At 42.3% G+C, this 144,179-nt stretch overlaps 1 protein-coding gene across 1 annotated transcript; it reads right to left on the bottom strand.

Moving 5' to 3' along the window:
• Nucleotides 1-12,070: 12,070 nt before the first annotated feature.
• On the bottom strand, nucleotides 12,071-80,478 carry ntsr1 (neurotensin receptor 1 (high affinity)). Its single transcript, XM_034218510.1, has 4 exons — nucleotides 79,810-80,478; nucleotides 42,784-42,985; nucleotides 20,277-20,361; nucleotides 12,071-12,845 (listed from the first exon to the last, which is right to left on the bottom strand). Exons 1-4 carry the CDS (start codon nucleotides 80,476-80,478, stop codon nucleotides 12,590-12,592), a joined length of 1,212 nt encoding a protein of 403 aa, XP_034074401.1. The 3' UTR covers nucleotides 12,071-12,589.
• Nucleotides 80,479-144,179: the final 63,701 nt, after the last annotated feature.

The raw sequence follows: 144,179 nt of genomic DNA on the forward strand, positions 1-144,179 counted from the left end.
TCGGAGATCGTTGTGGTTAGCATCTGGTGCTAGCTAGCCAAGCTAACGGGTATAAGGAGCTTTTTCAACAACAAGGTGGAGGGAGAACTCTCTCCTGTCAGACGGAGAGTCTCAGATAACCACAGCTCCAGCGACGTGCAGTCAGGGGAGGCAGAGCCTCACCTGTCATACTCCAATGTAACGGAAAAACAACTAAAGAAAAACTAAATAGTAATAATAATAAAATGTCTCCACTGATCTGTGTTGTAAGTGTGATTTCTGTATGATTCCAATCGCTTTTTATAGTCAAAATCAGCAAATTGGCCGAGCTCCGCTACAACTACATGGGAGCGAAGAGGAGTGAGGCAGGGACGAGCTCTGCCTCACGTAAGCCCACAGTAACTGGCTGGAGCACGGGCACTAATGTAGCGCGGGCACTTATTTTGTGAGCGCACTCAAGCCAGTTACTGTGGGGTGAGGTGAGGCACAGATGAGCTCTGCCTCACCTCAGAATGCGTCACCCCACAGAAACTGGCTGGAAAGCAGGCCCTAAGCGCATGCCTGCACCATCTCACTGTATGTCACCAATGTAATGTTTGTAGATCCCTTTATTACATTTATCCTCGCCATCCATAGTCTCTAAATAACTTATTTCACGTATATATATGATATTTAGGCCCGCTGGTCTCATCATACAACGGCAATGAAAAAAGCACCTGGAGAGGCAGCCATAACCTCTGCCGCACTGAAGGGGGCGCACGTGAGCCCACATGTTCTTGTTGCTACTGTTATTCTACGCAGAGACGGTAGACGCAAACAACAAACTAGACTTTTGTTTTGAAACTAGAGGGAGATAAGGAGGACTTTTACAAAAATTTAATGTAGATTGTTGTCCAGAAGGATAGCATGGACTTCATCTTCAAGTCAAGGTAAGACCACAATTGTAAAATGAACATGGGATCTTACTAAGAAAGAACAATCCAATATTTAGATTTGGGGTATCCTTTTGTTGAACAGTCTGTTTAAAATGAATCGAAGCATCAGACTAAAAAAGCTTTTGAAAATAACCGAACATTTCGATTAAGGTCAAAATATCCATCCATCCATCCATCCATCTTCTCCCGCTTATCCGTGGTCGGGTCACGGGGGTAGCAGTTCCAGCAGAGAGCCCCAAACTTTCTTTTCCCTGGCGACATCAACCAGCTCTGACTGGGGGATCCCAAGGCGCTCCCAGGCCAGCGAAGAGATATAATCCCTCCACCTGGACCGAGGTCTACCCCTTGGTCTCTTCCCAGCTGGACGTGCCTGGAACACCTCCCTAGGGAGGCGCCCAGGTGGCATCCTAACTAGGTGCCCGAACCACCTCAACTGGCTCCTTTCGAGGTCAAAATATAATATTTGTAAATCTGACTCTGAAAGAGTCAGTGCCTCACCAGCCATGAACGTCACCGCATGTCACTGCTCAGCTCAGGTGAAGTAAAGGACTCTCAGTGTTTAGATAGTTAACTTTAGTTTAGTTATCTCAGTGGGTCTCAAACGGTTTGTTTTAAAAGGGGAGTGATTTCTAAAATGTCTATGAAGAAATAGAAAATCTGTTTACAGTTCTGTCTCATATGGGTGTTGAGAGATGTATCCATAGATCTCTTAATGTTGCTCTCAAAGTGCACCAGATTGATGCTTTTAACTTATTTAAAACAATATTTTTAAAAAATCTTCCCGGCGGAGCATGCCCCCGGACCCCACGAGAGGAGGTGAGGACCCTCCTAGAGGACGTGAGGTCCACTCCCCACTTGTAAAAATAGCACTTTACCCCTGCTTACACCTATATGCCGTGAGCTGATTATCGAACCTTCATTGTAACAGTCGCGGGTACACTGTGTGTGTGTGTGTGTGGGGAGTGTTGCAGTAGAAAATTCAACTGTAGCGCTGGTGCATTAATGGGAAACCCTTAATGTTTGAGCACCCTCTATGAAACGTCAAGCTACCCCACAGCACCCCCTAGAGAAAATCTCTGGCGCCGCCATTGCAGCTTCTTGGTATCACTGTGCCTTTGCTCTTCATTACAGGACCATATTTTAAACATTGTTATCGCGGACTGTTCGATGAATCTCTGTTCATGATTAGTTATTTCATTGAGTTAAGTTTGTTTTGTTTATTTAATTCAAGATTAAGTAGACTGTTAGGTTGATTTTGGTTTCTTTGGTTTAATTTTCGACTCTGTTGCTTTAAATGTGTTTTGTTTTTAATTCAGTAACTTGAAATCAGTATTTTGTAGTATTCTTGACTTTTTATTGTCTTATACTTATCTTATGTGTTGGTCTGTGTATTAATTTGTGTTTACTGTTTATCCCAGTAATTGTTTGCCCCTCTTAGTTGCTGAGAGCCAAAGGTGTGGTGCTGGTGTTCCCGGTGGTGGCTTCCCCCTTTGTGTGTCGTGCTGTGCTCCCCCCTGATTTGTGTTCCTTCGTGTGAGTGTGTAGTGATCACGGGTGCCTTAATCTACTTTGTTGGGATCCCTCTCACCCCTCGTCACCTCCATCCACTGGTAAGCCTCAGCATTCCTGAATTAAGAGTTCCCCCCTTTATTTTCAGTGTGTATAATGATGTTATGGTGTTTTTAATGATATTTTAATGCCAGAAATAAAACATTTGATACATTGGAACCACGTCTCCTGCCCCTCAGTATCACAAACCTGAGTGCCTTGTTGGTACTTGGAATAATTATTTACTTGGGTGCAATTCCTAAGGTAGTGTTGTCTGGCTTTTAGTTGAATAGGATTTCCAACAAACACCCCCCACGTGCCGCCACACAGAGATAACACGGCAGGGTCCGTAAAAGTTTGTTTTCATCTGATTTCAAATAGACAAAGTCTTGGCTTTCAGAATATTCAATTTTTTCGGCAAATGCAGATGATAAATACAACTTTGAAGCTTGTAACGGCATAATTACAAGCGGAGAACGGAGTAACTTGACGTTACAGCAGGCATAACAACAGCCGGTGTTTCTTGTGAGTGTTTTCCCGGGAAACTAACACAATACACACAAACGCAAAAATACACAAACGCACACATACACATACTCGTGAGCTTCCCCCAGACCAGTAATCCAAAAACGAAAATATTTTCCCTCCGTACTACTTTGATCATTTATTAGCCACTAATAATCAATCAGATCGATGGATTCCAGAGAAGAGGACACTTTGAAGGCCTTTTTCTCAAAATGATGACTCAGTGACAGTCATTATATAATGTGACATATTTTGCTTAATATTTGGAGTACAAAAACAATCCTGATATCATTATAAAGCTAATCTCCTCTTTCCACCCTAACTCAAAATGTGTCTTCGGGTCAATGCGACTGATTTCGATAGAGCAAGTCACATATTTCAAATAACTAAGTTAGCTAGCTTACTTACAGCAGATTTAAATAAGCCAATTTACTGGATATTTTAGGAAACGTTCCAACATTAGTGACAGCAAAAGGGTTTTGATTTGTTCTTTTTGTTCTTTTGGTGAAATAGTAACCAAACTCAGAGTAATTTACCCATAGGTCTGACGACTTAGCTTCCGGGGGCAAAGATCACTATTTTTGGGGTTCTGGTTTAGGCAGTAGCTGGGCCACAATCTCCTCTTCAAATTCTGACTTTAGTGTAGCACCATCATCAGGTCAAACTGTAATTGGTCCAAGAGAGTGGCGCAGGAATAAGTCCTTAAACATTGAGAAAAATGAGCATTTTACAACTTCCAGTTCCGTCGTCTTAAAGTCAATGTGTTTATGGTTAGTCGTCTGGAATGAGATCTGTGGTTAACGCTAGCTTATGACATTTTCATATTTTGTTCTAAGACATCAAATACATCAGTAAATACCCCACTCGTGAATGTCTGAAACTTTCATGAGTCATACAAAGTTGGCGGTTGCTAACAAGTGACTAAATAAGACTCAAACGTCATTACACCGACACAAGTCCGCCTTTAGCCTAGCAGCAGTGTTGCCAGCAATGCAACCACAATGTAGTTTGTTTAGGGCGTTGAACTAGCTTATATTTTCTGCCGATTTGCATGTACGGCTCAAAAATCACTAAATATTGTTAATATGGGGAGAGTGTCTTTCAGAACAAAACGTGTACCAAAATCCAATGTGGAAATCCCTTTTCTCTTTGTCGAGGGAGCCCTTGCGATCCTAACTTCCCAAAAAGAAGTCATCACTGCACCACTCCATACTTTGTTCTATAACTCAATACTAGCAGATCAAATGACCTTTTAGCAACTTAAGAGCACTGTGGAAATATTAGCAATACAATGTTTGTGAGCATTGAGCTCAAGCATCTCTGAAGCAATGTTGGTAGAGTCTGTTATAATGACAAAGCTGCTAAATTGACCACCCTCCTTTTCATGGGAATTTGACAAATTCCTGCTACACCATCTCAACCTTTGGCACTCAACCTGGCAAACATAAAATTGTCTTGAAAAATAAATTTAAAGTAGGAGGTCACATTTTTAAGCAGTGCAAAAATGCAATGATTCAGCGGTTGTGACCCTGGTACTGTATAATTACTGCAGATTTTTATAATGAAGTCCATTGATTTCCATTTGGATTAAACTAGAAGCTTCTTTCATAAAATAAGTACCATTCAGGGTTCTCTCGCCACCAGCTGAAAATAACATAAAATGGGCAAATACTGTTGATCAATGGTCTCATTATTATTTATTATATAAAAACAAAGGGGGGAGGGATTTTTTTTTTTCTGAAGCCCATTCACAATTCAGTTATTTATAGTACTTTATAAGGAACATGTAGTTTAAGTGCAAGCATGGAGAAAGCTTTACCGTCACTTTCTTATTGCTGTACACTATTATTCCTTGTAATACTGACAGCAACAGCAAAAAGCCAATGGTAGTCCAGTCAATGTTCTTCAGAGAAGAACTTGGTTAGTTTCAACTAATATATTTATGTTGACCCATTAAAAACAGACATTGATCATGGTTCTGAAAGGTTTTTGGATTTACAAGTTTAGTGCCATTTTGTCGTTATCGTCAAACAATCGTGAGACAACAATGTTCATATTTCTGAAAACATTCTTGATTACATTCATGTATGGTTAATGTAAAGGCGACAGTATGCTTCTGAATTTAGGTGGTCAGATTGTTTGAAAATCTTATAAGCCCCACCCGCTACAGCTTTCTGAAACTTGAGGGATGGAAAGTGAGTGGTGCACGACACCGAGGGTAGCGCTTCCTCCTAGTCCGGTGTTACAGCCGCTACTTTCGTTATGCCATTAACTCTGTTTGTGTGTGCATATGTAAATGAGCTGTGCAGTTCCTCTGCTGTCATTGGCCGTCCCGACCTCGCAACATCCGCGGTGATTGGACGGACGTCACCCAATCCCCGCCCGCTTCTGCAACGTCATCCGGGGGAGGAGTACAAAGGCCGGGCATGGACATAATTCTGGAGGCTCTGTATTGTGTGACAGACGCCTCAAGCCTCTCATTGTGATACTGCCATCTTCTGTGATTCCTTAGACTGCCTAGCAGTGTGTATTCTGTGCCTCGTTAGACTGCCTAGCAGTGTGTTCAGTAGGGTTTCTGTGCGAGTACACTGATTAGCAGTGTGTCGTAGTGTTCTGTGTTTAGTATAGGGTTTGTGTGTGTGTATTGCTTAGATCCAGGTTGCTTAGCTCCTGTAGAACAGCATTTAGGATTATTGACATTGTGAAACAGCTTAGACCCAGGTTAGCTTAGCGCCTGTAGATTAGCATTTGTGGAAGTATTGCTTAGACCCAGGTGATTAGCACCTGTTGACCAGCCACCGCTGTGTTCCCACACCGCCTCATTTTGTTTAGTGTTTTGTTCCACTTTAGAAGTGAGGTACTTTCTTTCTTTTGTATCATATTGTGCAACTCTCTTTTGGAGTTCTCCTTTTGTTAAATCGTAACAGTTTGGTCCGTTGTTGGTCCAGGCTGTTCGTATATATTATTGTGTTCATTGTTTTGGTTACAAATAAACCACCGGTAACACATACCAATTCCAATCTGGTCGTGTCGTGTCCCTTTGGTCCCCCTAGCCCAATAGGGAACGTAACACCGGCGACACCGCTCTTTCCAGAAAACGCAATGTCAGCGCAGAGCCGATTTACCGCATTTCATGTGAATGCAACTTAACACCCTACATTTCTGCAATTCTAAATAACATTCTTGCAGTGGCACCAAATGCTCATGAGGTGTGGAATTGAATCGCCCAATGACTACTTAATGGGATGGTACTCTGGGCCAATAATAATCCTTCTGGTTAAAATATTATTCCAGAATGGGACTACTGTCTAAATGCAATCAAAGCATCTTATGCTACCCAACATTATTCAAAGCCCATTGCACAAACTCCATTAGCTTGGCCTTTACAAATGAAGTTGTTGAATTAGGGTTAAATGATGCCAATGAAATGTCTTTGATATTCTGAAGCAATTATTGGATTCCAGAAGGTTCCAGATTGTTAAACATCTTGATGTGGCCCCTAAAGGAAACTTTGTATTTCCCAGATCTCTCATGGCCCTTAATTGTTCAAGCAGCAGCTGGTGGGGGGGTATGAGAATGACGCTCAGATTCTGTTCAAGTGCTCCTTTCTTTGCCCTTGCAGACTCAACTGTTTGTTTCAAGTGACCATGCTTTTGTTATGCATTGCATCAATAATCCACAACATGTGTTCAAAATGGTCAACAATAATGAATTACAGCAACATCTGCTCTCTATGCGCACTTACTTCCCATTTGCAGGTCTCCCTTGAAAAAGAGATCTATGATCTCAATGGGACCAATCTGGTTAAATAAAGGTTTGAAATGAAATGAAAAAATGTAGATGAATACAGAAAACCATAATCAGAAATTATCGTAATATTTGCATGATTTACAAAGTCCGTGGACATCCATATTTCAGAGTCTGATCTGAGCTACAGAGTGTATCTACAGATGCTCACCAAAAGTACCACAAATTATGTTAGAATCAGAACTTTGTTACGGGTGTACAAGGAGTGGACCCAAAAGCACGAAGGCAGACACAGGATTCAAGTACAATAAAAAGTATTTACTTGAAAAAGCAGAAACAGTACAAAAATATATACAATAAAGAATTACACACATTTTTACCTAACTAATAACTACAAAAATACTTCTACCTGGGGCCTCATTTATAAAGCGATATACGCTCAAAAAATGGCGTACGCCAGTTTCTACGCAATGTTTGCGATTTATAAAATACTAACTTGACGGGAAAACGTGCGGTCCTCCACGCAAACTCTAACCCATGCGTACGCACTAAGCACAAAAACGGGAGAGACGAGAAACTGCGACACCGTTGGCAGAAGGAAGGATGGAGAGAAATATGTGGAAATGATACCATAAATAAAATGTTACCTCTCATTTATCATATATGAAGAATTCATTTTCAAACATTGATTAAAGCCAATCTTAAAATGATTAAACAAACGCCTGTTTGCGACTCCTCACTGCACACAAAAACATAACTTGGAGAAATAAATAAATACGGATATGTTATTTAAAACCACCTGGAATATGTTGTGTTAATGTTATGAAATGTTTTCTCATAAATGATGCGGTAAGCAGGAGGACAGACTTACGTCTAAACTGACGCCGTGTTGCATTTCTATAGGTTGTAGATACGAGCATGGTTTTATATACTATCACTTTTAATCGTGTTTTATGCCGTTTGCCAAGACTTGATAAGTCGCTCGTAAAACACAGGAGGTATGGAAGCTAAGAACACCATATTGTAATTGTACAGCTAATATAACACGACACATTAGTTGTATTTCCTTTAACTGGTGGATATAGGGTTGCTGCGGGGGGGGGGGGGGGGGGGGGGGGGGGGGTTGAGACGCACAGGCTGCAGTGGAGAGGCTGTACACAGCTGATTGACAGCTGGGACACAAACCACCAAATACAAACAAATAATTCAGATCCAGTCGTCATGACTCCACACCGGGGGGATTCCCCGTTCACTTCTTACAGTTTCTCATCAAGGGGGTGTCTCCTGTCCCCGGTACAAATACACTGCCTGAGGAAGGATGTGTATTGTTTTTGTCATTAACCTTTTTCGGGCCATTTATTTATTTATTTTAGTGACGATCCGACCTCCATGCTGCTACTCTGGTTCAAACTGCATCCACCAAACAATATGATTTATCTCGACCTCCCCAAAATAACCAGAATCTGACACGGTGTGAGATGTCTTTTTTAGCTGTTCTGTCGACATTTCCTGCGATCTTCTTCATAAAGTCAGTCAGAATGAATGAATGAATGGGCGTTTCTTTGACTATTTATAGGCAAATATGGGCGTTACGTGAAGCCCGCAAAAGCTGCACTGCATTTCGAGTCGGTTGTGATTTATAAAGGGAAACCGGCGTAGGAAGTGCTGTACGCACTTTCCTCGCCGGTGCGCAATGTTTGGTGAATCGGGAAGTGGCGGAAAATGTATATACCTATTTTTCGGATTTCTACTACGTAAGCAACCTTCCCACGTGAATCCTACGCACGGCGTTATACATGAGGCCCCTGATCTTACCTTTCTATAACTAAATCTAAGGACAATGACTATAACTTAGATACTTAGATACTTAGATGCAAATAGGATAACGCTGGAGAGTTTGGCAAAAGACAAAAGACAAGCTGGCAACAAACAAAGGAAGACAGGACACTATATACAAGAGAGAAGTGGGCACAGGTGGAAACAATCAGGGGCGGGGCAGACACTGATGATGGCGGGAAAACAACCGGGGGCCCTTCTCACTTTGGTTAAATGGATTCCTTGGGTCCCTCACTTGCGTCGTTTCCCTGCGACTAGTCCCTCCCACCAGGGAAGCATGTAGAGATGCAAGGAAACCACGAGAAGCAGGGAAATTAGTTTTAAGAGCAATGGGACGTCCTTTCCTCCGGAGCGTCACGTGAAGCGATGTCCGTTTGTGATGACGCTGCACAGCTGATCATCTGACAGCAGCCAACTCTGTCCCCGTTATTTCCGTACACATTTACTGACACTAACATTTGTATCATCTGTTGTAGACCCAAATAAATAAAATCAAATTAAAATCAAAAATTAAACGCCATTCTTAAAATGTATAAACGAACAATAGTTTGATTAATATTGATTAGAGTGCACAATAGAAATAAAATAATTGAGAGAAGAAAAAGAGATATATTATCTATCAAAACCCAGTTAGATTAACATTCATTGGATTGTACACTTTGTTTGTTTGTATATGTAGCAAATTAACATTTTAATAGCACTTAATGACTGACTGAATGGAAATGACAATAAATGAAAATGTAAAACGAAAAAAGCGATCATGAAAATGTTAACAGAAAATGATTTTTGACCACTTTGTTGTTCAGATATATCACATATTTGTAACTAAATGATACATGAATTGAAACAAAACACAGTATAAACTGAGGAGTGAGTCTCGTGAGTTTCATGTGTTTTCTTCACTCCGCTGGGAAACTGCTCTCATGTCAAGAAGCATCAGATCAGTGCATGCACTGCATCGTCCAATCAGTGAGCGATACACAGTAAGGGGGCGGGGCGAGTGTCTGAGGATTTCATCGAAGGATGGTCTGGTGGTTCCTCGGTTATAGCTCCTCCATTATCGCTCCTCGCTCCTCCGGCAAAAATAAGGCCATTGGGACGCTACTCAAGATGGCGCAGACAAATCAACTTCCGGTGAGACCGAGGAGCAAGGAAATTCAAAATAAGAGAAGTGAGAAGGGTCCCAAGGCAGGAAGAAAAGGAACCATGAACGAGACATTAGAGGTTTCTCAATTCTTAAATGTCCCCTCCTCGACTCCTATCCTCGATACTTAGTCCCGCCCACAGGAGATGCGAGCAGTGGACTGAGGAGGAGAACCGAGGAGAGAGGAGGGGAAGCAGCAGGCGGTTAGAGAAATGAGAACTCCTCTCCTCTGAGAGGTCATTTTAAAGAGACGTCCATTAATGATGACAGGAGGCACAGCAGCCCTCTGTCTGATGGACAGATGTGTTCATGATGACTTATATATTTATTTTGATTCATTGACAGTGCGGTATAATGAGACAATAACAGGCTACAGATGCGGACACACATATATTTACAGGGTTGGGAGGGTTACTTTGTAAATGTAATCAATTACTGAATACATGGCTCTGAAATCCGAATACAGTTACGTGTCTTAAAAAAGTAACGTAATCAGATTACTTTTAGACTACTTTTGGATTACTTTTTTTTTCACAGATGGGTATGTTTTGGTGAACAGGAGACACAAAAAGCAAAAGGAAACTGAACATGTTTTTACTGTTTTAATCAACACACTCTCACTCCCTAAGCGTCCAGGAGCAACGTTTAGTCAGTGTCCGTGGCGTCCAGTTGTGACGCTCCTAGGCTCCTTCAGCGTCATAAAGGGACGCAAATAGCTTTCAACTGATTGCAATGTATTCCCATCTGCGGCGGGATTTGACGCTCATGGAAGCACGGCATTCGTTTGTGTCGGCTGCCCTTAAAGGCAATGTGAGCGTCCATTCCCATTGGATAACGGAGAATTGTACACCCGGAAGTAAGTATTCTCCTTACTGTCGATTGATTTTACAGTGATATCTGCACTACTCATCGACTAAAAAACACCAGATTATCCTTGTTAATTACACAACATTGATTGGTTTAAATTGTGTGCAATGCTTTTGTATTTTTCCCCTTCGATTCGGAGAAACAAATATTTTTTTCGGAGTAAAGGATGGCAGAAGACACTACACTACCCAGAATCCCCAGCTATCGTTTGGACTACACCATGTGCTCTGTTTGACAAACCCCATGTGCTATTTGCGTCCCTTTATGACGCTGAAGGAGCCTAGGAGCGTCACAACCGGACGCCACGGACACTGACCAAACGTCGCTCCTGGACGCTTAGGGAGTGAGAGTGTGTTGGTGTGGCTGATGTGTTTTAACCACACACACACACACACACACACACACACGATTTAAACGTAGACTTTTGTTCCTCCATGTTTCGTTGTTATTGTTTCACTGAGCGAGCGGACCCGCGATTTATTTTCAAACGCTTTTTTGGTACTTGCGCCGGTAATAGGTTTTGTGGGCTGTGATGATTCGGCTGTACCTTTTTAGTAATGAATATTAAATGTTGTGAGGAAATCTTTCCATCAATAATTCCAAAATGTATTCACTTCAGGTTTACGAAAGTAACTGTAATCAGATTACTCGTTTTTCAAATGTAACGCGAGCTGAATACAGTTACTTGATTTTTGTATTCTGATTACGTAACGCCGTTACATGTATTCCGTTACAACCCAACCCTGTATATTTATATAAATATATACAATTTAAAGTATGAGAGCACTCTCATAATAAGGTAACACAATCAGAGACTGGATATATCCCCGCCTCTCTCTGGTCGCTGAAATGGGGAAATGAAATTACGGGCCAAAAGTTGTATTTACAAGTAGGCCTATTAAAAGTAAGCAGAGGACACCAAACCAACTGAGACCCGTCTGTCCGCCGCATCTACGCACTGTACCATACACACACCTGCACACTGTACCACACACACACACACACACACACACACACACACACACACACACACACACTGTACAACACACACCTACACACTGTACCACACACACACCTACAGCTCCTAAAGCATAATCAGGCTACAGCCGTTATATATTTTATTATGTGGAGCACTAAATGGTTTTAGAAAAATATCGACTCTTTGTTTGTAGATATCTACTAAACTAAAGCAAATAAAGAGAGTAGGCCTGTTATACATTATACACACTGCTCTGCTTTCTGCACGGACCTTACAGCTGTTCTCTCTGGAAACATCGTGACGCGATGAAAGCAGTTTCTAAAATAATATCCAGGGGATGCATGCAGAGCTGTCATTGGCTGAGATAAGTCCGGCCATGCGTCACGCCTCCACCGTTCCCGGAAATGCATCCGCGGAGGAGCAACCATCAGTTTATCCTCGGTGAGAGCCTCCTCGACGCTCGATCCTCGGTCCTCGATGTGCATTTAGAGAAATTAGATGTCCTTCAAAATGGCGCGCTGAAATTAATTTCCGGGTCACTACCGGAGGACCGAGGAGGGGAAATTTGAGTATTGAGAAACCTCTAAGGTGAATACAAAATAAAACAGGAAGTGGAATAACTAAACTAACAAAAAACATTTAACACAGTTGCCGACGCACAACAAACTTTTGTAATAGTGAAAGTATTGGAACATGCAATATTTTTGTGAAAAATACTAAATTCAAACAACAACATAGTAGAGTACACTGCAAACTGCACAACACCAAACAAGTCTTCCATTGTCATATTTCGTTTTTCTCTTTGTCCAATATCATGTTAAACAAATATACACACAACAGCAGTAACACACAATCTGTAATAAAATCACAGCGTTCTCAGGGCACATGACGATAATGATCATTCCAGTTCCGGATCAGCCTGTGCCAATCGTTTCCAAACCAGTTTCAGAACTAATTTGATTCAGTTGAACGTATATTCACAAAGGACCAGTGGATGGGTTTATAGAAGTGTATTCATTTTCAGCCCAATCAGTACGACGTCTCTTTGATGATGTTGGTGGAGAGGGTGTGGTTGCTGGAGATACTGATGGAGTGGCGGGTTAAGGGATGAGGGTGCATCCTGGGAGTTTGGCGGCAGGGCACGCAGAAGTAGCGCAGCGTGGAGAAGAAGATCTGCCGGTAGGTGGCCGACACCAGGTTGTAGAGGATCGGATTGACGGCCGAGCTGACGTAGAACAGGATGTTGGTCAGCATGTAGAAATAGTGGTAGAAGTCATACAAGTCACTGAGAGGAAAGAGAAGACAGAAAGCCATTGGTATATGTAAATATGTGGCATGTTGAACCCCAATGCTTTCTTATATGATTTTTTATGTGCACTTGTTTCAAGACTTTTGAAATTAACTTGAATTTAAAATTGAGTACTATAAACGTTAACTAGTTCCTTTTAATCTGTATCAACTGAATTTTGAGCTAACTTATTTTTCTCACACTGCCTGTGCTGCAGCACCTCTTTTCACCCTCTGTCCAGTCTGCTCTGATTAGTTAGCTAGACGGCTGTGTCGTGTTGGAAAAAAGTACATAGATGTACTGCCCTTACCCTATCACGTGCAATGTGTTGGAGCGTTAGCCAACAGAAGCACATATGTTACATAGTGATGTCACTATGTTTTAGGCGTAACAAAGGAGTCCAATGGGGGGGGGAGAGAGAGAAAGTGTTTGGAAGACAAACTCTGGAACACAGGGATGTAAGCCTTTGCAGACCATTTCCATGCATAACAACTAACATAACACACTACAGGAAAGGGAACACCCCCAAAAAGCATAAAAGGGCCTCTGTCAGTGTTAACTTTCACACTGTATAAACACATATGAGCTGCTGTAATCTGGGCCACCATTTCAAGTTGGTCATATGTAAATTCCTGCCCTGAAGCACAATCAACACATAGGGTGACTGTAAAAAAAATTCTGTGTAATGAGATTAGAGAATAACAGCTTTATTCTCCTGGGAAGTTAATTTAAAAAAAAAAAAAACATTTGGTGGAGAATCAACTGTCGTAGAAGATTTGTTCAGCCAACCAGAGAGAGTGATGACTGCTGAGAATGTATTCATCTAACCCAATAATCTTTTCTTTGGATGTCACTGTTCATTTCAGGCTCTGCTGGTCCACTACTAGACATACTTTCAAAGTCATTAAGAGTAAAATGTCTCCAGGTTTGCTGTGCAGGCTTCCCACTATTTTCTGGTGTATTCATAGTGTAACAAATACAGGGAAATGATGGGAAGAAGAAACATTTTCTCCGCTGGAAGTGCATTTGGCAGGCATTCTACTGTTTCCAATGCAAAATATATTTAATTATATGCAATTTTATGTATTTGCTCTGCCATACACAAGTGAGGTTTTTAACTGAGTGTTGTGACTGTCCCTCTAACTGCAGTCAGACAGGAGAAGGGAGAGGAAGCTACACAGCAGGAGAGGAGCATTATGGATATGAAGATTACATAAGACAGGATGACAAATGGGAAAACAAACTTAAATGGACTACAAATTACATCCTCTAAAGTTTGCAGATATTATATTTCTCCATTTATGTTTTGGACACATTTGTGCCTCAGACTGCAGGTTTCCCATGGCAGCAGTTGACAGATACTTGCAAATCATTGTTCATAGGATTCATGCTTTAGTGGTGTGTTACTTAGAGGAGCGTGTAATAATGATATATCCTATGAATGTTGATAAAAGGAAGTGACTTTCCCTTTTTCTAAAAAGCCCACTGGCATTAACTATCAACCATTCATGATGAGATGCCTGTTCCTTTCAGCATTTTGGGGGAAGTCTTAATGCGTTTATATTGTTTTTCCACTCTATAAGTACAAGCTAGCAAGCTAGGCTTCTTTAGTGTTCGCTAAATAAACTCATTGCCACAAGAGATACCCTTTCTTTGATGTTCTTTGTGCATAAACAAGTGCTTTTCCTCCACTTGTCCATTTTCAATTTGTGCGTTAGAAAAAAAGCTATAGGAAACACTGGAAAATAGGGGGGGGGGGGGTAGTAACAACGCTGACCCTGTCTTGCAATGACATTTTTAATTATATCCACCCCATGATTAATATCCAACATGTATTGGATTCTGCCTTTCCCAGTGGTACTCCCCCATAGGTGTACTTTTAGTGATGGCAAATGACCAGAAGGGTGATTTTGTAAACAGCAACAGGGCTACATCGGACTTAAAGATTAACAATGTAAGCCCCCCGCTGTTTAACAGTCTGTGTTGCCTTTGGAGATGAATTGATATGATGAACATTATGAAGGGCCCACTCACTCCCTCAGTCTGTCAGACCCAAACATTCCATCCTGCCATTGAACACTAATGTACGTAACACTAACATTGTATGAACAAAAAAATCTAAAGCATATAAGTATGGCCAAATAGGTTGATAAGACGAAAAAGGCTTACAGTATGAATGATAAACAGTGTATACTGATACAAACATTTGCATTTTAGTTGCAGCAGAGACGATTCCCAATGAACATGACACACATACTTAGAGATATAATGTAGTAGTTATGCAACTCTTTGTGGAAAATGTTTGTCTATTTAGAACCTTCAAGTAACTTAGTGTCTTGATATTTTTGTACTAATATTCTGTCTGTGGTTGTTTAGCTCCTTTTTCATCTGTATTCCGTCTCTCAGACGTCTTTCTGTGTCACATGTTCTAGCTGTTTTGGCCGAGGGGCCCTTAAAACCTTGGGCACTGGGCACAGTCACCGTTCAGTAATCAATCCATGCTCTCGCTGGATTATATAGTATTTCATTATGTGCACAGCCAAAGCAGGATGATTGGATATTAAACAGGGGGATATGTAACACAGCTTGATACACACAGATAATAGACTCTTGAGTGAAAGCAAAAGGGTTATAGGTCATAACACATCAATGACCTCACACAGTGGAGATACTCCCACGCGATATCTCAGTTACTAGAATCTGGGGTATTGATCTATTCCGCTTATGCAATGGACAAGGGTCATTGAAGCATGCAGAAAGTCAATGCAGTGTGTGTCTGTCTGCATACAGGGACACCATTAAAGATGAATGAGGGAAGGATTGGAAGGGACGGTTGACCTTTTTGTTATATATACTCAGGTAATTATGTGGTTTCTGCTCATGTAATGGAGGATGACTGATGGAGATGGTGTTGCCTGTCTTTTCTCCAGTAGAATTTGATAGGAATCTCTCAAACTGCTCACATTTTTCATTATAATTACACACGACATAGGACAATCTGTAGACCTCAGGTGCAGCATTTTTCAAAACCGATGATTCTGTGACTCATGCACATCAGTCAGGTTCCTCTTGTAGCAGATTCACAAATGACACGCCTCGCTGCCATGGGTTTATCAGAGAGGAATACTATTTCCAGGCAAGAAAAGCAAACATATTTCACCGGTCGAGACTGTTAGCAATCCCTGTGATGCTTCGCTTGGTGCTTCTTTAAAGAAAATAAGCTTAATTATGCAATGCGCCCCCCAAAAACGATAGTTTTTTTCTATTATTTAGGCATTGCACCACTGATTTGGGAAAATGGAGCCCTGTGTTTGTCTTGTCTTAAAAACAAGCTCTCCACTGAACTAGGTGCCTATTAGATTGAGGACAGAAAAACTTCTAAAAGAAAGAAAGAAAATCAGCAAATGAACAGTGGACTCAGACAGATCTCACAGAAATTGTGAGTCCACAAACTATTAACACGTACTATGTTCAAAAATGATGGTCTTGAACCAAGAAACAAAACTAATGGAAGGTCAATTACAGTTATTCGCCATGGTGGACACACATTTCGAAGGTCAACGATGAAAAAACATTTAAAATCAGAGTCAGGCAAGCAGAACAGAAAAAATAATCTGGATGTCCTTCCAACTGATTTATGACTGAACCACCTTTTTCTTATTGCTGCCTATTACCAGGAAGAATATGAATATTTTGATTACTAAAAGAACACTCGAGTGTAGGCTATTTCAACAAGTGAATAATAATGATTGATTTTGGCCTTTGAATCGGATTGGCTCCATAATTTGTTTTCTTATTCCCTGGCACATGCTGTACCCTTGTGCCAAGTTTCATGTAAATCAGGCAAGTATATTTTCTGTAATCCTAATATTTGAAAAAGGAACAGCTGCTCATATCTGATGGCAACTTCATTGGACTCCTTTGTTTACTTCAGTAACATTGTAACATCAATGTGTAACACTTGCACTTCTGTTGGCTAGGGCTCCAACATTGTATGTAAGGGGCGGGACATTTCCGACATCTCTAAGCAGTGGACCAATCACAACAGAGCTGGTCAGCTAACCAATCATAGCAGAATGGGCTCTGGTTTCAGACAGAGGGTGAAAAAAGGTGCTGCAGCACAGGCAGTATGAGACAAATAAGGAGCTTTTTGAACATTAAAGCATGGAGACATGTCACTGTAGAGACACTTAATATGAACCTGAGAATAAGCAGAATATGTCCTCTTTAACACAATCATGGACAAGCAAGCTCTTTTGGAGCTCAAAAGATGCACATTTTCAAAGTGTCTCACAGTGTTGTTTTTTAAGGCCAAACAGAGATCCCTTGCTAATTCCTTGCAAATATTTCAACCCGGTCTCATGGCATTTCGTGTTATAGTCACGAAATGTAATCTATTGATTCGTGTTCACCAACACGATTTTCAAAGCAATGTATTTCTATTGGTAGTATGTTTCGTGCCTGCAGCACGTCTTTTTGTCCGGTTGGGTCTTGGAAGACCGGAAGCTGTGTGGTTCATAAAAACATTTTCTTACTCAATATCAAGCCACAATTATTGTTTTTATTTTAAATTGTATAATGTCAGACTTTCATGCCGTCCGTGAGGAAAATAAATGGGGCTCAAAATACTGAATTCTAAATCTAATCAGCATCTTGATATGCCACACCTGTGAGGTGGGATGGATTATCTCGGCAAAGGAGAAGTGCTCACTATCACAGATTTTTTCAGATTTGTGAACAATATTTGAGAGAAATGGTTATTTTGTGTATATAGAAAATGTTTTAGATCTTTGAGTTCATCTCATGAAAAATGGGAGCAAAAACAAAAGTGTTGCATTTATATTTTTGTTCAGTGTATATATCCATGGTCAGGACCGACAGTCGGAGCAGCTCATTCGAACACAGGAAGCTGTATTTTTTTTACCGGTTATTTTTCATTTCAAAATAAGAGTTCATTCACATTAAAGACAAGAAACATAAATAACACATCCAATAAGAGCCAGGGGGTTAAACTAAATTACACAAAATAATGAAAGAGGCATTAAGGAGCTTTCTTAAAATCATACACATTTTGAAATATCATTTTCCAGGACTGTTTTTTCTAAGAGATAGAAAAAACTATTTTAATTCATTAATAAAACAAAAAAAGGATGGCTTGATACCTTTCCAATAACAGCAGTGTATATGATTTTACCCAAAATAATAATTATATTAACCAAATATATTGAATATTGAAGATTCAATATTATCAATATATATAATATTTTGAAGACATGAATATCTGTTAATTTAAGCAACAACCAATCTCTCACATTAGACTAAAATAATGTTCCATGTTGTTGATATTCAATTTGTAAATTAGAAAAAGAACATGGGTCTACTTCTAATTTAAAACCTTAAATTCAGAAATTCAGAAACCGGGTAGATTTATGAAATGAGTCTTGTTTACTTTAGGGAAAATAGGGCATTTTATAAAATAAAATTGAGCAGTATAATGAATGTTGTTAACACTGTAAACTGGACAGTTTTTTAACCCGCAACAACCAGCGGTTGATAAACGCTGTGAGAATAGGTCGGCGGAGAGCATTTCTCCGCGATCTCAACTCGTCTATTACCAACGTTCAGGGAGCTCGCATAAACACCATATCACAACGTGCTTTGCGGCTAAAACATCCAATCACCGAGCTTCAACCATAGCTGAGGGTTATTGGTAATCAGTTCAGTGGGTGTATCGCAATGACGCTCGAAATGTCCCATATATAGGCCTACGCCTGTTTCCAGTATTGTTTATGACGAATCTATTTTGTTATACATACATTCCTTCACATTTTAATTTTAATTTACATTAAAGTATTTTGTGAGGCCTTCTAAATTTGTTTTAAATATAACAAGGGTTCTAGTTGAAGAGTTTGTAAAGCTGTTGCCTGGCAACGCAATTCTGTTGATAGTTATGGCTGATAAGGCTTATTACTGTTTTGATATTTTAAACCACAAACCGATGGAAAAAACCCACAGCAACATAGAAAAGACGGTCATAACATGACCCGGCGCTCTAGTTAATAGACAAAATAATTTCATACATAATATTATTAATGATTTTATTTTGAAATTCAGTTCCTGATGGACGGCAAAAAAGCCTGACATTATATAATTAAACAAATAAATAAAAACAAGGATAATTGTGTGTTATTGTTGAGTAAATAACAGTGTGTTATTTAGAATTCAGTATTCTGAGCCCCATTTATTTTCCTCACGGACGGCATAAAAAGTCCGACATTATACAATTTAAAATAAAAACAATAATTGTGGCTTGATATTGACTAACGGCGTGTGTTGCCGCTTCAACGCTTCTGCCCATTCACTTTCAATGGGGTGACGTCACGATTCGCCAAACTGCATTGTGGGAGCAAAGAGTAGCTTCTCTCGCGGTGCTCGCTGCAAAAGTAGAGCAATGTTCTACTTTTGACGCCTCGATGGAGGCGTCAGCCAATCGAATCATATGCCAGTACAAGCTCTAGCCAATCAAACCGCGTGCTTGTGTGTCTGGGGCGGGAGATTCATGTGATTGGTTGTTGGTCGAGTTTCAACCCCCCCCGGCAAGCGACAATGCACGTCGCCGTGTGTAGGGGCCGTAAGAAAATGTTTTTATGAAACACACATCTTCCAAGACCCAACCGGACTAAAATACGTGGTGCAGGCACGAAACATACTACCAATAGAAATACATTTCTTTGAAAATCGTTCTGTGTGACACGAAAAAAATGGGAAAATCGTGTTGGTGAACACGAATCAATAGTTTACATTTCGTGACTATAACACGAAATGCCGTGAGACTGGGTTGAATATTTAAATGTGTCCATGTTAAGCAATGGAGAAATAAAGTGCATACAAAACTGCTGACAAATGGCTATAAAAGCTTTAATCAACAGGAGCAGGCAGATGAGCTCAATGTTTTCAGCTCATTGTTTTCCTCAGGCAGCAACACAGAGGAAACCATAGTAACGTCCCATTGCCCATCTTTCATATTGAGTGGAAATACAAGGCTTTCCCAGCACTAACACTCATTTGCTGAATTGGTGTCTTTTCAATTGAATTAGAAAAACCATATGCAAGGCCTATACAGGACAAAATTGTTAGAGGGAGACAGCAAGACAGAGGATGAGAATGGTAAATGAAAGCAATCTCATCAGGAAGATGTATCCATCATGCTCCTCTCCGTCAGAATGCTTTTAACTGATGACCCTCTGACAGAGGGAGCCAATATCTGTGTGTGCGTACTTGGGTTTCTGCTACGTGAAGATCATTGTGTGTGTGTGTGCACTCTGTAAGCAGCGTTGGTGTGTTTCATCAAACATATCAAGTGAGCAAACAAACTGTTATACTGGAGGTTCGCTCTCACGAGAGATTGAGAAAGGAATCATTACTTACACGGACCACTCAGAAATGTAGCAAAACATCAGGCGGCGAGCGTGATAGGGCAGCCAGCAGACCACGAAGGCTATGACCACCGCTCCTGGACAAAAGGGAGAGAGAGCAGCAAGTGTCAAGGGGAAGACTAAAGTAGAATGATAAGGACCATTGTACTATTTACACAAAATAAGCTTTATGAAGCTTGAGAATAGGGGCCATATTATTACATTATAATGTGAATGTTGTATAAACACGCATAACAAAATGCCAGCAAAAGCTTCTATTTATGCCAAGCAAAGCTTTGCTGCCCAAGACAACTTACAGCTAATGTTAACTAGCTCTCCTTCCTTACGTTACCCAGCTCTCATTCTAGTTTATGTTAACTAACTCTCCTTCCTAACGTTACCTAGATCTCCTTCTAGCTAACATTAACTAGCTCTCCTTGCTAATGTCACCTAGCTCTCATTCTCGTTTATGTTAACTAGCTCTCCTTCCTAACTTCACCTATAGCTCTCCTTGCTAACATTACCTAGATCTCCTTTTAGCTAACATTAACTAGCTGTTTTCCTGTCGATACCCAACACTGTGGTTTTTTCTACAATTAACAGTTTGCATTATCATTGCGAAATGTACAGTGAGTCCATTGGACTTGTAGATAGTGAGTTTACTGAATAAAGAATACAATCTGGCAGGCTTGTAGAATAGGGTGACCAGACGTCCCCGTTTTCCGGGGACAGTCCCCGTTTGTATTTTGCCTGTTCCCGGTTGAAACTGTCCCCGGAAATGTCCCCGTTTTTTAATATACGTTAAAAACACATAGCAAGGTGAAATAAAACGTTTAATGTCAGGAAACACTGGGTAAACAGACTGTGGTCAAGCCAGCCCCCACTTCGGAAAACACAGTCAAGCCCGCACATTGTATTGCGGTGCGTGAATATCCTATGCATTACGGTAGAGGCCTGTAAAAACTGCCTTCAAAATAAAAGTGTTTACTCGGTCAATAACAAATATACCTAAAAAACACACCAAACATATTCATATATACTGGAGCTTAAATTAAGAAATACATACTATATAATGTGATCAATAATAATTTAAAACAAACTACGTATAACTACCACATTATAACTGAGTGAATGTAAAATGTAAGGATACAGTTATGAAGACATATCTGACATTTCCACTGGGTGACTAATTTAGTGGGAATGCTGTTAACAGCATTCCAACTAACTGTTATTCTACGCACGAAAAGTTTATTATTCAGCCGACTTATTTTGCCGCGCTTCTTCTCCCGCATTGAACATCGCAGAAACTCCGTTCAAACATAAAAACGTTCAGCTCGGTCGGGAATCGATGGCTATTACTTTTCTCATTCATAACTTTCATAATTCCAGAGATACATCCCATAATACATCACATTTTTAACCATTGAAGTCAATGGAGAAATTCTTCAACTTCAACAAATCTTCATGCGACTTCAACTGCAAACTGTTCCTTCATACTTTCACTCAGAAACCTCATTCCAAATTTAAAATGTTACACATCTTTCTGACATTATTCGTGTAAAACAACTTTTAAATCTGATTCTTACTTTTAGAGATATTAAACATTGTTCAGACCTTGTTAAAGAGGTTTTCTTCAGATTGTAACATTAACTAGAGTGCGTGATGTCACAGCTAGAGGGTAAACAATCTTGAGATTTGCCTATCTTTTTTTAAAACTGCCATAATTCCCAAACCCTACATTCCTGAGACATAATTTTTCATAACAAACGTAGGAAAACATCTCGTAGCTTGAAAAATGACAAATAATTAAGCAAAAATAATTAAACAAAATGCCTCTTGATGGCATGAAGTGACAAAAACATTCAACATTCCTCCATTAAAGCCCATTGTAATTTCAGGCTGATATTTCCTCACGGTAGCAGCCGCATACCTTTAGCTAAACTGCCAAAAAGGCCACATTATTGACCTGAAAGTACACAAACATTACACTTCAGATACTCAACTTCCTTGACATGCTTCACGTTTTGAAATTTCCCAGATATCTGTTACGGTTCTTCCACAAAACGTCCACATGTAAGAGGTTCATCTCATTCAGAACAATGGAAACCTGTGATCTCTACAGAGCTCGTTAGTTCAAATATAAACACCTGTGTAATGGAACACGATGATGTCATCACTCCAACTGACATGCTCAGAGCAGCAGACTTCAGATAGCAGTGTGCTAACAGTCCAGCCGTGAAGACATCTACGGGACACTTTTGAGAGTTCTTCAAATGCCATTGCCATGGCAACACAATGCTCGCCTTGAAACACGGTTTTCTCATAACTTCAGTGAAAATACTCCAAACAGCCCAGAACTTCACAGGTTTGGTAACGATGCAGCCATCAACGAATCTAAGCGTAGTATGGGGTGTCATCAAATGCTGTTGCCATGGCGACAGATCATTCGCCATCAAGTTAGTTCAGAAGTTTGCAGTTCAAATATTCTGCTGCTTTTCCAAGCCTTTTTACTTTCTTTTCTTCTCTCATCACACATTCAAGCCCCCAGTGTTCTTCTATCATTTCAATCTAAATTATTCACTTTCTTCTTACACATTTCATTTCAGCATAGCAGTTTAGCGTCAGCTTTTTTTTTTCAGATTTTCAGCATAAAGCATTCCCACGAGCAATTTCTTCCGGAATTGCATTCTCTAGTTTTAATTTATGTTGACACCATCTCACAACATTCCTAAAATAACATTACTTTCTGAAGCACAATTTAAAATGTATGCTGTTTAAAATCTAAAATTAGATCTATTATCCATCTATATTTTGATTATTATTTATTGGAAACTGTCCATAATCAAAGAGTCATTCGAAGTCAATCAAATACTTATTTCATTTCAGGGTGATAGCAGGAGACCCCATCTAGTCAATCAGAGAAAATCCGGACAATCTGATGTAGAGTTTCAAAATAAAATACCTTTGAAGTCTCATATATGAGCTGTCTTTTACGGAGCCCCCTAGAGGACATGGAGAAGAAAAAAATAAATAATTTGAACAGAAAAAAAAAAAAAAATGTTTTGCGAGATCTCGCAAAACCTTTGCGAGATCTCGCAATACTTTTGCGAGATCTCGCAAAACCCCTTTGCGAGATCTCGCAATACTTTTCATTTAGTACTTCCTGGTCAGTTCGGCTGCTACGGCAACACAGAAACCACAACAATGGAGTGGTTCATCGATTTTACTTTGAGCTTGGCCTTAAATATAAAGATATAACATCAGTGCTTGGCAATAAGCACGGGTTTCACACATAGACTGTATATATAAAGGGTTTCACATAAGTGAAGACACCTCAAGAAAACACTCGGAGCGAGGGGACGTGCACGTTCCTCTGAGCTGAGTTATTGACAGATTCGAATTTCGCGGATCAATAACTCATGAACATAACGTTGTAAAAATACAAACAACATGACTTTACAATCATAGCAAGGTAGACAACGAGCTACAGAGTCGTTTGTATCAGAACAGTTCGATACGCGCCGTCATCCGAGCTAAACATCAATAATTTGTCACAATCCGCAGCTGGAGGAGGGAGAGGAGTGCTTAGGGACCGTCTACAAACTGCAACGGGGTTTTGCGAGATCTCGCAAAAGTATTGCGAGATCTCGCAAAGGTTTTGCGAGATCTCGCAAAGGTTTTGCGAGATCTCGCAAAGGTTTTGCGAGATCTCGCAAAACATTTTATTTTTATTTGTTTTCAAAAAAAAAAATTGTTCTTCTCCATGTCCCCTAGGGGGCTCCGTAGTCTTTCCTTCTGTTTGTATCCAACAGTTAAAATGTTCGAATTACATTGAACCAGAATTGTCTCCCTTTTTTCTTTAACAGTGAAGAAAATTGGATATGTTAATCAGATGTTGACCGCAAAACTCAAAATGTCCCCGGTTTTCATTTTGAAAATCTGGTCACCAAATTGTAGAAGGCATCACTGCCAATTACCTGACTAAAATAATATTAATGCGAAGGAAACGGACACATATTCCAACTATTACGGCTTCAAAGGTAGTGAGAAATCACTTTGTGTCTTTTCTCTTCTCATCTGAAGGATCTACACTTTGTTGCCAATGGTTTCCCTAAAATGAACTGGAGGATTAATGGTGGAGAATCTAGCGCAGTGGTTCCCAAACGGTGTGCCGCGGCACACTGGTGTGCCGTGAGGCAAGTCCGGGTGTGCCGTGGGATTTGTGACAACCATACATTATTATTGCAATATACAACTACACAAAAATAATATTTTTTTTATTTACTATAATATCAGTACTTTGTAGGTTTATATGTACGTAATCTGCGCGACTTGCGCGTCCACATCTCCACGTGCAGTGCTGCATAAACATGGCTGAGTCAGCGATAACTTTCGAGGGGTGGGAGGTATGCCCATTATTTTGAGTTTGTCCGAAGAATAGACAGGAATGTGACGGTGAGGTGCAAACTGTGTCCAGGCCAGAAGCTGTTATCCACTGCTGTAAACACCACGTCAAACCTCAACAAGCACCTGCAAAGAACACATGCTAAGGTGAAGCTACCGCACAGCTATTTGTTGTTTGTTTATATCACGTCGTCTGTTCTTCTTCTCTGTTTTCCGGTTGTTGCCTGTTTTGAATGACAAATACACACTACCGCCGCCTGCTGGTAAGGAAAGTTATTGCCACTCAGGCATGCGCAAGTTCGTACGTGCTCGGCGAGTAAAGTAACGAGTTACTTTATGTAGATAGTAACGAAGTAGTGTAATATATTACTTTTTTTAAAGTAATATGTAATATATTAAAAATGTTTAGTAACGACCCCATCTCTGGAGTTGGCGTTCTCTACTCTGATTTACATGAAGAACAACAGGAGGTCACGGAACTCACGGCTCTCTGTTGAACAGGACTTGCGAGTGGCCCTCTCCTCAGTGCCACCAAGGATAAAAAAAATCTGCGCGCCCCGACAGGCACATGTATCTCACTAATTTGTAAGTCGGCAAAAATATTTACAATAGCACATGTTTCAATGCTGATTGCTGAAATGTTATTTTTGTGACCTGTCTGGTTTAAATGAGTGTATTGCTGCTTTGATGAAACCTAATTTGATAAAGTTTCAAATTAATTTCTGAAATATTTCGTTAATAAATATTTCATGAGTAATATAGTTGTCTTTGTCACATTTGATTTGGCATTAGTAAATAATTATGCACATTTACAGATACAAACGTAAACCACCGTTCTCCTGCGGGGGTCCCTGAACGCACCGCGGCCACTCTCACGAGGGCCGCGCGCCCACGTATTAACGCTGTATTTCCCATTGCAACGGTGAAATGCATTAATCGGAGCTATTATACCAGGCAAGGTGTGTTTTCTGACAACAGCACGCCGGCAATAGCGTATCTTGAACCCGCACAGTGCCTTGACAGCACTCGGTTTGTTCCACTCACGTGCACACGCCCACCTGCTGGCTCCCTATACTGGGGTTTACAGCAGGGGCGGGGATTGTAGGACAGTGTTTCTTCCTCTGGGAATGGGCAAGAAGCAGCCACGCTGCGACTACTCCTCATCCCGTGAGCAAGGAGATCAATCCAAAGAGCCCTTCCATAAACACGGGGGCTCCCAGGAGATCAACACGATCCTCTTTGGAAAGTGCCATGCGCCGTGATATCCCAGGGACATCACACGGCGGGCAGCGGCGGCGGTCTGTGATGAAGTAGGGTCGACCCTATATCATGTGAAGCCACCGAGCACCGGTCCCCGGGGGAACCGGGCCTGAGGCAAGGCCCGTGGACGAAGCTACTTATTCGGCCTTGCGGCCCAATAATCGCTCTGACCTGGTGAGGCGGGGGCATTTCTAGCAATGAGTGAGTAGCCCACACACCCGCCGCCATGATCATCTTCCAGGGAGAGTACAGCCCTGGGCGGTGGACTTCCATGGACGCCAGACCCGAAAGGAATGGCGAACGTGAATGGCACCGCCTCGGCCATATCCTGGTCCCCCAAACACTCGAAGCAAAGGTGGTGGGGATCGGCGCCCGCTATTTCAGCCAGGGCACGAAGGACAGGCTCGGGTCTCAAGCAGTGGCAACTCCCTGGAGGTATGATAACTCTTTCTTCTTCTTTCAAACGTCTCAGTCTCTCTTGGAATCACTTCCGCTGCTGAAGAGAAAAGGATGATAGTCAGGAGGCGAGGCCTCCTTTTATACGGTGTGATGTGCGCGCATTCAGGTAGGCCCGCCCAAGGCCGGCTACGTCTATAGAAGTATCAGTGGGAGAATGCTCGCAGGGTAAGGTAGTACCCATAGAGTCCAGTAGAGGGCGGAGCCCGTGAGAGATATAACTAATATTTTTCACGACATGACTTATATATCCAATTTTAGAAATAATTTGTGAAGGGATTTACTGAGTGTTAGTTAACATGGAGTGTATTTTTCTATTTGATTGACTTTGAAAAATATCAGCATATGATATCAAATCTTAACCATGTGACACAACAGCAAAAATAGAAATGATCACTTCCTGTTTGCAATATACCCATGGATGTACAGACCTGCAACTATAAGATTATTCTTCACAATTAATCCAAAAATATCACTAACATGGCTGTGTGTTCAGATTTTACTGCAGGAAGCAGGTTTGTGATTTTTGTACAGAAATTGTTTAAATTGGGCTCGAGATCATGTGCCAAAACATTCATTATTCATGTGTTAACATCCTGAGTAGATACCAACAAACATGAAGCATTTCTCATTCAAACAGAACCTTATTTACTTAAAATCAGCAATATATTGTTTTTAAATTGCAAGAGGACGTTAACCTTTTCAAAAATAATATAAATGAGCAGATAAGTTAGCAGAAAATATGTTTTTGTATCTTTACTTATTCAGAAGTTCTTGGTTCTTTATCTTTTCTCTCATTTTCTATCTTTTAAATGTTCATCCATACTCTTGTAATAGTATCACAAGGCTGTACACTGCATCAAAGGATGGGGTTAGTAGTGTTCTCAGACTGAGCTCTGCTCTCTTTGTCTCTTCTGTCAATACAATTTCATCACACCTGTCACAACACTCAATATATTTTTCCATGCGAAATTGGATTCAAATTCCCACTGGAAGAATGGGGCTCAAACAACTCGACTTCAAACAAACTAATTTATCCCTTCTTTGAAATCTCTACTGTGCTGTGTGGCCACTCCACATTCAGGAGCCAGTATTGATCTACTGATTGTTCAACACCCAACAACAGCTGACAGTATTTTAGCTGTAAAATCTGTATCGGTATAGCACCCAACCTTTAACATAGACAGTGTTTCCAAGATGTATAGCTGGCTGCAAAACAGAATGTATTCTCTGAAGTGCCTAAATATATGATTCATATCCCCCATGTGTTGTCTGTTTTGGATTGTCTGTCACTGCAAAAGTACATTAGTCCAAGTTACCTGCTGTGAAATGGGGAAAATTGGTGTTTGCTCAAATGTAATAAAGACAGAGGCTTTAAATAAATGCACTGGGACACAAATACTCAAAGGCAATCTGTAAAGTTTTTGAAACCCCAGGATATGTTATAAAACTACGGGTTATAATTGACATGTAGTTTGGACAGAACTAACTACAGAGAACAGTGACGGTTTGTTACGTTTGAACAAAGTGTGTGGTATGAATATATAAAAATATGATTTCCACCACATTAAATATACTGTAAAACTACTGGAAATAGCACTGGCTTTTTATTTGTTGCTAATATTAATGAACTTAACCGTTGTGAATTTTGGAAAAGGCATTTATATGCACAGTTTGTTGATTCATTGCACCAATCTCGTTCTACATTACGTTATTTGCCTGACACCTTTATCCAAAGGGACTTTCATACACTTCAATATCGTGGCCATTTCTACAGGAGCAATCTTTGGTAAAGTGTCTGGCCAAACGACACTTTAACTGCAAGGCTGGGGATTGAACCACTAACCCTGTGAACCCATTTTCCCCTGAGCCACGGCCCCCCTGTTCTCAGAAAAGATGGAAAATACTATCACATTGTTTATTTAATTCAGTATGAACATTCCTAATACTTTAGGTTATGGAAATGCATATACATTACAAACCATATATTCGATCTAGCTCCGACAGAGCTAACCTTGTTTTACAATGGCACCTAGCACAGCAAGAAATCACCTCTCTTCGTCTTTTTAAAACAAATCTGCCCATTTAGTGATGAGCCCATTTGGAATACCAAAAAGCAGAAGGGAGGGGGGACTAAACTGGGAAAGGTGGGGACAATTTAATTTGAAGATAGCAACAAGCATGACAGAAACAAGCAAACCAAACAAAAACAACAAGAAGATAAACTATGGACTGCATTTTTCAAGTCTATACAAACTCTTAACCTGTTAAGCCCTGAGCCTGTTTTTCAGGTCTCAGGCTCGAAAATAACATTCCCAGAACAAATGACTATAACTTCACTTCTAAAAAGGGGTAAATTAATAATCTTTTTTCTCAAAGCAATGATAAACCTGTGAGTTGGATGTAGAAAAGTCAGAATCAATATAGAATTTTTGTATTTTAAAGTACATTCAGATTGAACATAGTACAAAAATGTAAATGATAGTGTCCGTCCAAAAGAAAAACATTACTTATAGTGAAAACCACCCTTGAATGATGGCATAGTAGACTAAAAGCTTTAGGAATCCAAACTATAACATATAATAAGTACCCTGTATCAAGATTGATGCAAAACAAGTGACATTTGATCTTTTTAGAGAGGTTTAGAAAAAAAAAACACTTCAAGGGTCATTTGGGTGCATTTTCCATATCTCTGGAACCCATCGGTCGATTTTTATGATTGACACCTCTTTTGAACCGTTAGAGCCAATAGAATCGAGGGGAAGTTCCTAAAATCCATCTAAACATTACCCATTGGTGAATGAGTGATGCATAGCCAGAATGCCCAAAACCGGAAGCTATCATAGAAGCTATATATGAATGGATTATCAGTAATCATTTCAAAGTGACACAGACAGCAGCGTTTTTATCGTTTGAATGCCATTGAACACAACTTTTGATCAGAACAACAGCAAAGGTAAGACTATTGCCCGTTGTTGCTCCATAAAAGCTACGTCGTGTGATGTCTGGGTTTGCTTCCCCCGCCGCGAGTTTTGCACAGTGATGATACTAATACTTCTGGAATCTGTGGAATCTCAGCTTGCTAGCTGATATCTTGTTTGTGCAGATCCAATAAGTAATAAAGTATTTCTACCGTGAGTTCTGTGCTAAGTGCGTTAGTATTTTTTCGCTCAGGGCTCATTTAGACGCTTCTTGTGATACTTGTTTCGGTAAAAATGGTTCGTATCGTCAGTTAGCTGAGTTTCTTCCCGTTAAGTGGGTATAACACATTATTAGGTTATTAAACATTAAGCGGGGGCTGTCGGGCTTAACAGGTTAAAGCATTTTAATGATCAGAACTTTTACCCATTTATACACCTTCATACATAGGCTGCCAAACAAGGAGCCATCTACCATCAACATTCACACACACTCACACACCATTGACCATTAGAAGCAATTTGGGGTTAAGTACAGTGGAGGAAATAAGTATTTGATCCCTTGCAGATTTTGTAAATTTGCCCACTTTGAAATTAACAATCTATAATTGTAATGGTAGGTTTATTTTAACAGTGAGAGGAAGAATGTCAAAAAATAAATCCAGAAATTGACATTATATAAAAGATAAAAATTGATTTGCATTTAACTGTGGGAAATAAGTATTTGATCCCCTTGCAACAAACAAGGATTCTGGCTCCCACAGACGGTTACATAAGTCCTCTTCCTTTAAAAAAAGTGCTCCTAATAAAATGTGTTACCTGAATAACAGACACCTGTCCACAGAATCAATTAATCAGATTCCAATCTTTCCACCAGGGGCCAGACTAAAGAGGTGTCTAAGGACCACAGGGACAATACTGTAGACATGCACAAGGCTGGGATTGGCTACAAGACCATCAGAAAGTAGCTTGGTGAGGAGGAGACCACTGTTGGTGCGATTATTCAGAAATGGAAGAAAGACAAAATGACAATCAATCGCCCTCGGTCTGGGGCCCCACACAAGATCTCGCCCCGTGGGGTATTGATGATCATGAAAAAGGTGAGGGATCAGCCAAGAACTACACAGGAGGAACTTGTTAATGATACAAAGGCAGCTGGGAACACAGTCACCAAGAAAACTATTGGTAGCACACGACACCATAATGGATCAAATCCTGCAGCGCCACAATGTCCCCCTGCTCAAGAAGAACATGAAAGGCCCGTCTGAAGTTTGACAATGAACATCTGAGTGATTCAGAGAAGGCTTGGGAGAAGGTGATGTCGAAGTGATGTGAACATCGAGATATTTGGCATCAACTCGACACGCCGTGTTTGGAGGAAGAGAGATGCTGACTATAGCTCCAAGAACACCATCCCCATCGTCAAGCATGGAGGTGGAAACATTATGCTTTGGGGGTGTTTCTCTGCTAAGGGGACAGGACGACTTCACTGCATCGAGGAGAGGATGGAAGGGGCCATGCACTGTAAAATATTGGCCGATAGCCTCCTTCCCTCAGCCAGGACACTGAAGATGGGTCATGGATGGGTCTTCCAACAGGACAATGACCCTGAACATATGGCCAAGGCAACACAGGAGTGGCCAAAAAAGAAGCACATTTAGGTGATGGAGGGGCCTAGCCAGTCTCCGGACTTTAATCCCATAGAAAATCTGTGGAGGGAGCTGAAGCTTCAAGATGCCAAGCATCAGCCTCAAAACCTGAAGGATTTTGAGAGGATCTTCAGAGAGGAGTGGACCAACATCCTTCCTGAGATGTGCACAGACCTGGAGACTAACTACAAGAAGCGTCTGACCTCTGTGTGTCCAACAAGGGTTTCTCCACCAAATACTAACACATGTTTTGCAAGGGGATCAAATACTTATTTCCCACAGTTAAATGCAAATCTATTTTTATCTTTTATATAATGTCAATTTCTGGATTTTCTTTCTGATATTCTTACTCTCATGAGTAAAATAAACCTACCATTACAATTATGGACTGTTAATCTTTGTAAGTGGGCAAACTTACAAAATCTGCAAGGGATCAAATACTTATTCCCTCCACTGTATATTGCCCAAGGAAACATCGATATGTTACGGAGCCCCCTAGGGGACATGGAGAAAAAAATTGGTTGCAAAAAAAAAGTATTGCGAGATATCAAAACCTTTGCGAGATCTCGCAATACTTTTCTTTTAGCTCAATGTACTTCCGGGTCAGTTCGGCAACACAGAAACCACAACAATGGAGCAGTTCATCGATTTTTACTTTGAGCTTGGCCTAAAATATAAAGATATAACATCAGTGCTTGGCAATAGGCACGGGTTTCACATAAGTATAGCTCATGAACATAACGTTGTAAAAATACGAACAACGTGACTTTACAAGCATAGCAAGGTAGACAACGAGCAACAGAGTCGTTTTTATCAGAACAGTTCGATACGCGCCGTCATCAATAATTGGTCACAGTCTGCAGCTGGAGGAGAGAGGAGTGCTTAGGGACCGTCTACAAACTGCAACGCCAGAAATATATACTCAGAAAAATTAAATAAATTCAAAAAATGTTGAAGATGTAGTGCTACCAAAATCTCTTAACCTGTTAAACCCCATCCCTGTTTTTCAGGTTTCAGGCTCGAAAATGACATTTCCAGAACAAATGACCATAACTACACTTCTAAAAAGGGGAAAATTAATAATCTTTTTTCTCAAAGTAATGATAAACCTGTGAGTTGGATGTAGAAAAGTCAGAATCAATATAGCTGTTTTTTATTTTAAAGAAAATTCAGATTGAACATAGTAAAACACTGTAAATTATAGTGTCCGTCCAAAGATTATTATTTACTTATAGTGAAAACCATGACATTTGACCTTTTTAGAGAGGTTTAGCAAAAAGAACTCCACCTCTGGGGTCATTTGGGTGGAAATGGGCGTTTTTGCCATTTCTCTGGAACCCATAGGTCGATTTTGCTGATTGACATCTCTTTTTAACCGTTAGAGCCAATAGAGTTGAAGGGGAATTTCCACATACACACCAACGTTACCATTGTGAAGTGGGGGTTATGCGCATGCAGTTTGCCTAAAGCGAAACCTGTCTCACGCTCTGAAATCTGAAAACTTAAAAGTAGGTTTATTGCTGATGGATTATCAGAAATCATTTCAAAGTGACACAGACTTGGATTGGAGTAACCAATGGATTAACCTTTAGCAGCATTTTTATCGTTTTAATGCCATTGAAGACAACTTTTGATCAGACAACGACAAAGGTAAGACATATTGCCGTGTTCGCTACCTAGCGCCACATGTTGTGATGTCTGTTTTTGTTTATAATGTCGCGAGTTCTTATCATGGAGGGATTATATAGATACCTATTGATTCTGTGTATTCTCACGATGCTAATCGATATGTTGGATGTGCAGATAAGTAATAAGGGTGTTATACCATGTTTTCTGTGCAAACGGCGTTAGCATTTTTTCGCACGGGGCTAATTCAGAGGCTCAGCGTTAGCTTTGTGGTTTTTTTTGCAAAAAAAAAAAAGAAGATCAGTTAGCTGAGTTTATTCCCATTACATGGATATGAAACATTCATGGTTTATTTAATGTTAAGAAGCCCTCAGACGCTGTTTCCTGCAGATGATGCGTTTTTCCGCCCGGGGCGGGCCGATGGGGTTCAACAGGCTAATAACACATCAATGGTTATGTTGCTGTTACAGTATAACACTTATTTTGAATAAATATGCTTTAAAATATTTTTCAGGCTTTTTTATTTCAAACTATTTTAAATTACTAACCAAACCCCTTTCACACATCAATAGTACATTGCTGCTCATACTACACTGAACACAAATATAAATGCAACACTTTTGTTTTTGCTCCCATTTTTCATGAGATGAACTCAAAGATCTAAAACATTTTCTATATACACAAAATAACCATTTCTCTCAAATATTGTTCACAAATCTGAAAAAATCTGTGATAGTGAGCACTTCTCCTTTGCCGAGATAATCCATCCCACCTCACAGGTGTGACATATCAAGATGCTGATTAGACAGCATGATTATTGCACAGGTGTGCCTTAGGCTGGCCACAATAAAAGGCCACTCTGAAACGTGCAGTTTTGCTTTATTGGGGGGGTCTGGGGGGGTCCGAAAACCAGTCAGTATCTGGTGTGACCACCATTTGCCTCACGCAGTGCAACACATCTCCTTCGCATAGAGTTGATCAGGTTGTTGATTGTGGCCTGTGGAATGTTGGTCCACTCCTCTTCAATGGCTGTGCGAAGTTTCTGGATATTGGCAGGAACTGGAACACGCTGTCGTATACGCCGATCCAGAGCATCCCAAACATGCTCAATGGGTGACATGTCCGGTAAGTATGCTGGTCATGCAAGAACTGGGATGTTTTCAGCCTCCAGGAATTGTGTACAGATCCTTGCAATATGGGGCCGTGCATTATCATGCTGCAACATGAGGTGATGGTCGTGGATGAATGGCACAACAATGGGCCTAAGGATCTCGTCACGGAATCTCTGTGCATTCACAATGCCATCAATAAAATGCACCTGTGTTCGTCGTCCATAACATACGCCTGCCCATACCATAACCCCACCACCATCATGGGCCACTCGATTCACAACAATGACATCAGAAAACCGCTCACCCACACGACGCCACACACGCTGTCTGCCATCTGCCCTGAACAGTGAAAACCGGGATTCATCCGTGAAGAGAACACCTCTGCAACGTGCCAGACGCCATCGAATGTGAGCATTTGCCCACTCAAGTCGGTAACGACGACGAACCGGAGTCAGGTCGAGACCCCGATGAGGACGACGAGCATGCAGATGAGCTTCCCTGAGACGGTTTCTGACAGTTTGTGCAGAAATTCTTTGGAAACCGATTGTTGCAGCAGCTTTCCGAGTGGCTGGTCTCAGACGATCTTGGAGGTGAACATGCTGGATGTGGAGGTCCTGGGCTGGTGTGGTTACACGTGGTCTGCGGTTGTGAGGCCGGTTGGATGTACTGCCAAATTCTATGACACGCCTTTGGAGACGGCTTATGGTAGAGAAATGAACATTCAATTAATGGGCAACAGCTCTGGTGGACATTCCTGCTGTCAGCATGCCAATTGCACGCTCCCTCAAAACTTGCGACATCTGTGGCATTGTGCTGTGTGATAAAACTGAACATTTTAGAGTGGCCTTTTATTGTGGCCAGCCTAAGGCACACCTATGCAATAATCATGCTGTCTAATCAGCATCTTGATATGCCACACCTGTGAGGTGGGATGGATTATCTCGGCAAAGGAGAAGTGCTCACTATCACAGATTTTTTCAGATTTGTGAACAATATTTGAGAGAAATGGTTATTTTGTGTATAGAAAATGTTTTAGATCTTTGAGTTCATCTCATGAAAAATGGGAGCAAAAACAAAAGTGTTGCATTTATAGTTTTGTTCAGTTTACATCAGGGTTGTCCAAACTACAGCGAGATCTCGCAAAACATTTTTTTCTTCTCCTCCATGTCCCCTAGGGGGCTCCGTAATATGTTGATTGCAGAGGCTGGAGATTGAATTAAAATCCTTGCGTTTGTTGGAAGACTTTCTACCTCCACCGACGCACTACGACTACAATATGTGTTTGGACGTTGAAGTGCTGCAGACCGAGCAAAATACTTCTAATGTTTTCTTGGACACAGATTTAGACTTAATTACAGCTTCAAAGGTAGGGGGTCAAACATTTTCTCTGTCTGCCTTATTAAACATGCCGGCTCATCTGAATGAATTATTCTTTGATGCTTATGGTTTCCCTAAATTCATCTGAACCACTGAATTACGAATAATCTAACCATGACCGCAAAGCATGTTGACAGCCTAACATTTAAGAATCAATAATTGTGTTTATTTGTCAGAACATTTATCAAAATCTGGGGGATAAAGAAGAGATATCATGCTCAGTTTCAGGTTCATAATTGCATTTTGTGTCTTTACTGTGACATGTCTCCATGCTTTAATGTTCAAAAAGCTCTTTATTTTGCTCGTACTGCCTGTACAGCACCTCTTTGCATCTTCTGTCTGAAACCAGAGCCCAGTCTGCTCTGATTGGTTAGCTGGTCTGCTCTGTTGTGAGTAGTCAACTACTTACAATTCTGTTTGAAATGTCCCGTCCCATAGCGTATCACGTACTTCTGCTGTCGTAATGTGTTGGAGCGCTAGCCAATAGAGGAGCATGTGTTATTGTTAAGGGATAATGTGCAGCGAGGCGGTCATTATGGGTAAAAGAACAGCCGACAGGCTGATCAGGAGCCCGACGCGAAGCGGAGGGATCTTGATCAGATCAAGTCGCTGCACATTATCCCGCTTATTACAAGGCCACATTCTCAACAAAGAAACGACAGAAAAGACCTGTCTATGCTGCCCCAGAACGCTTCATTGGAGATTTCTCTTTTTTCATTGTTTTCTTCCTGGGTACAGTGACGTGCCCATACCCAAATGGACCCATTGGTCCAAATGGACCAATCCGTGGAGCCGTTATGTTACGTCCACAGAGCCGTTACACACACACACTCAGCTGCAGCTCCGCCGATTTCTCCTCCCTGAGACGGCGGGACACGGCGAGGCTGTGAGTCTGTGTGTGAGCACACACACAAACTCCCAGCCAGGCTGCGGGTGTGTGTGTGTTCAGGCTGAGTTTCGCTGTGTCTCGCTGTCTCGCAGACAGCCACTGGACTCATTGGGAGGGGGGGGGGGGCAGGAGCTCTAATAAGCCGTTTAGGACAGAGAGTGAATATACATACTATACAGAGATGCTGTATGAAAAACCAATGTGATTTTGGAAAATTGCACAGTATAAATATATTCTAGTATACTTCAACAATGGAATTATGATCAGTAGAAATGGCCATGACATGGGACCTTTACAATTAATATTAAAATCCTCCATGTTGGTCTCAGACGGTAGACAACGGAAAAACTGTTTTCGGCCAAACTGTATACAGTTAAATGGACCGGACTTCTTTCTGCAGATGTGAGCGTCCTTAACAACGGTCAATAAATCCTTGACAGCGGTCTGTACTACTGGATTAACAACGTATCACTTGTTCTGAATTGACCAATCAGAATCGAGTATTCAACTAAGCCATGTAATAAATAGTGATGTCACTAGGACAGGCAGAGGGGGAGTGTGTGGGAGAGAAACTTCCTCTTGAGGGAACTATGGGATTTTAGCTTTTGCAGACCATTTACATGCACAAAAACCTATAGAACACACCACAGGAAAGATAAAACCAAAAAGCATACACTAATTTATATCCCTGGGATGAACTGTCAAGATTCACATAGAATAGAATCGGAGGGATGAAACCCTCTTTAATGGTGACACATGCAGAGCACACAGTGAAATGTGTTCTCTGCATTTAACCCATCCTAGTACCAGGAGTCTAGTACTAGGAGCTGTGTGCAGCTATTGTACAGTGCCCGGGGAGCAATGGGAGTGAGGGGGAAGGGGGTGTCCGGTGCCTTCCTCCACGGCACCACGGCAAGGCAGGAGGTGACCTCTCCACGTAGCAGTCCACACTCAATATTTAGGTCTGGTCGGGGACTTGAACCGGCGACCCTACGGCTCACAGTCCAAGCCCCTACTGACTGGATTCATTTATTCTCTCCAAAATTGTAGCAGTTTAACATAACACTTGTATCAAGCCTCCCTACACAGAACCTAATGGAGCTCCAGCTAATCCCCTCCCCCACTGCCAACAACTACATGTAGAAAGATGGGTCTATGGACTTGTCACCACAGGGCAATTATGATAAATTACTGTAAAACCATCATTTTAGTTCACCGATCTATTCTAAGGTCCAATCTCCGACATTGCAGGAATCACACCTTAAAAAGGGGCATTTATCACTGCATGATAGGCCAGCCACACAACAGAGATCCAACAGACAGAGTGCCAGCTTGTATGCCTGTGAGAAGAGATTACATAACTGTCTTACATACATGTGCTTTTTCTTTTTCTTGGTTCTGTGGTGAGATTTTCTACAGATAGTATTCTTCGGACGACACTTGAAAATAAACTCTCAGCCCACCACTACGCCAACGCTTCGCACTGATTGTGCTCTATTCCGTGATGAACGTATGAGTGTGTGCACATTTTAAAAGTCCTTTAAATATACCTTGAACAAGAACATGATTAAGCAGTAAAATAATAAATACAAAGACACACTCCAGCAGCGTAGTCCAGTGGACGGAGCCAGGAATGGTTCCAGTGTTGAAATGTGTGTTCGTCTTCGCGCTACACCGACTCAGCCCATCAATGAACTAGCAGCAGACAGGGATCTAATTGGCCCAGAGATAATTCCAGCATGGCAGATGTGCTCTCAGAACTCAATTTGTCTTTGTCATTTGGTGATCATACACACTAACACAACATAATACAGCTGTTTATGAGAAACAATAGCGATGAAACCTTGTTAATCCACCGTCTGCTGCCTCAGCTCTTTAAGCACATATCTCAACCATCTAGTGAAGACTGAAATATGACATTACTACAATATTTAGCTTTGTTCCCAACACAAATTATGCCCTAATGTAATCCCACCTAACAGACTCACAGTTTAAAAAACTATACGTCATACAATCTCACAGGCCAATAATGTGATGTGACATTTAATAATATTTATTGTTTTATGAAAGATTGCAGCTAAAGTTCTGTTAATTTGTGTAGTTAAACCTTACCCTGTTTAGATGTTCCAACCCTAACCCCATACATAAAATCTGCCTCCTGCATTGATTCAAGTGAACCTAAACTGAAGACATTTGGATGCCTTTTCTGGAGCTCTCTCTTTAGATGGACTATTTTTGCACTCATCAAGCTTCAAAAGGGCACTTTGAGTCAATTTAACAAAATTGGAGCCCACACAGCAATTTAAGATGTTTACCAGAGACAGAATGGTGCAGCACTGTCTGCTCAGCTCACACATAGGGACACCATCAACACACACACACACACACACACACACCACACACACACACACACACACACACACCACACACACACACACACACACACACACACAACACACACACACACACACACACACACACACACACACACACACACACACACACACACACACACACACACACACACACACACACACACACACACACACCACACACACACACACACACACACACACACACACCACACACCAACACACACACACACAACACACACACACACACACACACACACACACTTCTTCAATTTCTTGAAATCTTGTGCTTTTAAAACCTAATAACTGTTTTATTTGGAACTTTACTCTGATTTCTTTAATTTTTCCTTACTTTTTTTTCTTTAAAGATTATACGGTTCTTTTTATTTTATTTTATGATTTATTTCTTGATTTAGATCATGTCCAACAGTGGCCCTCCAAATGTCCCCTGTTCGTTCACTGGTTCAATGTTCCTAGAATAATTGCTGTAATCCACCCACACACATCCACAAACACAGATAGAGGGCTGTTCTAATTAAGTTAAAGAAGGACAGAGAAAGGGATAGAAGGGGGAGTCAAGAGGGGGAATATGTCTGTGCCCCTATCGGGTCAATGTCTCAGTCTCATAATTAATGAGTACAGAACGTGAAGCGCATTACAGTCAGGCTCGACAGGACATCTGTGTCATAGAGATGCCAATCACAGTCAAAATAGTATGAGAAATAATTTTCCCGTAATTAAAATTGAATGGCAATACCAATCTAATTAGGGCGTCACTAAAGTGCAACAGTACCCTTGACGCTTAGGGAAAGAACAGCAGTAACTGCGTATTAGAGGCACAACTCTCTGGCTACTACACTAATCTGATTTAATCTGTGATATGATGACATAGGTCAGAACAATGGCAGCGAACCATTATAGCTGAACCATTATAGCTGAACCATTATAGAAATGCACAATGCATTTAATTACACATCCCTAATGGAATGTCAGCATTGTCATGAGATATCTATTAGAGACAGAGCTTAACCCTCCAGTCGTGTCCATTTCTTCCCCCTTACTTTTTGTGCCCCGTCAAATTTGACCAGTCTAACTGCTCTTTCATTAACACAAAAAAAAACAGTAATCATCACCACATTTTATTTAAGCTGTAATCAATGTCTCAGACTACTGGTTTACATGAAAAACGGCAGTGAATATTCTATGATGGTCATTTTTTAACAGGAACACCATAGGTGTAACAAAGTTGACTAAACCACACAGAATTCATGATAGGGATGATCAGCAATAGTTTGTTCAAATGCCTACTGTGGGGGATATCCAGTGGTGTAGTGGGGATTTTTTTACTGGGGGGACGCTATTTTAATTAGGTCATCCCAAACAATGCCACACAAGTGCGCAAGCGCGCAGTGCACTCACAAAACGGGCAGACAGGTCCACAGAAACTACCGGTATGCTTAGTCCTACTTTAGTTACTGTACTTCAAAAAGCAGACAGCGCTGCGCTCAACACACACACAGACTCAAAACCATGGACACACTGGCACATAAATTACAACAATTTATAAGCCTAAATTGCATAAACTACAACTAAGCAGACAGCGCTGCTTCTCTCTATCTCCACTTTCAAAATATATTTAAAACTCATAACAAACAAACAAAATTCCCAAAGTTGTCCTGAAATTAACTTATTAAATAAACGAAACGAAAAATATAGCCTACTAATGCCAACATTGAATCTGGACTTGAAATTATTCTGATTAGGTCTAGCCTACATTGCAAATAAGCAGACTGCTTCTCACACACACACACACACACACACACACACACACACACACACACACACACACACACACACACACACACACACACACACACACACACACACACACACACACACACACACACACACACACACACACACCACACACACACACACACACACACACACACACACACACACACACACACACACACACACACACACACACACACACACACACACCTTGCGTTTTGAAGACTGATAAATCCGAAATGGATGAACCGCAGCCCAGTTTCCCAGCTTTGCAGTCTATCCACGGGTAGCCTCTTGTTTCCTCCGCCACATCTCCTCCGTCCATACCTCTGGGAAAGATGAGCTTGAGCTAGCCAGGGGAACGTTGCTAGCGTAGCTAACGTGCACGTTAGCTAGCATTATCCACGTCTTTAGGCGGCTCTTCTGATGATGTAGTACTAGTAGCAGTTTCACTTGTAGCTTCGGTGCTGCTAGCCTCTTTCTTCTTGTGAATTATATTCTTTTTAGATAATAAGTCAAGTAAAAAACGTTTTCCTTCCATTATAGAGCTTTTTCGTTAGCGTTCTTGAGGGAAAGAGCTGCCGCAAAATCGACGGGCGGTGAGCTGGCCGTGGGTGTGTCACTGACACAACCCCAGCTCGCCGCGGGGTCACGAGCGTGATGACGAACCATCATTTTTGAAGGAAATCGTTTTTATTTTTTATTATAATTACTGTGAAATGTATTATGTTTTTGTCATTATTACAACAAATACACACTTGCAACTGATAAGACTGGCAATGATTTTATATTTATTAGACTATTAAAAAAAAGATCATGCTCCAAATAAGTGGGGGTACGGCGTACCCCCGCGTCCAACGCCCACTACACCACTGGGGATATCATAAGGCCTTGAAGCAATCAAATGTAAAACACAATATTTAAGATTGATGTAAGGTCATATCGGTCATATTTGACACAAACACAAAATTGTACAACATTGTACCTGAGGCTAAGGGTGGGACATCTCTAAGCGGTTGACTAATCACAACAGAGCCAGCCAGCTAACCGATCAGAGCAGACTGGGCTCTGGTTTCTTTTTGAACATTTTTTAACATTAAAGGATGGAGGCATCTCACAGTATAGGCACACGATACAAATATGAACCCACAAATGTACATAATAGGGTCCCTTTAAATCAAGTTAAGTTATACTGTTAACAAGGAATTGTCAAAATGTTGGTTTAGCATTTTATAATAATGAAAATCTAGCTATTCTTATCAAAAGTAATATCTCAAATGTAATGGTAGCAGTTTGAATTCAAATGAAGTGATTAGTATGTTGTTTAAAAAAATGACAATCAGCATGTTATTTATAATGTTGGTTTGATACAGCACTCCATCACTGACTAGATTAGAGTGAGGAATAGGTTGAATTTACTCCACTGAGGTGAGTGAAGTGCAGATTACTGACAGTTTGATGGAGCACCCAAGTTGATGTTTAAAAGTGTTGAAGTGTGCATGCGTGTGAACGTGTATGTGTGAATGAAACATTAGTGGGTGTGCTGTCTCTCCTGCTGTTCATTTCAATCGAATCTGAGTAATTGCGGATGAGGAAAGAAAATCTACATTTTTTTAGGGTAAGTCTTGATTTTATTTTAAAAAGTTGTAATATAACAAGAATAAAGTCAGATGACAAAAGTCGTAACTCTGGGTTAAATACATTGATATATATATTCACAGAGGAGACCAGAATGTAACGCTTTTTAAAAAATAAGCACCAGGATAAATACAACTGTTTCCGCAGATGTTCTACTGTTCCATCTGGTTGGACCAAACGAGGTCATGACTATGAAATAGGCACATAATCCACCTGAAAACAATTCGGATCACGCATAAATCTAACCATTGTGTGTCTTTTTGTCCACACTAATTGAAACTGAATTGAAATAAGTCCCAAACAGAACATAAGTGTGTGTAACCTAAGGTTAGAAGTGAGACTGCATCCAAGCAAAGATTTTTCACTAATCAAAATAACTCGTAGCCTGCATTCCTACTTCCATATATTGTGGTTGTGCGCGAACAGCTGAAATATGTTCATGTAAATCTGTGCATAATGCGTAACTGACCATTTTAATGGATTGAAGTAATTCATTGATTTATCAATTTAAAATACTAAAATGCACTATTACAAGTGACATGAAGAGCTATCCATGACACTAACACATAATAATAACCTCCTTTCCTTTTGTATAGGGTGACTGTAGCAACGGCAGAGGTGGCAAATATCTATTCACTTTCACCCATCGTCTGTCAGCCGTTTTGCATCAGAATTTAATAAAGTCTCATTCCCTCTTAGTGGTTTGTGTTACTGTTCAGCAATTATTTTGACATTAAACAGTCAGCAGATGGCTGCCACCCAAACCATTCAGGGTCTCTTGCTGATGATAGCTCTGTCTCCCTCGTACATTTCCACGTTGGAAACAAATGAAACGGAAAACAGTTTTGTTCGTTAGTGCTGGGATTAGCTGTGCTTAACAACAATGTTTTAAAAAAATTGAAGTAAAGGGTCAATGCTACCTAGCTTCCCCGTAATGGTATGTCTACAGTTGCAGCTTCAAAGATGGCCGACTTGGTGTTGCTCACTTCACATTTCCTATAGTGTGTGTGTGTGTGTCCACTTACGGAGAACGAGAACCCCATGGCGGAGTGACTGAGCGCGGTTGGGCTCCACAGTGACGTTCAGCATGGTGGGATTTCCTCCAACGATGCAGACTCGGTTTTCTTGCTCCGCCTCCCGGAACATTCGAAGCAGCTGATTGGCTATGACCCCGTTCAGCGTAGATATGACCACCATGGGGATCACAAAAGACAGGAACGCGTTGACCTGTTGGGAGGAGGGGCAGAACACTTGTGAAGGTCAGGTAAACACATAGTGTGTCAGTGGTTCCCAACATGGTGGGTTGGCCCATCACAATGATTTGGTCCAAGTTAGTCATTTAGCAATGTTGATTAGTTTAGTGGGTTTGTTTGTTGCATTATTAGGATACAAAGCACTAATAGGGAATACTGAAATGCTGTGCAAGAGAGAAATTAAGTCTTAAAGGCTTCAATAACCCCTTATTTTAACAAACACAGAACAATTATTATTACACACAAAACAACACATTTCAATACACACAAAACACAAAAGCAAACATAGGCAAGATCAAAACTAAATAAAAGAAAGCAAGAAGAAGAAAAAAAGCTAGAATTAATAGATATTTACAACCAAGAAGGTAAAATAATATTTGGGTCCAAAAGCTGGCAAGGAGGATTTCTGTGGCATAATCAGAGAAATAGATAATTGTGGACCTTAAAATTGTTTAAAATATGTCAATGAAAATCTTTTTTAGCATATGGGTAACATCGAAGAAATCGTGAAATGTGCACTTGAGATATTGCCTGAATTATGTATTTGAACATAACAATGTGTGCCTTATCAATGGACAGTGATACTCTTCTGAATCACAAGTAATTTGGTAAGATATGAAAAATATGTAGAAGCACAAATACAATTGTAGGTGATAAAAGAAAAATAAGACTTAAGAGTTAAATGAGAGAAAAGAGGGAGAAAGAATAAACCTTTTCTCCATATACTAAGCATCTTCCATACCCTTTCATCCAGTTTAATGTACATTTAATAATTCCCAATCATTTGTAATATGAGTGTATGTTCCATTCATGTATATTCTTCATTTAGTTTGATTCTACATCAAAAGTCAGTCTTTTGTCAGTTAATTGGAATGAAAATTGTCATATCAAAACAAAATATTGCAAATTCTTTCTTGAAAGCAAATCCTGGAGAATCCATTCGACACAGTTGAGCAGACAGAGAGGGCAGAACAGGTGAAGTGTGTGACAGCATCATGAATCACTGACAAACAGAACATCTTGACCACTTTTTTGCTTTTCAACCACTCTAATGCAGCTCTCCTTTGATCATTTTTGAAAACTCTACTCAATAACACTCAATTAAGTCGCATTGCCAACCTTGATCCAAATTTTCTTTTAGAAAACAAAAAAGGGAGATTGAAGTGAGCAGTGGAAATTGTTGAGATATGATAAATCTGTAATGACTGCTGGCTCCAGAGCAACTTTGTCACTGTATGGAGTCACTATGAGAGTTATATTCTGCTTTTTGGGGGGTTTCCCTTTCCTGTAGTGTGTTCTATAGGTTTTTGTGCACAAAGGCTAAAATCCCTGTGTTCCCTCCAGAGGGATTTTTCGCTCCAACAGTTTTCTGTGCGCAATTTCATGTAAAGTCAATGCAATGAGGCGGCCACACTTCATTTGCGAGAGCTACATTTGTTCATCTTTAGCGATAAATAATGTTGTTGGTATCTACATGGAGAAGAGTCCACCTCCTCGCTGGCACTTCTAGTTTCAGTGACGCTAGTAAGCACAAATGATGCCACAGTCAGCGCGAGTACGTGAGGTGAACTTTCGGTTTGCGTCTGGTGTGATAACACCTTACACAACAGAGCCGGCCAGCTAACCAATCAGAGCAGACTGGGCTCTGGTTTCAGACAGAGGGTGAAAAGAGGTGCTGCAGCCATGCCCGGTGCCGTGGGAGGGCCAGGCCCTCCCATTTGACATTCCTGCCCTCCCCCAATAAACACGTTTTTTATTATTTATAAAAATTAAAAAATATATTTTATTTTTTTAATTATAAATAAACTGTGAACTTTTATGCTACGATGTATGTGATGTCAGAACTAAAAAAAAAAATCGCAGGCACCAGGCTACGTCAAATAAATGCATGTGTCTGTTGTGATTTGTGATTCGTCCCCATTTAGACCAATCACAGCGTCACACTCTGCCGCCTATTCTGGATTTGTTTATTGTGCATTCTGTAGACTCCCATTTCTGTTTGAATGACAAAATGGACATCAGAAATTGGCTTAAAAGGTCTAAGGATTTATTAAAACGAAATAGCGATGAAAGAACTGCAGCCGATGGTGCTGCTGGCGACCCTGCACCTGCCGTTGCAGCAGCACGCCTTAATGTCACAAGCTTGACCTCGGCAAACCCCGGGGCTGAGTTAGCGATGATCTTGGGGTTAATAAACCCAAGCAGGTGAAACTGGATCGTTATCCAGGGAGATTGTTTTCAGGAAAGAAGCGCACTTTTGCCGCTGCATGGTACACAACAGAGCATGGCTTGAAGATTTGTTAAAAGCAGACGCAGCCTTTTGATTCCCCTGTAGACAGTTTCAAGTAAATACGTCTTCATCTGATGCGGCTTTTACTGTCAAAGGTTTTTGCGACTGGAAACACGCATTACAGACTGATAAAGGACTGCTAAGACATGCTGCATCAAAATAACACATTTCATGTGAGAGTTTGTGGAGATAGAGAGATACGCGAGGAAACAAATAAGGAAATGAGTAGGCTACTTTGGTGCAGATCAGCTGGCACTGAGCCGTTATTACGTGTCAGCTGTCGTTGATATTATGGCTTTTTTAGCTGTCAACCAACTCCCTCTCAGAGGTGACTCGATTCACTCCACAGCATGTCCGAGTGCAGTGCATAGGAACATAAACCATGCCCAAGGCGGGCTAAACAGTTCAACGTCTCCGTCTCTACTATTTCTCTCCGAGTGCAGCGATGAGGAAGCTGCCATCCATAAGTCTGCCTTGCTCGTGATTTACCAGTGTCTGTGCTGCCACGCACACAATGTTTCAAAGTGGTTGCTATGTTGCCCTTTATTTGTGTATGTTTGCGATAAGTGTGCGTCTTTACGCAATGCTGTTGGCCTTGCTGTTTGATATATATTGTGCCGCAGTCCCGCAGCACGTGACGTTTTGTGTGCCCTCCCTTTAGATTTGTTCTGGCGCCGGGTCTGGCTGCAGCACAGGCAGTATGAGAAAAATAAAGAGCTTTTTGAACATTAAAGCATGGAGACATGTCACAGTAGAGGCTCTTCCTCTCCACTTTCTTCTCACAGAGGTCAAGTACTATTGTTTTTACAAGGGATAATCAGAATGAAAAATGTTAATGGCTTTAATGAACAGGCTGGCTGACTTCTGACAGCCCCCTGCCTCCTCCACATTGTTCACTGATTTAAGAAGAAAGGGAGAGCAGGAGAAAAGCAGCAAGGCTCCACAGTGAGACATAACCTCTGTGTTTGCGGAAAGAAAAGTAAGATAATCTGCCAAAAAAACTGCCAAAGCTTAAGTTGATAATTGGGACTGAAGACGAGGAAAGCGAGACAAGATTGATTTGAGGTGAGAGTTGTAAAACGAAAAATGTTAACTTTGATAGGGTTTAAAGTTTTGACATTTTCATGCATACAGAAGAAAAATAAGGAGAAATGTTATAAAGAATGTGCCAGGTCTAAATCGAGACTTTAATGTCAACTGATATAACTCTGAGAACCAATTTGTCTAAATCCCCTCCTTGTCACGAGAGATTTACGACTAACTGTTGCATCACTTGTTTCTTTTGTGGCATGTGACTGAAAGTAGCTGGCAGCTCCCCGACCTGATAAGAAATCCAATATATTTTTTAATTAAAAGGACATTTTGTTTTTCTCTTTCGCAGCTTGACTTTTAAAAAGGTTTAACAGAAACCCGACCAGCTATGTTTGAAGATGTGTAGGAGCCGAGCATTGCACGCTGGGAGCAATGTTTGTGGAGTTAAAAGTGTGTCAAAATGTATAAATGTATTCATCTTTTGCAGGGATATAACATAAAGTAGACTGAATTTAGTTCTGGAAGAAAGGCACAACCCAGGCCAAAAACGCTGAAAAATGTGTCAAAAAATCCATAATCAACAAGAAAACAAGGGCGATGCCAGCACTTTTGTTCTACATTGAGTTTGTAACCCTAAGGCCATCAATAACACAATTCTTCATATCATTTAGGACATGTTATGCTCATTTCAGGTTCATATTAGCATTTTGAGTCTCTACTGTGACATGTTGCATGCTTTAATGTTCAGAAAGCTCTTTATTGTTCTCATACTGCCTGTGCTGCAGCACCTCTTTTCACCCTCTGTCTGAAACCAGAGCCCAGTCTGCTCTGATTGGTTAGCTGGCCTGCTCTGTTGTGATTGGTCAACCGCTTACAGATTCCCCACCCCTTAGCCTGACAGGGCAGGGGCTTTACTTCCTGAGGCGCCTCAAGAGTTATGGTATGGGAATCAGGTTCCTGTGGATCTTTTACCGATCTACTTTAGAGAGCACAAGACTGTACACAAACTGAAAAGGACTGTCAATAAAGCAGCTACATTTTCATTCAGCATTCATTCTAACATTGCTAGTATCCAATGACGTCTTCCCTGATTAAACTTAATCACGTCACCTAGCAACCTCATCCATGTGAATTTGTTTGTGTATCTCATGTTAAGGTTATTTGTATTGTTTATACCCCTCTTCATTTCATTTGCTGAGATGAAAAACACTGCTACTGTACACCTCAGATTTCCTTTTAGAAAGGCCACAAAAAAAATAGGGTTAATATATTTGATATATTTTTGTATTGTTTTAACCTCAGGCGTTCGTAAAGTGTATGTACAGTAATGTAACTTTTGGATTGCTCTATCAAATTGATTATTTGACGATTATTTTTTGACAAATTAAATAAAAACACATGTAGTAATGTTTAGTAATGTTTTGATATGTATTAATACTTATATATGCGTAACATCCTTTTATATCTACGGTCCGTCACATTTCCCTGAAGGGGGATAATCCTGACTCTTGGAAAACTAACAATGGATAAATCCAAAAAAAGGAAAGTCACGTAGGAAATAGAGTTTATTTCTGCAGCTATAGATTACTTTGCTTTAACTGCAAATAATGCTGGCTCACCTGTATGCTTTATATGTATTGAGAAATTAAATAATCACCAAAAAACTAAATCTGGAAAGGCATTTCCAGAACAACCACACAGCATTTGCTTCTTCTTATTTTAAAAATGTAAGGTAAAAATGGCAATAGACTTTCAGCAGTTATCTTTACAAAAACACTATAGTTTTTGTATGGTATAACTATACATAAAACTGTATAAGCATTGTTATCAAATACAATTTGCTACTCCAGAAAAAAATGAATTTGGTGGCACAGGGGGCAAAATGCACTGAAAGGTGAGTTTATGTTTACACTACACAAAACAAGGCAATTAAAAGTGCTCTACAAAACTGAAAGATATTAAAAGCATTTAGAAATATTGCAGCGGAAACACATTAATTGGCATTTAAAAACAGTCTTTAAAAAGAAAAGACAATAAAATAAACATAAAATAGGCTAATATATAAAATACATGAATATAAGTTACAGTGCAGTGAAACTGAGAAACGTTGACTTTAATTGGATGTATTATGTCAACAAATTCCACATAACTGTATTAGGTTTAACTTAATATTATTTCACATAATACATTTAATTAAAGTCATCATTTCCGGTTTTTTTGTGTACCTTGTGCATGCCTTATTTGTTATAAAGTCTGGGAGATGTCTCATTCAACTGTTAGCTGGCCCACACTTCACACACTCCACAGCCCTACACACATGCACTGACAAACACAACATTTGCTCCACCGCCCCTTTAGATGTGTTTTGATCACTGTGCTTCACACCTGTGGATGTGTTCCTTGCAGCTTTCTGCTTCCATCAGTTTACCAGCTCTCACAGGAGACGGAGGATCGGTGTTAACAGTCTCTTGTGCCTGTGAGCTGTCAGTATGGATAAAACAGCATTAACATTTATCACCTAGAGTTACTCTTAAAATGGTCTCTGAATACTTTTGACTACACAAGGCTAGAGCCATCCCCAGCAGTGAGGAAGCTTATGAACGGTCAAATGATAACGAATGATTTCAGTTAAAGTATTAAATAAAAACAAAATAGGAATATCTTGGGGATTCATGTAAATATAGATGTAACCACAATGTGAAGAAAGACAGTGATTTTTCAGGAATATGTCTTGTGCACAATTTTGTTAAATGTCACAACAACAAAAAATCAATTGAACCCATGAAAAAGTCAGATAGTTTTAGACACACCATAGATAGATATTATAAAGAAAAAAACCTCTAGATGGAGTTAAATGTGCACAAAATACTAATACTATACAAAATAATATGGTGTCAACAAATAAATTGTATATTTGTGGTGTAGCTTCCATGTGGTCACAGTACTTGCACAAACCTTACAACTCCACAGCGAAACTTGAACATAAACCCTGTATTAAGTCATGAAATGATCATAATAAGCTAACATTAGCCACACGAATAAACTGAAGCAAGGGCAAAGTTTATCAAAGGGAACCAGTGCCAGCTAGCTTAAGATAGCGTTTGACAGCCTTGTTAACATCGCACTAGTATTAGTAATGTAATTCGATATTGAAGATTGTTGAAAATGAACCGAATGTTGGGGCTTTCTTTACTGCTTTGGCTCTGCGCTCTCTCTTCCCGACTTTTGGAAACTGCAGTTTGAACAGAGTGTCTCCAGGAAATGATGCTGCTTGTGCGCAGTAAGCATCTTGATTGCATTTCAGGCCTGACAGATACAGTTTCAAAGAAGCTTATAGCCGAAGCATTTGTTTACAGGACAGTCACTTTACTCAAATTGCTGAATGACCACTACAGCTCAGAGAAACAAAGATCTACACACATCCGACACACTACGATACAAACATTTCAATTTGGGCATAGCATTAGATACAACTGCATTAGGTAGTTTCATATATTAAATTACATTTTTATTTTGTGTTTATTTTGAGTTTTTGTTTGTTTACATATGCTAGGCGTTTATCATTATGATCATCATCACATGTTTGTTGCGCAGGAATGTTCGTTGTTTTGAGTCAGGGTACTTTTACACCAGTAGCTTATAAAATCAAATATTGTATGTAAAAAAAAAAAGGAATACAATCACCTGTGTAATGACAGGCAATGTCGGGATTGACGCAAATAGTAGATTAGGCAAACAGTTTTCAGTGGAGCAAGTTTTCAGAGATCAGCAGGGAGTGGCTGTTGGATCTTAGTGTATTGGGCCCAGCTTTATGGAGGAGCACCTGCAGCAATCCAAGCCCTGCTGGTCCCTATCCAAGCGCTAAAGACACTGGGATTTTTGGCAACTGGCATTTTTCAGGGAAATTGTCTCACAGGTCTGGGATATCTCAGCGTACCTATAGCCGTGTTCTGGCAGATATTTTAGGACGTATAACTGGTTTCTCGCAGCTGTTCATTCTCACAGTGGGTGAACAGGCAAGTAAAAACAGCACATAGTGCAACAATGTTTGATTTTCCAAACGTAATCAGTGCCATTGACTGCACTCATGTCACTACCAGGTCTTCCATTATAATCACCAATCACCAATCATCAATTTCATTAGTTTAAAGTGGACCTATCATGTTATTTTTAGGCAATAGCATAGGTCTCAGACATGTAAAAATATATAAAAAACATGTGTTTTGCTCAAAATAACAAACAGATCACCCATTCTAGCCATGCCTCATATCCCTCTATTTCACTTCCTGTTTCAAAGTGCTGATTTTGGGTATAAAGCTTGATAAAAAAGAAAAAAGGAGGGGGCTGAGGTCATGCGGGACCCGGCAGCTACTGTCTAAACTAAATACTGCCGTGATGAAACGCCATATCATGGATTATCAAGGGTTATTTCTGAAACAGTCTGGAGCTCAAAGGCTTTCTCTCTTGCCGGTTATACCACAAGGTGAGTTCCTTTTTACTTCCTGCTTCTTCACACACATGCTCTCCAGTACAGGTTAGCTCTGAGTGTTAGCAATGCTAATGTAAACACCAACCATATTACGTCCAAAACAGTCGGGCATTGTTTCTGATAGCAACTTTCTGATAGGGCCGTGGGTGTAAAGCCAGCCTACATTTCCGATATTACGTCATATCGGACGCAAATCTGGATCAGCTCCGTTGTAACCCCAGTTTTTAGAGATTTGGGTACGGAGGAAAAGAGAGAGGGTTATATTTTCTAATGCTGCATGAGTTCCCTGACACACCGGGGACACATATTTATGTATAAAAGACATTAAAAAGTGCATTTTGCATGATAGGTCCCCTTTAATGTTCAAATACTATTTGTTATGGACATGTTGCTTACTATTGTATTGGCTTGGTGCTGTGGGTATGCAATATTTATAACAGATTAACTAACCCTACAGGCGTAGTGGATATACCCTGAAGTGGTGGCTGGTCATCCTTCTCCCCAACCCCCAGAGCGCAGAGGAGAGCAATAATGCTGAGGCCATCATTGATGGAGTCGACGGATGGCTCCTAGTTGATGAAGGAGAGACCCAAAAGACTTTACAGCCAGCAGCATCCATGCACGCCTGACACACCATCCTGCTCAGCAACACTGCATTATGTGCACAGCCAAATGTGAAGAGAATTTGTGCACGGAGAGAATCGCACTGAAGTGTATGCTGCTCATTTGTTTATGTCTCTTACACCGTTACAGACATATGGGACCTGGATCAAGAGGACAAACTGGAGTGGGACCCCCATTTTACCCGCTGCCTGGAAATGGCCCTGTCACCTCTCCTCAGCCCCCGGCCATCAGCTCACAGACACTTCTCACATCAACCCCCGGTTCTTCTCCACCCGCTGTCACCTTTGATCTCTGGACACACACACAGCTGTTTTATACGTTGTTAGCTCAAATATAAACACCTGTGTCATGGTACACGATGATGTCATAACTCCAACTGACATGCTCAGAGCAGCAGACTTCAGGTAATGGTTAACACAGCTCTAGATCTAAGGTGGTGTTACTATGGCAACACATCCCTCGCCATAAAACAACAGCAGACTTCAGATAATGGTTAATGGTGATGCCCTCAACAGCTCTACATCAATTATGGGGTGTCATCATATGCCGTTTCCATGGAAACGCATCCCTCACCATCAAACACAATGTCGCTATAACTCCAATGGACACGGTCCGATCGTCACCCAAACTTCGCTTGTATATCACCGGTCCATGCCTCAACAGCTCTACGCCAAATCTGAGATCTCACCATAGGCTGTTTCCATAAAACACGATGTTGTCGTAACGCCTATGAAAAGGGTAAAAACAGCAGCAGACTTCAGATAATGGTTAATGCTCCAGCCCTCAACATGTCTATGTGCCAATAGTGAGTTTTCCTCAAAAGCTGTTGCTATGGCAATGCATCCCTCGCAATAAAACACGATATTACTATAACTCCTATGTAAATGTTCAAAAAGTGCTCAAACTTCACATGTGTGCTAACAGTCCAGCCGTGAAGACATCTACGGGACAGTTTTGAGATTTCTTAAAATGATGTTGCCATGGCAACACAATGCTCGCCATGAAACATGGTTCTCATAACTTCAGTGAAAATGCTCCAAACAGTTCACAGGTTTGGTAACGATGCAGCCATTAACACATCTAAGCGTATTATAGGGTGTCATCAAATGATGTTGCCATGGCGACAGATAATTCGCCATTAAGTTAGTTCAAAAGATTGCAGTTAAAATATTCTGCTGCTTTTCCAAGCCTTTTTACTTTCTTTTCTTCACACATTCAAGCCCCCAGTGTTCATGTATCATTTCAATCTAAATTATTCACTTTCTACTTACACATTACATTTCAGCATAGCAGTTTAGCATCAGATTTTCAGCATAAAGCATTCCCACTAGCAATTTCTTCAGGAATTGCATTCTCTAGTTGCCTCTGCTGTCCCAGATAATGAATCAATCTTGATTCAGGGGACTGGGAGACGTGTGTGGGAGTGAATGAAAATAATAACTAATGGTAACATTTCCACGAAGGCTCAGTGAATAACAGAATATTAAAGTGTAATTCCGATTCCGAGAATGACCTCATAGCTTGGTTTTCACTCGGAAATGATGTTCTATTCTGAGACTTTATACAGACAGGTATCTGCTTTCCAAATCAAGTCCAATCAATGTTATTTACCCCAGGTGAGCTCAAATCAAGGTATAGAAACATCTCAAAGTTAATCAAGATGAACGGGAGGCACCTGAGCTAGTTTTTATAGCAAAGGGTCGGATTATTTATGCAATACTTTGGTTTTATATTTGGCTACATTTAAAAAGAAAAATATATACCCTATTTTGGCTGTCACTAAATCTTAAAGTTAAAATAATAAGGCTAAAGTTTTTTAGCCTAAGGCTGCAGCATAACAAATGTGTAAAACTAATTATCTGTTTAACTCTCATCTCAAAATCCAAGATGGCTGATGGTGTGTGTCGTGGCTCGGTAGCTCCTGATTCAAACCACCGGCGTCGATTAAAACCTAGAATATACAAGACTGTTGACGGCCTAGTTATTATAGAGGATGAGTTACTCAACTTCCTGGTGGTTAAAATTAAAACTATGACCCAGGACGAGCTAGTCCTTGTAGCCTCTAACACCTTCGATTCCGAATGGATCGAGACTTCTAAAAAGACGTTGTTTGAACTCTGTCCTGAAAACAAGCAGCGGTGTGTGGCCTTTAAAGGCAACCAGAAGGATGCAAACAATATCAAAAGCTGCCTAAAAGTGCTAAATGAGTGCGGTGAAAACATCCCCCCTTTTGTCTCCCACTACCTGGATGAGCCTGTTACGTTTAACAACCTGGATGTGTCCAACCTGCTGAGCAAGATGGAGCGACTGCACAGCGAGGTTTGCGCATTAAGACACGTAGTGGAAGTTCAGGCAGATATCGGTGAGGACCTGCGTGCTGTGGCTGCGACCATGGACAGCAGAGTTGCTGCCGTAGAACGCCAGTTGGAGCCAGGGGCGGATCTACCGGGGTGGCATGGGGTGGCAACTGCCACCCTAAACAATAGCCTTGCCACCCCAGCTGCCACCCCAGTTGGCATCTTTGTTTTGAAAGTAAAGTTGTGGCTCATCGGACATTTATGAGAGAAAGTCTCTAATGTCCGAGTGCAAGTGAATGCAGCACAATATGCACGTCATGTAACCCCTCCCCCGGTCCTGGCGCGAGAGTGGAAATATGATTGGTGGCGAATTCACTTGAACGGGGGGACGGCGCAAAACGAGAAGCCTTTCGGATCCAAGCACTGAAGGAATGAGGTATTTGCGGTCTACAATGACAGAGAAGAGAATGTCAAGTTTGGCTGTACTCAGCATTGAATCAAAACGCACTACAGCTGTTGATCTTAATACGTTTGTGAGGCGTTTGCTGAACAAAATAGTAATCGCCGCATTCAGCTGTAATAGACATGCCAACTTGATGCTCTGCTCACGGATGACTCGATGAGAATAACAAACTGTTAAGATGATGACCTTGTATGCGTGTATATATTTTTTTCTTTGAGGGGGTCTGCCCCCAAAAAACTGTTTTAAGTCCTGAGAAAGTAAAATAAGACGGTGTGTAAAACTACACTGCCCAGCCAACAGAAAGTAACCACTTTGATTTAACTAGGCCAGTAGGTAAGGACCTTCCACTGGATAATAACTGCAGCGATGTTTTAGCTGAATACACGTTTTTTAACCCTAACTGATGCAGTTAGTCACTTCTTTAATGTTTGTTCTTTCTGATGTAAAGTCAAGGTTGTAACTGTATATCAATAATGATATAATTACTTGTTTTCAAATTTGAAGGAGGGCGAGCAAGCATCTTGATGAACAGTCATCATTAACTCCTCCAAAATATATAGTTTATTCAATAATAAATGAATATGTGAATCGTAACAGTTCTTCACTATATCTGTAAAGTGTCTTTGAGCACCTGTAAAAACGCTAACAAATTACATCTATTATTATTTATTAACAGTGATTGACAGCTGACAGGAATAATATGATTGTTAATAGTATCATATTCATTCAGACAAACATCAATGAGACAGTTAATTAATGTAGATTTGGTACCCCTGGCTGGTCTAGAGTGAGACAAACTCATTCAGTTATTGTTCAGTTAAAATTCATTAAATTACGTCTGCCACCTTGTAAGGCTTTACTGATGTGCCACAATAATATCACCTATGTGATTGAGTTAAAATATTAATATTGCGGCTTTCCAAGTTAACATTGATTGTAGGGGTGTAACGGTTCACAAACATTTCGGTTCAGTACGTAGCTCGTTTTTAGGTCACGGTTCGGTTCGGTTCGTTACGTTTTCGGTACAGCAGAAACAATTATCACAAAACATTAAATATTTGTTTTAAATTATTATTAAACTGTGACTAATGTATTCAAATAAATACAAAATATAGTAAAATAAACATTAAGGTGCAGCATTTCGATGAACTGAAATAATCTGTATTTGAACTGTACTAGTACCTAAGCAGCCAGCTTGACATTAGGACTTGCTTGTCATTGTATTTTCATGTTGTTTAAAGAAAGATTAACTTGTCCACATTGCTTGCTGAAATGGCAGATCTGCTGGCACTAACCATGTCTCCTGCTATGGAGAACACCCTCTCTAGGGACAGTGGCAGCAGATACAGCCAGGTAGCGCTTTGCTAACATGGCAACATAAGGATATTTGGTGTTTGTAATAGCTTTGGCTCGGTCTGAACTTTCTGCGAGTGGTGGAGGCTTACATGCTAGCGGGAGTTGGGTTTGCACTTCAGTCTTTTTTCTTTTGGTACCGGTGATATTCACATTCGGTGATGCCTTTTCAAATGAGTGTGATGTATTGCCAGCCGCGTAACCAATGTTAGTTGAACAATGCCGACAAACAGCTTTGGTTCAGTCCACCTGTCTTTGTCCGTCATCCTTGTACGTAACTGCGAAACCAAAATGTTCCAAAACCGGAGACTACAATGATGCTAGAGGATTTTCAGCTCAACTTGATCTGCGTTCGTCATTTCCACAGTTCCTCAAATTACTGACTACATTTGAACGCATCCCTGTGAACAGCTCTCATAGTATGCCTCTCGTCCAATGAAATGACTTGCTCGCTCTATGATATATACCTGAGATTACTTCCAGAAAGTTGTTCATGTTCTCAATTGATTACGTTTAACGCTATCGTTCGGTACCGAACCGAAGGGCCCGTACCGAATAATTTCAGTACGGGTACCGTTACACCCCTAATTGATTGATATGATTGCGATTTAAATCAGCATATACTTCTGTCAGGGGATGCCACCCCTCAAAATCTCCTGCCACCCTCTTGCCACCCCATGAATATTTGTCTAGATCCGCCCCTGGTTGGAGCCGAGTCATGGTGGAGCACTGGCTGTACCAAGTGACGCTGAAACTGCCTGTGGGAGCGCTCAGGGTGATGGCCAGGATGGTGCGGTGTTGGTGAAGGATGCGAGCCCCCCCGGCTCTTCTGCTGATGTACATCCCAACTGTGTTGACCCGGTTGCTGCGTCAGGGACCGTGAGTGCCTGTGTGAGCCCTGGAGGAACTGCGGTAAATTCGCAGGTATGGAGTCAAGTTGTGAAACAGGGCCGAGGTCGGAGGAATAGGGCCGAGGGCCAGTCTGCCTTATCTAAACAGCTTGTTGGGAAACCTGAACGGAGGATGCCTAAGCCTATTGTTGGCACTGCTACACAAGGGAATATAAAAGTGGTCCGTACGAAGTTGGTGAGTGTTTTTGCTACCAAATTCTCGCCAGACCTTGATGCTGAGACACTATCCGAATATCTAACTGAACAACTCGGCCGTGATGTTAACTGTCACCGTATTGACACTGCGAGCAACAGATATAGCTCTTTTAAAGTGTGTGCTGAGTGCAATGAAGTTGCGGAGATGTTTAACCCATAACTCTGGCCTGAAGGCTCAGTTGTGAGGCGATACTATGAACCACGTAAAGCGGAGGTGATAGCAGTGGCGTTTTCTCCCGGAGGCCAAGGGAAGCCAGGCTTCCCCTGTTTTTTCGGATTGTAGGCTAGTTATAATTTAAATAAATAAATAAAAACACTTTGTTTTGTTTCGATAATTCTCCTTTGCTGTGTGTTGCTGCCGGCCCGTCTCTCCCCCATTCTCATTGAGTATTTTACAAAGAGTGAAACAGCGCCCCTCTAGATGTTATGGTGAAACAGTAGATTGCACTCTCTGTTGCGAGAGGAGGCCAGCCGAATCTGGCTTCCCGTGGTGAAAAAAAATGGAGGGATTGACCAATCAGATGAGGCTCACGTGATGCCCATGCCAACCTGTGATTGGTCAGGGCCATGCCAAGGGAAGCAAGAGGCGGCTGGCTTCCCTTGCCTCACAATCCAATCAAATCGCATCAACTTAGTGTTGCAGTGACGCATCCTAAAATCCGGAAGTAAGCTGCGCTCGACTTCCCTCGACAAAAACGCAATGGGATTTCTCCATAGGATTTAGGAAAATAGCTCGAAATAAGGTCAGTGGAAAACGAACCTGTTAGATAAATGGAAGTTTTGTTCAGTCGGATAATATCCACATGTCTACCCTACTTTTATCATTTTCGAATCATAAATATAATCGATAGAAGATAGATAGCGTCACTGCATCACTCTCACCGCCGTTAGAAAGTAGCAAGCAACTGAAGCAAGTGAAATTATGGAGGGTGGAGATTTGGAGTATTTCATCAAAAATAATTGTACTAAACTTCCGCTACAGCAGCAACAACAAATACAATCTGATGACAGGCCAATGCCCAAACTGGAGCTGTGTACAGCGAGGAAAAAAGGAGCGAATCGGACGTAAAAAGTTAAAGGTCTCCTGATTTAGTTTGTGAATGAATGCTTATTAGAGTTTCGGCTGGAGAGTGCGTGCGGACCTGTCGGTTAGATAACAGGCGTGTGTAAGTCCTGCATCTGATACAAATGTGTGTAAAATGATACCGGGTGCTGGTTAAGGTATTACATTGACCACCACACCCCCGACCCAAAAGAAAGGACGTATTATTGGCTTCCCCTAATTTTTTTCCCACGCCACGCTACTGGGTGATAGGGGCTAGCAGAGCTAGACCTTTTGCTGGTGCGAGGGTACTGAATCGGGCTACGGCTGAGCTGCTTAGCTAAACGTTATGCGGGTTGGATCATTTAACTGTCGCGGGCTGCGCCTGGGCAACAGCGCTGCTGATAGGATCCGACATGTAGTGGTGGACAACATGCTACAAAATGTGACATTTTATGCTTGCAAGAAACTTTCTTACCAAAGCAGGACTTGGGAAAGTTGAACTCTCTTAATGACAATTTTCACGGGGCTGGTGAGTCCACTACGGACCTATCTCTGGGAATAGTGAGAGGAAGGATAGCAGGGGGCGTGGCTATCCTGTGGCACAAAAAGCTGGACGCTGTCATTAATGTCATCAGGCTTGAAGTTGACTGGTTTTATTGCTGTACAGATCAAAATGAATAACAAAGAGTTTAGCATTCTCAATGTATATACACCATATGAGTCACAGCATAATGAAGATGAATACCTGGACAGACTTGCTTTTATACATTATTTTATTGCTGATAATCATTCCACCAGTGTTTATGTAGTGGGTGATATGAATGCTGACATATCAGACAAAAGGTCCTTGTTTGCTAAGCATATGCTACAGTTTTGTGATGATAACAATCTTATATTATCAAGTCAAATACTTCTGCCTACAGATAGCTATTCATATATAAGCGAGGCCTGGCATACAACTTCATGGCTTGACCATTGCATAAGCACTGCTAATGCCCATGACACTGTAAGATCAATCGAGATTGTGTATGAGGCATCAATGTCAGATTACATTCCTTTTGTAATGTCACTAGATTATGATAGTCTCCCTGAGATGTCTCAGGAGGTTAAAAATGCCTGTACCACTAAAGTGGATTGGTCCAAGCTCACAAATGAGGATAGGCTATTGTACTATGGGAGAACTGATGTCCTATTGAGTGATGTATATCTACCCAAAGTGGCAACTATGTGTGTTGATGTGGATTGTAATGAAAGCTCTCACAGTGAAGAACTCTGTAACATGTATGATTGTATTGTGGGAGCTGTATGGGAGGCCAGTAGACCGTGCTGTACCTACTCTAGGAAGAGACACAACGTCAAGCCAGGGTGGAATAAACATGTGGCTGATCAATACGCTGAAGCCAAGAATGCTTTTGGGGCCTGGGTCCGGCAGGAAGGCCCAGAGAGGGGCCTGTCCTGGATCTCAAAAAGCGTACAAATGCTAGATATAAATATGCAGTTCGTTATGTCAACAAACACACAGAAACATTGAGAGCGGACTCTATGGCTGAAAAGCTCCTTCATAATGATGTGACTGGCTTCTGGAAGGAGGTGAGAGCTCTGAACAGGGCCAGTACGTCATTACCGTGTACCATAGAGGGAGTATCTGGAGCCGATAACATAGCTGAGTTGTGGAGGCAACATTACTCTACTATATCTAATTGTGTTAAAGTGACCCCTACAAAGTTGGTAATGTTGTGAAGAGTGACACAGTGGGAATCACAGCTAAAGAGGTTTATCGAGCAATTGCACAGCTAGCTGATCACAAAGCAAGCGGCTCTGACCGAATCACTGCAGAGCACCTTAAACTGGCAAGCCCGAAGGTTGCAGTTCTTCTTGCCATTTGTTTTACCGGCCTCATGACTCATGGTATGTTGCCAGACTCCATGTTGACTGTTACTTTGGTCCCTGTCATTAAGGACAAAGCGGGCAAGGTAGGGAGCTTGGATAACTATAGACCAATTGCTCTAGCCAGTGTGTTATCCAAAGTCCTGGAAATAATTGTATTGGATAGACTATGTTCTTATTTATGTACCTCAGATAACCAGTTTGGCTTCAAGGCTAAGCATGGTACTGAGCTATGCATCTATGCTTTGAAGGAAATGGTAGAAACATATAGAAGACAGAATTCCACTGTTCTGATTGGTTTCATTGATGCCTCTAAGGCTTTTGACCGAGTTAACCACCATAAACTGTTTTTAAAATTGAGACAAAGGGGCAGTATAATTAGGATCCTGGCTTATTGGTATGCCAACCAGAGCATGCGGATCAAATGGGGGAATGCAGTCTCGGCGCCATTTGGTGTTGGTAATGGAGTCCGCCAGGGGGGGCTCCTCTCACCGTGCCTTTTTAATATCTATATGAATGATCTATCAGATGATTAAGTGTCTGTAAAACAGGGTGTGTGATTTGGTAATGTGATTGTAAACCATCTTATGTATGCTGATGATCTATTGTTTCTCCTAGCAGTGCTGGTTTTCAACAGTTGCTAAATGTTTGTTCTGATTACGGAGTCAAATTTGACGTTAAATACAATGCTAAGAAGAGCGCTGTAATGATCTGCAGAGCACAAGGGGATAAGAACCTTTGTTTTCCAACATTCTACCTGTCAGGGCAGGTGCTGTCTGTTTGCTGTAACACTAAGTATCTGGGACACGTCATCACAGATGAAAAGGCTGAGGATGATGACATGTATAGACAGCGGCGTGTCTTATATATACAAGCAATTTATATTTGACTGTTGTATGTCTTGTAATAATGGACCAAGAGACTCTTTAAATAAAGATGATGATGATGATGATGATGATATGTCATCGTTTGTTATTGGTGTCAGTATCTAACAAAATGTTCCTTATAATGTGAATCTACTGTAGACTCATCCGTTTCCATAGACCTGTGTCATGCATATCTTACTTTGTGCATAAAACATTTAATTGGAAATAATGTATGTTGTTGAATGGAGAATTTGTGCCATTTTCTGCATATCACCATTAAACAACTGCTTACAATCACGTTGCAGATTTTCTTGAAAGTTGGATCAAATTAAAACACATCCCTTCAACCCTTTATCCTTCTCTCTCTACATCCCAATGTCCATCTGTTCCACCCTCATCCCCCCTCTCTGCATCCTTTGGAGCCTCATCAATCCCTTTGACTCTTCATCACTACATCTTTACATCCCTCCCCCCTTGAATTACATATGTTGCATTGCATACTTGTTATCTTATTCTAGGTACCGTCTTTGGGTTATTGTATACAGAACTGTAAGAAACCCACCTAAGAAGGAAACCCCCCCCTGAAACTCCAAATACCTGCACTTCAGTTCCAGTCTGACATCCCCCCTCCTTCACCCCTTCCCCTTCAATCAATATGTCCTAGAATGAAATCTTCAACAGACATTAAATAATATTGTTGTGGCATGGTCTTTGCTAGTGAATTTAGGCCGTGTATATTGTGTGGAAGTTGGGTCATTAGTTTTTCAATGTCCAGGTCAAACACAAATAACTATGTACACCAGGAGAAAGAGAAAAATAATTGAAACACAACAAAACACATATTAAAAAAAATAATAATCGGTGGACCGGTGAAGCTCCAAATCATCTTCACAAACAACATGACCCGAGGCGAGAGTCCTGACCCAGCAGGAGAGCACTCAGAGAAGCACAGTACACAGGCTCACAGTAAACAGGCTCACAGGTGCACAGGCCGATGGGAGAGCATGCTAAACGCACAGCATGGGATGTATAAATGTACTGCAAACTGCAGTAAGTACTTCACTGCAGTTTGGTCACATGTAGCCTTGAAACTATTTGAAAGTCCTTCAGCTTATCTCATTCAGGAAAAGTTGTGCTAAAAGCCCAATTCAGAGTTATTTTCCCTTTCCATTAATTTGGCTGAACCGAGACAGGCGGTCACGGAGCAGATTGGAAACTCCAGTTTGTCCTCTTGATCCAGGTCCCATATGTCTGTAACAGTGTAAGAGTCATATGGGACCTGCTGATTGGCAAGCAGCAGGTGGTAAACTGGCTTCATCTTGGTCACGTCCTGCCAAGAATAAGATTTAGCAATACTGTCATTACCTTGATGAACACACACATTCTTTTTAAGAACAAAAATGTTTTGCTTTCAAAATAGTAAATAGTAAAATTACAAAAGTATTTGCTTCAAAATATACCTAAGGACCAAAAGGTACTCTGTATATGCAGATTGGTCCATTTCAGAATAATATATATGATATGTTTTATAATGATTGATCATGAAAGTGTTCTCAAAGCTGGTAAAGGTGCAGCTAGTTTGAATGACTTTGTATACCGCAGGGTAGCTTGTGATTTTACTCCAGGTGGAACTAAAGTCTGATTTAACACTTGATTACTTTGCACCACTGGCTCTAGCGTTACACTTCCAGCACTCTCTAATTTTGGGGAGAACATTTAAAACTGAATGAACTTGTATAGGTTTTAAAAAGGTCAATCTTTTTAAAAGTTTGGCTTTGGCCGTTTTTTAGAAGTTAAAATGGTTTGAGGTTTTCTTCATTATTTATATTTGACATTTAGGCTACAGTTTTTCTCACGGTGCTGCAGTTGAATGTTAGCTAACTGCAGGGGAAATGCGTTTGGGCTTTGACTGCTCCTGTTAATCTCCTCCACACTTGCTCTCTGACCTCCTCATCCTTCCTTACCTTTCACTTCAGTTTTCCCTCTCTCACACACAAACACACCTTACCTTCCCTCAGTGTCGCTGACTGTTTGGGGACCTTTCATATCCTAGAGTAGCCTATGTTGCATATTTCATATACACAATATATTCAAACAAGCATTTAAAAAATGTTATTGGAGAATTTTTTTCCAGTTTTAGCTATACAGAACGGTACATGTCCCTCGACTCAAATGCCCCAGCTTATGAATTGAGCTGCTCTTTACCTCAAGTGGAAACCATACACCAAGTCTAATACGATTCTTATAAGGCAAAAACGTGTGGAAATTGTTTATTCACTTTCTGTCTGGCTCGCAAATGCCAACGGCCTTGGGTGATAACAATTGCTAGCCTTGGCGCTGTCGCTCAGCAGTGATGAATAATGGGGGCATAAAATCACAGAGGAGACATGGAAGGGCCGACATAAGAGGAGACAAAGAAGTGGGAAATATCAGTGTGGTTTTGGAAAGCGGGGGAGAGTAAAAACAGACACTCCGGCAGATGATGGTGCTTGTAATGAAGACACAGAAGACAGACATTAGACACAATGGCTGGCACATTTCCTCTTGCTTTTGTTTCAGTAGCCTATCTGTAAAGTGGCACCAACCTGACAGATCATCCGCAAAACACCTCACCCTCCAATCCTCTCACAACCAAACACCTGGGCTTCTGAGTCGTACGTTGTAAACAAAGCTTGGACCTGCAGAACAGCTCCATTTATCATGGGGAGCCGTGGGGACAGGCTTGTGATCAGTGTGTTGAAAAAGCGTCTTTCTCACTCACACACTTCATTATGACTCACAGGCTCTACACATCCAGTCACATGTCCCCTTAATATGCACATTGGGCTATTGTTAACTAATGCTTACTTCCATTATTGTCCTGATCTATCGTAAGGTGCCAGGTCCCAGTTTGTGTTCTTCATGTATTATCATTCATCCAAGTCAAAGCAACTCATTTTTCCCCAAAAATATGTATCTGATTGGAAGAATACATTTTACAGTACTTACTACGGTCGGTGGCCCAAATCACTTCGAATAGGAGAAATGCACTGCACTTTCAAAACACAAATGTAAATGAAGAAAGATCATTGACAACTTGATGAAACATGAGCAGCATTAACTAAAAATGCTGCATAAACTTAACGCTGATAATATTTCAATCAGGAGAGACGTGATGTATGAAATACATGTTTATTACCGGACACATAATATGAAGGAATAATGATTGACAGTTTACGACAAGTAAATTAAATGATGTTTGGCGATTAGGCCCCGGTTAGCAGGATGATCATTCAGGAGGGAAAAACCTCTCCGATGAACCCCCAAAAGAAGTGAAGTATGAAGTACTGAGATGTGAAGCATTTATTACCTTACGGGCTGACTGCGGAGATCTATGGATGAAAAGAGAGATTAACGAGGGGATATGATGAGAATGCCGGAGTCACTGCCGGGCTTAAGTACGAATACATCGTAAAATGCAGACCCTACGGTCGACTGCCGATCAGTGCCGGGCGTTGCGGGGTTAAACATGACGCAGACCCACTGGCTGCAACCTGCACTCGCAGGCTTAAATATAACGCAGACCCACTGGCCGCAACCTGCACTCGCAGGGTTAAACATAACGCAGACCCGGAGGTCACAACCTGACATGTAGGGTTAAACGTGAACGCGGACCCGGAGATCACAGCCTGACGAGCCAACACACTCTCACTCCCTAAGCGTCCAGGAGCGACGTTTGGTCAGTGTCCGTGGCGTCCAGTTGTGACGCTCCTAGGCTCCTTCAGCGTCATAAAGGGACGCAAATAGCTTTCAACTGATTGCAATGTATTCCCATCTGCGGCGGGATTTGACGCTCATGGAAGCACGGCATTCGTTTGTGTCGGCTGCCCTTAAAGGCAATGTGAGCGTCCATTCCCATTGGATAACGGAGAATTGTACACCCGGAAGTAAGTATTCCTCTTACTGTCGATTGATTTTACAGTGATATATGCACTACTCATCGACTAAAAAACACCAGATTATCCTTGTTAATTACACAACATTGATTGGTTTAAATTGTGTGCAATGCTTTTGTATTTTTCCCCTTCGATTCGGAGAAACAAATATTTTTTCGGAGTAAAGGATGGCAGAAGACACTACACTACCCAGAATCCCCAGCTATCGTTTAGGACTACACCATGTGCTCTGTTTGACAAACCCCGTTTTTTTCACTATTCATTCCAATGGCTGGCGTCTATGTCACGTGATCTTCAAATTTCTCCCTGCAGAAAAAGAAAACATGGCCGAACTTCGTTTTATTCTCGGTGGAAAATGCCAATTTTAAAGTTAGTTTGGCCATTAAAAAGCGTTTTGATGTCATTTGATGCGAGAAATATGAGTTGTTATTTCAGATTATGTGTGCAGTGGATGTCCATGATCTTTAGTTTGCTAGTTATTACGAAGATTACTTCAGAAAATCGCGACGTTTTCATTGTTACCAAGGTGGTTGCTAGGGACGCTGCTATCGATATTATTTCTGTTATGTTGTGTAACTGTTTAATGGTGTTATCTTTATTGCTACCCCCTTCCCCGTCAATGTATAGTGTTGGTCCACAGCGCAAACATATTAGTTTAACAAAATCCGCATCTAAAGATAGCCTACGTTATTTTCCCCTGTGCAATTTCAGTCTCACATCTCACAGCACATCGTCATTAACAAATACCGGAAACAGACCGAAAACTTTTTTTTAAATAAAATAATACTTTATTCCGAGTGTGCTTGCTTTTCTCTTTGAAAGTCATCACATAACGGCATTGTAATACACGGTTCGGCTGCATTAAATATTACATATCTGCCGTAGTTCTGTATTTATAGAGCCCTGATGAGAAGACTTCTAGACAAACATGAGAAACTGCCGCCAACACTGAAAACATGACGTGGATCATAAATATATCAGCCATTAAACAACATCTTACATTTCTTTTCACACAATACGTCTCCTTGCAGTATCAACACTAATTCGGCTGACTTTTATATTTGATCCAATTGGTAGATAGGCTGTATTTACACCATAAAGGTGCACAGCTGATATAAAGGGACACCTAGTGGTTAAAGCATGTTATTGAATTTCATTATTTTTATTATTAGATATTAATAGGATCCCTATAAAGTATATTCATTACTCGTTATTCTCTACTAATAGTTAATTAAAGACTGTATATAATGACTATTTTGCACATCCCTTTCAAGATTTTCTAAGGTTTATTGACATATCATATAGGCCCACACAACTATGGTGTAGTTCTGCATTGAATGAAAAACTTGGGTCGCAGGTTCCTCAATAGTGCATTACAAGACATCTATCAATATTTGTGCATACCTCCAGCAATGTTAACTATGTTGAAGCACTTATTTTAACTGATATTATACATAATGTATTATACTCTTATAAGATGTATGTAGATATTTCATCTCCGGCCAAATGTTTCCAAACTGGGATCAATAAAGTATATCTTATTTTAAGCTGATCGATGGCTACTGCCATATTTGCAAAATGTGCCTCTGAACCTTGACAAGTGCATGTTTCAGGCTTATCAATTAATGTAATGTAATGTTATCAATTAACAACAGGGGTCACAAACATAAGACCAGCTGTTAAATAAAGCTCTTCTGACCTTAGCTGGCATGTGTGTATATATATTAATGCTGCCCATTATGGGCACAAGCAATTTTCACCCATTTATTAATTATATGTTTTAAATTTGAGTGTTTCCTATCCCCTACACCTCCAGGGATGTACACAGTTTAATACTGGCAACTTCTTATTATGGGAAATACGAAAACGTCTTTTAAAACTACAACTCCCAGTAGAGACGTGCCATAGATAGAGAACATGTTGCGAAACAGAATAGCCAGCATGTGTAGTTCTGGGGATGGGGTGGGGGAGGGGGGGACGCGGTGGACCCGTTTAAATCCAGTTTTGGACAGTCTGACGTGGTTCCATCCCATTTCAAGTGCTGTTCGAGAATCGGCGTAACCCTCGGAGCACACTCTCCAATCACAGAGCTTGAGGACTATCACGGGGTTTGTCAAACAGAGCACATGGTGTAGTCCAAACGACAGCTGGGGATTCTGTGTAGTGTCTTCTGCCATCCTTTACTCAGAAAAAACATTTGTTTCTCCGAATCGAAGGGGAAAAATACAAAAGCATTGCACACAATTTAAACCAATCAATGTTGTGTAATTAACAAGGATAATCTGGTGTTTTTTAGTCGATGAGTAGTGCAGATATCACTGTAAAATCCATCGACAGTAAGGGGAATACTTACTTCCGGGTGTACAATTCTCCGTTATCCAATGGGAATGGACGCTCACATTGCCTTTAAGGGCAGCCGACACAAACGAATGCCGTGCTTCCATGAGCGTCAAATCCCGCCGCAGATGGGAATACATTGCAATCAGTTGAAAGCTATTTGCGTCCCTTTATGACGCTGAAGGAGCCTAGGAGCGTCACAACTGGACGCCATGGACACTGACCAAACGTTGCTCCTGGACGCTTAGGGAGTGAGAGTGTGTTGGACGAGCAGGGTGAAACATGAACACAGTGACACGTATACATGCTGACGTGCTATGAAACCACCACCACCAGTTATAGGCATAATTACCATTTGTTAGTGTTTGAGACCTTGGATAGCCGGCACGCGCTGATGTCCGGGAGAATGTGGGATATGAAGGCGGAGGAGGACCACCGGCCGAGTTGCAGGGATGAGGGAGAAATGCCTTGAATGACAGCACCTGTCTGAACGAAAGCCCTGATATGCTATTAAGATGCCACCACCAGTTATATGCATATTTACCATAGGTAAACTGAAGAGATCTTGGATTGGCAGCACGAGCCGATGTCCAGGCGAAGAGGGAGATGTAGACAAGTAAGCACGAGAGCTGTTAGCTTGAGTACAGTGATGCATGAATATCATAACCTGGATTGACACAAGCCAAGTGAGAATGAACCCGAGAATATGAATGAAGTGCCGGATGCACGCAGACAAAGACGTACACTTAATTAAATACTGAGACATGACCCGTGATATAGTATAGCTTAATTAGCAGTTAAGTGCGCCGGGATGAGTCATAGATGCTGATGAGCTGATTGAGTGATTAAGACTGTCTTCTATCATCTGAAATGAGAATGATGAAGGGACGCTAGCGTTAGATCCAGCGAGTGTGATGATAAATGTGTAAGCGATAGGAAATCTGAGCGTGCCGCCATGGCGGATGATCTCATGCAGATATTCCCCCCAAAACGGAGGATGTGCAATGCACGTCCTTAAGAGACGGGGAAAACGCGGTCGTCGTGAGGCCGGCGGATGCCACGTCCAGAAACGGGAGATGATGACGTGCCGAAGATTATTCGCATGCGGAGTACGGTTGCCCGGTGAGGAAGAGCAACTGTCGTTGAAGACGTTTATGTGGATGCACGCAGTTTGGTTAGAGGAACGTTAATACCATGAGCTTGATGTGATGCCTAGGAACTCCGGTGTGTGACTGGGCCTATAGTTCCTCGTGATTAAGATCGCTGTGCTCCTGGAGGAGTCTCCTCTTCTCTCTTCTTCCCCAGTTGAGCGGAGTTATAGGTTAGTAGTGTTGTATTTGAACACTAGATGGCGTAAAGGCAACGCATGAGGAGATCTCCCTGAGCAGTGGGTGATTTGAACTGGGGAGAGACAGCTATTAATATTATTTACCCGAATAGCCGGTGCACGCGTAGTTTCTCCTTACTTGACTCCCGCTTGAGGCTGAAAGAGTTCTGCTGAACGGATGATGGGAACTTTAAAGCACGTTGTTAATATCTGCTTTGAAGAGCCAGCCTTGGCCTGCACACTATTAAGATTACATTATCTCCGTGCGTAGAAAGGGGGAACATTGACCTTTGTCATCGAGATTGCCCTGAGCATTTAACAAATCGTATTAAATAATCTGATGACAGACTGTAAACAGAATAGCTGAACATTTAACAAACTAAATAACTCAGTTTCCTCTAATCATTAACCCATGTTTGTATCATGGAGTTAACTCGTGTGTTGCTGCTAGCATACATAACACCTGACGTGGAAACGTTACTCGTGGATGGGGCTACAGAGCTGCTAGAAAGACAGTCGAACCCGGTGCATTCCTCCGTCTGAATGTGGTGCTTGTGAAGGTAAACTTCTGTTGTTGCAATGTCGAGGTAGAATGAAGGAGTCTGGAACGTCGATTAGCCAAAGCACTAAGAGTTTATTGATCACAGTACATTAATTACATACGGCCGGGAGATCATCTTAGTTTCCCACCGTCCCGTGGTCCACCAAGATCATTTCTGCCCCAGAATAAACCCAACACGTATCAACATGAGGAAAGGTGGGCTCACAGAAAGCCCGCGTTTACCTAATCAATAGCCGATGAGAGACAATTAACTACTTGTCTCAAGAGATGCAGATAGCCTGAAACCTTCCCCCCACAGGATATGGGAGAAGCGTTTGACCTGTGACCTCAACTTACACAGGAGTCTTTGACTGACTACAAGCAGATGTTTGCAGTATCACAGATTCTATAAAACAATAAGAAGCTCTATAAACAGATCAGATTAAAATATTCTCTTACAGTGCTCTTTGCTAAATGTTTAGACAAATTGCTCGTGTTACCGCCCTTACATGCTAAACTCTTATTGCACTTTTGGCAACAAGCATTGTCCACATCGAGACGGGTAAAGTTTAACCACACCTGGGAGCACGTTCTCTCCGCCATCTCCTCCGTGTGTGTGTTGCTGCATGTAGCAGCTGCGTGTGTGTGTAAACTGCCCCGCCCCCTCGCACACAGACGGGGGAGAGAGATCTCGTCTGATCGAAAATACATCATAGACGCATTTGTTTGTCTTTTGCATATTAGAAACGAGTTGGCGACACTAAGACTGCGATATAATGTTTTTGTAGCAATAATACATGACATATATTTTTTAAATGTCTCCAGTACCGATAAAAAGACCAATAACGTTGGAGCTTAACGGCGCGTAAAACACACGTGATGACGTCACTAACGAATCGACGACTGAATTAGTTGGCAACTAATTTGGTAATCGATTTTAATCGATGAAGTCGATTAGTTGTTGCACCCCTAGTATCAACACTAATTCGGCTGACTTTTATATTTGATCCAATTGGTATATAGGTTATATTTACACCATAATGGTGCACAGCTGATAGAAAGGGATTTTTTTTGTAGTTTTTAAAGATATTATTTACTACCTTTCCAACTCCTCATGCTGTTGACTGTTACAGGTCTTTACAGGTTCATGGTACAATGCATAAGCTTCACATCGAGAGACTGAAACTGTATTTTCCTTTACCGTTCTGTTTTAATTTCACAATAAAGTTAATAGTCATATTATGTTTGATATTATTATTAGGGCCGAGACTTTAACGCGTTAATTAAGATTAATTAATTACACAAAAATTAACGCGTTAAAAAAATTAACGCATTTTAATCGCACTTATTTTTGCACCGCGGAACGTTTCTCACTGGATGAGTTTCAGGCGTACCGATTATACTGGAGCACCAACTAACGTTCATGACTTCAGACAACAACAAACCACAGTGAACAACAGTGGGAAATGTTGTTTTAAAAAACGGACGGATGGAAGCGTCGATAAGAGCACGGTTGTGTGCAAATTATGCAAAAAGGAATTCGCATATCACCGCAGCACATCAAGCCTCAAGTATCACGTCAATGCAAAACATATAGCAGCTAGCGTGGAAGCTAGCGTGGACGTTAGCCTCTTTTATCGCGTTCACACCAAAAAGAGCCGGTACTAAAATTAGTTCATGAGAACCTTTTTACCCCCACGAAAGTCCCTGCTAGAGAGCAGAGAGCTGCTAGAGAGCAGGGACTTTCGTACGGCTCTCTTGTGAGAAAAGAGCTATATTTCTGATTGGCTGGGCGGATTGCAAACCACGCCCCGTAAAACTCCCAAAAAGTTTTGTGAAGCCGCCATTTCATTATCCTCGCATTAGCATTATTAGCATTAGCCCAGCGCAGAAACGCAGAGAGACTAACTTATGGCAACACAAAATAAAACATGGGAGCGGTGGAGATGAGGAGGTGTCGGCGTTCTGGCGATTTACTCGGAAGGCTGCTGGGACTCCCAGCAGCTTCTACTGAAGCCAGTCCCCAACTCCGGGGACTTCCGGCCGGGGACTTTGGGCGGCAGTATACGCCGTGAAGTGGTTTGCGGCCTGCCAGTAAACCCAAAGCAGAAGAAGAAGAAGTGACGTCAGCGGCTTCATTTGTTCTCATGAACTAAGTTCTCATGAACCTTTGTGGGAAAAGTACTGCGGTGTGAATGCGCCTAATGGTATACTAAAATCCATGTGAAAAAAATTGCTTCTCACTGTTCTTAGGTCAAATATTTATATGCGATTAAAAATGCGATTAATTTCGATTAATTAATTACAAAGCCTCTAATTAATTAGATTAATTTTTTTAATCGAGTCCCGGCCCTAAATTATGTTTTATTAACTACACCACTGGTCTAAACCGTACCTCCTAGTGGTTAAAGCACGTTATTGAATTTTGTTGTTGAATACGTTTTATTTGATGAAAACATTTAAATATTAAGAGTAGTCTACATACAAAATTGAAAATATCAAGAAGATACTGTAGTGATCTCTACAATAAAACAGTTTAGTGCAGGACGTCCAAAGAGATTAACAGGAGGATGTGCAAAACAGACAAGCTAATAAGGCTTTATTTAAACATTAAAGATTACTTTAAGTTAAGGTCTTCTTTTGAATAAAAAAAAAAACTTTGGGGTTATCCACAGATAAATATTAAGTCTGACAAAGTACTTAACGTCTAATATATTACATAGTTTATTTTGGCACAATCACCTTCCCTGAATTTTACTCAGATGTAACTAAAGTCTGATTTAAGGGTTGTTTATATTTCACATCATTAATCAGAATCTGCAAAGTAACTAAAATACATGTAGTGGAGTAAAAATACCAGGTTAACCTCTGAATTGTAGTGGAGTAGAACAAAGTAGTACATGCTGCTGTAACACAAACATTTCCCAACTTGGGATCAATAAAGTATCTTATCTTATCTTAAGATGATCGATGGCTACTGCCATATTTGCTAAATGTGCCTCTGAACCTTGACAAGTGCATGTTTCAGGCTTATCAATGAACAACAGGAGGGGTCACAGACATAAGACCAGCTGTTAAATAAAGCTCTTCTGACCTTAGGTGTCATGTGGGTATATTAATTCACCCATGTATTACTTATATGTTTTAAATTTGATAACACCACTGTGTTTCGTATCCCCTAAACCTCCAGGGTGTACAGTACACAGTTTAATACTGGCAACTTCTAATTGTGGGAAATACAAAAACGTCTGGCTGGAGCCGGGGGCTGGAGCCGGGGGCTGGACCGGTCCAATTCCAGTTTTGGAAAGTCTGCCGTGGTTCCATTCCATTTCAAAGAGCTGTTGACGCTCAGCGTAACCTTGTCGCACTGCCACTCCAACATCCAATCACAGGGCTTGATGACTAATCACAGGGCTTGTAAAGCAAGGCGGATGTTGTAGTCCCAAACGATAGCTGGGGATTCTGGCTAGTGTAGTGTCTTCGGAAACTGTAGTGTCTAAACTCCTAAAAAACTATTTGTTTCTCTGAATCGAAGGTTAAAAACACAAAAGCACTGTACACAATTTAAACCAATCAATATTGTGTAATTAACAAGGATAAACTGATGTTTTTTAGTGGATGAGTAATGCAGATATCACTGTATAATCATTTGACAGTGAGGGGAATATATCCGGTTTTATTATGAAAACTTCGAGACTGGAAAAACTGTTTTCACCCACGCTAACTTTACAAACACGTTATCCTGGCGAGACCTCAAATCATCTTCGTAATATCTATCAAACTATAGATCCTACACATACACTGGACGTGGATTCTAAGAGTACAATATACACTTCTCGCTAGAAATCTAATCAAAAAGCATTTTAATGGCCAAACTATTCTACAATTTAGGATTTTCCAGAGAGGGTTATTTGTAAATAAACGGGAGCATGTTGTTTCTTACACGACCACTAGAGGTGCTACACTTTAAAACGTGGCTATGGGTCGTAATCTAAGCTGCTTAAACAATCGACCTATTTGGTCGTTTTTTGTAGGAGGACAGGCTGTGTTTGTGACTCTCATACGTATATTATTATCCATTCAAGCCAAAGCAACCAAATTTCCAAATAATATGTATCTACTTTGAAAAATATATTTTACATTACTTACAGCTGTTTGAAAGAATATCCAAAAATCAATAATAGTGAACTAACTGTTAACAGAAATATATTAACAGTTAGTTCACAGTTAATATATTTCTATATAACAACATGGCTTTCATGTTCTCAGATATTGGCTAGTGTATAGCCTGTGGTAGCCTATTGAGTTCATACTGTGTAGCCTACATGTTCAGAACTGTGCATGGTCTAGGCACACTATAGTATGTTGAAGTTAATGCAAGGTCCCTCACACTAGGCTGTGAGGGACTAATTGTTTAGTAAGTACTGATACTAAATGAATGGCCCTAATTGCTTATTTTCTCTCATTTTAGATGTATCAAAATATAAAACCGATGGACCAATGCAGCCACATCTTTCAGCCTTTCCAAAAACCCTACAAGGACGGGCAAGAAGATCGTTCCACAGTGAGTGGTGTAAAGAGCATACCTGGCTGGAATATTCCCAATCTAAGGATGCAGCATATTGCTTTGCATGCAGATATGTTTCCCCTACAAATGCCCCTAAGACTGTTTATGCATCTGACAGTGGATATTCCAATTGGAAAAAGGCCACTTTTAGGGATAGTGAGTTTAATGTACATGCTAAGTCAGAGACACATATTAATGCAATGATCTCATGGGGTGAACACAAAAGAATGGCTGAAACAAACACATGTGTCCTGGGGATGATGGGAGCTGAAAATCAAAAATACATCAAAACCTTGGCTGAAGTTTTGCTGCTCACAGCGACTTAGAATATCGCACAACGTGGACATGATGAAACTGAATCAGAGGAAAACAGAGGAAATGTCCTTGAGATATTGAATCTTGTGAGTGACCATGATCCATTTATTTAAAAAATATTGTCACAGGGGCCCAGAAATGCAAAGTACACAAGTAAAATAATTCAAAATGAGATATTAGAATGTTTGGCAGGAATGGTGCAGGAGGGAATTATAAATTAAGTTAAAGCCAGTGAGCATTTTTCCGTTATGGCTGATGAGACAAAAGATGCCAGCAAAAAGGAGCAGATGTCCCTTGTGGTAAGGTACTATTATGATGGTGTGGTACAGGAGAGCTTCCTTGAGTATACCTGGAAGCAGAACACTTAGATGCAGGGAGTTTAACCAATAAAATAATTTCCTGCTTGGAGAAATATGGGCTGGAATACAGAGAGAATCTAGTAGGTCAAGGATACGATGGCGCTGCAGTGATGAGTGGAAAATGTTCTGGAGTCCAAGCTAGAGTGAAGCAAGTAGCCAAGTATGCATTCTATATCCACTGCAATGCACACCGTTTAAATCTCGTTCTTGTAGACTGTGTGAAAAAGGTACCTAAAGCTGGATGTTTTTTCTCGTTGTTGGAAAAGCTGTATGTGTTCATGTCAACCTCATATGTGCAGAAAGAAATGTTCAGTGGCCCACCACGGGAACTACAGAGACTTAGCGACACCAGATGGGCCTGCCGCTACATTGCTTGTCGAAACCTCATGGATAGGTTGACTGCAGTAATAAGAGTATTGGAAGAAATCTCAGATGAGCCCAATCCTAACAGGGCTGTAGAGGCACTCGGGCTACTTTGTCAAATTGACATTAAGTTAATTGCTCTAATTACAGTGTTCAGAAAGGTCCTACACAACGTTCTTATCAGATATGCTCAAGTCATTGAAAATAGACCTTTGCAAAGCTTTTGATCTGATCGAGACCCTCAGGCAGACTTTTGAGGAATATCGCAATGAAGGGGAAAGCTTCAATGAGCTGTGGAATACAGTAATTGAAACATGTGATAATTGCAATATTTCTAAAGTGATCAAACAGAAAAGAACCACACAGACAGCAAGAAGACTAGATGATGGTGTAGTCACATCCACACTTGGACAGAGAACCCGAGTTGACAGTAAAGAGGCCTTTAGGGTAAACATATTCCTTCCCATCATAAACTCCATGATTGGTGAGATGGAGAAACGATTCTCAAAGTCCAACTGTAACATAATGGAGGGAATACGGGCTCTAAATCCGTCAATCAGCAACTTCTTGAAGGAATAAATGGTGTTGTTATTTGCAGAAGCTTATGGCTCAGATTTGTCAGATCTGAAGAACGAACTAAATCAGGCAAGATTTATTTTTGAAAGAAACAGGGCAAAGGGAAAAGAGACTCCCACCACTTTGATGGACTTAGTCAAGTTCCTGGATCCTTTTGAGGACGTCCTGTTTGAGCTTTTTCGTTTATGCAAGATTGCCGCTGTTTTGCCAGTGAGTAGTGCTGGGTGTGAGCGCAGCTTCTCAACCTTGAAGCTTGTTAAAACTCACCTGCGGTCAACAATGGCAAGTAAGCGGTTGACACATTTAGCTGTGCTCAGCATTGAGAGTGAGCGTGCAAAGGCACTGGACCTAGATATTTTTGTTAAACGCTTTGCTGGACAGCATGATAACCGCCGCCTTAAATTGGCTTAATCTTTGTATACTGTACTGTGTGCAAATGTGTGTATATATATATATATATATATATATATATATATATATAGGTGGAGTAAGGTTGAGCGATGGAGAGAGAGAGAGAGATTGAGCGAGACAGAGAGCATGTGCAGCGGTCTGCTTGCGCACAGAGCAGGAGTTTGTGAGAGAGCCGGTGTCAGTACCAGATATGTTTGGGCTACCAGATATGTTCCGGTGTATTTCCGTCGCATCCGTCATCCGTCATATCCGTCTTCTCACCTCCCTCTGCTCCCAGCGCTCTGCTGCCACACACCGGCCGTCTGCAGAACTGCAGCCGGAGGAACTCGTTACAGCTTGTTATGTGTGTGTACTTGTGCACATAAATAATGTTTCTAATTATTTACAATTAAAAAATATATATATTCTGCGTTACTTTAGCCAACACTTTTATAATATATAAGCCGGATCATGTCGTTGAAAGCAAGTACAGATGTTCTCCCTTTTCCACAGTTCTGTGTGAACTTCATCTAAGGCAGATACTTTGCTTCTGCACCAGTTTAGCAGAAGTCTGTTTTGTAAGACTGGTTTTGTTGCAGTCTGTTCATGCTATGTGTTTCTTGCGTAAGACTATATACACACGGAACACATGTATTACAGGGCTGTACCCAGTGTGCTTCATAAAACATTTTTGAAGCTTATTTTTTTTAATTAAGCCGTTTCCATGTTATAACAGCATCTCGTTAAATCAATATCGGAAACAATAATTGTTTTTTTGTGGTTGTTTAAATGTAATTTATGGTGCTGTTAGTGCTTATAGACTGACCCGTTAATACAGATGCCCCCCCCCCCCCCCTTTGTGTGCGGTGAGCTGGAGAGAAGGCAGTCTATTTATTGTGGTGAAAATGTTGTTTAAAAAAACCCCTAACATATATGGATTGAATCAGAATATTGAGTTGGATCAAAACATATTGTACATTTTGAGAATTCTTACATCTATTACAATACATTTTGAGCTTTGGACAATGTTTGGATCAAACGAGCCAGAAACAACCTTAAGCAGCCACCACTGGAATATTATTGCAGTAATATTATAATACTAGTAGCCTTATATTAGTGTAGCCTAATATTGATCGACAAATATTTAGAAATAAATCTGGTTCTGCCTGCCTGCCTCATCGCACTCTGCCCTGCTGCATTACCATGTATAGTATTTACATTCATAATGATCCTTTTTTGTTGCAGAGCTTTAGAGGCTTTTACATACTACCTATGGCACGAAAATGTTGCGGTCATTATGGGGAAGCGGAGGGATCTAGATCGTTCACACATAACAAGCTGTACCGAGTTCCTCCGGCTGCAGTTCCGCAGACGGCCGGTGTGTGGCAGCAGAGCGCTGGGAGCAGAGGGAGGTGAGTAGACGGATATGAAGGATGCGACGGAAATACACCCGAACATATCTGGTAGCCCGAACATATCTGGTACTGACACCGGCTTGAGAGTCAATCTCTCTTCAAAATATAATTGCCAGCCTCTCTTGTCCCTGGCTGGCTTGCTAGCTCGTTGGTAATGTAACTGATGTCTTCTAATGTACCTGCATCTGGCGCTGAGTTGCCATATTCCTTTCAAGTGTATAAGTGTGAACCACTTCCTGATATTGTTGCAGATAAATATAAAAGATAATAGCCAAACTAACCTAGCAAGTGTAAACTGACAGGCTGCTGTGCCGCATCTCACTCAACAACAAAAATAAATATTAGGACAAAGCCCTACAAATAACAACAATAAACATAATCAGTGGCGGCTCCAGAGTATTTGTGTTGGGTAATCTATGGTAGGGCTAACCCATGCAGTGCTGGGGCTCAAGTCAGTATTTGCAATGTAATTACATACACGCCCCCTTGACAGTGAAATGCCACGCGTGAGGTTTAGATTATTTCCCTGTCTCAATCCAAATTGAACTGTATGAAATAAAAAGGCACATTTGTCTTGTAGTAAATCAAAAGGGCGACCTGGAGCCAATCCTGCAATTTACCCACAAGTGAAAGAGTTGACATGCTGAAAACCCAACCCCTGCAGGGGGGTCTGGGGGGATTCTCCCCCTGGAGATTTTTTGAAATACTAACATAAAATACACATTCTGGTACTCTCTTGAGAAGAAAAATAAATAAATCTATTACTACACGACATATTTAAAAAAAATGAATGCCATTTTAGTTTTGTGTTACTTTGTTCTGAAAGCTGAACCTGCTGCTCCTCACAGAGAGAAGAGGGAAGAGGCTGTGTGAACTACTTTACATTGTGGATAAGGGTGGATAGCCCCCATTGTTCTATGTGTCAAAATGAAAGACAGTCCACACACCTATCAATCATCAAACCGTGGGGTCTCATTTCATTATGTGTTGATTTCTATCAACACGTAATGTTGTATCGATGAATATAGAGATGTACTACAGCAAAATTATTCTCCGTTGGGACTTCCTGCAACAACACCACGTCGTTATCTTGATTCTGATTGGCCAGAAGACATTATCAAAGATGTTCTATTGAGAAGATGATCACTACGTGACACAAGTTTTCAAACCGTTTCTAGTCTTCGGTAATTACTGCTGTCTGTGCAATTTACGCCGCGCGAGTTGGCGGACTTTATTTTGCTTACTTTAAAATCATTTTTCATGGTGGGGCTAAGCCATTTCTTGGTATGGCTGTAGCCTACCCCAGTATACCCTGGCGCCGCCACTGAACATAATAATAAAACAATTAAAATGTTGTATTCAGCCCAGATTAAAACAGCGGGCCCAAATCCTGGATGGGCGGGCCTGGCCCCATGACGCCGGGTCTGTATATATATTCCATGGATTGCTCTTAACATTCCAATAGCAATGAATACATGAAATGCTTTGACAATAAATACATACAAAAATGTCATCTGTGGAAGCCGTGGCGCTGTAAAAAGCACGACCAATCATCTGAGCTGGCCCGGCTAAAGTAACTGGATGGCCTACCTGCCTGTCAGCCTTCCATCTGTGCACAAACTTATCTCGTGCCCTCATTGGTCATGTGCGCATTTGTGTGTGTTGGAGGAGGGGCTCTGTAAGGAACTCTGAAGGAAGGGGCAGATTTTTTTCGGTTGTGTACTTTCAAATTCTAGCGCACTCGAGCTGGTTTCTCCATTCTTACCTACCTACCTTTAATAAATGCAGGCACATTTTTAGCGCCTATTCATACTAAATCAGTTGTCCCTCCCCCTGGTGCCAGGACCAACAGATCCATCTCTAAGCTCAGCAGCCCTGTCCCCCCATAATGCTGAACCTGAACCAGCTTTTCTCCCAACTGAAGGAGGTGAGCAGCATTGTGTTGAATGACATGCCACTTAACATATCTGAAGGGAGACTGGAATACTATATATATAACAAAAAGCTAACATCGAATTAAAATGATACATTTCAAACACAGTATTTTCCCACATAGCCAATGATCTATATAAAAACAAAAAACTGCTTTTAGTCTATTTAGGATGATGGACAGTTTGAAGCATTGAGTGATCAGTCTGTAAACAAAATGTTAATCACAGACATTTTGGTTATGATATTAATACTAATGTTATTATATTAAAGCAGGGGTGGGGAACCTCCGGCCCCCGGGCCGTATACGGACCGCTAGACCATTTGGTACGGCCCTCGAGGTAATTTATAAACAAAGTGGCCTGTGCCTGGTGGTGGGGCCCAATGTGATATATTTTCATGGGGCCCAAAATCCCTGGCGGCGCCCCTGCCTGCACATTGGGGGCTTGCACAACCAGTAGAAAGGAACGAATTGCATTACTAAACTAGGCTAAATGTAGACTTACTTAAGTACATTTCTGAGATTCACACATTACATCCACTCTTTTATAGGCTCCTTAACAAACACAACCCCCAACTGGAAAAACTGGACATTCCCAATGCATATACACCCACACACACAAAAACAACACACAGACTCACACAGACCCAGTGTATGTGCAGGGGTTTCTTCAAATTACTACAAATTAAGATTTTACCAACAACAAAATATGATACTGTGCTTCAGGGGAGGAAGATAAATTAGTAAATGTAATTTCAAGTACTGTAGGCTACTTTAAAAACAAATTGAATGTGCTTGTATTAAATCAATTTATTACACATAACTTTAGTAACTACTAATTTGGCAGATTAATATTAGTGTGTGTGTGCGTGTGCGTGTGTGTGTGAGAAAGTTGAATACTTCTATTAAAAACCGTAAAACTAATTGTTGTACGTTTTTATTGCATGCAAGGACTGGGTTATGTGTTCAACATAAGTTGATTTTACATTGTCTTATTATGTGATTCACATACATACAAATCACCATAGAATGCAGAAAATGAAGTCTCTGAAGTTGAAATGTGTTGTTTGGGGGGAGATAACATTTGCCCCCTCAGCTGGAACCTCATGCCACCCTTTCGCCACCCCAGGTATAACTTGCTAGAACCGCCCCTGCTTCAGGGACGTGTGGCTCGGAACTCCAGATTCATATTCATAATTTCCCCTTGAATTAGCCCAGATGTGGTAAGAGTGACTGTGGATAAATCCGCGCGTAAAACCAAAACACACACACGCAGCGATATGACACCTACCTGGAGCACGGTCTTGATGGTGACGGGGGACACGATAGAGGTGCATATATTCTCTCCTTTACGCATCACCTGGCCCATGACGAAGATCATCGGCGTGGCGAGCGCGAAGGACGCGAGCCACATGGCACTGATGAGCTTCTTGGTGCGGCTGCGGGACATAATGCTCTTGGCTTTGAACGGGTGGCAGATGGCCATGTAGCGCTCCACGCTCAGGCTGGCGATGTTGAGCGCAGTGGCGTAGGAGCAGCTGTTCCGCAGGAAGTAGTAACCCCGGCACACCGCGTCCCCGAACACCCACGGGTGGTGGAACCAGATGAAGTTGTAGAGCTCGATAGGCATGGAGAGGACCAGGATGAGCAGGTCGGAGACGGCGAGGCTGGCCAGGTGGTAGTGCACGGTGCTCTGGAGGTTCTGCAGGGTCTTTCTGCTCAGCAGGGTGTAGAGAGTGATGGAGTTCCCCAGAGAGCCCACAGCGAACAGAGCAGCGTATATGACAGTGACTATCACCCTGGAGTAAACATCGGTATTCACTTCCAAGTCTTCGTCATCCGTGTTGGAAGCGGCGGTGCTGTTTCCAAAGGTGCTGTTTCCAAACAAGGAGTTATTCCCAAAGAGTCGCTGCTCCAGGGCGACAAAGTCGCGCCCTGACAGCGTGCCGTTTAAATCCATTATCCCTCTGTGTGTGAGAACATGGAAACAGAGAGTATGAGTGTTAAAAGTGAGTGGACATCTGTTGCTGTTGCACCAAGTGAGGAGAGGTTCAGTGTGGGAAACTCGGAGGACATCGGTTTTTATATCCGTCACCACGTGAGGCGCGCTCCCATTGGATCCATTGCAATGACGCACACTCATTCAGAAAGGAGCCCGTTCAGATTCACCTTGAACACTAAAGAAAGCAAAAATCAGACTTCCTGAGGGACATTTTTGTTCACTCTCTGTTTGCCTGTCAAGGCTTCACTCTCTCTCCTGCTCTCTCACTCGCACAAGAAGTAATATTATAGGCACACATGGAAGAAGTATCCAGATGCTTTACTTGAGTAAAAATACCAATACATTAATGTCAAAATACTTCATTACAAGCAAAAGTCATACAATCAAAATCGTACTTAAGTAAGTACAAAGGTGTTATCAGCAAAATGTACTTAAAGTATAAAAAGTCAAAGTTATCATTGTGCAGACATATTGCCTTTATGTGTGTGTATGTGTATAATTATATTCTTACACTTCTTGCATCAAGTACCGTTTTTATGTTAAAGACAAACCCAGTTTGGATTTAATTTTTGTAAAATATTATTGTGACTTAACCCTCTGGAGTCTAAGGGTATTTTCTCGATTTTTTTTTTCGAGTTATTCCACTAGGATCATTTTTAGAGATGCATTTGGAGTGTCACTGGAGTGGAGTAAAATTACATTATTTCCCTTTTAAATGTAGTGGAGTAGAAGTATAAAGTAGCATACTCAAGTAAAGTACTAGTACAGTACCTCAACTTTTTACTTAACTACAGTACTTGAGTGGATGTACTTAGTTACTTCCCACCTCTGGTTATAAGCAACAGCTGGAGACCTCACGACAGTCTCACATTGTGTCAGAGTCTGCAGTTCAGACGGTGACTGCAGCGCTAATGATCCATTCTCAGTGTGGAGAAGTATTATCTCTGGACCGGCAGAGAAGAGATGTTGCTCTAATGGATACATCACAGCTGCTGCTATTGCTGAGACCACTGAAGCAAAGCAGGCACACACACACTCAATGGAAGTCGAAAGATATCAAAATAAATGTTCTATTATAAAAAATCATTACAACTCTCTTGGTGGCGTCTCCATTTTGGAGCTCAGTTTTTATCGTGTGTGTTACATATTCACATTTGTACTAGAGATGGCAAATCCGGATCCTTTTACAGACTCGAGGTCTTCTGAGTCAGTCATTGAAGAGATCCGGATCATACGAGTCACCAAGAGCGTATAAATCCTATACCGGTGAAACAGGAGCACATAGTCTCCAACTTCAAATATTCCAATTTTAGAGCTACTAGGGAGGGCGGCAGTCCACTGTTTGTGTATTTGTAATTTTGAATTTGTCACTTGAGATTTGCATTTCACGAGCATATTAAACTAACGTTACATTAACCTCCGCTACACAAACGCGATATAACAACGTTTGTCTCTTAATGCTTGTTTGGCTTATTACACTTGACTGGGTGAAGTCGTCAAATTATCTGTGCACAGTATGCATCTACGTTATCACAAACAGAGCTGACACTCACTGAGTCTGAAAACCCAACCCAGTCTCATAAAAAAACGTGTAAACGTAGGACTTAGTATTTCTACAAAAACGCCTCTGAAATCCCTACGTTTTTTTCACCATTCATTCCAATGGCTGGCGTCTGTGTCACGTGATCTTCACATTTCTCCCTGCAGAAAAAAAAAACATGGCCAAACTTCGATTTATTCTCGGTGTAAAATGCCTATTTTAAAGTTAGTTTGGCCATTAAAATGGCTTTTGATGTCATTTGATGCGAGAAATATGAGTTATATTTCAGATTATGTGTGCAGTGGATGTACATGATCTATAGTTTGCTAGTTATTACGAAGATTACTTCAGGAAATTGTGTCGATACAACGTTGTCATTGTTACCAAGTTGGTTGCTAGGGACGCTGCTATCAATATTATTTCTGTTATGTTGTGTAACTGTTTAATGGTGTTATCTTTATTGCTACCCCCTTCCCCGTCAATGTATAGTGTTGGTCCACAGCGCAAACGTATTAGTTTAACAAAATCCGCATCTAAAGATACGTTATTTTCCCCTGTGCAATTCCAGTCTCACATCTCACATCACATCGTCATTAACAAATACCGGAAACAGACCGAAAAGACTTTATTCCGAGTGTGCTTGCTTTTCTCTTTGAAAGTCATCACATAACGGCATTGTAATACACGGTTCGGCTGCATTAAATATTACATATCTGCCGTAGTTCTCTATTTATAGAGCCCTGATGAGAAGACTTCTAGACAAACATGAGGAACTGAAAACGTGACGTGGATCATAAATATATCAGCCATTAAACAACATCTTACATTTCCTTTCACACAATACGTCTCCTTGCAGTATTAACACTAATTCAGCTGACTTTTATATTTGATCCAATAGATAGATAGGCTGTATTTACACCATAAAGGTGCACAGCTGATATAAAGGGACACCTAGTGGTTAAAGCATGTTATTGAATTTCATTATTTTTATTATTAGATATTAATAGGATCCCTATAAAGTATATTCATTACTCGTTATTCTCTACTAATAGTTAATTAAAGACTGTATATAATGACTATTTTGCACATCCCTTTCAAGATTTCATGATTTTCTAAGGTTTATTGACATATCATATAGGCCTACACAACTATGGTGTAGTTATGCATTGAATGAAAAACTTGGGTCGCAGGTTCCTCAATAGTGCATTACAAGACATCTATCAATATTTGTGCATACCTCCAGCAATGTTAACTATGTTGAAGCACTTATTTTAACTGATATTATACATATGTATTATACTCTTATAAGATGTATGTAGATATTTCATCTCCGGCCTTGTCAGGTATTGAACAATCAATAAATAAAGAACACAGAATTGTTAAATATAAAACACAGAATGTGTGTGATTATACTAAATTATTTACAAATAAACACCACTGCATATTTACAACTGTTACACATGCTGATGTAACGCAAATGTTTCCAACTTGGGATCAATAAAGTATATCTTATCTTAAGCTGATCGATGGCTACTGCCATATTTGCAAAATTTGCCCCTGAACCTTGACAAGTGCATGTTTCAGGCTTATCAATTAATGTAATGTTATCAATTAACAACAGGAGGGGTCACAAACATAAGACCAGCTGGTAAGGGGCAGGGGGGGGACGCGGTGGACCCGTTCAAATCCAGTTTTGGACAGTCTGCCGTAGTTCCATCCCATTTCAAGTGCTGTTCGACGCTCGGCGTAATTCTCGGAACACACTCTCCAATCACAGAGCTTGAGGACTATCACAGGGTTTGTCACGCGAAGCGGAGAGAATACTTACTTCCCGGTGTAATATTCTCTAAAGCAAATGAGCTGCTCCGACCCTCGGTCCTGACGGACTCCAACTTGTGTTTATTAATCAAACAAATAAATAAACACAAGGATAATTATGTGTTATTGTTGAGTAAATGGAGAATTGCACAGGGGAAAATAACGTAGGCTATCTATGCCACAATTTTAGATGCGGATTTTGTTAAACTAATACATTTGCGCTGTGGACCAACACTATACATTGACGGGGAAGGGGGTAGCAATAAAGATAACACCATTAAACAGTTACACAACATAACAGAAATAATATCGATAGCAGCGTCCCTAGCAACAAGTAACAAGTAGTTAATAAGACATTAAGAAAAAGGCATTTTAAACAGTCATTAAAAAGCAACACAATCTACCTGCATTGCATTACTCTAAACGTGTAATAACGTGCTTTAACCAGTAGGTGGTTTGGGTTAAAAAGCTTTAAAGTGTAGTGCCGTGAAAAGAGAGTCGGAGGCGGTGTATTAAGAATGGAGTTCCAATCTTTATTATCCATTACTTCAGAGAGGTTAACACATGCACTGCTCTGCCTGATGAGCTAGCAGGAATGGCAGCTAAAGCTACAGGTGTTCCCCACTAAAGGGTCCGTGTGGCAACACAATAAGCAAGGTGAATTATGTCCAATAACGTGTCACCACACAAGCCCCCCCAGAATTCACACATAAACAAAATCAGCATGGCGGGGAGGAACGACACGCCGACCCCCACGACTCCTGAGCACGGGAGTCGGAAAAGTGACTCCCGCCTGTGCGGCCCCCGGAAGGGGAGGGACCGGAACAACAGGTCTTAAATCCGTGACAGGGGACGAGGCCGGGGGGCGGCCCCGTCGCGGAGGTCGAGCCAGCACCACAGGCTGGTCCAAGTCCAGGTGAGCAGCCTTCACCCGGTCCACCGAGACGTGCTCGGCCTTGCCACCCAGGTCGACCTCCAGGTGCTTGTCCCCGTGCTCCAAGACCCGGAAAGGCCCATCATAAGGGGGCTGCAGGGGGCCTCTGTGCGCATCGTGCCGGATGAACACGTGCTCCGCCGAGCGGAGCTCTGCGGGAACCTGGGACACCTGAGTACCGTGCTGAGTAGTAGGGATCGGAACAAAGGCCTCAGCGGCGTCACGCAGGAAAGCCCGCTGGGCCGACGCCGACCAGGGAGCCGATGCATTTGGGAGGAAATCCCCCGTAACTCTCAGCGGCTGACCGTAGACCATCTCCGCTGTAGAACACTGCAGATCTTCCTTAGGTGCGGTCCTCAGGCCCAGCATCACCCAGGGCAGCTTGTCGACCCAGTTACCGTCCGTAAGGCCGGCCTTGAGGGCCGCCTTCATGGAGCGATGAAAGCGCTCGCAGAGACCGTTAGCCTGAGGGTGGTAAGCGGTAGTCCTGTGCAGCTTAACCCCAAAACCGCCTGCCACAGCGTTCCAGAGCTCGGACGTGAACTGAGAGCCCCTGTCTGAGGAAATGTCTGACGGGGTGCCAAAACGACACACCCACGTTGCAATGAAGGCCCGGGCAACGTCTGCGGCTGATGTCGAAACGAGCGGAACCGCCTCCGGCCAACGGGTCGTCCTGTCCACCATGGTGAGGAGGTAGGAAAACCCCTGAGAGGAAGGCAACGGACCAACCAGGTCAATGTTGACGTGATCAAACCTCCTCTCAGGCACCAGGAAACGCTCCAACGGGGCCTTCGTGTGGCGGTGCACCTTAGCGCGTTGACAAGCCACGCACTCCCTGGCCCAAGTCCTCACGTCCCTTTTCAGTCCTTGCCAAACGAACTTCGCCGCTACCAAACGGACCGAAGGTTTAACGCCGGGGTGTGACAGGCCGTGCACAGCCTCGAACACAGGACGCCTCCAGCTGGCAGGGACGACAGGCCGCGCCAGGCCCGTAGAGACGTCACACAGGAGAGTAATGCCCGCGTCGCCAAACACCACGTCCTCCAAGCGCAGCCCCGCGCTCTCCACCTTCAGGGCCTGGACGCCGGGATCTGTGACCTGGTCTGCCGCCATGCGAGTATAGTCCAGGCCCAACTGGACGGCACAGATGACGACCCTGGAGAGGCAATCAGCAACCAGGTTCGACTTGCCAGCCACGTGCTTAATGTCCGTAGTGAACTCCGATATGTAGGACAGCTGCCGCTGCTGACGTGCCGACCAAGGCTCCGCCACTTTTGACATGGCAAAGGTGAGCGGCTTGTGGTCGACAAACGCCGTAAATTCACGGCCTTCCAGCATGAAACGGAAGTGCCGCACGGCCAAATAAAGTCCGAGGAGCTCCCGGTTAAAGGCGCTGTATTTGCGTTCTCTAGGCGTCAGCTGGCGGCTGAAAAAGGCGAGCGGCTGCCAAGCGCCCTCCACCCACTGCTCGTGCACTGCGCCGACCGCGTATTCTGACGCGTCCGTGGTGATGGAGATGGGAGCCGTAGATGATGGGTGTGCCAGCAAAGCCGCCTGAGCCAACGCGGTCTTGACCTCAGCAAAAGCGCCGTCCGCCTCTGCTGTCCAGTCGATCTCCTGGACGGGGGTCTTGCCTTTCAACGCTTCATACAGCGGCCGCATGATGTGTGCGGCCCGGGCGATGAAACGGTGGTAGAAAGTCACCATCCCCAGAAACTCACGGAGCGACCGGGCTGTGAGCGGGCGAGGAAACGCCGCAACAGCCTCCACCTTCGCTGGCAGAGGTGTCGCACCGCCCTTGGTGACGCGGTGCCCCATGAAATCGATGTCCGACACCCCGAACTGGCACTTTGCAGGATTGATGATTAATCCGTGTTCGTTGAGCCGTGTGAAAAGGGCTCGGAGGTGGGACAGGTGCTCCTGCACTGAAGCGCTGGCGACGAGTATGTCGTCGAGGTAAACAAACACAAACGGCAGGTCCCGCAGCACCGAATCCATCAGGCGCAGGAACGTCTGAGCGGCATTCTTGAGTCCAAAAGGCATCCGCAGGAACTCAAAAAGTCCAAAAGGCGTTATCACTGCTGTCTTGGGAATGTCCAGGGGGTGCATGGGCACCTGGTGGTATCCACGCACCAGGTCCACCTTGGAAAACACCCCCGTACCGGCCAGATGCGCCGAAAAGTCCTGAATGTGCGGCACCGGATAGCGGTCAGGCGTAGTGGCGTCGTTGAGTCGGCGGTAATCCCCGCACGGGCGGAACCCGCCGTTCGATTTGGGAACGACGTGCAGGGGGGAAGCCCAAGGACTGTCGGAGCGGCGGACAATGCCCAGGCGCTCCATGGTTGCGAACTCCGCCCTCGCTACAGCCAGCTTAGAAGGGTTCAACCGCCGGGCCCTGGCGTAGACAGGAGGCCCCCCGGTAGTGACGTGGTGTTCCACGCCATGTTTAGTGGTAAGCGCAGAGAAGGTGGGTAGCGACAGGTCTGGAAACTCGGCCAACAGTCTGAGAAACGTGTCTGCACCTGACAGCGAGCCTGACAGCCCGTCGTACGCTGCGCTGCCAAGTGTGCACACGAGGGAAGAAAACGTTAAGGCATCAACCAAACGCCTATTCTTAACGTCCACTAAGAGTCCATGAGCACACAAAAAATCCGCTCCGAGGAGGGGAAAGAAATGTCCGCTGTCACAAAATCCCAGCTGAAACGCTGTCCTCCGATGCACAAACACATAGGCCTCACGCCGTACGTGCGAATGGGACTGCCGTTAGCCGTCGTCAATCGCGGTCCGTGCCCCCCACGGGCGACGTCTTCACTCGACGCTGGAACTACGCTCCGTTGAGCGCCCGTGTCACACAGAAATAGGCTCCCCGAAACGCTGTCGCTGACGAAGAGGAGCCTGCACGTGCCGCCGACGCTCAGAGCCACTACTGAGCGCCGGCCCCTCCGTTTCCCGGGGGTTTGTAGCTGCACGGAGCGATGCATCTCTTCGCCCTTGTCCCGAAACGTGCGTGGTAAACGCACTCTCCGGCGTCTCCACGCCGGCTAGCCACAGCCGTGTCCGGCCTCCGCCACGCTTCCTTGACTGCCGGTGGGCCGCTGAGCGTCGCGGCTAACGTCTCTGCCCCGGGCTGTTGCGTAGCCAGGAAAAAACGATCCGCTTCCTCAGCCAAAGCACGGGGCTCCGTGACAGGCGTGTTGGCCAGCGCCGTCTGTACCCGGGGAGGCAAGTGACGCAGGAAAATCTCCGTGAATAAAATACGGGGATCTTCCCCCCCTAGCAGATTTAGCATTTTCTCCATTAGCTGGGATGGCTTGCTGTCTCCTAGGCCTTGAATGTCAAGTATCTGGCGGGCCCTCTCCTTAGCAGATAAGCTAAATGTCTTAAGGAGAAGGGCCTTAATCGCCTCATATTTGCCATGATGTGGGGGGGCTGCGATGAATCCCACCAACCTGGACGACGTGGAGCTCCCCAGCGCTGCTACCACATGGTAGTATTTTAGGTCCCCGTCACGGACCTGTCGGCAGGCGAAATGTGCCTCCACGTGTGCGAACCATGCCTCCGCGGTGTGCTCCCAGAATTCCGGCAGCTTTATGAAAACATCGCGCTCAGCCATGTTCGTTAATTTTCCGGAAACTTTCTCGGAAAAGTCAGGGTCACCAGTGTAGTGCCGTGAAAAGAGAGTCGGAGGCGGTGTATTAAGAATGGAGTTCCAATCTTTATTATCCATTACTTCAGAGAGGTTAACACATGCACTGCTCTGCCTGATGAGCTAGCAGGAATGGCAGCTAAAGCTACAGGTGTTCCCCACTAAAGGGTCCGTGTGGCAACACAATAAGCAAGGTGAATTATGTCCAATAACGTGTCACCACAAAAGTGTTAACAAAATAAAATGTACTGCTGTTTCTGGTTTAGTTTACGACGGATATATTTAGTTATTGTTTTGATATTTGTAACACAAAAGCGATGGAAAAAACCCACAGCAACACAGAAAATATGGTCTTAATATGACCCAGCGGTCTAGTAGTTAATAAAAAACAATAATATCAAAACTAAATATTACTAACTTTATTGTGAAATTCAAACTGAACGGTAAAAGAATAGTTTCCGGTCTATTCTGAGCCCGATCTCTGTAGATAAATAAAAATAAAGAACTACGACAGATGTGTAATATATTGAATGCAGCCAAACTATTTATTACAATGCATTCATGTGATGACTTTCAAAGAGTAAAGCAAGCACTGCTGAATAAATCAAATCAAGTTTTATTTGGAGAGCACATTTAAAAACGATTTTGGTCGAGCCAAAGTGCTGTACATGTAATTTAAACACATAAAAACACATTACATCACAATAAATCACAACAGATAAAAACAACACATGGAACAGTCAGGAGTCGTAACCCCACTCTAACTAGAAGGCCAGAGAGAAGTAGTGTGTCTTCAGTGTGGATTTAAAAGCCCCTAGGGTCTGGGCCGACCTCACATGGAGGGGAAGAGTGTTCCAGAGCCTGGGGCCAGCTGCTGCGAAGGCTCGGTGCCCTCGGGTTTTGAGCCTGGTCTTAGGCACTACCAGCAGCAGCTGGTCAGCAGATCTTAAAGCTCTGACTGGGGTGTAGCGCTGGAGGAGTTCAGCTATATAGGCCGGAGCCAACCCATTTAGTGCTTTAAATACAAATAAAAGGATTTTAAAATCAATTCTGAACCGGACTGAAAGCCAGTGTAGTGAGGCCAGAATTGGGGTGATGTGGTCACGCTTTTTGTGGCCAGTCAGGAGACGTGCAGCTGCGTTTTGGACTAGCTGCAGGCGTTTAATTGATGCCTGGTCCATACCCACATACAGAGCGTTACAATAGTCCAGTCTTGAGGTCACAAAGGCGTTAATAACCCTTTCCAGGTCTTTAAAAGATAAATACGACTTGGTTTTGGCCAATAGTCTTATTTTAAAAAAGCAGGATTTTACTACGGTGCTGACCTGCTTGTCGAATTTAAAAGTGCTATTAAAGGTCACTCCAAGGTTCAAGACAGAGGGGAGGATGTTTTTACTTAGGGAGCCTAGAATATCAACCGGAGAGGCTAGAGGTTGGGGTCCAAAAAAGATTACCTCGGTCTTGCTCTCATTGAGGTTGAGGAAGTTTTTGCTCAGCCAGGATTTTAACTCTGTTAAGCAGTCCATCAACTGCTGTAGTGAGTTGACATTTGCTTTGAGAGGCAGATAGATCTGTACATCGTCCGCGTAGCAGTGGAAGGGGATATTGTGTTTCGTGAGGATTTAACCTAGGGGCAGTATGTACAGTAAAAAGAGGATGGGGCCCAGAATTGAGCCTTGGGGGACCCCACAGGTAAGAGGGGCTTTGGCAGAGGAGAAGGCACCTAGCTGCACTAAAAAGCTACGGTCTGTCAGGTAAGACCTGAACCATGCAAGGGCAGAGCCTGTGATGCCTGCGGACTGTTCAAGCCGTGACAACAGGATGCTATGGTCCACAGTGTCAAAGGCAGCTGTCAGGTCTAACAGCACCAAGACAGCTGGGCTGCCTGAGTCGGCGGCTAGGAGCAGATCATTAAAAACTCTTAAAAGGGCTGTTTCAGTACTATGCATGGGTTTAAAGCCAGACTGAAACTTTTCATGGATGCCATGCGTGGTTAAGAAAGACTGCAGCTGGGCGTAGACTACTCGCTCCAGGGCTTTTGATAAAAAAGGTAGCTGGGAAATGGGCCTAAAATTTGCGAGAATGGAGGGGTCAAGATTTTTCTTTTTAAGTAGTGGCTTGACCACGGCATGTTTGAAGGCAGCTGGGACAGATCCTGAGCTAAGATAGGTGTTTATAAGTAATAAAATACTTGCTCCAACTGATTCAAAGACGTCTCTGAGAAGGCGAGAGGGAATGCTGTCTGAGGTGCAGTTTGTCGGCCGCAGGTGCATGACTACATCCGAGAGAGAAGAGAGGAATACAGGCTCAAAGTGGTCGAGGACAGCAGGGCACAGAATCTGGGGTAGCACTAGTGTGGGCTAGCCTAAGAGCAGATACTTTTTCAATAAAAAATGTAAGAAACTTATCACATAGAGTAGTCGATGGCACAATTGGAGAAACATCATAGGGATTAATGATCGAGTCGAGGACATTCAAAATAACCTGAGGTTTATGGCTGTTTTTGGAGATTAACAGAGAAATGTGCTGTGTTTTGGCTGCTTTGACTGCCGTCTGGTAGTCAGCTAGGCAAGCACGAAGGATTTCTAGGGAGACATGGAGTTTGTCCTTTTTCCATTTTCTTTCTGCACGCCTGTAAGCGCGTCTGAGAGCACGAGTACAGTCATTGAGCCACGGCTGTGAGAGAATTTTGTTGCGTCTAAGCGTAAAAGGAGCAACAGAATCGAGTATTTGGGTACATGTCGAGTCAAACATGGAGATAAGCTCATCAGCACTAAAAGCACAGTTCATCTCCAGTGGCGGCCGGCCCAGCGCTAGGGGCGCCGCCCAACCTCTTCCCACATTAAAAAATATATATTAAAAAAAATATTAAATAAAAAAATATATATTAAAAAAATATATATATTTTATATTTTTATTTTTAATGAACAAGGTAAATATCATACAATTGGTATCAGTAAAATGTATAATCTACAATAAAATCTCGTTTAAAATTGTGTTACGATGTCTAAAGTTACTGATAAGTCACATGTTTCCTGCCTGGCCTTGCCCATGGCATTAGTTTATCATTACCGGGCGGAGCCCCCGAGACAAACAACAGCAACCAGCACGTTGCAAAAGTCTCAATAGTAAACTGTGCCGCCAAATATTTTGGTCACGAGGGTGCTCACGTTGGCGCCCACGTTGCTTACGTGTGTTGACGTGAGTTGTTTTTTAGACTCGTGAGTGACCAAGGTGATGCAGTATTTAGAATGGTGTGCAGGTGGAGTCGTCGGACCTCGGTACGCACCCAATTCCGTGCAAGAGCTACTCTCCAATCCTTTCCAAAGGAGAAGTTTGGGAGATAAATTGATACTTAAAGACCTTGGACCGGACCAACCCGATTTGTATATATCACAGCAAGCTCGTGAAAAAGACAAAACGTATCAACGAGGCTAGCTGGATGCAAACGATGCAAACAGGTAAATGCTATCTTTTGTTTCCCATGCTTGCTCTTCAAACAGCCGGGGGCAGGCATATCTGTTCAGAAACTAGACAAAAGTTAAACAAGTACAAACCACAGACTGTCTGTGTCATGGAGAATACAGTCGCTGGTTTATTTATGTCTGTATAGGCCGTTGTTGTGAGTGTGGACAGTCGGTGAATATATAACGTTAGCTTAGCCAAGCTCCATTCAGAAAACAAGCATTCTAAAAGGTTTTTCGCCTGCCGTCTGTCTGCAGACTTGTCAAAGCATTAATTCATGGTTTTTACTAACCGGTATCAGTATGTTGTTACGTCGGCATCATTTAGAAACGTGTATTACAATTTAATCACGGTAAAATATGTTCATTTTGTTGTAGTTGTAGCTCCAGAGCCAGTGCGTCTTGTTTGAATGATGCGAGTAAACACAGCTGGCAGCCGCGGTGAAACTCGAGCGACTTGAGCGATGCGATAGGAGCGTTTAGAGCGAAGCGAATATTCGCATCGCGTCCGGTCTGAACGCAGCATTAAAGCGAGCTCCGCGCTGCACTGGAAACGCGCCATTACATCACCAGAAGTCCTAATTTAAGGGGTCATTTCTCCCAAAAAAAAAATGTTTTACTCACTATATCAAAAGCCCCACCAAAGATATTTTCCACCAGCCGCCACTGTTCATCTCTAATTTACAGATCAGAGAAGCATTAAAAACATCAGAAAACTGTGAGGCAGTCAAGGGGTTAATCGAACGCAGACGGCGCGCAGGGGCACGTGATTCGAATCCTGCGGAGGGGATCGAGGTTGTAAACAGAACCGGTAAATGGTCTGAGATACGCATTGCTGCACAGATTTCATCCACAGAGACAGACAGTCCAAATGATAATACTAAATCTAAGGTGTGTCCTTTTTCGTGTGTTGGGCCAGCCACGGACTGAACGAGACCAAAATAATCAAGGAGATTTAAAAAGTCCCGAACCAGAGGTTTGGACTCGCAACACACATGGATATTAAAATCTCCGGAAATCAAGACACGATCATATTTCACCATGATCCCGGACAGAAAGTCAGAAAAGTAATTTATGAAATCCTTATTGCATTTTGGCGGACGATACACGACTGTGCAGAGTATAGGTGAGGCCGGGTTCAGTTCAAAAAGCTGCAACTCAAAGCTAGCGTAGCTAGTTACATGGTGAAGCAATCAGCATTGTAGGCTAGCTCTAAACACTGATGCTATGCCCCCACCATGGCCAGTGGTGCGGGGAGAGCTGAAGAATGTACAGTCAGGAGGAAGAAGTTCAGAGAACGATGTATACTCGCCAGCGTGGACCCAGGTCTCCGTCAGAAACATACAATCCAGTTCATGAGAGGTGAAGAAGTCATTTAGCAGGAACGTTTTGTTTGCTATCGACCTAGCATTTAGCAATGCCATTGAAAGTTGTCGCTCCGGGCTGGCAGAAGGAGTAGCTCGTCTCAGCTCACGAAGATTTGCGTGTTGGACACAGCGCGGGCCGGGAGCAGTCAGTCGGGTAGGAGGGGCTGGCAGCGGGCCCAGCAGAGGCCGCAGCTCCGGAAGAATATGGCGAATCCATCGATCCCTCACATGGCGTGCAGCGGGAGGGCCATGACATCCGAGGCGATAGCTGGGGATTCTGGGTAGTGTAGTGTCTTCTGCCATCCTTTACTCTGAAAAAATATTTGTTTCTCTGAAAAATACCAAAGCATTGCACACAATTTAAACCAATCAATGTTGTATAATTAACAAGGATAATCTGGTGTTTTTTAGTCGATGAGTAGTGCAGATATCACTGTAAAATCAATCGACAGTAAGGGGAATACTTACTTCCGGGTGTACAATTCTCCGTTATCCAATGGGAATGGACGCTCACATTGCCTTTAAGGGCAGCCGACACAAACGAATGCCGTGCTTCCATGAGCGCCAAATCCCGCCGCAGATGGGAATACATTGCAATCAGTTGAAAGCTATTTGCGTCCCTTTATGAAGCTGAATAACCCTAGGAGCATCACAACTGCACGCCACGGACACTGACCAAACGTCGCTCCTGGACGATTATGGAGTGAGAGTGTGTTGAATAAACAGAAGGACAACCATGGCAACCATGCATGCGCGAGAAGTCTTCTTCGCTGCTTTTGGTGTATTTTGTGGCCGAAGTACAGCGCCACTTACAGGCCCGGCATATGTACTACAGCGTCTCCAGCGCTTTCGAGCGGTCTCGTGTGAACGGACACGTTTCTGGTGCCTGTTGCGTGTGGACGGAATACTTTTTTGATAACGATTTCGGTCCTTTTGCGTTATCGTCCTTGTGGTGCTCCAGCCTAAGTCAGGATTTGCGAATCTGAGTCTGCTGTTGACTCATGCATGATGAGTCTGGATCTCTGGATCTGCTATACGGTTATGGCTCTGAGTCAGCACGAGTCTGCAGGAAGTTTCACTGATCCGCGTCCCCTGAGCCAAACGATAACTTCTGGAAGCTATCCTACTTGCTAAAGGCTAGGCAGATGGACTAGGGTACGTTGTAATGTGATTTTACATGTTATAAGGAGAGTAGCGAGTGAAGCAAGTTATAGTTTTAATTTGTACGTCACCAGGTGTAGGACTCAAAGGACTTGGGTTAATGGAGAGAGGAGAATCGTCACTCCCAGCTCAGTACTAGGATCCGGCAGGGTCGGCGTCATGGGGGGTCATTCGCGGGCCATGCCCCCCCCAAATGAGTCACTGTGCCCCCCCAACGCAGGGCGGGCAAGCCTTGCCACTTTGCCGTTTTTTTTTATCATACAAGTGAAAACGTTTCCACTAAAAGTTTTTTGTGTGAAATAAATCAGAAATAAAGAATACTAATATAAAACACAGCTTGAGGTGTGCTCACTGCTGTTCTCTGATTGGTGTGTTGCTTGACCAATGACCCCCGACCTTTGTTTTGTTATCATTACGTGGCTGTGTGTTTAGATGAAAGCCCAGTGGCGATCTGTTCATCTGTTGTACTGATTATAGTAAAGCCATCGGAAATAATATGATATACAGTACAGTACAAGTACTTCTGGGTCTCTGTGTTTCATTCAAGCTCGACTCTGTGTGTGTGTGTGGCACGAGCGGTAACGTGGAATGTTGTTGTTAGCATCTGGTTAGCTAGCTATGCTAACGGATATAAAGAGCTGTTTCTACACCAAGGTGGAGGAGAGTCCTCTCCTGTCAGACTGAGAGGATCTTATAACGTCAGCTCAGTGAGGTAAGGACTCTCTCAGTGTTTAGATAGTTAACTTTAGTGTAAGTTATCTCAGTGGGTCTCAAACGGTTTGGTCACCATTTATGTAAACAAGTATTTGCGAGGAACACCTTGATACGATCATTGTAGTTATTAAAAAATAAGAAAATAAATGAAAAACAGGTATGAAATACTACAGGACAGTAACACAAGAATACGGTTTTAAAAGGGGAGTGATTAGTAAAATATCCATAAAGAAAAAGTACATCTGTTACAGTTCTGTTTCATATGGGTGTTGAGAGATGTATCCATAGATCTCTTATTTAAAAACAAATCTTCCCGGGGGAGCATGCCCCCAGACCCTCCTAGAGGAGGTTAGGTCCACCCCCCCACCTAAAACATGTTCACATGGATAGGATACTAAATACATTTGCACACTTTTTATATAATAATAGATTTATTTTGTTAGCGCTTTTACAGGTGCTCAAAGACGCTTTACAGATATAGTGAAAAGAAAAGAAAGGAACAACAAATAAATATATAGTTAAAGTCAAATAATAAAAAAACAATCACACATTAAAAGCCAGATTGAAGAGGTGAGGTTTTGTGAGTTGTTTTGAAGGTGGTGAGGTCGGTGCAGTCTCTGATGGGTTGTGGGAGTGAGTTCCAGAGGGAGGGGGCAGCGACGGAGAAGGCTCTGTCCCCTCAGGTCTGGTGATTGGTGCGGGTGGGGATGGATAGGAGGTTGGCTTCTGATGAGCGGAGGCAGCGGGAAGGGGTGTGGTGGTGCAGCAGGTCTGTGAGGTAGGGGGGGGCCTGATTGTTGAGGGCTTTGTGAGTAATGAGGAGGACTTTGAAGTTGATTATTTGATGGACAGGGAGCCAGTGGAGGTTCTGGAGGACAGGAGTGATGTGGTCTCGGGAGCGGGTGTGGGTGAGGAGGCGGGCAGCAGAGTTCTGGATATGTTGGAGTTTATTGATTAGGTTGGATGGTATGCCGTAGAGGATGCTATTGCAGTAGTTGAGTCGTGATGTGATGAATGCATGAATCAGGGTTTCAGCAGCAGAGGAGGAGAGTGATGGGCGGAGACGGGCAATGTTTTTGAGGTGGAAAAAGGCGGTCCTGGTGATGTGATTGATGTGGTGGTTGAATTTTAGCTGACTGTCGAAGATGACTCAAAGGTTGCGGATGTGAGGGGGGGATAGAGTGTGGCTGTCAATGGTGAAGTTGAAATACGGGATGGGGAGCCGATGATGATGATGTCTGATTTGGCACTGTTCAGTTGGAGATAGTTTGTTTGCATCCATACTTTTATTTCTGAGAGACAGTTGGTGAGAGTGGAGTGTGTTGTGGGGGTGATGGTTTTTGTTGAGATATAAAGTTGGATGTCATCGGCGTAGCAGTGAAATTGAAGGTTGTGGCGACAAATTATTTTGCCAAGGGGGAGCATGTAGAGGATGAAGAGGAGGGGGCCAAGCACCGAACCCTGGGAGACGCCTTGGGACAGAGGAGCAGTGGAGGAGGTGCAGTTCTTGATGTTGTTAACTGATGTCTGTCGGTGAGGTAGGATTTCAGCCCGGAGAGTGCAGTGTCGGTGATGTTGAGTGATGATTCGAGGAGGGACAGCAGGATGGTGTGGTTGATGGTGTTGAATGCTGTGGTGAGGTCGAGGAGGATGAGGGTGTTCAGGTTGCCGGAGTCAGAGGAGAGGAGGAGGTCGTTTGTGATTTTCAGAAGAGCTGTTTCTGTGCTGTGTTTTGATCGGAAACCGGATTGAAATGGCTCAAAGAGGTCATTGGAGCTGAGGTGGGATTTAAGTTGTGAGGCAATGACACGTTCAAGTATTTTTGACGGAAAGGGGAGATTTGAGATGGGCCGGAAGTTGGACATGATTTCAGGTGTGAGTCCAGGGGCCTCATGTATAACGCCGTGCGTAGGATTCATGTGGGAAGGTTGCTTACGTAGTAGAAATCCGAAAAATAGGTCCATACATTTTCCGCCACTTCCCGATTCACCAAACATTGCGCACCGGCGAGGAAAATGTGCGCACAGCACTTCCTACGCCGGTTTCCCTTTATAAATCACAACCGACTCGACATGCGGTGCAGCTTTTGCGGGGTTCACGTAACACCCATATTTGCCTATAAATAGTCAAAGAAACGCCCATTCATTCATTCATTCTGACTGACATTAAGAAGAAGGTAGCAGGAAATGACGACATAACAGCTAAAAAAGACATCTCACACCGTGTCAGATTTTGGTTATTTTGGGGAGGTCGAGATAAATCATATTGTTTGGTGGATGCAGTTTGAACCAGAGTAGCAGCATGGAGGTCGGATCGTCACCAAAATAAATAAATAAATGGCCCGAAAAAGGTTAATGACAAAAACAATACACATCCTTCCTCAGGCAGTGTATTTGTACCGGGGACAGGAGACCCCCCCTTGATGAGAAACTTTAAGAAGTGAACGGGGAATCCCCCCGGTGTGGGGTCATGACGACTGGATCTGAATTATTTGTTTGTATTTGGTGGTTTGTGTCCCAGCTGTCGATCAGCTGTGCGCAGCCTCTCCACTGCAGCCTGTGCGTCTCAACCCCCCCGCAGCAACCCTATATCCAGCAGTTAAAGGAAATACAACTAATGTGTTGTGTTATATTAGCTGTACAATTTACCACATATGGTGTTCTTAGCTTCCATACCTCCTGTGTTTTACGAGCGACTTATCAAGTCTTAGCAAACGGCATAACACATGATTAAACGTGATAGTATATAAAACCATGCTAGTATCTACAACCTATAGAAATGCAATACGGCGTCAGTTTAGATGTAATTCTGTCCTCCTGCTTACCGCATCATTTATGAGAAAACATTTCATAACAACAACACAACATATTCCAGGTGGTTTTAAATAACATATCCGTATTTATTTATTTCTCCAAGTTATGTTTTTGTGTGCAGTGAGGAGTCTCAAACAGGCGTTTGTTTAATCATTTTAAGATTGGCTTTAATCAATGTTTGAAAATGAATTCTTCATATATGATAAATGAGAGGTAACATTTTATTTATGGTATTATTTCCACTTCCATTCTTCCTTCTGCCAACGGTGTCGCAGTTTCTCGTCTCTCCCGTTTTTGTGCTTAGTGCGTACGCATGGGTTAGAGTTTGCGTGGAGGACCGCACGTTTTCCCGTCAAGTTAGTATTTTATAAATCGCAAACATTGCGTAGAAACTGGCGTACGCCATTTTTTGAGCGTATATCGCTTTATAAATGAGGCCCCAGGTCTTTTGAGAATGGATGTGAGTGACAGCAGCCAGTTTGAGAGAGGGGGGAACTGATCCAGATCTGAGGGAGGAGTTAATGATGGTGGCGATGAGTTGGGAAATGGCAGGGAGGCTCTCTTTAACAAATTTGGAGGGCATTGGGTCAAGTGTGCAGGTGGAGTTAATTCCAGTCATGAAGTCGGACAGTTGCATGGGGGACATAGGGGAGAAGTGGGACAGGGGCTGTGAGGTGAAGAGGGGGAGCCAGGAGGGGAGGTGGGGGGTGCTGATGAGGGTGTCAGATTGCTGTAAATGTTGCTGATTTTGGTTTGGAAAAACGAGAGGAAGGAGTTGCACTGTTCGGTGGTGAAGGACGAGGTGGCGTTGTCACAGGGTTTGAGAAGTTTGCTGATGGTGGAGAACAGACGCTTGGGGTTGCTGGAGCCAGACTGAATGAGTTGTGAGTAGTAATTAGACCGGGCTGCTTTGAGTGCATTACTGTACTGCTGGAGATAGTCTTTGTAGATTTGAAGATGGACTGTTAGTGTGGCTTTCTTGTGTTGGCGTTCAAGTTGACGTTTCCTTGATTTCTGACAGGGAGTAGAGCGGCGGCATTATCCGGTGAAGTGACGCTAGCACGGAGCTAGCTAATACTGGGGACTCGGGCAGCAGAGACCAGGAGCCGGATGACCGTGGAAGAAGGAGCGGTGTGAGTCCAGATAAAATCAGAAGGATAATCCACAGCATATCAGGAGAATAATTCCAGTGGTTTCCGGAGGAGAATCGTAGGAGGGGCTGACAGCCTGGTGCAGAGTGGGAGATGGGTGACCAGCCTACTAGCTTGTTAGCTAGCTTGATAGCCACCGGCTGTAGGTGGCAGGGGAGAGATGCTGCTATTTTTGCTGATGACTGACGTTTAAAAAGTAGAGAGCCAGACATGAGAGGTTCTGATCTGGACTCAAGAACAATATTTGGGGCGGAGGAGCGGCGAACAAACAACGCCAGCACTCTCTGCGACCCGGGAAAAGAGTAGTCATAGGTCACCATATAGTCATATGGTGGCCTATGTCCATATGTTTCTGTTTTGGTGGTCGTGCCACAACCGTGCATGTATGCAAAAGTCATCACTACACCCCTGCAATGTGTGTGAAAGACAATAGACTTTACAGCATGTTTTTTAAATTGAAGTTGCGTTGGTGTTTGTGTGTTGGTTGTTGACGGCAGTGTTTGCCCCCCCATGGTAAATGATTGCCCCCCCCCCATTCGATTAGTTCTAGAGCCGACCCTGGGATCCGGGTTAATGATCCGGATGAATCGGGACTCACCCATCTCTAATTTGTACTGCAAAATATTAAAAGGATAGTTGGGATTGTTTGAAATAGAGTTGTATTAGGAACAGATCTATAGTAAGAGTATAGCGGTCAGCACACTCCAAGTTTGGAGAAACCAGCACAGGAGCTAAGGAGCTGCTGGATGGGGGAAGCAGAAATAAATATTTTACCTGTGTAAAAAAAAAAAGATCAGTTTAAGTTTACACTTATTATAATATTTTCAGAACTAAAAGAGGCCATATTTTTGCTTTCTGAGGTTTTCCCTTTCCTCTAGTGTGTTCTGTAGGTTTTTGTGCATGTAAATGTTCTGCAGAGGCTAAAATCCCTGTGTTCTCTCCAGAGGGAGTTTCTCTCCCATACGCCCTCCCCAAAAAATAGTGACTTTACTATATAACACATAGCGCCCCAACACATTGTACATGATTGGCTAAGGGGAGAGACATCTCTAAGTGGTTGCCCAATCACAACAGAGCTGGCCAGCTGACCAATCAGAGCAGACTGGGCTCTGGTTTCAGACAGAGGGGGAAAAGAGGTGCTGCAGTATGAGAAAAATAAAGAGCTTTCTGAACATTAAAGCAGGTCCCAGTAGAGGCTGTAACAGAGATGATTTCTGGGGCCGTAGATCTCGGTCTCCGTTACATATTATATAGCTTCACTATTGGCGAGGCATATTCATTTGTTCCATGGTAAAACATTTCACAGGAAGCATCTGATATATAAAAGATGACAAGAGCTTGTGTGGCGTTCAAACCCGTTTTATTGAATGGTTGACGTCAGTATGAGAACACATATTAATCCTTAATGTTGGGGGGCTGGAATGGATTGGCATGCCAACCTATGGGTGAACAAAGTGTGATTAGCGCTAGTAATTCATTAGATGTTTAGACTAAGCAATATACATTTCTGAAATATGTGAATAACAATCTGTGGGGTGATTTTATGGAATGATTTGGAGCAGGAGTTAAAACAAAGCACACATATAATTCAGTTTAAAAGGATGTACAGAAACACTTTTTTGGAAAACTATGAGAAAGGTGATTGAAGATGAGCAATTATTGTATAAATATAAATATGTAATAACTTACAGAAATGATTTAAAGGATAAGCATTGATCAGCAGTAAGTAAGAGGTGGGAATTAATAAGCATTTGCTTCCTCCTGCTCCCTTTCGGACACATATGATTTATTATTATGAATATTTTTGTTGAATATATAAATGACTATTTTTTGTTGAATATATAAATATCATTATGAATATTGATAAATACTGTATTCTAACAATACGGTATTCTGTTTTTCACATTTGTTTTTTTAATCTGTTCGAAATAAAGATGGAAATGAAAATGAAAATGTTAGACATTTGTCATATCATCCCTGCAGTAGTTAACATCATAACACAAGCCAATATAAAAACACTCACCTCCAACTGTTCTCCCAGGTGCTTCTCAATGTCAAGGAAGGATCCTTCAGAGCCACTATTTTAAGGATGCTAAATCATCAAATCCCGCCGAAGGACTGTTCCAATGTACATGATCCTTGGAATTCCTTTGTTGATATTTGTGGTTTATGCTACAGTACAATGTGCACCAATATGTGTAAAAAAGGTTTGCAGACATCAAGTATGATATGAATACAAATGTTATTATTGATTGGTGATGGTGATTTTATGATTTTCTTATGGCTGCTTATCGTCCCAGACTTTTTCAATGCAGCAAACAGAAGGAGAACGTTTTATGTTAGTTTAGTGGTTCTGTCCTGGAGAGATGATCATTTTACAAAATACAGTTACTCAAGTACATCTTCGATCTTCGCAAAACAGTTATTAGCCTTCAAACAAATTGCGCTCAATTTAAGGCGGGGCTAACAGGTGTGCGCCATATGCGAGGCCCCGCCTTAAATGGAGTGCGATTTCCGCCAAAGATTTGGAAATTGTGGGGGATTTTAAGACTGCGGAGGATACACATGTGCAGCCTCAAAATGTCTCGCTACGAAGGACGCCGGGCTCGGTAGAATTCCAAGGAGCCTGGACATTGGAACAGTCCTTCGGCGGGACTCGATGACGTAGCATCCTTGAAATAGTGGCTCTGGAGCATCCTTCTTTGACATTGAGAAACACCCCCCGGTTGCGGACGAATAGTCCAAAAATCGTCTATCCCTTGACTGGTACTTATCATGGCTGCCGCTGAGGTACAGATGTAGCGCTTCATTTCAGACGCCTACCCCTACTAATGTACATGAGGCTATAAAACTAGTCACCAAAGACCCCACCGTCTCAACCACCGGCAGTGACCCAGATGGAGCAACACCATCTAAACAGCCCAAAAATCGCCACATGTCACCCAGAGTCAACTAAACAGATTGATTGCTGAAAATAGTTTGTCTTCAGTGTCAGTCTGACAGCTTATTATTTATCTAATTGTTACTGCCAAAAGAGTGTAGTTCTTGTTTAATTGTTACACTTCCAAAATAGCAGTGGCGAGCCGTCAGGGCCCTCTAGGCCCTCTGTGAGGGCCTAAGATATTCTAAAAAATAATATTTGAAAACATTAAAAAAAAAACTTTTTTTAAAATATTTTTTTTATATGTTGTTGTTGTTACATTTTTCATTAGTTTTACCAAAATAACTTGATTTAATTGTATTTAAAATAATATTTCCAAAGAAATAAATCCTTCGAATCTGCCTGTTCAGTTTCTGTTGGAATGTGAAGGGTTAAATGCCGTCTCTGCGAGTTATGTGAAGACGGGAGAGCTTGTTGGTCCCTCTCTACATTCACAGAGGGCCCGCTATCGTAACTCAATGAGAGAGTAATGTCAAATGACAGTACAATTGACCAATCATATCTTCCCTCTAAATGGGCGGGCTTTATTTTCGCGGACTTTATGACAAGTTCCGCCCGCTGTGAGGTCTATGCAAGTGGTGCAGTGACGCATCCTATAACCCGGAAGTAAGCTTAGCTCGGATTCCCTCGACAGAAAGCAATGGCATTTCTCCATAGGGTTTTGGAAAATAGCTCGAAATAAGGTCTGTGGAAAACGAACCTGTTAGATAAATGCACGTTGTGTTCAGCCGGATAATATCCACATGTCTATCCTACTTTTATTATTTTCGAATCATAAATCTAAACGATAGATTTATGATCGATAGATTTATAATTAGCATAAGTTCGTTCATGATGGCTCACTTCAGTGATAGTGATGACATCGTTGCGAAATTATTAACAGAGTCATTTTCAAGATTGAGTTACAATGATAAACTGGAGTGGCAAAGGATCAGCTGCATGACCCGCCATCAAGTGCTTCATCTAAAAGGACAGGAGGATGGACTTTGTGTTTAAGTGATTTGATCATCAAAGGTAGGCCTAAGTCATTTTCAATGTGGGCCGCCGTGCCGACTTAATTCATTTGCAATTGTTACTTGGCTGTAAGTAAGGGATCCTGTCATGATAGGTGTTTATATAAATGGTGTTGTTTTGTGTGGTAGAGGGTCGCTGTCATTGATGCGTTTTGCACCCCGGGCCGCTGTTTAGATATTCCGCTGAAGTATACGCTGTGACGTAATATCTCTTCTTTTTTTTCGAGGAAAGGGGGGGTCAGAGGGCCTAGGTATAAAAGTCACGGCTCGCCACTGCAAAATAGTGTAGTTGTTAATGTGTACACTGTGGTGATCGACATTATTCACCCACGGATCTATGGGTTGGGGTATTGTTCTGCACGGACATTTTAGTGAACCGGACTTCCTGTTTCCACCGGTCTTCGCTTCCCGGGAATGAAGTTGTTTACAATGGTTTTCAGATGCTAAATACAAGTCTAGCTTATACCTTTGATACCCCGCCTCCGACTCCCATCTCTCGGCACCACAACACTGCCAAAAGAGTGTAGTTGTTTTTATTTCATATTGCACTACTTTGAACTTGATTGTTGAGGCTACAATAAAGATGCCTGCTTTATTGTTATTGCACAGATTACAGGTACTGAGACAACGAAATGCAGTTTAGCTTCTAACGGTGCAACAAGCAGTAAAGTGAAAAGTAATGTACACAATCTACAGAATAAAATATATAATTAATTGAATGATGAATAAACAGTGAGGGGTATGAATACACTAGCAGCCTGTGAGCAGTATTAACAGTGTGTATGAATATGCTAAGATATATAAAGTATGAAAACGGTAAGCAGTGCAAGTATAGTATACAAATATAGATATTAATTTCATGATAAACATTGTGGAACAATGATGAAAAATGTGAATGGAAGTGGCGACGTAAAACTGACACAAAACAACAACAAACTTTTGCCGAGCCAATTGAGAGTTTCATCAGCAGCACAGGGTACAAACCACCAATGAGCGTTCACCTCGAGATACCAGCGAGTCGAGAGTGAATTATATCTGCAATTTATCTTTTGAGAAGCCCCCACCCCCCATGTTGCCTATGCTGTATGCTGCAAACTCTTTGTTTAAAACTAATTGGCCATCGGAATGTGTGGAGTAAGTCTCCCAAGCACATTCCACAGCTCTCCCCCCCCCCCCCCCCCCCCCCCCCCTCCTGTGATCTCCCAACCCCCAGTCTGTAGGTTTGTGTTCGCATATTTCAGTGTTAATTGTGGCAGCTGTTTTTGATTTAGTCTTAGTCTTTAGACGAAAATGGTTATTAGTTTTAGTCACATTTTAGTCATTCCTATCCTTTGTAGTTTTAGTCTAGTTTTAGTTGACGAAAACTCAAAACGTGTTAGTCTAGTTGTAGTCAACGACAGTGGCGAGCCGTGACTTTTATACCTAGGCCCTCTGACCCCCCCTTCCCTCGAAAAAAAAGAAGAGTTATTACGTCACAACGTACACTTCAGCGGAATATCAAAACAGCGGTCCGGGGTGCAAAACGCATCAATGACAGCGACCCTCTACCACACAAAACAACACCATTTACATAAACACCTATCATGACAGGGCACCCACAGCCAAGTAGCGATTACAAATGAATTAAGTCGGCACGGCGGCCCGCATTGAAAATGACTTATTAGGCCTACCTTTGATGATAAATCACTGAAACACAAAGTCCATCCTCCTGTCCTTTTGGATGAAGCACTTGCGGGTCATTCAGCTGATCCTTTGCCGCTCCAGTTTATCATTGTAACTCAATCTTGAAAATGACTCGGTTAATAATTTCGCAACGATGTCATCACTATCACTGAAGTGAGCCATCATGAACGAATTTATGCTGATCATAAATCTATCGATTACATTTATGATTCAAAAATAGTAAAAGTAGGATAGACATGTGGATATTATCCGGCTAAACACAACGTGCATTTATCTAACAGGTTCGTTTTCCACAGACCTTATTTCGAGCTATTTTCCAAAACCCTATGGAGAAATCCCATTGCTTTCTGTCGAGGGAATCCGAGCGCAGCTTACTTCCGGGTTCTAGGACGCGTCACTGCACCACTTGCATAGAGCATAGACCTCACAGCGGTCGGAACTTTTAGTCAAAATGTGTCTCTACTCTCTGTATGCTCCGTCCCCGGCAGATCTCTGTGTCCGCTGCAGCATGTCTGTTAGGCCCCGCCCCCCGCACACAGAGAGACACAGGGAGATCGCTCTTCTGGAGTGAAGAGAGCGGAAATAATGATATTGCAAGTTAGAAACGTAAGATGCATTTTGACAGACAAGATGGACACTTGGGGGAAAATATGCTGCATTTTGAATGTCCGATAGTCCACCATTAACACCTTAGTCCCGTCTCGTCAACGAAAACTAAATATACATTTCGTCATAGTTTTCGTTATCAAGAATCTATTTTTAGCTCGTCATCGTCTCGTCAAAATGTAAAAAAGGTTGTTGACGAACATTTTTCGTCATAGTTTTCGTTGACGAAATTAACACTGGCATATTTAAACTGTCGCACTTTCTGTTGTTTCTATCGCGCATTGCCGGTATGAAAGGGTCTGTGCCGGAAATATCAAACATTTAATAACAATGAACAAGACTTAACGTATTCATCATAATTAATTATATGTATTCCGTTTGGATGTAGGATTTTTGACTTTGTTTAGAGCAGTGATCTTCTCTGCAGCAGAGAGCTAAGCGCTGTCAGACCGGACCTAACCCTGAAAAGTATTATCATCTGAAATTAATCATTATGTTATTAAAAAATACATATAAGTATTTTTACAACTTGTATTTAGAAATACTCTGTTGTAATTATTGATGCATACATGTGTTCATCCATTCAATGTGGCATCTGCTATAATGGGGTTAATGTATGATATTACTTAATAATACAATACATTATAATATATGATAATTATATTTTAGTTTTATTCATTTCTTATTACATAGTTTCTCATTATTTTTATTTTTATCGCTCATCTTATTTTTGATTTTATTAATCTGTGTGAATCTGTGCTATCCTGTTTTTCACTCTTACCCTGTTGCTGTTTGAACTACTGAATTTCCCCACGGTAAAGGTCCATCTTATCTTATCTTAATGTATACGTTTATTTACTTCAATCTACTGTACTGTGTAAAAACAACCAAATAATATTACAAAAAATATACTGCATAAAGCAAACTATATACTTTATTTGATCTAAAAAATTGATGTGTTTTCATTATAGTAGCCTGTGAAAACCATAACAAATAAGTGATTGAATGCTACAGTATTCAACAAACACAACTGCAGAGCTGCAAACATTGCAAACAGACTAAGTTCTACAACACCCAGTTGTCTTTGTGTATTTTTTAATGGAGCGCCATCTCATGGTTAAATCCTGTAATTGAACAAATGTGGAAATTTGGCAACGCCCTCTAGCAATTTGGCAACACCCCCAGCCACTGGGATCCGCTGGGCTTTTGACTGGGACACACCCATGTGAGTCCTATCTGGAGTGCTACATCTGTACTTCCGGGTCATTTCACTCCGTTAGGAAGGTTCCTAAGCTAAATGGACTATTCGACTGCAACCCCCGGGTGTTTCAAAGCATTTCATAACCACCGATGTTAGGGCAATGGGCCTGAAGTTATTTAGGCTGCTGTTATTTTGGGGGCGGGGATTATGATTTCTGATTTTAAGCATGATGGGATGATGGCTTGGGTCAGGGAGAGATTGAAAATCTCAGATAGTTGGTCCGCACATGACACAAGTACCTTCCCAGGTACACCGTCAGGTCCTGCAGCTTTCCTGGGGTTCACTAACCTCAGTTCTCGTCTCACTTTGTGTTGATGAAGTGTTAGTGAGGTGCTGCTGTAGACTGGAGGGGGCACTGTTGGTCTGACTGCTTCAAACCGTGCAAAGAAACTGTTTAATTCCTCTGCTAGCAAGGCATCAGAATGGACTGTTGTAGTGATTCTGCCCTGGTCATTTGTGAGGTTCTGTGTTCCCTGCCATATTTGCCGTGGGTTGTTATCTGAGATGTGACCCTCGATTTTTCTCCTGCAGCTCTCCTTAGCCGCTTTAATTCCCCTCTTGAGATTTCCTCTAGCAGTGCTGTACTTCTGTCTGTCCCCTGATCTGAAAGTGGCGTTGCGCTCTCCGCACTTCGCCTGTCATCCAGGGTTTCTGATTAGGGAAAACTCTGGTTCGTTTCCTCACAGTAACGTTCCCAGCACAGTATAAGATGTAGGAGAGTACAGCTCGGGTGTAGTCACTGAGGTCTTGGGTTTCAAATATGCTCCACTATGTGCTACTGAAGCAGTCCTGTAGCCTAGAGAGGGCATCATCAGGCCAGGTGTCAATATGTTTTGTGATGGGCTTTGATTGTCTCCTGATGGGGGTGTAGGCTGGAATGAGATGCAGTAACAGATGGTCTAACTGGCCGACATGTGGCTGTGTCACTGCTTTGTATGCCTGCTTGATGTTGCAGTAAACATGATCTATTCTAGTGTGTTTCTCTCTCTGGTGGCACTTTTCACATATTGGCTGAATTTTGGAAGAACAGTCTTTAAGGATGCCTGGTTAAAATCACCAGAGACAATGTGTACTCCATCAGGGTGAGCCTGCTGCAGTTTGCTAATGGCAGTAAGGAGGTGGGTGAGGGCTAAGCTAGTATTAGCGTCTAATAACTGTCTACAGTTCGACTCTGTGAACACCAGTCATTGTTTATGTAAACACAAAGTCCTCGTCCTTTGCGCTTACCCGACTCGCTGTTGCGGTCCTGACGGTGGATAGTGCACCTCGCTAGCTGCACAGCAGCGTCCAGTATCCCGGGGTGAAGCCAACACTGCACACTTGCTCGCCTGTTCCACTCTTCGTTTTTCGAATGCCAGGAAGTATTCTTGCCTCACTTCTAAAGCAAGTGACTCGGAAGACATGTGCTACCAACCATGCTCCAGAGCCACTATTTCAAGCATACTACGTCATTGAGTGCCACCGAAGGACTGGTCCAATGTCCAGCATACTTGGAATTCTACCGAGCCCAGCGTACTTCGTAGTGAGAAATTTCGAGGCTGCACAAGTGTAGACTCCGCGGTCTTAAAATCCCCACAATGCTTTGCGCACGGACCAATTTCCCCAAATCTGTGGCGGAAAATGTAAGGCGGGGCCTCTCATATGACGCACACCTGCACACTTGCTCGCCTGTTCCACTCTTCGTTTTCTGAATGCCAGGAAGTATTCTTGCCTCGCTTCTGAAGCAAGTGACTCGGAAGACATGTGCTACCAAGCAAGCGTACTCGACATTGAGAAACACCCCCCGTCTCCGGCCCCAAGGTCCGTCACCGTAAAGAGTCCCCGGGGTTACGGCGAACCCTCTTTTATCGTTCCGGATGGGGATAAAGAGCAGGATGGAGGCAGGGGTGGTTTTATATCATGTACATTGATGTTGTTGGTTTATAATATTCGTCCTTTCATACATTAATTAGGTATGATTTAATTAAATGTATTAATGGATGTTTGTTATTTTCAAGTAATGTTTATTTTTTCTTTAACTGGTTTCATTATCTGAGCTAACCATCTTTGCACATACCACCCCTTTTGATGGTACAGTCCAATTGTTGAGCCAATAAAAGGTGGCGTGTTAGGCTCATTGGGAGGTGGAATAGTGCTGGAGATAGTCATATAGAATATTGATGCTGTTAATACGACTGTTAATCGTGTACCGATGATTAATAAATTCCCACACCGGGTTGTATTTGGACGTTCTGCCTCTGCTTCCTTCCTTTGGTCGGGGCCGCTCACTTGTCAGCCTCACAGAGGCACACAAGAAAAATATAACCCTGAAAATGAGCATTATTCGGCCCATTTAGATGTACCAAAATATACCACTTTGTCAGATTCATGGCGCCTACAAACACAAACATGACTTGCTTTTGCCCCCCCCCCCCCATACACAGCAGGCAGTTAGTTAGCTTCTATTTGTTTCTCCAATCATCTAATGTAGATGACTATGGAGAAACACCTTATACAAGCCCACTCCAAAATTGCAGAATGTTCTCTTTATATCATGGTTGTGTTTACATTACATGCTGCAGTATAGTTGTATTCTTCTTCAGGCTGTGAGGAAATTACCTTCTTCTTCTTAAGTAGCACATTTCTTCTGTTACCGTCCCCCAGGCTTGTGTCTCTTCCAGAGTTCAATGTGTTTGTCTGACACGCCGTTAGAGAGGAATACAACATATAGCGTTACTTATAATAACTGTCAGCTGGTCAGAGTTTGGCCTGTTTCCAGCTGCAGATTATAATACGTATAGTACACAGTGTACTGTGGGACAGGATGTGTTTTTTACTTTTTTTTTAATTAATTATCTCATCCACTTCCCTAAGGGGCCAATGGGGTTGTGGGTGGTTAGGGGTTAATAAGAAGAAGACAACAATTCACATATTTGATGTATTTTTCTCTGCAAGTCAACTCAAGAGTTACATTTTGTCAAAACAAATGTACCAAAGTGTCTTCTGACTGCCAAGTTTTGAAGGATTTATTTTTAATGAGGATTAAGGAGTTCAATTAGTGGCAATATTTGTGGCAGAGGCTTGTTTTAGTCATCAATAAATGAAAACTAGATTACCAACAGAAACCCAGCCGCCAATTGTTTGACATTGACTTTGTGTACCCAGCCATCATACAAATTAAGTAGAACCACTTTAAATCACTTCTTTCAAATAAATATTGACATATTTAAGCTTTCGTTGGGTTTTATTACTCAGTAGGATGCTACACACACACACAGTAAACATTTTATTCAGAGGATTTTGTAATACCGCGCCTTTAGTAAACCCTATACATGTGTTGTCAAGTTGGTGAAGATGTTTTTTTATTTGCATGTGATTTGGCACATACATTTCCATTTCTCCTAATGGAAGTGTATTGGGCCGTTGTTGCGTGTTTGCCCCTGACAGCCTCCATACATGTGTCTGCAAACACAAGATTAAAAAAATACAGATTTCAGTATTCTGAGGAAAATCGTGTTGGTGAACACGAATCAATAGATTAAATGTTGTGACTATAACACGAAATGCCGTGAGACTGGGTTGTACGAGCATGAGTGAAATTCTGTCTATCAGTGGATAGTCCGAATTTCAAGCTCTGCTTTAGTAGTTGGTCTCTAGATTTCATTAGATTCCTGCACTGTAGATTCAGCCCGGGAAGATGATGTTCCTTCCTATCCCTAAGGCACCCTCTTCTTGGAAAGGAAGACATTGCATCATTAATTTGAGATATAAACAGATTACTGTTTTCACCAATGTCTTCAGAGTCTCTCCCCAATCAATCATTTTCAATGCCTCCATAAAACGTTGTTGCAGGTTTTTTGGGATGAAGCGAGAACCGAAGGCAGGGGTTTTAGGTGTGGCCATGAACCTTTTTTTTGTGAGTTTCCTTGCAAAAAGAACAAGATTATGGTCAGTCTGACGACCCCTCCACACCACGTGGGGTGCCGTCTGTTTGTGTGTGTGGTTTGTGGGTGTTTACAGGTTCCGGTGCTGATGAGCTGCACCTGCCGGGGAGGATACCTGCCTGATGAACTACACCTGGGGAAAGAATATAGGAGGAGCCCAGCCGGATACGTCTCTCTCTCACTCCTCTGGGCACTCTCTCTGCGCCAGCTTCGGGGACCTATTGCTGGTGTCCATTCAGTTGTTTGTGTTTAAGAATAAACTGTTATATTCTTACCTCTCGTCTCGCCTCCCTGCTTTATGTTACAGCCCCGGAGCCGGGTTGTAACATCAGAAAGACCAGACAGTAAGTTGTAGGTTTTAACTATTCTGTCAGCTTTGTTTGTAAATAATAAATCTATCAAAGTCTTGGAGTTTTGGTTATTCTATTCGGTTGATCCATTTGTTGTATTAAGTTGTGTTATCCATGATCCGTTTTGAGCTCTTTCTATTTTGTTTGTCATTCCAGTTGATATTAAAGCCTCCTAGAATAATTAGCTCCTAGGAAATTAAAAACACTGTTCATAGACGGAGAGGGTGGGTATAATTTGAGAGGAAATCTACATTTTAAACAACTCAAGGTCAGAACAACTCTGAGAAGTATGAGCATAACAATCTGTGGGGTGATTTTATGGAATGGTTTGGAGCAGGAGTTAAAACAAAGCACAAGCATAATTCAGTTTAAAAGGATGTACAGAAACACTTTTTTGGAAAACTATGAGAATGAAGAAAGGTGATTGAAGATGAGAAATTATTGTATATGTATAAATGTATGTAGGAATAACTTGCATAATTATTTAAAGCACAATCATTGATTAAGTAAGGGGTGGGAATTAATAAGCATTTGCTTCCTCCTACTCCCTTTCGGACACATATGATTTTTTTATTATTAATATGAAGACTTTTTTGTATCATGAATGTGGATAAATACTGTATTTGAACAATACGGTATTCTGTTTTTCACATTTGTTGTTTTTTTTAATCTGTTCGAAATAAAGATTGAATGAAATGTGTCGCAGGAGTTTTACCTGGTCATAGAAATCCACCTTAGCGGTGGGTTGTCGATACATGCAAATTATGGTGAGGGACATTTCATCAGATAGTTGGATTTCCACACCAACACAATCAAATTCAATATTATCTGGGAGTGAAATCTCCCTACAAATTAAGCTTAGCGCAAGTTCAACCAGGAAGACCGTCTTTACTCATTCATGTATTTATATCTCCATGTTTCTACTCTCTCTCCTCTCAATAAGTGACCGGGGGCGTCACTCTTCAGCTTAGCCAATCGCTTCGCTCTATTCCCAAGAGCCTACCATAGCGTGCCGTCAAACCCTTTAAACTCTGCTCTTTCTCCTCCGACAGCTGTCATTTCAGGTGACTCAACGCAACCCTCCTCCACCCCTTTTCACCTCCCGTCCCTCCGAATCCAGGGTCAAGCTAAACCAGTCCTCCTCAGACCGACCCAACTATCCATTCACCACCACCAGTGTCTAGACCCCAGGGGGGTTTTCATCGGATCGGTTCTACCCCCCCGAATGATACTTCCTGCACAACGGGGCCTAATTGCCAAAACTACTGTCACATTAATTTGTGTATCTGCGCATTAAATATGTATCATCACATCAAAACCGTCTCTCCTGATTGAAGTAAAGGTATTCCTCACATAAAGCAACACACCCCCTCCTTTTCCCTTCAGTCTGTCCTTCCTAAACACATTATATCCTGGCATAGATACAAGAGTGGATGGTGACGACTGTTTTAGCCAAGATTCCGATATTCCCAAACAATCAATATTGGACTCAAGGATATGTTCTAGCTGTTCATGTTTATTGCAGATGCTGCGGAAATGTAAATGTCCACTGAATAGTCCCTTCGGCTTGCACCGAGGATCCCACACTATTTTCGCTTGATTCACTGTTTGAAACATTTGTGTGCAACAGTGTTTTTTAAATGTCTAGGCTTTACCTCGGTGCCGTTGTTGACAGTGGAGCAGTCAAAGCTAGCTGGTGTTTTATGGATCTCTGCCGCTAGGCTGCTAGCCATCGGCGCGGTCCTGCAGTCCTCCGATGGTGTGGATGTTGGTCCAGATGCTAGGCCAGCAGCCTCCGGCAGAGCTAGCTGTTTTGCTAGCCGGCCTCGTCTGAAGCCAGCCGGTGATGCATGGTTATCCGCTGCTGTGCTTTTAGCCCTCGGTGGGGGCCCCCAGACCTCCAATGGTGTGGATGTTCTCTTCTGAAGCCAGTCCGGTGGTACCCGGTGGTACGAGAATCTCCGCTGCTAGGCCGCAAGCCCTCGGCGTGGACCGGATATCTCCCGAGAGCAAGAGACAAAGCAGAGCCAATAGTCCAATATTCTCCTCTTTTCGTTTTAGACCCTTTTTTTTTGTTTGAGAGAGTCTGCCAGGAGTGCCAGATGAATGAACTGTAGATAATATGCCGACCATGGCCGAAGTGCTGGATATTCAACCATGTTGCTGATGCAGATAATTATGTATCCTCAACATGTTGTTTTATCATGGGGGCAAGATGAGTGGTGTAGCTACATAGAGGTTTGAGATTTAGGGCCAGAACTGCCTGCCTCCATCTTGGAAGCTGAAATCCACTTTTTCTGGAATTGATTCATTGGGACAAGCAAGCAAACATGTCCAGCCTTCTGCTATAGTTAATGACCTCATTTGAAAACCCAGAATGAAAGTGAAAGTAAATGAACCATAAGAAAAATGACATATTTTTAATCAAAAGTAAATTTTCTGCTCATTTTCAGTTTCATATTTGTATTTAGCAGAGGTGGGTACTCGAGTCACATGACTTGACTCGAGTCGCATATTTTTGGACTTGAGACTTGCTTGACTAACATTGATAAAATACTTGACTTGACTTTGACTTAGTATTCATGACTTGAGACTTGACTTAAGCTTGAGACAGATGACTTGAAAGGACTTGACTTTTTAAAAATAAATATTTGCGTTTGTTTTTGTATTGAGATATTACGTTTAGTTTTTTCTTAACGTGATTGGGGTGATTATAGCGCCATGCGCAAAAACCTGGCAACCCACTAGACGGCAGGAGTGTCAGTTAACATGGCAGCGGCTAGCGTCACTCCATGTGTTGTGTTAGCTAGAAAGCTAACGTTAAGTTTAAGCTACGTGAGACTTGGTTTCAAATCGATTAAGCATTGCAAATAGATAAAAAACGGTAAATGAACACTAGAACCGCCAAGGGATTCCTTTTGACTAACCCTGATACTGACGGGCTGTCAGGAGAGGGAGAGAGAGAGAGGAAAAGAGATGCCTCGTTTATTTCCCCTGTGTAATTATCAGAAGTTACTGTAAACTTGTGAATAATGTAGTTCATCTACTTTTAGTAGTTTGTTTAAATGTTTTAATTATTGTTGGAGCAAGGAGTGGTGTGGTCTGATACCCACCTCGGCTCCGCGCGTCCTTTAATGAGCTAGTCAAATTTAGAAAAGAAGGAATTCAAAAGCACCAGATAAAGGGTTAAACAATAATCTGTTTTAATGGTAATAGAACAACAATACACTTTAAAGGAGTAGGCCCACCCCTGCTCTGGTTCGTGTGCTGTTAGATCTTACTATCTTCGCAGCAGGAGAAAAAGAGACCGGACACAAGGACACAACAGGGCTTCATGTAGTTAGAAAGGGAGGAGTTGTGTGGATGCTCCTCCCATACAGGTAATCTATTGGGCGATATAAAAACGATGGGCTGTTGTAGCGAATCAGCCGAGATGACCCGGAAACAAGAGTCTCTTACGTTTGTGGCAAAACAAACACATCTGGTGTTCGCTGTCTCACATTCTTGCAGTTTGGACACATACACACATTCCATAGACTTTCTTCTCTGCTCCCCCTCCCCCATCAGTTTAAATATAGTTATTTATAGTTGGCCAATACAAGCAATACATGTAAAATACCTTAATATCAATAATAACGAGGAAAACATTACCTCTGCTCTCAAGCAGTGAAATAGTAGAACTCTACATAAACATATATAGAGAATGCACACTCATTTCCCTTAGCATGTGTAACGCACACTCATTTTATCCTGCAGCGTTCCAGAGATTTGAGCTGTTGTAAGGATATCTCATCTCCCACATCTCCACTACTCCAAATACCAAGGTTTCACTTCTCATATTTCCAGCTTCTTGTTATAAAGACTGCTACTATTTAATACAAAGTAATTAAGTATACACATGAATATATAAAAACACACTTCTTATATATCAGGTGACATAATAAAATGAATATAACAGAAATACGCTGTATTAAACTTTCTGCTATAACACGTTACTTCATTATGTTTTTGTTTGTAGAAGTGCACCATTCCTTGATTTATTGTAAAATGAATCTTAACTTTTTGATCTGTTATGATGATAAACTGAAGCAATTTCTAAATTAACCCAATTATCTGAGTTTTAAATCGTCCTACTTAGTTTATAAGGAAATTATGAAGAGGAACAAATTAAATGATTTGAAAATGATATCTATGTAGGTGCTGACGCTGTTTGCGGTTCTAGTGTTAACAGAAATTTAAATTAAATGTGTAATGGTGTGATTGTTGCAGTGAAGGCAACAGCTAGAATGTGTTTACTCCATGAGTAATAGGCAACCAAATTTGGTAACTTTGATTTTGTTTATTTAAGTTATACTGTTTCACTTTTATCAAACAGTATATATTATTTTGTTGCTGTTATAAATAAAGTTTTGGAGCTTAAATCATCCGACTAAGCCTATGTTTTCAACGGACAAATAGAACCCCGTCACAAATGGCAAATGCCATATATGATTTTCTTACCTGGAGATCTGCCTTTTCGAACAGACTTTTTGAGTCCTAGCTATATTGTCTGCAGTTCTGGGGTTAATATGAATCTAATATGATTGTCATCGGTCTAAATTAGATTTCAAATGATTAACTGTGCATGTAATGAAGATCATAGTGTGGGTTGAATCCATTTTCATAACCACTGTCTTTTAACTGATTTAAATGCGGAAACTGGAATTATTCATCAGAATGTTGTATGACTTGACTTGACTTGCTTGACCTGAGCAATGACTTGACTTGACTTGCTTGACTCTCACCACAGTGACTTGGGACTTGCTTGATACTTGTAGGTCAAGACTTGAGACTTGCTCATGACTTGCACATGTAGGACTTACTCCCACCTCTGGTATTTAGTGTCTCTACTGGGACATGTCTCCATGCTTTAATGATCAAAAAGCTCTTTATCTTTCTCATACTGCCTGTGCTGCAGCACCTCTTTTCACCCTCTGTCTGAAACCAGACTGCTCTGATTGGTTAGCTGGCCGGCTCTGTTGTGATTGGTCAACAGTTAGAGATGTGTCGGAAATATCCCGGCCCTTAGCAAAACACGTACAATGTGTTGGAGCAGTAGCCGATAGAAGCATGAATGTTACAATGTGATGTCACTATTCTGTCTTTTCTTCAGTGATGACGTGAGAAACTCCCTCTTGAGGGAAAACAGGGATTTTAGCCTTTGCAGACTATTTAAGTGCACAAAAACCTACATAATACACTACAGGAAAGGGAAAACCCCAAAAGCATATATTTGCTGTTCTTCTGTTTGTACTCATGAACTGGACGGGGTCAAAACAAATGTTCTTTTGATAGCGTAAAAACAAAGTACAAACCAACTAGTCCGACAATGCAACAGGATAGTGCCCGTCAGCAGACTATGGCCCAATTCCAAACCACACCCTACCCACTCCCCCTCCGTGATGGAGTGAACTCCGCCTGTACTCACACTCGCAGCTTTACGAGGCTCCCTTCTTCCAGGTAGAGGGTGTAAATACAGCGGAACATTTTGGAATAAACTCCCCTCACTCCAGGAGAAGCAGGAAAGGCTAAAAATGATATTAAAAATGGTTTCAAATGCAACTTTAATAATACATGATAACTAAAATAAAACTCCAAAAATGTTTAGTATATAAATAGTGTTTTTCTTTTTGCAAACCTCTTTTTTTCCAAAATTGAATGTTTATAAGCTGCTTGGATTTTGACATAGTCTCTGTAAATAAAACCTTCAAATCAAATTGACATGTTTACAATTGTTCTACACTAGCCACGGGGAAATACGGTGGCCCTGAAGTGCAAGTCAAAACAACATTTCACAAAACGCCACAGCATTTCACAAAACACTTCAACATTTCAGTAAACACTACAGCATTTCAACTTTTACGGAAAGGGTATTCCTTCAGGGAGAACACTTCTTGTTTGTGATTCGACAGAGCCAGCCAGAGAAGCACTGCTGTGATTGGTTGTTTTTGCTGCCAGTCAAGAAATTACGCTTCGTCATTGGTCAGCACCCGACAGCGCAACATGTCCCAAAAAACATTAGCTGTTAGCACACAGAGCTCACAGCTCCTCATACAACCCAGTCTCACGGCATTTCGTGTTATAGTCACAAAATTAATTAATCTATTGATTCGTGTTCACCAACACGATTTTCCTATTTTTTTCGTGTCACACATAACGATTTTAAAAGCAATGTATTTCTATTGGTAGTATGTTTCGTGCCTGCAGCAAGTATTTTTGTCCGGTCGGGTCTTGGAAGACCGGAAGCTGTGTGGTTCATACAAATATTTTCTTACTCAATATTACCCTAACAGTGACGTGCGGTGAGGTTAACGGCTGGTGAGGCACTGACTCTTTCAGAGTCAGATTTACAAATATTATATTTTGACCTTAATCGAAATGTTCGGTTATTTTCAAAAGCTTTTTTAGTCTGATTGCTTCGATTCATTTTAAACAGACTGTTCAACAAAAGGATACCCAAAATCTAAATATTGGATTGTTCTTTCTTAGTAAGATCCCATGTTCATTACAATTGTGGTCTTACCTTGACTTGAAGATGAAGTCCATGCTCTCCTTCTGGACAACAATCTCTATTACTTTTTTGTAAAAGTCCTCCTTATCTTCCTCTAGTTTCAAAAGTCTAGTTTGTTGTTTGCGTCTACCGTTTCTGCGTAGAATAACAGTAGCAACAAGAACCTGTGGGCTCACGTGCGCCCCCTTCAGTGCGGCAGAGGTTATGGCTGTCTCCCCTGGTGCTTTTTTCATTGCCGTTGTATGATGAGACCAGCGAGCCTAAATATCATATATACGTTAAATAAGTTATTTAGAGACTGTGGATGGCGAGGATAAATGTAATAAAGGGATCTACAAACATTACATTGGTGACATACAGTGAGATGGTGCAGGCATGCGCTTAGTGCCCGCTTTCCAGACAGTTTTTGTGGGGTGACGCATTCTGAGGTGAGGCAGAGCTCATCTGTGCCTCACCTTACCCCACAGTAACTGGCTTGAGCGCGCTCACAAAATAAGTGACCGCACTAAATTAGTGCCCGCGCTCCAGCCAGTTACTGTGGGTTTATGAGGCAGAGCTCGTCCCTGCCTCACTTCTCATCGCTCCCATGTAGTTGTAGCGGAGCTCGGCCAATTTGCTGATTTTGACTATAAAAAGCGATTGGAATCAAACAGAAATCACACTTACAACACAGATCAGTGGAGACATTTTATTATTATTACTATTTAGTTTTTCTTTAGTTGTTTTTCCGTTACATTGGAGTATGACAGTTGAGGCTCTGCCTCCCCTGCCTCCCCTGACTGCACGTCGCTGTACCCTAAGCCTAACCCTTTTATTTGAAATAGTATAATGTCAGAGTTTTTTTGCCGTCCGCGAGGAAATTAAATGGGGCAAAGAGCCTCAGAATACTGAAATCTGTATTTAAGAATAATTTGTTATTATTTGGTGCAGGCATGAAACATACTACCAATATAAATACATTGCTTCTAAAATTGTTCTGTGTCAGAATACTGAAAACTGAATTATTTTTTTTCTGTTTTTCCTTCGAATTTGTTATTATTTACATTGCTTTTAAAATCGTTCTGTGTGACACAAAACATTTTGAAAATCGTATTGGTGAACACGAATCAATAGATTAATTTTGTGACTATAACACGAAATGTCGTGAGACTGGGTTGCCTCATATCTGTTCAGAAACTGGACAAAAGTTAAACATGAACAAACCACAGACTGTCTATGTCATGGCGAATACAGTCGCTGCTTTATTTCTGTCTGTATGACGTTGTTGTGAGTTTGGACGGAGCAGCTACACGTTAGCTTAGCCTGATCGATCCGATCTCCATTCAGAAAACACGCATTTTAAAAGCTTTTTCGCCTGCCGTCTTGTCTGCAGACTTGTCACAATGTCACAGCATTTATTCATGGTTTTTACTAACCGGTATCAGTATGTTGTTACTTCGGCATCATTTTGAAACGTGTATTACAATTCAATCACGGTAAAATATGTTCATTTTGTTGTAGTCTACCATAGTATTTACATGAAGATAAGCCTCGAATATTCACATCGGTCTAATCGCTCGTGTTCCAGGTTTCACCGCGGCTGTCAGCTGTGTTTACTCCTGTCATTCAAACAAGACACGCTGGAGAGCAAACGGGGCTTATATCCATGCAAATAATTTGGTAGATACCAACTACAACAAAATGAACATATTTTACCATGATTTAATTGTAATAGACGTTTCCATGTCGGCCTTGTGTGGCCGAACCGTCTATCTGATAGAAAAACTGTAGCACATACGACCGTTATCATCCTTGTGTGGCTCCAGCCTAAGGCTACAGCCACACGAGGACGATAACGCAAACGGACCAAAATCGTTCTCAAAAAAGTCTTCCGTCCACACGCAACAGGCACCAGAAACGTGTCCATTCACACGAGACCGCTTGAAAGCGCTGGAGACGCTGTAGTACACATGCCGGGTCTGTAAGTGGCGCTGTACATCGGCCACAAAATACACCAAAAGCAGCGAAGAAGACTTCTCGCGCATGCATGGTTGCCATGGTAAACCAGCCTGAGAAACTGGAACTTTGAAGGTGTTTTCATCTTTTCTTTCCTGAAGATTCACAAGTTCTTGATCAGGTGTTTGATGTGGGCTGGCATGATCCTTTCTGCAGCGATAAATAAAGAAAATAAATTACTAATAATAGTAATGATGGTAACAACAATAATATTAGTATAACTATTTATATAGCACTTACACAATTGCAAAGTGATTCTCACAACAAAAATAAAGAACAAAACAATATCAACAATAAAAAAACAAATGATCATAGGTATGTTAAGAGACAAAGAAAATATAAACATTCTGAGAGGCCGACTACAAAAGCTAGACTCAATGGCTCTTGATGACATCAACGAGCAGTCCCAATAGATGCTGTTGTATAAAAAGAAATAGAATAGGTCCAGATTTCTTCTATTTTGTGTTGGATGATTTGTTGTATTGATTGCTGATGGATGTATATATATATATATAGGGTTTATTCAACAGCAGTAAGGCATTAAGTTGCTAAATTCACGTACACTGAACTGTAAAACAACTTACCAGTATTTAGGAAAGGACCTGATCAGGAGGGTTGACTAGTAGGACAGCAAAGAGGTGGAGGAGGTCTATGTCATGTACAACCATTCGTAGATGTTACACCTGAAAGAAAGATAAGGAAATAAGAGAAGACAGGAGGACAAACATCTTCTTAAGTAAAAGACCAAATCATGTCAAGCTTTAACCTGAGCCTGTTTTTTCAGTCTTTACAATGCACTGTTGGAAAATACCTTCCAAAGGCTAAATTCAAACTCAATACCATAAATAACTGGGTACCAAAGTGCTTTACCTGATAGAACACATTCCACATGGATCAGCAACCATCCGGCTCGGCCTTTTGCTGCATATCATCTCCTCCCTCTCCACTGTTTCCAGTAGATCTCTACTGTCCAATCAAACTGAAATTCCCCAAAAAGTCATATTAAAAAAAAAGTTAAAAACAATAAATTGCTTTTGGCATTGAAATGGATTATTCGAATCTCACCATTTTCCTGGATGTCAGGAAGGCCAGGAAGTCGTTCCCTTCAAGTCTGCAGCCAGTCATAGGAGTTCAAATGCAAAGCCTGAATGATGACAAGAGCGGGAGACTTACATTTTACAATTATATTTTTAATTAATACCAGTGTACATAGGCCCTGTACAAAATGCAGAGAACAGATCAAATCCCCTGACAGACTCACACACTTTGGTGATGTCCTCATCTGATAATGTTTCATTACTCAAACTATATGTCGGACCCAACTCATTTACAATATGTTTTGCATCTCCTCAACAATGGTCTGTATCTTTGAGTAGAAAAAAACTGTCAGATTAACACACATTTGTAAGAAAAGTTTACAAAGCACAAAAACCCTCTTTGCTAGCTGCCACAGAAAGTACAGCTTAACATGCTAACCTTTGGTAGAGAGCTACAGTTAGCTAACTTCATGTTCAACACAAAACCTCTAATGGCATTACATTGACGATTTTAAACAAAACGTAACTCTCAACTTGTAAGATAACGTTAAGTTAACTTACCCTTAAATAACTACATCACGTTTTTCAGGGGAAACACAAACTGCAGAAAACGTTAGCTGCTAACTGTTGTTAGCTAAGACAGCTAGCATCCTAGCAAACGTAAGGTTAAGTTAACATTAACGTAACGTTGTTCACTTTATATATGCTTCCGTTAGGCAATATTATAAGGAATCATTCTGTACATTTTCATTGTTATGCGGATGATACTCAACTATAGTTATCAATCAAGCCTGATGGAATTAATCATCTAAATAAAATTCAAGACTGCCTCAAGGACTTAAAAACGTGGATGACCTTAAACTTTTTGATGTTAAACACGACCAAAACTGAAGTTATTGTACTTGACCCGAAGAATCTACGAAACAAATTATCTAAAGATATACTAACTATGGATGGCATTAATTTGGCCTCCAGTGAGACTGTAAGGAATCTTGGTGTTATATTTGATCAGGATTTATCCTTTAACGCCCACATAAAATCAATTTCAAGGACCGCCTACTTCCATCTACGTAACATTGCAAAAATCAGGCATATCTTGCCTCAAAACGATGCAGAGAAACTAGTCCATGCATTTGTTACTTCAAGGCTGGATTATTGTAACTCCTTATTATCAGGGTGTACCAAGAAGTCAGTTAAGTCGCTTCAGCCGATTCAAAATGCTGCAGCTCGTGTACTAACCAGAGTTAGGAAAAGGGACCACATTACTCCTGTTCTGGCTGCCTTACACTGGCTCCCTATAGAACACAGGATAGAATTTAAAATTATTCTTCTCGCCTACAAAGCCCTTAATGGGCAGGCGCCATCTTACCTTAAAGAACTAATTATACCCTACTGTCCTACTAGGGCATTGCGTTCCAAGAATGCAGGGTTGTTGGTTGTTCCTAGAGTCTCTAAAAGTACAATGGGCGCCAGAGCCTTTTCTTATCAAGCTCCACATTTGTGGAATCAGCTTTCAGTTTGTGTTCGGGCGGCAGACACCCTATCCGTTTTTAAGAGTGCGCTTAAGACCTTCCTTTTTGATAAAGCTTATAATTAGTGCTGATTAGATTCAGCCCCTAGTTTTGCTGATATAGGTTTAGTTTGTCGGGGAACATCTTACTTCTTCCTTCTCTCTGTCTATACTTGTGTACTCTCATGTTCCGATTAACCCAGCTTCCCCAAATGTCTTTCTTGTTGGTGTCTATATACGCTGGGATCCGGAATCATGGATGATCCTGCGGTCCTGTGTCCTGGATCTTGACTCGTGGCTGTGGTCCTGGATCATAAGGTCCTGGATGGATATCCTTGTGGATTAATCTTCCTATTATACACACATGCATTTCCAAACATTTGGACTACCTATGTTGCAAATGTATTATCTTTTCAATTTACACACGGCATCTATTGCATGTCTGTCCGTCCTGGGAGAGGGATCCCTCCTCTGTTGCTCTCCCTGAGGTTTCTCCCATTTTTCCCTTTAAACTATGGGTTTTCTCCGGAAGTTTTTCCTTGTACAATGTGAGGGTCTAAGGACAGAGGGTGTCGTATTGCCATACTGATATTCTGTACAAACTGTGAAGTCCACTGAGACAAATGTAACATTTGTGATATTGGGCTATATACATAAACATTGATTGATTGATTGATTGATTGATTGATTGAACGTTGTAAGAAAGCAAAACGAACATTCGAGAAAGCTTTTACTCTCAGACTTGGTCAGTGGTGTAGTGGGAGTTGGACTGGGGGGTAGCCGTACCCCCACTTATTTGGAGCATGATCTTTTTTTTTAATAGTCTAATAAATATAAAATAATTGCCAGTGTTATCAGTTGCAAGTGTGTATTTGTTGTAATAATGACCAAAAACATAATACATTTCACAGTAATTATAATACAAAATAAAAACGATTTCCTTAAAGAATTATGATTCGTCATCACGCTCGTGACCCCGCGGCGTAGTGTGTCACGTCTAGCCAGCTCGCCGCCCGCCGATTTTTGGCAGCTCTTTCCCTCAAGAATGCTAACGAAAAAGCTCTATAATGGCCGGCAAACATTTTTTACTTGACTTATTTTCTAAAAAGAATATAATTCACAAGAAGAAAGAGGCTAGCAGCACCGAAGCTACAAGTGAAGCTGCTACTAGTACTACATCATCAGAAGAGCCGCCTAAAGACGTGGATAATGCTAGCACTAACGTTAACGTTAGCAACGTTCCCCTGGCTAGCTCAAGCTCACCTTTCCCAGAGGTATGGACGGAGGAGATGTGGCGGAGGAAACAAGAGGCATACCCGTGGATAGACTGCAATGCTGGGAAACTGGGCTGCAAAGTCTGTTCATCCATTTTGGATTTATCAGTCTTCAAAACGCAAGGTGTGTGTGTGTGTGTGTGTGTGTGTGTGTGTGTGTGTGTGTGTGAGTGAGAGAGAAAAGCAGCGCTGTCTGCTTATTTGCAATGTAGGCTAGGCCTAATCAGAATAATGTCAAGTCCAGATTCAATGTTGTTTGCATAAGTAGGCTATATTTTTAGTTTTGTTTATTTAATAAATTAATTTCAGGACAACTTTGTGAATTTTGTTTGTTATGAGTTTTAAATAGATAGAGAGAGAGAGAGAGAGAGAAGGAGCGATGTCTGCTTAGTTGCAATACTGTAGCTTATGCGATTTAGGCAACTTATGTGCCAGTGTGTCCATGGTTTTGAGTCTGTGTGTGTGTTGAGCGCAGCGCCGTCTGCTTTTTGCACTACAGTAACTAAAGTAGGACTAAGCATACCGGTAGTTTCTGTGGACCTGTCTGCCCGTTTTGTGAGTGCACTGCTCGCGTGTGCACTTGTGTGGCATTGTTTGGGATTACCTTATTAAAATAACATCCCACTACACCACTGGACTTGGTGAAATTGTGTAGTGTTGCTTACCTCCAGAAGGACTTTTAGCACGTTTCCCAGTAGACGGAGCTGTCAGAGCGGTGCCTCTCAGAAGCAATAGTATGAAGCTGCAGCCGCTGGGCGGAGTCACACAAACGCTCAACTGATCTTCACTCCTCGACCGTTAGTGCCAGTCAAAACATACCGCTTTGTTTCAACCACTGCCGTCTCGCCGTTCCCCCGTGTCCCGCCCTCTCTGTCTGTCTGTGTCTGTTTCAGTTTCGCCAGCAAGACTGGTAGACCAGCATAAATACCTGCTTCATCAGCATCGACCAGCTTGACTACCAGCTAAAACCAGCATAGACCAGCATTACATCCATGCTGGTTTAGCTGACCAGGCTGGTCTTGAACCAGCAAGAACAGCTTGGCCAGCTTGTCCAGTCTGCGTAAACCAACTAAACCAGCCTAAAACCAGCAACCATCTTAAGCTGGTCTATGCTGTTTTTTTCAGCAGGGAGCTGGTTGATCCAGTAATGAGTGACCCGACAGTAAAAATAAGCATATTTATAGCTAGTTTAGGTAGTTTGAGAGGTAATTAAAATAGCTAAGGGTGATGATCTAACTTGAAGTGTGTGTTTTGTTCCGCTCATCGCTCCGTCCAGTGGCGACTGGTTATTAGAGGCAGGAGGGGCACAGCCCCACCTAGTGTCAGCAAAAAGTATTAAAAATAATGATTACAACAAAATGCAAAAAATAAATAAAAAAATATATAAAATATATTTTAAGATCATGTTTAATTATCTGATTCGTCTGTACATTGCTGTTTTAGTCTGTGTTCTTCTAATTAGTGTCTACAGTGTGTGCCTATTGAGCTGTTTAGAGCCATGTGGGACAAACCCCGATCATGCCCCTCCCTCTCACTGTCTAAGTCAATGGTGACTGTAAAAACTACACTGCGCATGCTCAGAATATTTTCCTATTTAATGTGTGTGGCAAAAAAATAATGACCATAGGGGCATAGAGCTGCCATCCCCACCATACGTCACATAATTCAGAGCTGATTGGCTGTAAGTACGTGTGCCGCGAAAAGTGTGGTGTGTGAAGAGGAGACGAGAGAGCTGCAGTGACGCATCCTAAAATCCGGAAGTAAGCTGCGCATGGCTTCCCTCGACAAAAAAGCAATGAGATTTCTCCATAGGATTTTAGAAAATAGCTCCAAATAAAATCTGTGGGAAACAAACCTGTTAGATAAATGCACGTTTTGTTCAGCCGGATAATATCCACATGTCTACCCTACTTTTATAATTTTCGAATCATAAATCCATCATTTAGATTTATGATAGACTTTTGAAACTACAAGAAGATAAGGAGGACTTTTACAAAAAAGTAATAGAGATTTTTGTCCAGAAGGATAGGCAAATGGACTTCATCTTCAAGTCAAGGTAAGACCACAATTTTAATGAAAATGGGATCTTACTAAGAGAGAACAATTCAATATTTAAATGATAAAATTACATTTTTTGGGTATCCTTTTGTTGAACTGTCTGTTTAAAATTAATTGAAGCATCAGACAAAAAAAGCTTTTAAAAATAATATTATATTTTGATTTAGGTCAAAATATAATATTTGTAAACCTGAAGAGTCAGTGCCAGTGCCTCACCAGCCATGAACCTCACTGCAGAAGCTATAGACATCTACGTTTTTTGTGCCACTGGCTCCGTGACAGCGGGCGGAGCTGCAGGTGATCATGCAGAGCTGCGTGTCTCCTCTCCTTTCCGATTAGACTTCACTCACGTTTATGTCCATATTGATCAAATCTAGCTGGAAACTCCTGCTGGGTGCACTGTCCTGCGAGATACCGGGACCTAGTCGAAACACTGGGGCTATTGCGTCATCGTTATCAGGAAATGATCGTATAGGCGTAAACACAGAGCTGTTTGCCCCCCCAGAGCGTTTCGTTCACAGATCTACCCACCTTGGGACCCGTTATCGTTTTCTGCGTTTCCATGTCGGCCTCGTGTAGCTGAACCGTCTATCTGATAGAGAACTATAGCAGATACGACCATTATCGTCCTCGTGTGGCTGCAGCCTTAGACCACGCCAGACAGAAGCAGAGTCGTTTGCTGAGAGCTGATGTAGGAGTTTCTCAGAGTATTGTCGTTTAGCATCTCTCACCGCCTTGCCAAAAACGTACTTCGACTCTCTAAAACAGGGGTGGGGAACCTTTTTCCTCTCAAGGGCCATTTCAATGTTTTCAACATCCTCCGAGGGCCGTACAAATTATTGACTTCTGCTTAAAAATACTAAAATCACAGCCCACTCATTTCACCTTTCTTTCATGTTGTGCAAAGAAAAAGCAACCTCTTAATCCAGATATTTTACCATGACTCGCGCATGCATGCATGGTTGTGGCATGACCACCAAAACAGAAAGATATGGACACAAGATGTGTGCAAATGTATTTAGTTTCCTATCCATGTGAACATGATTTAAGTGGGGGGGACCTAACCTCCTCTAGGGGGGTCCGGGGGCATGCTCCCCCGGGAAGATTTGTTTTTAAATGTTGAAGTTAAAAGCATCAATCTGGTACACTTTGAGAGCAACATTTGATCTATGGATACATCTCTCAACACCCATATGAAACATAACTGTAAGCAGATTTATTTTTCTTTATGAATATTTGACAAATCACTCCCCTTTCAAACTGTATTCTTGTTTATTAATAACAACTTTTTTTACTGTTATATAGTATTTTATACCTGTTTACTTTATTCTCTTATTTTTTTGTATAACTATAATGATCATATAAAGATGTGCCTTTACCTCACTGGTTGTAGAAAAAGCTTCTTATATTCGTTAGCATAGCTAGCTAACCAGATGCTAATAACAACAAAGTTATTGACTGTATGATCAGTATGATAGATCGCCACTGGGCTTACAACTAAAGATACAGCCACGCAAAAACTGCAGCATGGGTACGGCTCCTTATGGGTACTGCAATTTTTGGAAGTGCCGGAGCGGAGCTGCGTTCTGGTGCTCCCCGGAACTACACCCCTGTCAGACGAGACATATAGAGAGGCGAAGTCCCTCCCCTTCCGGGAGCCTCCATGGGACCCCGGAAGCGGAAAATTATACATTGAAGTCAATGGAGAGAGAAAGGTTATCTTTTGATCCCGTTTGAATTGTGCCACGAATGACACATATGATGTTTGTCAATTTAAAAGAACATTTTACAAGTCAAAAAAATAAAAATGTGTCGTAAAACTGTGAAGTTACACATTTTTTTGTGTGAAACCGCTCAGTGAACTACAGGTCTCTGGTCTCGCACAAAACGCGTCACCATCACAAAGACGGCCGTCACGTTAGCAAATTTCACCTGTTTCTTTCAGAATGAGGCGAAAAGTATAAAACGAGGTGAACATCACTTCAAGTCTGGGCATGTTGAGAGCTGTACATACACGAAAGGGGAGTTATTCGGTTCTGTAAGAGCAGCGGGACCGGCTTTACAAGGTTTCGGTGAGTAATATGAGTGCAATGTGTAACGTTAATGTCAGCTAGCTAACATTAGCTAACAAGGTACACTCCCGTGTTTTGTTTTAGTTGCTCTTCAGATTGAAGCGGCCAGTTTTATATCGACTATACTGTATGTGTGATCTCCTTTTTCTCGTTGTGTCATTTGAGTTTATTTGCTGTGTGTAGATTCAAGGATTTTGGTTATCTAGGCACACCTGTGTGTGACTCCCTCTGGTACACTGGTATGTGTTTTCCTAATGTAGAGAGCATTGATTAATTAATAAACTACACACTGAGTCTAGATCCTGACCAAATCCTATTGTTGATCACATGTTTTTCAAAAATGTATTCATACACATTTAGAAAAATACAATGTACAATCACAACCAATACAGCACAAATTCCAAAAAATACAGAAAAAACAAACAATAACAACAATCCGACAAGAGGACAAAACTATGGAAACATAAACCCTCCCACCCCCAGATCCGGACCATCCTTGTATTATTGCTCATTCAATCTATTATAGCATGCTAACAAATGGTACTTACTTTATTTTTACAGATCTGCATGGGAGACAATGGCGCGATGCAGAGCGCTGTCTGTGATTGTGCACAGGGGATGTACAAATGCAGCCACGCTGCAGCATTGGCAATATTTGCCATGTAGCAGATCAGCTCCACAGATGTTGAGTGCCAGTGGAGGAAGCCTGGCACTTCCAAAGTAGTCCAGCCGGTCTCAACTTTACCAACAGCGAGAGGAGACATACAACCCACTGGCCAGAGACATCGCCAACTGTCAACTGGGGGGTTGTAAACGAGGCCGAAGGGGTGAAGGCTTTTGTGGAGGCCTATCAAGTGACAGTGTTAGAATCGAGTCTGGTCTCTTTGTGAGTGAGTCGGGTGTTTTGGGAGCATCACCCGATGGACTTGTGCAGCCATCTGCCCTGCTGGAGGTGAAGTGTCCACACAGCCAGAGGAACATGACCATCGCAGAGGCAGTCCAGTTACCATCCTTCTGTCTTCGTGAGGAGGGTGGGTCATATATTCTCAAGGAGAATCACCCATACTGGCACCAGGTCCAAGGGCAGCTGCACATCACAGACCGGAGTCTCTGCTACTTTGTTGTGTGGACCACGAAGGAGGCGATCATCATCCCCATCCCCAAAGACCCTGCATGGCATGGAAATCTCCTCCTCCTGGAGAACTTCTACACCCAGCGTATGCTCCCTGTGTTGGCCAGTAGAGAGGAGGACATTTAAATAAACATACTCTTAACACCCTCGGACTCTGCGTTGTGTTTGGTATGTGTGATGGGGTGTTATGCAGGGGGGGAGGAAAACAGGACACAGCAGATTGGGATTGTGGTGGAGATGCTGAGCAGTTATTTAATTGTTGCATGTAATTATTATTATACTGTGTGCTTCTTAGTTATTCCATCTTTTGCTGTAACATGGATCTGTATGTAACTCTATATTTAGGCCCATTCCCAAACCGCCCCCTACACCCTACCCCTCCGTTTGCGCGTTCACGCGGAGGGTCCGCCATATTGAGGGCTGTTCCAAACCAACGAGTGTGGAGCGGTGTGGAGGGGGAGTGGGCTATCAAGCCCTCAAACAACGAGTCTGCAGCGGTGCTGACTTGAGACCGGTCTCTACCTGACCGGTCTCAACGCTGTGTGTGTCCGTCAGGAAACAAGCTGTTTACAAGTAGTTCCAGCAAACATCCACTGATAAACTGCGATGTTAACAACCTCATGATAACCTCATATGTTTTAACTTAGGATCAAACCTGTGTTTAGTCTAGAAAAAGGTAAATGTGTGCATTTTATTATAAAGTTGTGTACATTTACAGACTGTTGCAAAAACTAAGAAGCTTATAAACATCAGGTTTAAAACTAAAAGAGCTTTACAAAAAAGTAACACAATGAAAGATGTTTGGAGTTTTATTTGAGTTATTAATTTACATTTTTTGTCTAAGAGATGCTGATTTGAAACCGTTGTTACATACAGTTACGGCATTTCCTGTTTCTGCCGGAGAGAGGGGAGGCCGTCCCAAAGCTTGCTGCTGTATTTACTCCCTCCATCTGACAGGAGGGAGCCTCGTTGAGCTGCGAGTGTGGCTACAGACGGAGTTCACTCCGTCACGGAGGGGTAGGGTCGAGGGAGTGGTTTGGGATTGGGCCTTACTTGTTATCTACCACACTTCCTTCTACATCATACACCATCATTATACATGATGGTGTATATAGGATATATATATTTGTATACATATCTGTAAATTGTATAATTTTATTTAAACGTCTTTTTGATCTCTCTGTCTATAAACACAAACTGAGTAAGATTGACAATAAAGTTGACTTTGAAAAATATATATATTCTTTATGAAAATAGTTGACTGTTGTCAAATGAATCCAAATGAAACGTTGAACTGAACTACAACTACGCCTTTAAATCTCTACGGACTGTTTTTCAGTGGGATGGCAAGTTCCTATCTTTAAACATTTATTAGTTTTTTCTCAGAACAGATTTGATTTTCTGAAGTTAATTTAACTTTGCCGACCATGTAAGGTCATTATTAAAAGGTACAATCAATTTGTTTAGGGTTGACTAAAATAATGAAAAACATTTCATTTGGATAATTTACTGACAGAATAAGAAACTCAATGATGCTCTACTCACCTGTTCCTTTTTTATAAAGTGAAACAGTTGAAACGATAGATTTTAGTAAACTTAAAAACAACCTTCTCCAAAAGCTATCAAGGAATATACCGAATACTTGTTTTAGAACTTTATTACATATTTTTATATAAATAGTTTGAATGATCCATAATTGACAGAAGCTTGTGTTTACACTGACCTGTTACTCAGATATTAATGTCTTTGTAACTTCAGTAAACCACTACCTCACTAATTTCTTTCATTCATCACGGTTCAGTAAACTAAGTGATACATGAACCAGTTTAATCATTATAATAACGTAGGATTGCAACTCTTTGAAACTGTAGGTGGCTCTTAATAGAGCCGTTGTGTTTGGGTGTGCTGGTCTCAGGTCAGTCTAAGCCCTCTCTCCGCGGATGTGGCGGGCCAGCTGGATGTCCTTGGGCATGATGGTGACCCTCTTTGCTTGGTTCATCTTACTGGGGGGGCAGCTACATGGATGTCGGTGCAGTCCACAATCATTGTGCAGTTGAAGGCAGAATGAATGAAGGCAGAATTAATGTATTATTGACTCCGAATGAAGCACAACTTCATGTCATACAATACATTGACTTTATTTGTAATTGTGTAAAAACATATGTGCATTGATTAGCAAGCAGGACCTGCAGGAACAGAGAATGGTGATGGATGGAGCTGGGAAGAGAGAAGAATAAAGAAAACAGATCAACTTTATTATCGGATATTAAAAATTCAATTTCAAAACAAGTTGCCGCTCCTACAGTTTTCTAGTATGTAAAGATGATTTCACATGACCTATGCAAAATATCACACTCAATACATGTGTGTCTCTGGGGGGTGCATTGTGCCTTTGATGTATATAAATAATATACCATAACCAAATACTATTACGTACAGTGGAAATCAGGTTGCCAGAGCAGGTCAGTGTGCATGTTCCTCAACGTCTCAGCAGTTACAGGTGAGGTAAAGAAAATAAAAGAGAAAAAGGTCAGTAACAACACTTTAAAGTAACAACACTTTGAATAATTATCTCTTCTAACAATGTTCTCTCAATAAGCACACAACGACTGTCTTTCCAACAAACAGATTGACTCACCCTCACTGTCATCACAATGAAACACGTCCAGAAGAATGTCATGCAAAGCTCCATGCCTGCCTTCGACTCTCCCTGAACTGCTTCCTTAGCATTGATTGATTGATTGAAAAGTGTATTAACAGCTTGTATATTGGGTACAGTACAGTACAGCTCAAAACATACAATTGTTAAGGGGATGCAGACCAGAGAAAGACTTTCGTCTTGTTTACATCAGGGTCCCCCATTTCCAATTCATCATATCATTTAAGACATATAAGACATATTTGACATACAGATGGCTTATTTACAATTTACATACAGGTGGTTTTTTACATACAGATTGCTTATTTCCAATTTTCATTTTAGATTTCTTTCTAATACATCCTAACCGGACATTTAAGACATACCAAGTCTACAGATATAAAGTTAGTAACAGAGTCTAAAATGCGAGTATATACATAGATGGGAGATGGGAGATGGGAGATGGGGGGGGGGGGGGGGGAAGCTGTCCATTGAACGACAGGTTGAGATTTGTAAATCTGCACCCGGTGGAGGGCGCAGTAGGCTACTCTTCAAAAGTTTCACGAAATACTTACCATCATGTTTGGTTACTGTTTAACATTTTGGTTTACTTCATGTAATAAAATAATAACTTCATGGTAAGGCTACTAAAAATGACAAGGCTAAGTAATGTAATGCTAACTAACGTGCTCGCTACTCGTCGCTACTAGCTAGGTAGCTAACTTGACTATGTTCCATGCACAACATGTATATTACCTATGATATTACCTGATATGTCTGATCCAGCGACTCCTGGTCCTTTCATCAGACGGGAAGCGATAGAACGAGCAAGTGGTATGATCACTTTTGTGATTACAACCTGGTACAAAGCACACAGGCATCTTGTAAAAGTGAACCAACCACTTGGAGCATTATCGCCTGTGACATCACTTACGCGACCCAGAATGGGATTTGGGATTTGTAGCCTTTCTCGTTGCGTATTTTTCATAGTCTTATATTTCAACAGTTTTACGACAAAATGTGACTTTTTTGACATGGAAATGATTGTTTAAGATTGACAAACATCATATGTGTAGTTCGTGGCACAATTCAAACGGGATCAAAAGATACGTTTTCTCTCTCCATTGAATTCAATGTATAATTTTTCGCTTCCGGGGTCCCATGGACCGGAAGTAGATGGGCGTGACTTCGCCTCTCTATACCACGTGATGACACGTTAGGCTTGTGTTGTGTTCAAGGACCCTGACCTTGGCCAGGAAAAACAGGCACTCACTTGTTTAATTATTTTGCGGTCTAGATTTCTTTAATTTTTTTCTTTTTTGCGTGTGTTTCTAAATTACCTCGAGGGCCACACCAAATGGTCTCGCGGGCCGTATACGGCCCGGGGGCCGGAGGTTCCCCACCCCTGCTCTAAAACGTGCCTTATCGCCACTCCTAAACGCCTCCTCCTTTTGCAATCTTAGCTGTTTCAGTTTTGGTGTGAACCAGGGCTTGTTGTTGTTGAAACTCACCTTGGTGCGTGTTGGTACCATAGTGTCTAGACTGTATATATAAAGGTTGGTACACAGCTGTCCTCGCATAAACTGATGTGTGACGTCACAGCCTCTGTATGTTCATCCAGACTTTGAGTAGCAGTCCTAAACATGTCACAGTCAGTTTAGTCCAAACACGCCTGAAGTTCCTCCATAGCTTTACTGCTCCACTGCCTGAATGTCCTCACTACAGGTTTACACAAAAGGTTGACGCCTGTGATTTTAAATGAAATGTCTCAAAAATAACTGGATGGAGTGCCATGCAAATGTAGACAAACATGGTCTACAGAGGGATGACTTGGTAATCTTCTGACTCTCTAAAAGCCCTTTTAGGAGGGGGACATATGTGTTTTTTCAGTTACATGTGAAAAAAAAAAGTGGATGGATTGTGACGCAAAGTTGGACAGACATTCATGTTCCCCAGAGGAATGACTCCTTATACTGTAACTTTCTTGATCCCGTGACTTTTTAATAGCCCCAACAGGAGGTTGACATCTGCGGTTTTCATGAAAATGAATCAACAACTATTGGATGGATCGCAATATGGATGAAACATTCAGGATCAATTGGACCCCCTGACCTATACCATCTATTCAATAATTTGGTGTATGATGAAACACTGGAAAAGCTAATGACATCTGTATGAGTCTAAGTACTGATATAACTGTAGAAGGTAAACACTATTATTAGAACCTATGGTAAATCAAGCAGCAACTTCCTGGGGCTGAGCAGTGAAGCCCTAGCAAGAATGGCAAGAACTGTGCTCCCCAAGTTAAAATGGAATGCTGACCATGGACATCTAACCAATCAGACGGACTGGGCACTGGTTTCAGACAGAGGGTGAAAAGAGGTGCTGCAGCACAGACAGCATGATAAAAATAAAGAGCTATTTGAACATTAAAGCATGGAGACATGTCACAGTAGAGGCACACAATACAAATATAACCCTGAAAATGAACAGAATACATGGTCCTCTTTAAAAAATGTTTACCTGTTGCAAAGTGCTGATATTCATGTATGGCACATTGTTTAAAGCATGTACCACTGTCTGTTTTGGATTTCACATCCTGTCATGACTTCCTATGAAAGGATAAACATTTATTAATTGTCTTTCTTCAACAATCTTTACAGAGCGACTGTGGCTGTGAGGGAGTGCGGTCTTCTGTAAAACCAGAAGGTTGTGGATCGATCCCAGCCCATGCATTCAACATGTCGATGTATCCTTGGGCAAGATACTGAACCCTGAGTTGCTCCCGATATGCATGGCCAACGGTGTGTGAATGTGTATGAATGTTAGTTCCTAGAGCAAGGTACACTGCTCTGTATGAAGGGGTGTGAATGGATGAATGACTTGTAGTATGTCAAACGCTTTGAGTGGCCGTAAAGACTGGATAAATTGCTATACAAGTACAGTCCATTTACAAAGTGCTATTGTGACATAGGGGATAATTTGCTCCACCAGTATTAAGTCACAACAAGTAGTGTAATTGCGTACATTTTTGTATTTTTGTATATTCTGGTATTTGGATAAATTGCTGTCCCTGCATAACTCATTCAAATTGCGCTTTTACAAAAAACAATGTTATGCTTTAATAAAAACAACAGACATTATTAAAAAGGATGCTGGATGATATGAAAGTTGCATTGAAGCCTTAATATATATAACATAGGTTGAGAAGGATTTTCTTATCCCCATAATCCATTAGGAATGTATTTGAGAAGCTGCCGGAGAAGGCACATTCATCATCTCAGGATCTCTGGTGGATCACTGGTGCTCACATAGGGTAAGAGGTGAGGTCTATAATGGAACTATGAGACTATGAGTTATGTGTCATAACAGTTATTAATAAAATCACATATTGTTCTCATTGTTCACTCAGTAGTTTCCAATAAGATTTTATTTTTAGCTAGAGCTTGCCACTGCATTCTGAAAAAGATGGATCGCAAGCAGTACACTAACCAAGTAAGGTTATTGTCAAGAGGAACAAGCATAACTGCTGTATATTTGATATGCTAATAAAATCAAATTTAACATGTTTTCAAAGGCACCAATTATGGTGGCCGACAGGTGCAAAAGCTTGACAATGTTCCATAATGCAAATATAAAAACACATGCAAATGAAGAAACATCTTCACCAACATGCACAGCGTTTACTAAAGTGCAGTATACAAAAACCTGCTTGAAATACAAAACGCTGCAAGAAGCTCCAAACACAACGGAAAAGTGGACACTAAAAAGTGACGCACACAGCTGGGACCAGATCCATTGTTAAGGTTCAGAGATATAATAATTATTGGCCAACTGTCACTGGAAACTTACCTCAAATGTTTAATTGGCTTAGTTTAATAATGTGATCACATGAACAGGGTTGGGGATAAAACATGTAATCCGTAATGTAATCGAACTACCCCAATATTAAAGTAATGTATCCTGACTACTTTCCGTTACTTTTGGATTCAACATCAAATGTGCAAATGAAGACAATAGACAATAAATATCAATAAGATTGCTTTTACTAATTGTTCGATAACAGCAAAGATAAGACAACACAACACTGAAACATTAGAAAACAAGAAAACAGGCAACTGAGGCAGTACGCCTGAATATTCAAAGTGTTGGAATCCAATACTTAATTTGATGATGATGAGGAAGTAAAAAAGCAAGCAATGTTGTTCAAATGCGTGCTGTTAAAATTGTTCAGCCGAATATAATGTTATGTCCGTTAGTTGTTCGTCCAGCTAATCCTTCCTTTGTTATGATAATCACTTGTCAGAATAATAGTGGTAATTATTAATGTACAGTAAACTTTGTATGCTATTCACACTTGACACTCAAACGTTATCTAAACAGTCCCAGAATATTATTCAGTAGCTACAGTAGTAGACAGGTTAGTTGACATTAGTTAGCTCACATAAGCGGATTACAGTTAATAAAAAATGTGCATCCTAATTAACACTGTTACATGTATTTTTCGTTACTCCCCAAGCCTGTGCATGATTCCCTCTGACAGTATGGGTATGGAATTAGTTTTGTATCCTAAAGATAAAGCAAGACTTTTTCAGAATAAAGCAAAACTATGAGTTTAAAAGAAAAAAAACTAAGTCTAGTGTGACCGGTAGGAGGGATGGGCTGGCAGAGAAGCACTGGAGTTAACGCCAGCAACAGAATTACTACGATGTCGGGGGGGAACCCGCACACCATCACACTCCTGAGCAAGATGTCCAGGCTGCTGGCACCTTCGGCATATTAAAGGACCACTACTAGAAGTTTGGCCTTGGAAGCGAGGCATCTGCAGGGAGGCTACAGTCTGGGTAAGTGTGTTCAGCTGCTCCTGTTGACGTTTCATAAGATCCATCAACTCACTCAACCCTGGCCCAGGTGGATTGACCTGAGGGGGGGGTTGAAAGTGAACCTGAGGGGGTTGGAAGCGACCCTGCACTCCATACTGAAGGCCATAAACTGATGGCAGAGAGGAGCTACGCCCTCTAGTACCCCCTGGAAGACCCTCCCTTTCCCACCTAATAGCCTCGCCACGAAGTTCCAACAAGGTGGCTGTAGGCTGGCGACGAACAAGCTGTTTAAGCTCCCGGCGGAGAGAACTGTCCAGAACATGCTCAATAAACTGATCCCGAAGGAGAACATCTGCATTGGGCATCCCATGTGGTGCATGCTGCTCAACCTGAGCCATTAAAGCCATGAGGGCTAAGGAGAACTCCTGAAGGGTCTCACCTTCAAGTAGGTGCCGAGAAAAGAAAGCTTGTTGTAAGGTGACATAAGACTGAGCACAACCATAAAGCTCCCTTAAGATGGTGAACACTCTGTCTGAGTCTCCTCGCTCTAGCCTAGGGCGAAACTTGATCTCCTCCTTCGCCTCTCCCTCCAAATGATCAAATATGTAGAGGGCTTGGTCCGCAGCAGAAAGATGGCGGGCACGCACACATGCCTGTATTTCTTCTATCCATTCAGTTACGCCCATGCCTGTCTTGCCACTAAACATGGGACACTTACGATCCCTTGGAATAACAATAACCCGCTCAGCAGCAGCGACACCTGCATACAGGTCAGGACGACCCGGCGCAGAAGAAACACCACCAGAGTCCATCCGCGAAGCAGCATGCTCCTGACGAAGTTTCTCGTTGTCTGCCCTAAGCTCCATCACTAGCTTGCGGAGCTGCTGCATCTCGTCCTCCATAACAACTGAGGAAAGCTACACCAAAGCCACACAAAATGGTATGAAGAGAGGGATCCCTATATTACACACTGCTGTTTTGGCTCTACAATTACATATATGGGAAAAGACACTACTGCTGAAACTAAACATCAAAAAGGTAAGAAAACTAAACAAAAACTTGTCTCTGCCCCTTTAACGTGGTGATCCTGCCGACAACGCCAGAATGTGGCGGTGTGGTGCTCATGTAGAATGCTTGGTTTGCTGACAGCGCCACCTGGGGGAGTTTCGCCCCCAGGAAATTACTAAAAACTAAAGTTATACAATTTAATAAAAGGCAATCAGGTTCGTTTGAACACCACAGGCAGAGACAGTATAAAGGATATTACAACAATTGTTATTTTATTGGTACATAATTATATTCCTAATAGTACACAATATAATGTTATAAAAGTTCTCCAGGGAGGAGGGAGAAGGACAGTGCTGGGGCTTACCACGGCGGCAATTAACAAAACGGGGAGGAAGGGGTCAAATCAAAATCACCCGTGACACTGCACACCAAACAAAACGGACACGTGAAGAACACCACCACCAGGGATTGGGTTTGCCGCCTCGAGCCCACAGCACCTGTCCGGCACAAGAGAAACAGTTAAAAATCAGTAAGATTATAAAACTTGGTTGGAGATGAATAAACAAAAGGAAAATAACTAAAATAAACCAAATCTAAATAACCGTAAACAACAAAGACTTGAGTAAACTAATTAAACCAAACGTTAACAAAAGAAAATAAACAAAATACTATGAATGTACTCAAAACATGAGATGCACAAAACAGCTAATCAAAAGAAATCAACTAAACAATAAGTGTCCTTGCAATTCCGCGACCTCAAAACGGCCCTGGTGACAGTCCAACACGGAGTAGTCAGGGCCTGTCAATTATATGACGCCACAGCTCGGTGCGAGAGCTCGCCGAGCCCAAACAGCAGGAAGGGGGGGGGGGGGGGGGAATGATGACCAGAGGTGGGGAGAGTGGTTACGGTGTCCCAACTTTTACAGCTAGGCGCTGCCACAGAGCCCACCAGGAAGGGAGAATGTTTATGGCACCCCAGCCTGTGCGGCCAGTTGCAGCCACAGAGCCCACAGGGAAGGGAGAGAGAGACCCAACAATCCCACGGCCAAATCCCACAATAGTTGCAACACCGCAAGACCGCGAACCTCCGGAGGAGCCAATCCTCCTCAAACGCACCGGGCGTCAGCTGTCTGGTAGAGAGTGTGATGCGCGAGCTGCCACGCCAAACAATCCACGCGGCCACAAAGGAGAAGCGGAGGGGGGAGGGAGCAGATTTGTCTCCTCCACTTAAATAGCAGGTGCGCAAAATAGCAGGTGCGCTGGCATGGTGCCAAGCAGCGTCACAGAGGGAGGAGACGTGACGTCCGGTCACATCTACCCCCCACTTTTGCATCGTCGACCCGACGGTGAATATGAGAAGGCTAATACTAGCACCAAGGCCTGAAAACGGCAGATTGAGAATTAGACACGGGGGCCCGAAGTGGACTCGCTACGTTGTCCTGAGAGCCTGTAGACCGAGGAAGATGGTGGACATTTGAGTGGTGGCCAGCCGTAGGGCGAACAGTTCGACGCACAGCCTGATGGTTAGTACTGGGCTGATCGGTTGGAAAACTGAAACCCACTGAGCTGCCGAGCCACAGCTCAGTTGGGGAATCTACAGGTTCACTAGAAGGTGCTGCAGCTGACTTAATTGGCTCTTGTCCAAACATTAATGTTATGATCGGAGGTGTAACTGTCCCGTGCTTGGTGGACACTGGTTCCATGGTGTCCACAGTCACTGAGAGTTTCTTTTTGGAGAAGTTTGCACCTTGGGGCTTTGATTGCCTTCACTCTTGTCACTGGCTACAGCTGCGAGCAGCTAACGGCTTAGCCATTCCATACATTGGCTACTTGGAACTTGATGTAGAGCTGTGTGGTAAAGTGATGTCCCGTTGTGGGATCCTGATCGTTAAGGACCCCCCTGGTGCTGTGTCTCCTGTCCCTGGAATCCTGGGGATGAATGTGATTCGTCGCTGCTATCGAGAGCTCTTCGGGGCCTTTGGCTCTTCTCTTTTTGACACACCCATCGTGTCACAGGCACCTGTTGCTGTCATCGCAGCTCTACAGGAGGTCCACCAGTCTCCCGCTCAGGTTCCAGGGAAACTCACTGGCATTGCGAGGGTCCGGGGAAAGCATGCAGTGCGCATACCTGGAGGGGTGATGAAGCTGGTTGCTAGTACCTGTCCTGAACAGCTTTCTGGTCAAAGTGCTCTGTTCGAGCCCCCAGTCGGGCTTACCAGCTGGGCTGCTCGCCTCACCATGCCTCGTACAGGTTGTCCGGGGTACAGCATACGTCCCTGTGGTCAATGTGGGGACGACCGAAGTTCTGCTTTACCCACGTACTGGTCTTGGTGTCTTGAGTGCTGCCCAGGTTGTCAGCCTTCCCGCAGGTGTGATTGAGGTGGGGTGATCCTTTGCAGCTGTTTCCTCTCAGACAGCTGCCCCCTCAGTGCACGATGCAGGTTAGATACATTGGACATGTCTTCATTGACTGAGCAGGAAAAGACAGGCGTAAAGTCTTTGTTGTTCAGGTACCAATCTGTCTTCTCAGCCCATGATGGAGACTTGGGCTGTACAACTCTCATTTCGCATGACATCCCCGTACTTGATGATGTGCCTGTCCGACAGAGGCACCGCCGCATCCCTCCATCGGAGTACGAAGCAGTGAAGGCCCACATTAACCAACTCTTGGAGTCCCAAGTCATTAGGGAGAGCTGCAGCCCCTATGCATCACCAATTGTTCTGGTGAGGAAAAGGGATGGGAACTTGCGCTTGTGTGTTGACTACCGCCTCCTCAACAGCAAGACCAGGAAAGATGCCTTCCCCTCGCATTGAGGAAACCTTGGATGCACTTTCTGGGGCCTGCTGGTTCTCCACCCTTGACCTAGCCAGTGGTTACAATCAGGTTCCTATGGCAGAGCAGGACCGGCCCAAGACCGCTTTCTGTACACCTTTTGGCCTCTTTGAGTTCCACCGCATGCCCTTCGGGTTATGCAATGCCCCTAGCACCTTCCAGCGGCTGATGCAGAGGATGTTTGGCGACCAACAGGGCCAGTCGCTACTGCTCTATCTTGATGACATCATCGTCTTCTCATCCTCTGTTGAACAACATCTGCAAAGATTGGAAACAGTGCTTGGTCGGCTTGAGAAAGAGGGCCTAAAGGCCAACCTTCAGAAATGTGTCTTCTTCAAACAGGAGGTTGGATACTTGGGCCATGTCATCTCCAGCCAGGGTGTCTCCACAGACCCTAGGAAGATTGAGGCAGTGGCACATTGGAAATGCCCTCGTCATGTTTCAGAGCTGCGCTCCTTCTTAGGTTTTGCCAGCTATTACCGTCGCTTTGTAGAGGGTTTTGCAAAGTTGGCAGGACCTCTGCATCAGTTAGTGGCAGAGCTGGCAGGCACCAAGTCAAAGAGGAGATCAAATCAACTCTTGGATGCGGCATGGACACCTCAGTGTGAGGAAAGTTTTGAGTCCCTGAAATCCAAGTTGGTCTCAGCTCCAATGCTGGCTTATGCAGACTTTTCACGCCCCTTCATCTTGGAGATTGATGCCAGTCATAGTGGCCTTGGGGCTGTCCTTTCCCAGGAGAAGGACAGGGTTGTGAGACCGGTGGCTTATGCCAGCAGGGGTCTTCGGCCCACTGAGCGCAACATGTCAAACTATAGTTCCATGAAGCTAGAATTCCTTGGGCTCAAGTGGGCCATGACCGAGAAGTTTCAAGAGTACCTACTGGGGCATAAGTGTACTGTTTACACCGACAACAACCCGTTGAGTTGCATCCAGTCTGCCAAACTGGGCGCCACGGAGCAACGGTGGGCGGCCCAGCTTGCGTCTTTTGACTATGTTGTCAAATACCGCTCTGGTCGCAGCAATGGGAATGCTGACGCACTTTCACGGCAGTATGTGCCTGGTACTTTGCTCCCTGCCAACCTTCACCAAAACCCATCCTCAGGTCTTGTGGTGCCTGCAACTCAGTCTTCGGTCTCGGTTCTTCCAACCCACTCGGCAACCGATCTTCGTGCCTGACAGGAAGATGACCCACTCCTCGAAGAGGTGTTGGTGTTTTGGCGACGTAAGGCTCAGCCTACCTCGGCAGAGAGGCAGCAGCTTCGCCGTCCAGTCATGGCGCTTTTACGTCAATGGGACCGCCTTGTGGAGAACGACGGAGTCCTTTTTCGACGAGTGTTCCGCCCTGATGGAGGTGAAGAATATCTTCAGCTCATTTTGCCTGCTGTTCTCAAGCAGGAAACATTGAAGCAGTTACACCAAGAGCATGGCCACCAAGGAATCGAAAGGACTACGGAGTTAGTCAGACAACGATGCTATTGGCCGGGAATGTCCTCGGATATCAAGAGCTGGGTCCAGGAGTCTGAACGTTGCCAAGTGGCAAAAGACTCGGGGCATGTACCCCATAGCTTTATGGGCCACTTGCTTGCCTCACGACCCAATGAAATCTTGGCAATAGATTTCACCTTGTTGGAACCCTCCCGGAACGGGCTGGAGAACGTCCTTGTCATGACTGACGTGTTCAGCAAATTCAAAGTAGCTGTCCCCACTCGGGACCAACGGGCCTCCACTGTGGCCCAAGTCCTGACCTATGAATGGTTTTATAAGTTTGAGGTCCCAAGCCGTCTTCATTCGGACCAGGGAAGGAGCTTCGAGGGTTCTTTGATCCAGCAACTTTGTTCTTTGTACGGTGTTGCTAAATCCCGTACTACCCCCTACCATCCTGCGGGTAACGGGCAGTGCGAACGGTTCAATATAATCCTCCATAACCTCCTTCGCACCTTACCAGCATCTTGCAAACATGATTGGGCTTCCTGTTTGCCTCAGTTGCTGTTCTGTTACAACACTACGCCTCATCAGGGCACTGGTGAAACACCGTTCTATCTGATGTTTGGACAGGAACCTCAGCTTCAGACTTTCTCCTGGGTCGAGTCCAGGAGCCGGTACTTGGCGGAGTACAGGACTGGGTGGTCGAACATCAAGCCAGGTTCAGAATTGCTTTCGAGGGTGCTCGTGAACGGTTGTTGGCTGCTGCTGGCCGCCGGAAAGGGCGGCATGACCAGCGAGTCCGAGAGGCACATCTCCCAGTTGGCCAAATGGTTTATCTGAGGAACCATGGGGTTAGAGGGCGGCATAAAATCCAGGATCTCTGGAGCTCTGTGGTCCACCAGGTCGTGAAGGCGCCATCTGGTGAAGGAACAGTCTATACGGTGGCCCCAGTGAATGACCTACAACGAGTCCGAAATGTCCACCGGGACATGTTGAAGGCTGTGGTTCGTCCTGAGGCCACCGCTTCTCCACCCAGGCCTCCACCTCCACCCGTGTCGACTGTTTTAACAGATCACTCCTCTGCCGATAGCGACCTTTGGCTGTTGGTTTCGGAGACTCACTCTTCACTACCCGCAGTAGCTGCAGGTGCTTCTTGTCCCTCTGTTGCAACCCCTTTGCAGGCCAGGCCTGTTCAGGAAGCGCCTCACCCTGCAGGTTGCCTCCTCCCAGGTCTTTCAGTGTCCCCAACCGATCAGCCCAGTACTAACCATCAGGCTGTGTGTCGAACTGTTCGCCCTACGGCTGGCCACCACTCAAATGTCCACCATCTTCCTCGGTCTACAGGCCCTCAGGACAACGTAGCGAGTCCACTTCGGGCCCCCGTGTCTAATTCTCAATCTGCCGTTTTCAGGCCTTGGTGCTAGTATTAGCCTTCTCATATTCACCGTCGGGTCGACGATGCAAAAGTGGGGGGTAGATGTGACCGGACGTCACGTCTCCTCCCTCTGTGACGCTGCTTGGCACCATGCCAGCGCACCTGCTATTTTGCGCACCTGCTATTTAAGTGGAGGAGACAAATCTGCTCCCGCCCCCCTCCGCTTCTCCTTTGTGGCCGCGTGGATTGTTTGGCGTGGCAGCTTGCGCATTACACTCTCTACCAGACAGCTGACGCCCGGTGCGTTTGAGGAGGATTGGCTCCTCCGGAGATTCCCGGTCTTGCGGTGTTGCAACTATTGTGGGATTTGGCCGTGGGATTGTTGGGTCTCTCTCTCCCTTCCCTGTGGGCTCTGTGGCTGCAACTGGCCGCACAGGCTGGGGTGCCATAAACATTCTCCCTTCCTGGTGGGCTCTGTGGCAGCGCCTAGCTGTAAAAGTTGGGACGCCGTAACCACTCTCCCCACCTCTGGTCATCATTCTCCCCCCCCCCCCCCTTCCTGCTGTTTTGGCTCGGCGAGCTCTCGCACCGAGCTGTGGCGTCATATAATTGACAGGCCCTGATTACTCCGTGTTGGACTGTCACCAGGGCCGTTTTGAGGTCGCGGAATTGCAAGGACACTTATTGTTTAGTTGATTTATTTTGATTAGCTGTTTTGTGCATCTCATGTTTTGAGTACATTCATAGTATTTTGTTATTGTGTGATTGTTTATTTTCTTTTGTTAACGTTTGGTTTAATTAGTTTACTCAAGTCTTTGTTGTTTACGGTTATTTAGATTTGGTTTATTTTAGTTGTTTTCCTTTTGTTTATTCATCTCCAACCAAGTTTTATAATCTTACTGATTTGTAACTGTTTCTCTTGTGCCGGACAGGTGCTGTGGGCTCGAGGCGGCAAACCCAATCCCTGGTGGTGGTGTTCTTCACGTGTCCGTTTTGTTTGGTGTGCAGTGTCACGGGTGATTTTGATTTGACCCCTTCCTCCCCGTTTTGTTAATTGCCGCCGTGGTAAGCCCCAGCACTGTCCTTCTCCCTCCTCCCTGGAGAACTTTTATAACATTATATTGTGTACTATTAGGAATATAATTATGTACCAATAAAATAACAATTGTTGTAATATCCTTTATACTGTCTCTGCCTGTGGTGTTCAAACGAACCTGATTGCTTTTTATTAAATTGTATAACTTTAGTTTTTAGTAATTTCTTGGGGGCGAAACTCCCCCAGGTGGCGTTGTCAGCAAACCAAGCATTCTACATGAGCACCACACCGCCACACAAGCAAAATAAAATAAATTTCAAAAATAAAACTATATGTTGCAAACAAATCATTTGTGTAATCATGTAAACTATAAGTATTTTTTCTTTGTTTTAACATAGGTTTTTGTTTGCAGTTCTTGTTTCTTCTTTCTCAATGATCAGACTTTTGCTCTCGCTGCAGCTCTTCTCGTTTGCGCTCCCTCATTTTTTGTTTGAGATATTGACTCAAA

The sequence above is a fragment of the Gymnodraco acuticeps genome, unplaced genomic scaffold (genome assembly GCF_902827175.1).
Source record: "Gymnodraco acuticeps unplaced genomic scaffold, fGymAcu1.1, whole genome shotgun sequence".
NCBI lineage: Eukaryota > Metazoa > Chordata > Actinopteri > Perciformes > Bathydraconidae > Gymnodraco > Gymnodraco acuticeps.

Coding starts and splice junctions, on each gene's coding strand:
- ntsr1 (XM_034218510.1), bottom strand. CDS start 80,478: ATGGATTTAAACGGCACGCTGTCAGGGCGCGACTTTGTCGCCCTGGAG. Junction 42,986..79,809: donor CCATCAAGACCGTGCTCCAG/GTAGGTGTCATA, acceptor TCCTCCCAACAG/GTCAACGCGTTCCTGTCTTT. Junction 12,846..20,276: donor TACATTTCTGAGTGGTCCGT/GTAAGTAATGAT, acceptor CTTTCCTCTCAG/TGACTTGTATGACTTCTACC.